Raw genomic sequence first — 126,344 nt, 5'->3', positions numbered from 1 at the left:
AGTTACTTGGATACTATCAAAGGCAGGGTTAGATACTCCCAAATCCTCTCAGGATTAACATGCAAACAAATTTGACCCTGAACAAAAAGTAAGCTAAGGACCCGGCTCATCTTTATTATAAATATCTTTCAGCAGCAAAGTCCAATTGCTTTGGGCTTTGAACAACAGAAAAATCTCGTTTGCCTTCTCCTTTCTGAATGGGAAAGTCTCCTGCTTGAAGAGGAAAGCTAAGGAACAGTAATGGGAACAGCTGAGCACAACATAACAAAGTTTCCTTGACCAGTTGAGTAGGACAAATAAAAGACCAAAAATATTTTAATGTTTGCTTTGAATTAATAACAAAACTTATACAAACATTGGACCAAGAGGCAACTGCTTTCTTAAGAGGTAACATTGTGACCAAATAGTTTTCAAGTAGTTTCTAGATTCTTTATACTTTAACACATTATGAGAACCAGTACACACTTACAGCCAATATATCATTAAATATACTAACTAATGAAATACTGATTAGAATTACACTTCTCAATATATGCAATCAAACTTTATCTAAGAATAAACTACCAAACTTCCAAACTCCAAACTTCTTGGAGATTCTAGTAAGCATCTTAAATAGATAGATAAATAGGAAGGAAGGAAGGAAGGAAGGAAGGAAGGAAGGAAGGAAGGAAGGAAGGAAGGAAGGAAGGAAGGAAGAGCGGGAGAGAGGGAGGAAGGAAGGGAGAGAGGGAGAGAGAGAAAAGAAAGAAAGGAAGAAAGAGGAAAGAAAAAGAAAGAAAGAAAGAAAGAAAGAAAGAAAGAAAGAAAGAAAGAAAGAAAGAAAGAAAGAAAAAAAGAAAGAAAGAAAGAAATATGGATAGATAGTTTAAGATACAGACAGATTAAGATAGAGAGAGAGAGAGTCAGACAGATAGATATAGATACAGATAAGCATCTTAAGCCCATGACAAAGTTCCCTCTCTGTTCAGGCAGAGGCTCTGTGTTTCCATCCAAGATAGTCTGCCTAGTAGGTCTATGTCAATCAGCACTGTCCCCAGAGAAACATGAGATGCTCAAGTCTCAAGTGCAGGAATAGCAGGAATCTGTCCTAGTCACAACTCAGAGACTAGGTCTCTCATGGCTTTTTTTTTTTTAATAGTTCTAGCAATGGGTATTTCTAAATTGTTTGCCATACAATTTGTTGGATAAATCATTATGTAAGCTACCTAAGAAAGTTGTTTCTGATATTTCTCCATTGGTGGTCTGTCTTATCAAAGGGTCCACAAATATTTAAGAACACACACATGCTATTTACTAGATCATAGTACACAGGTACTTATGTTATTCTTGAAAAAACAACTAATAGGGAAACAACTTACTCAAAATAACTCAATCCTGAAATGGAGTCTTAAAACAAAATGGGAGAAGAAGGAAGGAGGAAGGGAGGCATAAAAAAAAGTAGGGAGGGAGGGAGCTGCATTGTCCAAGTGACCAGTTTCCATGGAATCCTCAATGGGGCAGCTTCTACTTCTACTCACAGAAGTTGTTTGTGCTTTGTTCTTGAAGAGGATCATGACATCAGGGAGGTGATACCATGACATGAAAGTGAATGGGATTTAAGTGAGGGAGGGCTGGGCAAGGTCACCTGCCTCACTTTCCCCTCCGGAGCCATCTGGGCCTAGTGGCCAGATACAGATCTGAGGATGGGGATGGCCCTCAAATAAGTCCTTAATGGACAAAAGAAGGTTCCAGCTTAGAATATTTCCCTTTGTCTCAGAGTCTCTAATGGAAAGCCCAAGTCGGCTACCAGTATTTCAGTAGATGTTGCTCAGCTTTTTAATTTCCCATTCTCATTTATATTCAGCCATCTTTTGCCTGGCACTAATGATCACATCATTCTGCACCTTTCTTCTTGCACATTTTAGCCCAAGTCTTTGTCTATACTACTTCTAGTTAACACCTTAGAAATTGTGTTCTTGGTAAAATTCTATTGGTTTTTAGGCACAGTTACATCCCCTGGACTTCCAACAGTGTCTAAGTAGGTAACGTTTCCCGTTTTCATTCTGGGAAGGTTTTGTAGGACTGTGAATCCTTCTTGTCGTGAGGGCAACGTACAAGCACAATTGGATGTGGATCCATCCATGGGAGAGTAAAGCCTTGCTTGGCTGCACACAGCTGCAAGAGGGGGCTATGCAATGATCTCCAGAAATGGGGAGGCACTGAGACATAGAGACCAGCAGCAGTAGGGTCAGGAAAAGCACTGGTGCTGAAACCACAGTAATTGCACATCTGTTTAAAAAAACACGGCAGATCTCTTTACATAAGTTGTCTGACAGAAACTTGGAATCATTCGCCAGGTCCATCTGTAGTTCATACTACGTCCTGATTTCCTGCCACAATAATTTCTTTGGGAATTGATGATCTGAGGATCTGTTCCACCACATTTCTGCCCTTTTGGTAAGGACGTCTCCTTTCTCCTTTAAATCAAAAGAGAAGGATGCTATCATTTTAAACTTGTCCAAAGATCTTGGACGGTTTCTTCTAACTCCAAGATTCAGTTTGCTCACTGCCCCCGTTCTAATGGCTGTTTTCTGATCAATGCCTTTGCTTCTTCTAGGAGCTTTTAAGGTTGCGTCTTCAGGATTTTATTCAATATTTTCTATCATTGTTAGCCACTTGGGAATTACAAGCTAGGTGAAAATTCTATATGATTTCTTTTTTTTTTTTTGACATTGTAGGCAATAAAGTGTAGACCTTGATCACTCTACTATCACAGGCTGACTGGAACAATTAATCAATGCACTTAGTTAGTGGAGGAATGAATAAAATCTAGTCCCATGGATGTGCAATTAGCGCTTCAGCAAGTTTTGGAGAGAAGGAACCTGGCATTTATTTTATTATTTATTCTTTATATTTAATTTATATTACTATATTATATTATTATTTATTAAGTGCCAATTGTGTGCCAGTTACCATGTGTTTTACAAATACTATCTCATTTGAGCCTCACAACAACCCTGTGAGGTGGGTGTTATAATTGTCCCCAATTTATAGTTGAGTAAACTGAGGCAGAAGTGCTCAAGCAGTTTGCCCAGGGTTACAGAAATAGTGTCAGAGGCCACAATTGAACTTAGATCTTCCTAACTCCAGTCTGGAACCTAACCTCCTGTACCTGCTTAACCTTCAGTAGGCTAATATAATCTCTGCCAAATGCATCCTGGAACCCAACCTGTGGTGATGAGTCTGAGTAGCAATTTAAATTAATGACGTAGCCTTAAAAAGGGAAAAGCAGCATTGTAAGAAAAGTAGCATTCTTCCCTTATATGTAGACCTGCTTTATTTTGTGTCAAGTTCACTGAGATTCTATCTCTGCCACTGTCTGTTCTCCTTTACCTCTATCTTCCTTAGTTTGCTAATATGATCCATCCCTTATAATGAAAACCTAAGAACTGATTCTATCCAAGCCAGCTGCAGCCCATCATCACCTTCTCGAAGCATAGGAAATCTAATATAAGAGTGTGTTCTGCTCATCTTTTACCTTCTGCTACCAGAATTTTAATAGTTTGGGCCAGTATCTAATCAAAAATCACCATCCCTAAGTTGTTAACCTCTTCATGATTTAGCCATGATGGATTCACCACCTGACTGACAGACTCTTAGTAGTCAAACAATATCTGTTTGTTTCACTTTATGAACAAAATCATAAAAAATTTTATGTAGTTTAGTACTATTATTAATTCTAGTTTGTGCACTTGTGACTACATCTTTTCCATCCTTAAAAACATGAAGATTGGTAAGAGGATGTAAGACCCACCAAAAGTTATCTAAATCCTCATGTCATCTTCAAGTGGATCATTTGTTCCATAGTCAAATGGATCACTCTTCGTTGCTTTTTATTTATTATTTTTACTGTCCAAAATCTGAAGGCTACTTGACATAAGCCTTCTAATAAAACTCAGATCATCTGTTCATTGTTTTTATTGCCTCTTAACTTATTTTCTATTTTCATGGGGAAAGAAACATTCATTTCTGGGAAAACATGTCTATTTTTTTCTCCTAATTTTCTAAGTAGAAAATTCTTTATATCTTGGGGGGGGGCTGTTTTTTAAACTTATATTCCAGTTTTTGTCTTTGCAAAAGTCATGGCTTCTGGCCACTGATCTAGTGTCCCTACCTTCTTTACTCATGGTTTTTAGGAGACTTCCCAGATCTGCAATAATCTATTATTGCTCCAGTTTATGAGTTCCCATTTTATTTCTACAGTAACTGAGTAGATAAAGCTAGAGGGATAATTTCTCTTTACAAATTGATTCATTGTCCCACTTTCTTTCTTTTCTGCTATTTTCTCAATCGTGTTCCAAACAATGGCCCGGACAATCTTCAGAATTCATTTTTCTTTTATTTTATTGAATCTCTTTTCTAAATTAGCATACTTTTCTTATATAACTTAAATTCATTAGACAACTTTTTCTTGACCAGAACTGAAACCTCAGTGTTTACAATCAGCTTGTCATTGTGCCAAAAAAAATGTTTTTCAATTTTTTTTCTTACTGAAGAACTTGAAAATGTATGCTCTATTTTAATTCCTTTTAGGTAACTTTGCTTCTACTTTACCTAGGCAATTAAAATTCTACTACACTATTCATAGAGGACTACAGTGGCCAAGTGAATTACTCTCCTAGAATAAAAGTCTGCCTTATTCCAAATTATATGCTTTAAAAAAATTCTTTCTTGACAAGCTACAGAAAAGATTTAATAGCTACAAATTTTCAAAATGAAAAATGACTCCCTCCCTCTCTCTCTCTCTTTCCCTCCTTCCCCTCTTCCTTTCTCTCCTTCTCTCCCTCTTCCTCCTCCCCCCTCTTTCTCTGTCTCTCTCTCTGTGTCTGTCTGTCTCTCTTTCTATTTGTTTTCCTCCCTCTTTCCTTCCCTTCCTTTCCCTCCTTCCCTTCTTCCTTCTTTTTTCCTCCTTCCCTCCCTTTCCCTCCTTTCCTTCTTCCCTCTCTCTCCCTCCTTCCCTTCCCCCCTCTCTGTCTCTCTCTTTGTCTGTCTGTCTTCCTCTCTCCCTCCTTCCTTCCATTCCTTCCTTCTTCCCTCTTTCTCCCTCTTTCCCTTCTTCCCTCTCTCTTGTCTCTGTGTGTGTGTGTCTCTCTCTCTTTTTTTTTCTCTCTTTCTCTCTCTCCATTTCCTGCCTCCCCCAGATCTGAAGGCAAAACACAAATCTTTTGCTATGGTCTGAACTCTCTTTAGAAACCACTTTTATCAACAAAAAAGCCTACAGTATGGCTTATAACATTTATTATTGTATATGTTAACTAATGTAACAGCAAACACCAATTAGACTTTCACTTCTCAATGCATACAATCAAACTTCATTAATCAATAAATGAAAACAATACAAACATCACTCTAAGAACCCACTTCTTAAGGACCTGGTAAATATCTTAAACCAATGCTCAAGAGAAAGTTCCCTCACAGCCCTGGATTTCTCTCCAAGGTGATCATGTCCAGCAAGTCACTTTCCCCAAGGAAACACAGGCTGATGCTTCAGAGTCAAGGGCGAGACAAGCAGGATTCTGTCCTGATCACACTCAGGAGCAAGCTGATGGCTGTGATACTAGAAGTGTTCTTATAGTTCTAGCTATGGTTTATAATTGGATGGGTAGTTCATTATCTAAGCTACTAAACTAAACTAAAGTTATTCATGATATTTTTCCAATGGGGGTCTGTCCTGTCAGAGAATCCATCTGCGATTATCAATTATTTAAACATATATACATACTGTTAACTAGATCATATCACATATTTTACTATTGTAAAGCATTTTATAAGAAGACAAATTATTCAAAACAACTCAATCACAAAATAGAGACTTAAAACAGAATAAATAAATATTAATAATATTAATAATGCTATAATAGATTAATTAATTAATATGAATAAATAAATAAAACAGAGTTAGGTTGCTGGGACGACACATAATTTTGTTGGAGTATAAAACTTATTCTTCTTATTCCTACTGCCCAAGCATTGTTTGGGAGTGACCTTATGTTTTCTGCAGCTACCACTTCTTGTGACCTTTGAAAAATGAATAAATGTTGACTAGTAATGGTTTTCAGGCAGCGATCTAAACATAAAACTTTGGAGCTCTCACGAACCAAGGTGTTGAAGTGATGGCAGATTCCTGCATTAAAATATCACTCTTGCACATTTCATGTTGTTATCTCACTTTAAAAATCAAATATTGTTTCACAAAATCAGGGGTTTTCTTAACATCTGAAGAAAACTGAAAGGAAAATACATATTGTCACTAAGATATTTCCTTTTAGGAAGGATGTGTATGTATTTTTGGTTCCCATTTTTTTTAATATGGAGAAATAAAAATTCTGGGTAGCAAGGAGTTTGGCAAAGGACAGAATTACTTACCGAAACCCATGAGGTTACAAAGATTTAACTTAGAGGTTAAAAATTCAGGTAAGCCAGGAATGGAAATAGAGACCACAAGATGCTCAATTCTGGATTTCCTGGCTCTCTCTGCTCAACCTTCCAAACAATAAGAGAGCAAGATGGATCAAGGGACTGTAAAATGCAAACGTTCAGTAAACAGTTTTAGAGAGGGGCAATAACAAAGCTAGTCTAAACGAGTTTTTGAAAGCCCACCTGTTTGAAGGAGGTTGTAGACAAAGCATAGGTTTTCTTCAGCCCCGTGGGCAGGGAAACCTCAGCCAAAGCACGCCTCTCACTGAGGTCCAAAAAAAGGTAATAGAATCTCTTCCCTCAGAGACTTTTAGAAATACACAGGATGAGCTGGAAGTAATCACCACTAGATCAAGGAGCCAGAAAGGCTTCTTGCAGAAGGAGGGAGTTTAGCTGAGACTCAAAGGGAGGCAGAGTTAAGGAGGCAGAAAATTCCAAGCATGGAGACAGTCGAGGAAAAGTGTTCACAATTGGAGATCTGTGAGGAAAAGTCTCTGTACCAAGGGCAGCACCGATGGGGTCTTTGGAGAGATGGGGGCTGAGGGAAGAAAGGGGGAGAGAAGCAGGCTGCTTAAGGAGGCACGAATTGGCCCAGATCTAAGATACAGGGTCATTTGGCACTTCTTGTGCGAGATAAGAAGATCCAGTCTCTAAGTAATACATTATTTGAAAGAAATACACAGGAGAGAGAGAGAGAGGTAGACAAACAGAGAGACAGAAAGACAAAGACAGAGACAGAAATACAGAAAGAGACAGAAACAGAGATAGAAAGACAGAGAAAGAGATACAGACATGTTCCAATCCTTCTCCTGACACTTAACTAGCTGTGTGATCATAATCAAATCACTTAACTTTTCCAAGTCTTAATTTCCTCATCTGTAAAACAGGAATTATGGTACCTATAGTAACTATCTCACACAGCTGCTTCGAGGCTTAAATGAGACAATTATAAAGTGCCTCACAAATTCTAAAATATTTCATTTCAACTAGTATCATTTTTGCTAATTCAATCAATAACTGCAGGAAGCTATAATCTAAAAAATATACTCAGCAATCATAGAAACAGAAAAGAAATCTGCCTTGCTGTTGTCATTTGCTTGGAAGTAACAACGAAGCATCTCTTCTCTTGGACCCTTGCTATGAGAACCTAGGAGGCAATGGACATAATAAATGGCCTGGAAGTCCAAAGATGCTTCTGGTCCTTTTAGGCTCTGCCACTGTTTAGCTCTGGGACTTTGGATAAAGACAAAGTACTCTCTAAAGTCTCTTCCAGCTCTGAGATATTATGGTTCTAAGTTACATTTACCAGAGGACACGTGACATATTAATTTCTTTTCCTGGGACTCTCCTCCTGGATGTTCCTAGAATGATACTTTCTCTTTAGATAAAGAATGATCCTGCCAGCTTTTTCACTGGCTGACCCCCATGCCGGCTGTCCCTCTTCATCTCTACTTCCTTCAAGTCTTCACTAAAATCCCAACTTGCACAAGAAACCCTTCCTAGACTCCCTTAATGCTAGAGTCTTTCCTCTGAGATTATCTCCAGTTTATATCAGGTTTGCACATGAGTGGTTGCATATTTTCTCTTCATATTGTCCTGCTTGAGGACAATAACTAGTGAGGTCTTTTTTTTTCTTTATATCCCCAACCCTTTGTATAGTGTCAATCAAGTAGTAGGTCCTTAATAAAGACTTGCTCTTTTACTTGACTTGAATAAGTAGAATATAAAAAAGTGAACATAAAAAAACTGCTTCTCCACCAACCAAAAACTTAGCACTCTCAAGTTATTTAGCCTGTGCCTCTTGTTTCCTAAAAAGTTTACATGTTCAAAAAGATTATTTTTTTATAAATTGGACCAAAACGTAGTTTCCCAGAATGGCTTTGTTATGAGCAACACTATTGTTATTGACAATCCGATGCAACTGAAGAAGCATTTATCAAATGCTTACACAAATCAATTGCTTTTTTGAAAATTCTCTTTGGGCATCAGGAAAATTTAATTTGAAATTTTTCAATTAAGATAACAAATATTTGAGAACAAAAATCGTGGATTTTAAACGTATTGAAAAGTGCAAGCTTAGGAATCTCATCTGACAAATAAACAAGGCTGGATGGGAGAAGAGAAAGGATGATGAGAAAATGATGGTCTGGGCCAGGACTGGCATCTTTTTACTCAGACTATTACTCCAATGTTGTATCTCTTCAAGATCTCCAAATAAGCAGGGCTTTGAATAGCTGTTCTCCATTCTTAGTTTCTTGGGGAAGCTGGATTACATTCTTCCCCACCCTCTAGGGGATTACAAAGGCAAAAAGATCTTTTTAAATCTTTGCCTCTTTTTAGACACCAGAGACAAATTTCCTTTCTCCTTCCTGGCAACCCAGAAGCATTTTCAATTCAACTGAAAAATAATTACATTTGATTGTGGCTTGTGTTGTGTTTTCTATTAACATTTTGTGCTGAATAATTACCCTTTCAATTCCTGGTGTATTTTTGGATGGACTGTTTTTCGGAGACTGTGGAAGAATGTCAAACTAGAAGTAGTCATATGATATAAAATGTACTCACACTATATGCAGATCTACATGCACACAGGCACGTAGATCATACACCGATGATAGGGATAAAATAAGAATGATAATCAGCCCTATCTTTAAAGTTACGTGGAGTGTTGGCTGTGTGTCGGGCACAGTGCTAAACTCTTTACCCATATAATTTCACTTAATATATAGACAGATGTGGATATAGATGTCCTACTAGGGAGAGGGTTTCAGAGGGACTTGGAGTCCCCTTATCCCCCAATGACAGCTGACCAGCCAGCTGCAGTTCCATCCAAGTACTTGCATGAAACTCATGGAAATATATGAATTTTTGAAACACTAAGGTTCTTTTCCCCCCTAGGATGCCAAATTATTTGCGTAGTTACTAGTTTCATGGACAGAGAGAGACAAAGACACAGAGAAAGAGAAACAGAGATGGAGACAGAGAGAGACAGAGAAATAGGAGAAAGGGAGACAGAGACAGAGATGGAGAGACAGAAAAAGAGAGAGAGAGAGGCTTTTCTTCATCTTGACCGGGCCAAAAGCAGCAACCAGCCCTGGCAACCTCAGTGCACTCATGCAAAAAGCAAGCTATCAACTGCAGCCCACAAACTTTCCAATTTGTCCCCTTTTCTCACCTTGAGTTTAAAAAACAAAGTAAAGACCCATCTTTGATTCATCTGTCCTAAATTTCATAAGCTCTCTAATATGCTCTCACCTAACAGTCACTCTGGGAAAAATTAAAAATCTCCTTTGCTGCTTGACTTGTAGCTTTCTCTCTCATTGAACACATTCATATATGGGTAGGGAGCCACTGAGTCTTTAATGCGTTTAAAAAGCATCAAAATGAAAGTTAATAATGAAATCAAGATTTCAAATTTACCTGCTATCAGAAAAGGGACAAAAAAAGTTTTTCTGTTACATCCCCTCCTCCTCACTGGATTGGAGAAGAAAAATGTAATTGATTAGTGGTAGCGATTGGGGTGGAGGAGCCAGAAGCAAGACCCAGACGGCCACTCCTTGGGCTTTCCGATGCCCTCTGGACCAGCTCTCTTGCTCCTAACTGGTCAGCCACTAAGTACAGCACCTGACACATAGGAAGTGCCAAGGTTGATGGCTGCTTGCCCCCTGCTTGCTCCTATCTCACCAGCCCAGTCCCAAAGAGTAGTCCTGGAAGGGAGCCCCTTGATTTCTCTGTCAGTATGCCCTAACTGCTTCTCTAGAAAGATGCTCTTTGGCAAGGAACATGAACCTGAGGTCCAGGGCAAATGCTCCTCACTCCCCTTCTACTCCTCCCCAGTCAGGTAGCTGCAGGGATGCTTCTGGTATATTTGTCCATCTCTAATTCTGAAAAAGCCTCTGGGGACTTGGAACTTGGTGAAATGAACATTATGTAGGAATTGAGCTAAGCTGTGAAACCAATCCCCAACCTCCCCAGAGACCAAGGTGGTCTTCCTGACTCCAAAGACCCTTACACTGCACTTCCTACACCCCCAATAGGGGTAATAGGAAACGGAAGCAGTTTTCCCTCAGTCTGTGCCTCCTGTTCCTACTCTCAGTCACCTCAGGTCAGATACCATTTGGAGATTCAGGGACAAGAAGGACATACTGTAGCGGGGCGGGGGAGGACAAGACTCTCCTTTTACCTTCCTTCCCCTCACAAAACACGGACCTACTATAAAACTGTGCCCTCTGACCCAGCAGTTCTATCACTGAGTCTGCACCCCAAGGAAATCATAAAGGAGGGAAAAGGACCCACATGTGCAAGAACATTTGTAGCAACTCTTTTTGTGGTAGCAAAGAACTGGAAAAGAAGTGGCTGCCCATCAATTGGGAAAGGTTGAACAAGTTGTAGTACATAGAATATTATTGTTCTATAAAAAATGATGAACAAGTTCACTTTATAGAGGCCTGGAAAGTTTTATAGGAACAGATGCTGAGGGAAACACGCAGAACCAGGAGTACATTGTACACAGTAACAGCTGGATGATCAACTATGAAAGAGTCGGTTCTCTTCAGTGGTTCAGTGATCCAAAGCAATCCCAATAGACTTTGGACAGAAAATGCCATCTGCATCCAGAAAAAGAACTATGAAGACTGAAAGTAAATCAACATATTGTATGTTTACTTTTTTTCTTTTTATTGTCTTTTTCTCTCATTGTTTTTCTTTTATTTTGATTTTTCTCTCCCAACATGATTCCCAAAATGAATATTAAAAAATTAATGTGCATGTATAACCAGAAAAAATAATAAAACAATAAAAAGCAAACTTAAAAAAACAAACATGGACCCTAGGAAGAGAAAACAATTCAGCTGATGATTAAAATTCTTTCCATCTAGAATCTTTTCTTTCTAGAATTTCAATATAATTCCTCCCAATAACATTTACTTGATGGACTTTTTTTAAAGGCACTACAGAAAACTATTCTATTCTGAAAGATTAAATTGAAAAGTACAAATGAATCTAGGAACAGGATATCTGTGGCAAAGACAAATGAAGGAACATAGGGACAATTAAAAGAAATCATTCAAGGCATGGCATAAATAAATAAATAAGAAAGCCTGCTATTAGAAGAAAGGATTTCATTTTAATCATCATTGCAATGAAGGAACTTTGCTAAAACACAAATATCCTACAAAACTTCCCATCTTCTCAAGATTATAATGCTTTATTCATTGAATATCTGAATATTACAAAATTTAGGTTATATTTTGCTTGTAAACTATTTACATTCAAAAGGTAAAAAAATTAATTATTCATTACTATAAACCATTCTGCCTATATTACCAACAAAAGTGATTTATATTGCAAGCAAACACACTGCAGATCCAATCACAGTTGTCACTCTACATCACTCCCTCCAGTACTCCCTTTCCCCACTTTCACTAGAGAGACAAATGGAATTGCTGGGATGAGGTTATTGTGTGGAAAGTGATCCGTTAGCTGTGTGTGTAACATAGGTAGCATGTGTGTACCGAGAACAGAAAATGAGGAGAAAAGTAAAAAATCCAGCAAGTTCAATATTTCTAAAATGAGATTATCATACAAAAAAAAAAAGGTCATTTAACCAATAGTCTCCAAGTTCATCTTTAAAAATTCTCCTTGTCTCTGAGCCTGCAATTCTTCCTCAAAAATCCTGATTTTAAAACTTGAGGCTGGGTGTGATGGCACATGTCTGTAATCCCTCCTACTAGGATCCCTTGAGCTGGCTAAAACTTTTGCTGAGGGCTAAATACCCAGGGGTGTTCACACTAGGTCCAACATCAACATGGAGAAGAGGGAAGATGCCTAGGGAAGTTGGAGGCAGCTCAAAAACAGTCGTTAAAATTTCCCTGGAGATCAGAATGGCATCCCACAGTCCTTCCAGACTGGGCAAAGACTCAGTCTCAAAACTGAATAAAACTCCTTTAAATTACTATCAGTCTTGTCTTTTTTGAAGCCCAGTTTCCCATTAGTTAGCAAGCATAAAGTTATCAACAACCTATAGCATAATGAAGAATTTGCTAGTTAAATTTTTACCCTCAAAATCATTATAATTTTGGCCAAATAAAAAGGAGAGGATGTATCCATCCTCTTTGAAATGGTCATGTTGGTCTCTCTCGTATCATGGATCACAGGCCAAGCAGCTCAAATGTACACATGAGGAAAATGGTTTGCAAAATGAATCACTTCAATACCAATGTGCTAAAGTTGAGAGAACATACTACTTAAAATATAATCTTTATTTCCTATCTCAGTGACTTTGCAAAGTCAAGAGAAGAAACCAGCTGTTTCAAAGGAAAATTCATAGATAATACTGTCTCTGTCCCGGATAACTATGTTAGAATTTGGACAAAAAAGAAAAAAAAAGTATATCCAAAGATGGCCATACAAGAATCAGAAAGAGTCCTCCTTTCCTACCCTATACAAATATGGAGAAAAATAAGAGGACAGGGCAGGGGAGTTAACTGAGGATGAGTTTTCCCAAAATGTACTGAGATAGTGAGGTATTCGAGAAGGTATCTGTTAATGAATGTTATGGAGGGAGGGCTGGACTAGCCTCTGAGGACCTTCCATTTCTAATTCTATAAAATAAAACCGTACTCTAATAGAATAGTAAATGTGCTCTATTGAATACCAAAAAAAGGTACATCAGATTCAAATGACTTCTCAGAAAAATTGCTCACTTAGGTTTTTGTTGTTTTCAGTCATGTCCAGCTCTTGCACACCAAGCCCTTTTATCATACTCCACTATTTCTCAAAGTCTGACCAAGTTCATGTTCATTGTTTTCATGACTCTATCTCATCACGTCATCCCCTTTTCCTTTTACCTTCAATATTTCCCAACAGCAGTCTTTTCCAAAAGGTCCTGTCTTCTTCTTATGTGGCCTAAGTATTTAAGCTTCCATTTCAGTATTTGACCTTATGGGGAAGAGATTGAATTAATTTATTTAATTCTGGTTTGATTTCCTTGCTGTCCAAGGGACTCTCAAATCTTCTCTAGCATCACAATTTGAAAGCATTGCTTTGCAGGACTCATCTCTCATTATAGTCCAGTTCTCATAGCTATACATTGCTACTAGTAAAACCATTGCTTTGATTATAGAGACCATTGTTGGCAAGGAGATGTTTCTGTTTTTTAGTATGCTGTCCAGATTTGTGATAGCTTTCCTTCCAAGAAGCATCTTTTTTAATTTTTTAAAAAATTAATTTTTTCCTGAATAGTATTTTATTTTTCTAAATACAGGTAAAGATAGTTTCTTTACTTTCATTTTTGTAAGACTTTGTGTTACAAATTTTTCTCCCTTTCTCCCTTATCTCCCCCCCTCCACAAAACAACAAGAAATCCAATATAGGTTAAACACGTGCAATTCTTTTAAACATATTTCTGTATTTGTCATTTTGTGCAAGAAAAATAACACCGAAAGGAAAAAATCACAAGAAAGAAAAACAAAACAAAACAAAACATAAACCAAAAAAGGTGAAAATACTATGCTTGCATCTACATTCAGTCTCCATAGTTTTCTCTCTGGGCGCAAATGGCATTTTCCATCCCAAGTCTATTGGAATTGTTTTGAATCACCAAATTGCTGAGAAGAGCCAAATCCATCCCAGCTGACCATCACGTAATCTTGATGTTACTGTATAGAATGTTCTCCTAGTTCTGCTCACTTCCCACAGCATCACTTCATATAAGTCTTTCCAGGATTTTCTGAAATCAGCCTGCTCATTATTTCTTATAGAGCAATAATATTCCATCACATTCATATGCCATAACTTATTCAGCCATTCCTCAACTGGTGAGCATCCACTCAAGCATTTTTAAAAAAAAAATACTATTTCCCCCAAATTACATGTAAAAACAATTTTAATATTCGTTGTAGCATTTTTAAAAGTTTTGAGTTTCAAATTCTATCCCGTCTCCCACCTCCCATTCCATAAGACAGTGAGCAACCTAATTCTATACATGCAATCATGCAAAACATTTCTCTGTTATTTTGTGTAAGAAAACTCAATCAAAAAAATAATAAAATAAAGAATAATATGCTTCAGCTTGTATCCAGATGACCAGTTCTTTTTCTAAAGGAGGATAGTAGTTTTCATTACAAATCCTTTGAGATTGTCTTTGATTTTATATATATAATATGATACATATTATATAACATATATATAAATACATATACAGAGAGACAGAGACAGAAAGGGAGCACAAGAGAGAGCATGCTGTCATTTACAATTGTTCATCATACAATACTGTTGTTCTCCAATGTCCTGCTGGTTCTGCTTTCTCCACTTGATATCAGTTTGTGTAAGTCTTTCCAGGTTTTTCTGAAATCATCCAAGCAAGCATGTTTTAAGTTCAACATCTGCAATGATCTTTGAGCCCAAGAATATAAAAATCTGACACTGTTTCCATTTCTTCTCCCTCTATTTGCCAGCGATGGGACCAGTTGCCAAGATCTTAGGGTTTTTTATGCTAAGCTTCAAGCCACTTTTCCACTCTGCATTTTTGCCTTCATCAAAAGGCTTCTTACTTCTTCGCTTTCTGCCACCAGTGGGATTGTCATTTCTCTCAACAACCTGAATTCTGGTTTTCGATTCAGCCAGCTTGGCGTTTGCATAAAACTTTTAAAAAATAAGCATCATCAGACTTTTTCCAATACTTGATTGGATACTTGATACAAGAAATTGATTCCAATACTCATATTTTTCCAATCAATTGTTACACGTTTGGTGCTACTGTGGCTTCTTGACTCACATTCAAGTTCCTTGAGAGACAAAATGAATTGGTTCTCCTTCTCTGAGAACTTGCCCCATTTTGTCATTATCCACACAAGGGCTTTAAGGTAATCAATGTAGTAGTAAATTTTTTCTGGAACTCCTTTTGTTTTCTACCATTCTCTGCCTCTCTGAAAACCAGCCTCCTTTTCCAGGAATTCTCAGTCCCCTAGGGACCACTTCTGTAAATTTTAAATCTTAGAACTTCCGTAGAAAGGAGTACCATAGCCAGGGGTGTTCTGGAGTCAGTTCAAACAGGCTTCCAAGAGCCAACTTAAATTTTCAGCACAAGGATTTAGAGTGCTACAAATCAGGGACTGAGCTATAGATTTTTGTTGTTTTTTTATTAAAGGTTTTTATTTTCAAAACATATGCATGGATAATTTTTCAATATTAACCCTTGCAAAACTTTGTATTCCAATTTCCCCCCTTTCCCCATCCCCTCCCCTAGATGGCAAGTAAACCACATGTTAAATATGGTAGAAATATATGTTAAATCCAATATATGTATGCATATTTATACAGTTATCTTGCTGCACAAAAAAATCAAATCAAACAGGAAAAAATGAGAAATAAAATACAAGCAAACAATAACAAAAAGAGTAAAAGTACTATGTTATGATCCACCCTCAGTTCCCACAGTCCTCTCTCTGGGTGCAGATGGCTCTCTTTATCACAAGATCATTGGAACTGCTCTGAATCATCGCATTGCTGAGGAGAGCTACATCCATCAGAATTGATCATCATATAATCCCATATACAATGATCTCTTGGTTCTGCTCATTTCACTCAGCAGGACTGAGTTATTGTTTTGCTGAATGTTTAGATGTAAGAAAATAAAGTAGAAAATGTTAACAATGCACATTAAACTTAAATATGTATTATAGCTACTTAAAGAGAGCTGGTTTTTAAATATTTCCCAGCACACCACTGACAGTAGCTAATCTTGGATGTCAAACTACATATGGACTTGGAAGCCATCGACAAAATAGCCAAGGCTCTTGCCAATTTAGAAAAGAACTAAGATATTTTCTATATTTACCTCCAGCAAAATCCCCTCTTCCAGTCTCCCAAATACTGTAAGTAAATATATCCAAAATTCAAAAATAATAAAATGACAAAAAGTAATTTTTGCTGTCTTCTAAAGATTTATTTAACATTTCTGTTCCAGGATGAGTAAATCATTTTAGGGCTACTAACAAGAGGCAAAATTTCATAGCTGAACTTCCCATTTTGCTAGTTTATCCAGTCTCCCGGAGGGAAAATGTATAAAAGGTATATATCTACTATGACTCCAGATCGATGTGAAGAACAGCAAAAGTAAAACTCACACAATATATCAAAGATGGAGAACACTTGTTAAAATTCATGAGGCAAAGCTTCTCTGCCATTAACGTACACTGCTAAAATTCTTAGGCGGCCATTTCATAGTTTCAGCTTGAAGTCCCTGGGACCGTGTAACTCCAGCAAATGCATCTGTCCTCTTTCCCAGTCAGATGGTCCCCTGCCTCCAAAGATCTAAGCCACTCAAGCCCAGCAGCCTCTCCACCTTCCCCACCCAGCAGGAGCTCAATGCACTCCTCTTCCACCAGCTTCCCACCGTTGCTTCTGGAAATGGCTCATTAATTATCTGCCTTATCGAACTTCTCGACGTCCCTCTCCACTCCCTAAATATGGCTCCATTAGAACGCAAGCTCCTGCAGGACAGGGACTGTCCCAGGGCTTGGGGCACAGCAAACACCAATGCATTTCCTTCATTACTCTACCCTCCTGGAGATCAGTGAGTGAGTTTCTTTCCAAGGCTGAGAAGTTTAATATGACACTCTCCTGTTGAGTAAATACTAACGAGGCGACTGGGCCCGTTTAAAAAGAAAAGCAGATGTGAGTGACTTCGGAAAGGAAATTCTTCTGCTGCCTGGGACACGAGTAGATTCTTTTGGATGTGGAGAAAGGCTTTTGGAAGTCTCCGAAATGTAAGGGAAGCTGGCTCCTCAGCGGGCCCCTAATTTCCTATTGACTCCCTGGAGATTTCTGGGAAACTCTCTTGGATCAGAGTGAGCCTTCTCTTTGGTTTGCCCTGAGGGATCTTATTTCTGGGGGACAGCTGATTTACTCTCTGTTTCCTGATATATTCTAATCTGTTTAACTTCCACAACTGGATAAAAGAGTTGCTCATTTTTCACTATGTGTAACTAGCATTTGGTAGAAAGGAGTTGAACTGCCTGGTGTAAGCTTAAAGTTATATTTTGCCCTTTAAAGGATAACAGAATCTGCTTTCATTTTGAACCTAAAAGCCACATCCCTGGATCAGCAATCCTTAGTGGGGCAGATGTAATTGCAGTCTAGTGCCCCACTGTCAGAAGAACACAGGGCAGCTAACCTCAGGCCCTCCTATTCCCCTTGGGGCAGGAGTCTTAGTCTTCCTTGGAGAGGGGTGGACAAGACACAGAGCTAGCTTCCAATTTACACAATTCAGCATCCCATGAGTATACACAAACCTTACCCAGGGGCCTGATATCCCGGGTCCCAAGTCCCCTCCACTGATGAAGATGTCTACCCATTCAGGCCTGCCCATGCATCCCGAACCCCGAAGGCCTTCCTCCCAAACATAGAAAATTATTGGAAGGCCATCCTTGCCCCGAATTACCAGTTTGGGCTTTCATGGGTAGTTTCAGGTCAAAATGGGAACTTTTTAATATCCCCAAAGCGTGCAGCCTTCCTCCCCCTCCTCACACTCAACTCTGGGCCCAACATGCTTGCCTTGTGCCCTCTCAGCCCGGAGAGACATACTTTTTGGACAAGCATGGTATCCAGCCACACGCATGTGGAAATGTGGACAGTAATGTGCATCCACTTGCTTTTTCTTACACTGATGGACAAAGCAAAAAGTTATAAGTGACAACAGACCTCTTACAAGAGGGTTTATTTACAACTGAAATTTCTTTTCATATACTTCCACTTTTCCAAATTTAGTCTTACTTCCATTTTGACCTGACAGCATGATTTTCCTATTTTAAAAGCTGCTCTTTTAGTCAATTTCAAGTCCTAACAGTTAAAAGTACAATCAATTCTTACTTCTAAATTATCATTTAAGAACTCAATGATCCAAATCACCATTTCCGTCTCTCAGCCTGAGATAAAAATGCCCAAATCCATACTTCAAACATCGACCAAAAATCATCTGTGACGCTCTTCCATTTGGAGTGCAGTGACAAGCCTAAGTCACCCTCTAATTTCTTCAATCCTCCTTCAAAGTTCTGCTCTCTGGTTTCACCATCAACACCCATTGATTGAGTCTGGCCCCACTTCCTTTTCAGCCCAGTGTCCCATTAGTTTCTCACCACCTAGTGTGTCCAATGAATAGTCCTTGTGATTACTCGCTTCCATATCTTTGTGTAGAATGTTTTCTACACTTGCAATGTTCTCCCACTTTTCCTTCCCCCTAACAACCTGTTTCAAATGTCACTTCGTTCTTTTACTTAGTCTGCCCTAAGTCCCCAGAACAGCTTCTTTCCCTTCAGACATGACATAGCTTTTGTTAAGCTTCTCCAAAGAACTCATGTAGTCTTTTGCATTGTAATTACAATTTTTCATATATATATGTGTGTATGTGTGTGTGTGTGCGCGCGCGTGTATGTGTAGTAGTTATACAGCTGTGTTATGAAAACCATCTCCAATAATTGAGACACACTATGCTCTGCACATAGTAGGTTCTCAACTGTAAATGAATTAAATTGAGCATAAACCTTCAGGAGGAAGAAATGGACATTCAATTAAATAGAGAACTTCTAAGCATTCCTGATGAAAAGACCAGAGCTGAATAGTCATATTAAAAATGTTTTAAATCACTACTTGATTAGAGAAATGTGAATTTAAAAAACTCTTAACTATCTCACACACCTGTCAAATTGGTTAATATGACAGAAAAGGGAAATGACAAGTGCTGGAGAAGTGAGGGTAATATTAAAACATTAACGTATTGTTGAAGTCGTACACTGATTCAGCCGTTCTGGAAAGCAATTTGGAAATCTGTTGAAAGAGCTATAAACCATGTGTACTCTTTGATGATGCAATACCACTACTAGGTCTGTGTTCCAGAGAGACAAAAAAGGAGAAAAAAGACTAATGGGTACATAAATACTTATAGCAGCTCTTGTAGTGGTGGAAAGGGGATGTTCATCAAGTGGGGAATGGCTGACCAAATTGCTATATGTGATTAAGATGTAATACTACTGTGCTTTAAGAAATGACCACCAAGATGCTCTCAGAAAAAATTGCAAAGACTGGAAAGTGTAATGACCAGAACCTGGAGAACATTGTACTCAGGAATAGTAATATGATAAGCTACTGTGAATCACTTTATTATTCTCAGCAATACAATGATCCAGGACAATTCTGTAGGACTTAATGTGAAAGATGCTGTCCATTTCTAGAAAAAAGAACTGCTGGAGCGTAAATGCAGATCGAAGATACTTTTTTTAATTTTTCTTGGGAGTTTTTCCTTATCTGTTTTTTTTTTCCTCCCAGAATGACTTACATAGAGATGTATGCATCTCTATATATTTTTGCATGGCTATATACTCACAACCTATGTCAAATTACTCACAGGTAAATATTTGGCCCTCAGTGTGGAAATATAAGACTACCAATTACCCAATCCACAAACTGGTTCTAAGGTGGCAGAGTTTCAGCATGGGCATCAAAGCTACCCAAGACTGGCACAAAGGAGACTCAGGGGAGGGGTCTCTTAGAAATTCCTGGTTGAGGATTCCAGTAACTAAGGGTCTCAGATTGCCCCCAAGTTAACTGTCCCCTCCATTCCTCAGAATGGGGACTCATCTGGGGGCAAAGATGCAGATGTCTATTTGCTTTAAGTTAGCTGGCAGAGTGGAAGGAGTGCTGGTCTTAAGACGGAGGAAGACTTATCTTTGAATCCTAATAACGAATTTATATATAACCCTGGCTGTCTACCTATACAATCACTTATCCTATTTCCTCATCTGTCAGATGGGAAGAACAGCAGTTTCTTTACAGGTTATGAGGATCAATTGAGGTAATACTACTAAAGCATTACACAAATGTTAAACATGATATAAATATTATTACTGGGCAGTCAATTAATCTCTCATTGCTCCAGACACTAAGACAGCTTGCAGAGCAGGTGCTGAACTATATGGAGAGAGGGGACTTCCTGACTAAGAAGTCCCCTAGCCAGTGACATAATGGCTCCGGGGCCCTGTCCCTATTATTATTATTACAGAAGAATTCTTTTCAATAGTCAGGAGTTCATGAGTTGATTTGGAAATACTCAACATTCCTCCTCCTGTCACCTCTACCTAGTCCATTCCAGATCCACATCCTTAAGGGTCAGCTGCTCGCTGAACCACCATGTAAATAAGATGTCCTCCATCTAAAACTGAGTCTGAGAAGAGCTTTCTGGCCATCTAATATATTTCTGATACAAAAGAACACTGCCTTGAAACTAGGCATTGATCCATACTTAACGCCGTACACCAAGATAAGCTCAAAATGGGTTCATGACCTAGGCATAAAGAATGAAATTATTAATAAATTAGAGGAACACAGGATAGTTTACCTCTCAGACCTGTGGAAGGGGAAGGTCTTTATGACCAAAGCAGAACTAGAGATCATTACTGATCACAAAATAGAAAATTTCGATTATACCAAACTGAAAAGTTTTTGCACAAACAAAACTAATGCAGACAAGATTAGAAGGGAAGCAATAAACTGGGAAAATAATTTTACAGTCAAAGGTTCTGATAAAGGCCTCATTTCCAAAATATATAGCGAATTAACTCTAATTTATAAAAAATCAAGCCATTCTCCAATTGAAAAATGGTCAAAGGATATGAACAGACAATTCTCAGATGAAGAAATTGAAACTATTTCTAGTCATATGAAAAGATGCTCCAAGTCATTATTAATCAGAGAAATGCAAATTAAGACAACTCTAAGATACCACTACACACCTGTCAGATTGGCTAAGATGACAGGAAAAAATAATGATGATTGTTGGAGGGGATGTGGGAAAACTGGGACATTGATGCATTGTTGGTGGAGTTGTGAACGAATCCAACCATTTGGAGAGTAGTTTGGAACTATGCTCAAAAAGTTATCAAACTGTGCATACCCTTTGATCCAGCAGTGTTACTACTGGGATTATATCCCAAAGAGATTATAAAGAAGGGAAAGGGACCTGTATGTGCACGAATGTTTGTGGCAGCCCTTTTTGTAGTGGCTAGAAACTGGAAACTGAATGGATGTCCATCAGTTGGAGAATGGCTGAATAAATTGTGGTATATGAAAATTATGGAATATTACTGTTCTGTAAGAAATGACCAACAGGATGATTTCAGAAAGGCCTGGAGAGACTTACACGAACTGATGCTGAGTGAAATGAGCAGGACCAGGAGATCATTATATACTTCAACAACAATACTATATGATGACCAGTTCTGATGGACCAGGCCATCCTCAGCAACGAGATCAACCAAATCATTTCTAATGGAGCAGTAATGAACTGAACTAGCTATACCCAGAAAAAGAACTCTGGGAGATGACTAAAAACCATTACATTGAATTCCCAATCCCTATATTTATGCACACCTGCATTTTTGATTTCCTTCACAAGCTAATTGTACAATATTTCAGAGTCTGATTCTTTTTGTACAGCAAAATAACGTTTTGGTCATGTATACTTATTGTGTATCTAATTTATATTTTAATATATTTAACATCTACTGGTCATCCTGCCATCTAGGGGAGGGGTTGGGGGGGGGGGGGTAAGGTGAAAAATTGGAACAAGAGGTTTGGCAATTGTTAATCCTGTAAAGTTACCCATGTATATATCCTGTAAATAAAAGGCTATTAAATTTAAAAAAAAAAAAAACAAAAAAAACAAAAAAAACAAAAGAACACTGCCTTAAACTTACAAATGCTCCCAGATATTTAAACTGCTGGTTCACACATTTAAATAACTAATCCAAGATGTTTTAGAGGTTGAACAGATAATCTAGTTCAACACCTTATTTTACAAATGAGAAAACATAAGCATAACTTAAAATAAATGCAATATATTTGGTTATCTTACCTACAATAAAATGAGCAAATGATTTGTTTCCAATTCTTTTACTACCCCGTTTCTCCTTTCTACTTCACTCTAAGCATTTAAAAATAAAAGGAGGTGCTACATATGTTCACCTTTTAATACTGTTTTCTAATATATAAATAATATCTTGTGGCATTCCTCTTTTCAACCAGCTGTGTTGTAACTTTAGGAGACAACTGTACTTTCCCCAGACATTAAATTACTTTAAATTATTCTAATAAGGTCTGCCTTAAACATAAAAAATAAAATTCAAACTCAAAGCACCCTTGTGTATTAAAGGTTTTTGTAAAACATATCATCTATAATTTTCTATCTTCTATCTGTCTAGATATATCTCTAAATAGGAAATAAAGTTAACAACTATTAAAGACCTCTCAAAATGCAAAAATAATACATTAAGAAATTATTACCTTCCAAGCTCACAATGGTGTGCTGATGACTATGTGTATAAATAACTATATCTGACTCACAAAATAGCCATTAAAACCTCTCCATGATTAGTTACAATATTTTTAGCTTTGCAGGAAGAAAACCACAAATCCTTACAAACCTACAGAATGTCACTCACAAATATATGTGTGATTCTTAGTTAAAAGGCATGTGAAACTAACAGATGATCAGTGAGTTGTTATCATAAGATTTATACAAGAATTCAATATACACTTTACTATTTTTCCGATTCCAAATCAAAATGTCGACTCCTCTTATTTGCATATGACATTTATTGAGAAAAAAAAAAGCATCATGGCCAACTTATTTTTACCAATAACATCAAAAGGATGAAATACAAACCAAGAGAAATTAGAATTGTCTCTTCTCCACAAAACCAGATTTTAGATATGGTAGTAAACGTGTTTACAAAATAAAGACTTTTAGACAAACCTTTTATACAAGTGCCTTACAAAGCTTTGCTTCAAAAAGATAGGGATGAACAAATCCATGGTTAACGCCTTCAGAGTCAAGTGTATCCAGTTTATCTTTAACTCTTTATGTCACTCCTTTCTGATGGTTTAGCATATTGGAGGTTGTCACACAATAAAATGCTAAATCATCACATTGTCTGCATGAAGACTAAAATGTGCACTTGAAATGTTTTTGTTAAGTTTTCTGTAGTACCCAATTTTTGACACCTCAAAACACCTTGAAAAATATATAAAATTTAAAATGGAAGTAGAAATCGTTATCTGAATGATGAGAAGACATCAATAAAGATTATAGATCATAATCCCTAGTAAAGTATTAAGTTAACACTTGGGACAACTTGGTCATTTTGTTTAGCTTTATTCATAATGTTGGGAAACCTCACCTGAATGTCAGCAGATATTTAATGATTCTGATACCATATCTCTCTCCAGAGTCTTAGAGACTAGTGTTTAACAACTACAGCCTTCTGATACTGTCTGTCTTAAAAGCTATAATCAAAATTAGGCTGAATAGTCCATTTAAAATAAGTTCGTTATTACCATAGTGTAGAAATGTGCACTCTTCCATTAAAGATTATGATTAAAGATCACGCCACTTCTTAAGAACTCTTAAGAGTTAAGAAAAACTATGCCATTCGTAATGATAGTTCCCAGATGTCGGCTCAAGCTACTCAGGAATAAAGAACCCTTTGCAGCTAGAACACCCTGCCTACCCATGTCTAATTTACTGTTCTTCAATGCACAATGCAAGACCTGTTCTACTTGACTCTAATCACTGACATCTAAGGAGCATCTTTTCTTCTTTAAGACAGGCTGCACAATTTGATGGGAAATGTGAATTATAATGCTGAAAACAAATTTTGGGGTTTGCCTCAAAATCCAAATACTCTTGAATGACTTGGCTTATATAATTAAACAGAACTACAAGCAAAATTGAATAATCCCTCTTATTTTAGATTACTGATGTCACATACTACCAAGTTTATAAAATATGCATGTAAAATGACAAATACACACATTATGTCACGTATCATAACTGGTACATTACCATGAAGGCATTAAAACTATTTTACTCATAACCCTCCCGATAATGGATATTTTGTAACTTTTATCTTATAGGTGACATTTCCTCAAATTATTCACATGTAGTATTAAGTTCTTATCATTTAAGCTGATGGGAACCTAAAACTTTAGAAGCATTTTTAGGTTAAAAAAAAAAAAAAGACATCCTATTGTCTATATGCCTCTCAATTTATAAGAATTCCAATTTTCTGACTATATAATTCTAATTTATTTAAAATTTAAAATGAAGATAATAAGATTTAGAGAAAGTGATTTTTAAGGTTTCCTGGTACCAAATTCTAATACTCAAATTACTAAATACTTAAATATTCAAAATTGTTCCTATAAAATTTCATTTAAAACCACCTGAAAGTAAAGGGAGGAAAAAAAACAAAGGAAAACTGGTGACATAGCCTTCGATCATTAATGCTCTCCAATGATGAGTACTTTATCACCAACACGAAAATGTTGAGGTGTAACATCAACCAAAACCAGATTAAAACAAAAAGTTATCAAGAATCAAAATACCACTTCTCATCTTTTTGTAGTAGGACCTTCAAAGAATCTAAAATGTCATCTAAGTAACTTCTACATGCCAGTCTTGAGCTTTTACTTATTTTTAAAGGGTTAATTCTAATGTTTAGTTCTTTTAATTTTATAAATTATAATAGAAGTTGGATTACAGCCAGCTTCTTTGCAGATGGCACTCAACATAGGACAACAATTAGCTGGTAGGAGGCAGGGAGAAAAAGGGGATAGAGGAAATTAGAATTAAAAAAAAACTGAAAAAACAAAAATAGGGTCAGATTCTTTGACCCCATTATAATGACCCATTATTAATGTATAAAATTATATACATTATGTGCAATTTCATGCTCCTTAAAAAAAAAAAACTTTTTGGAATGTCATATCACTTAAAATAAATAGCATACACAATGTTCAGTAACGGTCAAAAATGTATACCAGTTTAATTTCTTATTATTCCTGGTAAATGACATTTTAGGATTAAAAATACCATTGCAAACCACTGGATCAATGTTTTGGTCTCCAGAACTGCTGCAATTCACAAATTTTAATCCAAATACCTTTTTTGGAAACTATTTCAAACTTGTGCTACACTTCTTTTTCAAAGCACCAGCTTACCTAGCAATGGAATCACTATTATAATTTCATCTTGTCCAAAGCCTTCCATGGGCCAACACTCACTTTTACCTCACAATTTTTAAAGTGCATATTGAGTTGGTTGTTTTGGAGAACAGATACACAGCTTCAGTTTTTATTCAATTTCCAACTAGTAAACTATACCACCTTACCTCAACAACACACAAAGTCATTAGAAAACTATTTGCTTAAATTATCTGTTATTACCAATCTTGCTGTGCTGAATGCCCATTTGGTAAATACTAGAAAAACCACAATTCAGGTACCTTAATCTATGCAATCAATATTATGACAGTCACTCACATAGTTTTCGGGATAAGAAGTTTCACTTCACAGGTGAGGAGCTCAATTTAAAATAAAAAAAAAAAAAAAATCCACAATTCAGATTTATATAAGTTGTGCCTCTGCTTAAATAAATTAAAAATGTCTTCCTGTCTGTAAAATTATAAATATTTCTAATATAGTTTACAGAACATTAAAACTTTGATATATACTTTCTCTCCTAGTAAATACATATTGTGGTTATTACTGAAAAGGAAAAAAAAAAAAGCAGCCACCACAAGTCCATAGTTTCTAGGAAATTCCCCAAAATGTGTTACAATTCCTTATATATTAATAAATATTACTCAAAATGAAGGAAAAAAAAATTACTACAAAGAAAAATAGAGGCTCTACCATTTCTCGGATATTCTATCAAGAATGCCTTCATTCAGCCCCAGTAACCACATCACCTCTGAACCCAGCATGTACAGTTCACCATATTTAAAAAAAAAAAAAAAAAAAGTTGGTTGTCAGCAGCCAGGTCAAGAATCACTAAGCAAGTGGAAATGAGATTCTAAGCTCTGTAAGCAAGGGGAGACACAAAGTACCATTTTACAAAGAGAAAAAACTACACATTTCTCACCTAGAAGATGTCATTATGGTCAGGAGTGGGAGGCTGTGACAGAGTAAAGCATTTACTAACCTCCATATTATAAATAATAATCCTGCAGACTCCATCTATGTTTACTAGAGTAAAGAAAGGGATAAAACATGATTGCAAAATACTATACAAAGTGAAAGGCTGACATGGGCAACTAAGAATAAGAAATGAAAATGCATCTACTAAAACACAAAAAAACATGATTTTTCAAATTAACTTGTAGTATTTCTCACATAGAAACAATAAGCAGTTTTAGTTCTCTGGCCAGTTAGATTGCTCATTCATAGAAGACATTTCCCTTAAGATTCTTTCCCCAAAATGGCTTCGGCATTGTGCTGACTCCCTCGGCATAAGGAAAGCTGGCAGAGGAGGTAAGGTGCTGATGTCACTGTGGTTTTCTTAGTTCTGGACAAAACTGTTTCCAAGAGTGTTCACTGAGGAGATCCCATCTAATTTATAATATTTCCAAATCTACATGTCGTAGTTCAGGATTTAGTTTCTGGAAGGAAAAACAAAACAAAACACCACCATATTATTCATAATTAAAAGAGAAAAGACTTTTGTTTTGAGTCTCATTGAGACTATGTCTCTAAAATACTGATTATAAATATCACATCCATGAGCCAAAGAACATTTTCAAGGGAAAAAAATGATGCCTTTTTGAGTGGATCATCTATGAACTTTTTATAAAAAGTTAAGTCAGTGGTTCCATCACTCTGAGTTCTTCTGAAAGACAGTCTTTGGCTCCCAACTTTGGCTTTACTGTGGGAATTTTTACGAGGTTATTTGCTAGCCTCTCTGCTATCCATTCAAATACTTTTTTAATGTAACTCTTAAAAAGTAGCTCAGTGGATAGTCCTTTGCTTGAAGTCCTGGGAAGTTCAAATTCAGCCTCAGACACTTACTAGCCAGAAGTCACTTCACCCAGTTTGCCTCAGTTTCTCATCTGGAAAATGAGCTGGAGAAGGAAATGGCAAACTCTGATATTTTTGCCAAGAAAACCCCAAATGAAGTCATGGAAATGACTTAACAATAACCATAAAATGTTCTATATATTTCAATTATCATCATCAAAGTGGAAGGAAAGCTGTCTTAAGGTAAATTAAAAAACTTAAAGTGAAGAGGATCTGTGAAATGCAGCATATTCATATATATGTATGTATTTACGTGTGTGTGTATTCCCATGGGAAATAGGAATCTACTAAAAACATTCCTAGCATCTCACCTTTTCAGAGTACACTAAACTTAAAGCAGGAATCCCTTTTTTGAGCATTTTATGTTTCCAATCAAATATTTGGGTACCATCAATTCATGCTAAGAAAAGGATGAAGTGAAAATTGAGGGTCATTTACAAATCATTCTGAGTCTATTTCGGTAGGAAAGGCAAGGAAAATCTGAATTAAAATCTTGGCTCTGTGATCTCAGGCAAATCATGTAACCTCTCATCATCTTTACAACATGCCTTAAGCTGCATTGGGTGCACCTGGGTAATCTCTATCTAATGTAAATCACAGATCCAGTTTCTATCCCTATCAGTGCTATTTGCACACATATCCATGTGAACATGATTCACCAATAAAAGGATATAATAAAAGACTCAATTTGAAGAAGGCCTATTCATTTTTTGTAGCCAATAAATCCTTATTTTTAAGTGAACAAATTCCAATGGATTCAAACATATCCTCTCCTTTTGCTGGCAAAGTATCCAAGACAATTTATTTCTAGCCTTTCTTACACAGAGATGATCATACATCATACCACATTTTACCTACTAGGCCAGATCTGAATTCACTGCCAGACAATCCTGTTGGATTTATTTTATTAAGATCACCCACAGCTTGATTCTAATAGAAAAGAAAATTCAAGTAGGAACAGAAGTTGCAATTAAAAAAAAAATACAATTACCAGAAGATATTAAGATATAAGGAAAAAATTTTGTGGATTTGAGGCTAATTCCTGGGCACAGTCAGACCACAGTCGGACCATATTCAGAGTTAAGGTAAGAATTTATAATAATCAAGAAGAATAGGAATGATTTAGCTCTGACTTATTTAAACAAGCTATTGAAATAAAAAATGGGAAATGAACAATAGAAATTATATCAGCACTAACTGTAATAAATTCAATCAGAAGTTAAACCAATGTAAATTAATTCCCCCAACAAGAGACCAAAACTGCTTGGGGGAAAAACCTTAGTCAGCAAACATTTAGCTTACTTGTCAAGTGGAGAGAGATGGCTGCCAAAGGCCAAGTCAGTTTAGAATATTAAGTCATCTGTAAAATCTTACCAAGGAGGATGATGGATGATTATGAGTACTATCATCTGATAAAGCAGAAAGAAGCAATGAAGGGTAAAGCCAGTTTACAGAAAGTGTAGCAAGAAATCTAAACAAAATCATACCAAGGGCATATAAGGAAAAAAAAAAAGGGAAAGAAGAAAACAAGAAAAATTGAGATTGTTTACAAAAGCTAAGGACAACTGAGTCACCACACTTGACCTTATCATCGCAGAGTTTAGATGCTTACAGAACAAATAGAAATGGCCCTAAAGGATGGTAAAAACAACTGCACTGAATCAAGCAGAGTTATAGAAGTGATGAGTTACAACCATAAGGATTCTGAAGGATGAACCTGAAGACACTTAAAAAAATCAAGGTACCAAGAGTGGAAAAAATCTTGGACCTTACTAATTTCTGAGCAAAGGTGACCAAAGAAACATCAACTATAATCAGCCTCTATTCCTACTCTCTCACTTATACAAAACCTCTCCAAATATATGTGAATTAGGAGCATTTTCAATTGTGATACAAATAAGGAATAAGCAGGATTTCAGTCTTCAACAACACACCACATTCTTATCATCCTTCAATTGACCGAAAGATGAAGATTATCTGAAGATCTCAGTGGGCATTTAGGCTTTCTTGCAAGGTGTCTTCCATCCATAAATCAAGATCATTCAAGATTTCATGGAAAATGAAACAAGAGAAACAACCCAGCTCAATTTCATTTGGATAAGAAGAAAGAAGATGTAAGTCTGCCATAAGTATGTGTCCCTATACTGCAGGGAGAAGGAGGTCCCATGCAGAAAGCCCAGGTCAATAAGAGAATCCCTGTGGATGGTAAGATTCTCCATGTGCTATATGCCTTAAATGAATCAGGTTAAAACATGGCAGAGACTCCTGACACAGATTTGTAATGATGCAAAATCATCTCAACCTAAATGGGCTTCCTAGAACTTGTGCAGCATGATGAATATTTAATTTAATTAATTTATTAATTTATTTTAATTTTTTTAATTTTAAAAAAAAGGAAAAAAAAGGAAAGAAGAAAAACTGAGATTGTTTACAAAAGCTAAGGACAACTGAGTCACTACACTTGACCTTATCATCGCAGTGTCTTAGATGCTTACAGAACAAGAAGAAATGGTATTAAAGAAAATAAAGACGGTAAAAACAACTGCAGTGGATCAGAGTTATAGAAGCAATGCTTTACAACCGGTAAGGATTCTGAAGGATGAACCTGAAAGCACTTACAAGAAATGAAGGTACCAAGAGTGGAAAAAATCTTGGACTTTACTAAGTTCCAAAGAACAGGAACAAAGAATGTCATCAGAAAATTAATTGTAGGAATAAGGCGATTCAGACCACTTCCAATGATCTTGTGATGAAGAGAGCCATCTGCACTCAGAGAGGGCACTGTGGGAACTGAGTGTGGATCATAACATATTATTTTCACTTTTTATTGTTGTTTGCTGGAATTTTATTTCTCATTTTTCTTCCCTTTTGATCTGATTTTTCTTATGCAGCATGATAATCGTGGAAATATGTACAGAAGAAATGCATATGTTTAACATACTGCATTACTTGACATCTAGGGGAGGGGATGGATGGAAGGGAAGGAAAAAAATTGGAACACAAGATTTTACAAAGGTGAATGTTGAAAATTATGCCTATGTTTTGAAAATAAAAAGCTTTAATCAAAAAAAAAATTTTTTTTTTAATTAATTGTAGGGCAAAAAGAGAAGACGGGGTGGACGGTATGATAGAAAAATGGTGGGCAGCCAGTGTGTCCCAGTGGCACTCTCATGATATTGGGAGATAAAGAAAAGCTGCAGCTTCCTGGGTGGACTGCCCATGGCAAACTTCAGGGGGTATATGAATGAGAATTGTATATGATAAAATCAGGCATGGATAAGTGATGGTCTATATTGTTGGGGAGCATTCCCCATGACACTTCAGTATTAAGAAAGAAGAACCAGGTCATTCATAAACTACTTTTCCCCTTTTGGCTTGAAATAAAATTCTTTTAAAAAACACTGGAATCTACCATTCCTGGGGAATATGTTCTCATGAAATATTAACTATAGTTTTAAACCCATTTAAAAGTTGTTTCTCATTAAACCTATCCTCAAATTCAAGTGTTCATAAATGAGATCATTGGACCATATTTCAGAAAAGTTAATCAGGTATTTCAATGATACTAGGATGAATAAGTAGTAATGCTCTCCAAGTGAACAGAGACAAACTGTAAAATTAAAAACCATGTTAAGTGAAATAAAAGCAATATTAATGCATGTTTTCAAAGTCAAATTTCACCCTTTCTAATATTTTACTAAAATATATCTCTAAAGGTATTTTTACATTTCCCATGTAAATATGAAAATATCATTCATTTGTAAAGAAAATCTTTATAATGAAACAGATAAAAAGACCAAATAACCTTCAAAGCCTACAAAGCCCTGTTCCACGTTTACAGAAATAATAGGAGAGTAGTGGGAAAAGGTCAAAAGGTGAAAATAATCATACAGATTTTAAAACATCTATAAAAGCATTCATTTAACTAATGACATCCTAAATGAAAATTGTCCAGAGGCTTAAAAGTTGATACACTACTAGAAAAATTTAGCCACATCCATACTGACAGTCTATAAATTTTAAAGTCACAAGTTATGAAGATGCAGTGAAACAGAAGTGTTCTTTGTGGAAAGGCAAATAAAAGACTTGCTGGAATTGGCTGACTGTGCCCAAAGGCAATAAGAAATAGGGAACACTTAATTACTTCACTCTACAGCACTCCTGATAAATACAGGCAAAAAGATAACATGAAGTTACGAGATAAATAGGTTTGAATCATGTTATCATTCACTAGGTACGTGATCATGGACAAGTTAGAGATTTGCCTTCTCCTTTGTAAAATCAAGTCTTGGAGTACTAAGGACCAAATAAGCTAATAAACAAAGCATATAATGAATGCCATCCATTATTATTGTTTCTGTGGGCAGGATGGAGGTGACACCATTTTTAAATTCTTGAGGATGAACTTTCAAGATATTTCAAAGAAAAGTAAACACCACCAACAAAATGGGAAAATCACAGATGAAAAAATTTTTTAAAAGGAAATGACAAGACATCAACAAATATTGATCTACATTTCTACTTTTTCATTAAAATATAAGTTACTAACACCTGAGGGAAATAAATATACAAAAATGATCAATATAGAGAAAGATCTACATTAGCTAATAAAAAGTGAAATAAGTACAACAAAGGAAACAATGATAACAAAGTTAAGTGGGAAAAAAATTTAAAAAACTAAAACTTAAAAAACCCAAATTACAAAGAACAAGCTTATCCTCAAAAAAAAAAAAGCTCTCCTTCCCCACCCCCACCCCCAGTACTTCAAAGAAGTTGGGTGCAATAGGGGTGTCCATGGATATGGAATATTGCATATGCTGTCAGGCTTTTTTTAAGTAGCTTGATCACTTTTACTGAGTTTGAGCTGGACTGCTGTGTGAGAGGAACGTCAAGGACAGCACAACTGGACTGCAGAAAAGAGGCAAGGGGGCTGGGGACAGGACTTTAAATACCAAGCAGAGGATTTCCTAGTTCAGCCCAGAAATCTCTGGAGCAGGGAGTTTGACATAGTCAGATCCACGCTTTAGAGAGATCATTTCGGCAGCTGAACAGAGGATGGACTGCAGGGGGAAAGAGCCTTGTGGCAGGCAGATGTCCTAGGAAGAGGTGGGAAGGGACAGGTCATGCCTCAGGGCTGTGGCGAGCCAAAGGTGAGAAGGGGGCCTTGGCCACAGATCAGACATAGGGGTCAAGTGTGAGGAGTGAAGAATGAAGCCTGGTGGTGAGCCAGGAGGATGCGGCTCCCCTCCACAACAATAAAGGAGTTAGAAAGAAGAGAAGGTTTAGGCAGGAAAGATGATGAGTATAATTTTGGATACGTCCTGAGTTGAAGACATCCATCTGGGAAATGAGACTGGAAACCAGGAGAAAGGTTAGCGCTGAATAAGTATAATGGACAATTATAGCAGAGAGATAATTTAATCTATGGTAGCTAATGAGATCATCAAATGAAAGAATATCTCTATGTAGGATATATTTATTGAAGGTATCCTTGATAAAATAAAAAATAACAGTAGGAGGTTATCGCAAATTATTTTCTATATAAATGACTAACAAGTGCCAGGAATGCAAGAAACTACTATATTTACTATATATTAATTACAAAAAAGGGGGGGAGGGCAAATTAGGAAAAGAAAGCCTCTCTTCTGATAAGATAATTTCTGTGCACTTTAAAGAACATTTAACGTTCTTTGATAGCAGTCACCAAAAAGATAACTTTTTTCTGTCAGTCCATGTACTGATATCAAATAAGAGAGAAAATAGATGTACCTTTCAGAAAACTTTGACCTACAAGGCACAGAGGGTAAAGTGCTGGATTCGGGTCAGAATACTTCCGTTTGACCCTGACTTAGGTCACAGTGGAGCCCAGGATGAGTCATGACCCGTCTGACACTCGGTTTATATTGTCAAATGTGGGCGTTGGCCCAGCTGAACCTCAAGCACTCGATCTGCGATCCCATCATTGTCAAAGACCACGTCTGTGGGTCATGGCCAGCCCTGGCAGGGCAAGGTCCAAAGGGAAATTCCTTATTGACGGAATCTTCTCGAGGGGCCTTTTCACAGATGCTTTTGTACCAGTCTCATGAGGCGAGTGAGCAGGCCCTGCCCTGGACCACGCTGACCTGCACCCAGCTGGACACAAAACTGAAGCGAGGGCGGCAGACACAACAGCTTGGGGAAGGTACAGAGTGCATTTAAGGACCCTTGCTCCTCCCTGAAATTACTGCCACTCCAATTTCCAGTAAGGCTCTAAGCCTGCAAATCCAGGATCTCAGAAGATTCAAACCAGAGGTCACCCCAAAGGGATAAGGAGGGAGAAATGTTCCCAAAGCATCAAGGATCAATAAGAATAATTTCAGCACCCTGCCCAGACATGTTGTAAAGGATTTATGGAAGAACTTTCACAAAAATGATCTAAGAGAAAGTGGAAAGAATGGACTGCAATCTGCAGATGGCTCAGAAGCATCCCAGGATTTAGAAACGGAAAACCCTTGAGAAATCACCTCTTCCAAGCCTCTCATTTAACAGATGAATTCATTGAGGTCCAAAGAGAAAGTCTCTTCTCCAAGGTGATACAGCTAATTAAATTGCAGTCAGGACTGGAATGATCGTAGGTCTTTTTCATCCAAACCCAAGATTGCTAAGTATCTACTCTTAAATATAGCTTACCTTCAGCTCCTTCTCAAGTCGGTCTACTTCAGCTCCTAGAGTATCAATAATATTTTCACCATGCTTAAGCATAAAGATTTCTAATTCTTCAGGAGTCTTTACTTCCTGGATTTCCTGCAAAAGAAAATTATAGGAAAGAAGAATAGGGGGATATACTTTGAAAAGACACACTTATGAGTAGAAAAGGGAAAGCTACCAAAAATACATGATTCTTTCTTAAACAACATATCTATACATATGTCACATCAAAAAAAAAAAAAAATCAAATTATAATTAAGATCTTCCCACAACAAATAAGCCTACTCAAGGAAACACTTATTTCAAACAAAATATATTCTCACAAAATACACTAGAAAAATGCTAAAACCAGTTTGCTAAAGTAAATGATTTTTAATTCAAAAATCAGTCAGGATAAGGAAAATTAGAGAGTATGTAAAAACCAAGAGATATATATATATATGTATGTAATATGCATATGTTTATGTATGTACATATAAAACATTAAATAAATTCAAAATAATATAACTTTATTTTTGTTTAATTCTCAAGAATCTATTTCATCGAGAGCCATCTGCACCCAAAGAGAGGACTGTGGGGACTGAGTGTGGATCACAACATAGCATTCTCACTTTTTTTTGTTGTTTGCTTGCATTCTGTTTTCTTTCTTATTTTTTTCTTTTTGATCCAATATTTCTTATGCAGCATAATTGCGGAAATATGTTTAGAAGAACTGTACACATTTAACATATATTGAATTACCTGCTGTCTAGGGGAGGGGATGGAGGAAAGGGAAGGAGAAAAAATTTGGAAGACAAGGTTTTACAAGAGTGAATGTAGAAAATTATCTATGCATGTGTTTTGAAAATAAAAAGCTTTAAAAAAATCTATTCATTTTTCAGCACATTATGTGTCCTTTTATTCTATAAAGCAGGGATCAACAACCATTGTATGCTTTAAACCAAGGTTCTGATCGGCTTTAATATATCAGGGAGAAGAAGATACTTAATCTGCTCCATCTTCTAAGTAGGGCCAGCAAAGGTGAGAGCCAGTCAACAACTCTCCATTGGGCACAGTAATGGCAACTGGCCCGCTTATTATCCTGACATGTGGCAAACAGATTTTTGCCACTTGCTTTAAAAAGGCAACTATCCCTTCCTTGTTCTTTCAACAATGGTCCTTTACTTTTTGTTTCTGTAATTACAAAATCCTCTGTATTCCATAGCACACAAAGGAAAATATGTTTTAAAATTTTAAAAAAAGAATAAAACTAAAACATAAGTAGTCAATGAGTCAAATTCTAGGTATCAATCTTATATTTAAGGAGAGCAGGTTCCAGTACTTTTTTTTAAAAAACAGACTACTTAGTGCTGGAAGCAGCTCTCTAAGATTACATTACAGTGAAGGTATCAAGCTGCATTGACAGAATTTTTTTCATCCAGGAGCTTGTTCCATCAGAGAAATGATACCTTTAGGTCCCATCTCTATCCTATTCCCACAAAAAGCCTTTTTTCTCTGGATCTAGAGTCCATGAGTATACTTGTACCATTTATGAGAAAAGGTAGTATTCTGCTTTTGTCTTTTTTCTTCCACTATGCTCCAAGTTTTTTCTATAATTTCATTAAAATATATTCACTGCCAGCCCCAAGGGTGCTATGTTTTACCAAAATTGTAAGTGAACTGCCATCTAGCAAATTTTTGTTTTAAGCTTAAGATTTGGAAGGATTTGAGATTCTAAAAAACAGGAAAATTTTATTTTTAATTCTTAAAATATATTTGATCATAAGGAAAACAAAGTAGTTATGTGAGAATTTTAAAGTAACTTACTTGCAACAACTGGTCAAAGTCCTGTTTTTCCAAATAAGACCGTGTAACAACTTTCCCATCAAAATCTACTTCAGCCTTAAATCTAACTTTACCCATTCCCAGGTCTGTGGCTTTAACATCATGAATTGCCCTAAAAGCAAGCAAACATATACACATACTTAGAAACACAAACTTTTAAAAGATAATTGGTTAATTATAAGCCTAGAATTCTCTTTTCCCTAATGATGAGTCACCTGATGGGGATAGTACTCATTGATAAGTATCCTTTGATCTTTTTTCATTTTCAAGTGCTCTGACTTTTTAAAAATATATATTGTTTATTTTGTTTTGCATAGGTAGAGATTTAAAAGATTTAGTGACAATCTATTCAACTACTTGCACATAACCCAAAATGAACTTGTTACACTGCATGGGGATTTTATCTTAAAAATTGCCACACCCTCTCTTGTTGAGGGGTCAGAGGCAGGATTTGAACCCAAATCTTTCCCAAGTCCCGCCCTCTATCCAGGGCATCCACAAAGTGACATCTCTTAAAAATTTCATTTTCTTCTAGATCATTTCCTTTCATATACACACTTACACGTGCACACACACACACACGCACGCGCACACACACATTTTGACCCTGGATATATTTGTTAACAGAGGACTGGGAGATCTTGCTCATTACTGTTGGAAAGTCTGAGAGGGAAAGAAGAGGGGTCTTTTGGGGGGAAATTTAATTAAGAAAGTATTCCTGAACCAAGAGAATATTGGATACAGTAATTGCAATAGGGCTTGCAGACTCAACTACTCTGAGCATTATACATATTCAGATCGACTAAGAAGGACCTAGGAAGACGTTGCTCTCTACCTCCAGAGAAAGAAGTCTACACAGTACATTCTGACAGAGAGAGCAACCACCTGTGTCACGGTGGTGATCTTAACTGTGTGGTGGGGAGGGACAGAGAGTTTAGAACTTCAAAGGTAACAAAAAGTGAGTTTAATTTACTTTTTTTCAAAAATATATATTCCTTATATAGCACAACACTGAAGGCTGTACAACTCACTGATCAGAAAAGCTAGATGACAATATACCTGAATAGTACTACTGAGTTGGTCATGGGCATGATTTGCTTCTGAGAAGGTTATTGAACAAACAAAAAAATGGGAGGGGTTTTGACGAGATATCTAGGGTGAGAAAAAGAACCGATGATTTAATATTCATCACTGAACAAGTTATAAAGGGTCCTCAGAAAAAATATCTTACCTGAATTAAAAGTTGTACATAAAATATTTCAATCACTTTTCATACAATACCATAAAATAGTTTTTGCTCTTATTTAAACAAATATCTAGGCAATATTAGCATATGTTCTAAAATACCTTTTTAAACTCATATCCATATATATCCAGACTAAATTCAGATATAAAAGTATATAAAAATATACCTGCAACCACTTTTGAGGCACATATTCACTCCCTCTTTAAAATAAACTCATAAATCTTGATTCTTAGCCACAGACTATCAAATTTATCCTGTCTTTTAATTCAATAAGTTTACTAAATATTGATTTTTTTTTCAATGTAGTTTTTTATAACTAGGTTAAAAAAAAAAAAAAGACCAGAAAAATAAGGCAATTCTAACAGCTAAAACAGTACCTATTATCATCTGTCTTGTGACATAAACAACAAGAAAAGCTGCATGACAGGACCAGGTCTTCTTACTGAATTATATTCATTGATTTTACCACCTTAAAAATATGTGTGCTGAAGATCTACTTAGAAGTGCTTTCTCAATACACCATTACCAAGAGCCTCTCAACATTTTACACTGCAATTACTTGGATTTCCTGAAGGTACTATCATGGATTTTTTCATTTTGATTAAGTCACCACCAAGTCTAATATTGAATTTAACACAATACAACTCCCATCTACAAACCATTCTCAAACCATTTACATAATTGCATATACATCAAGGTTGGACAGACAGAATTCAGAATATAAAGCACTTTATTTGTTATCACAAATTAAGGTGCTTTATTTCCTCTAAAATTAACTTCACTTTTAAAATTTTTAACTTTAGAACTTATGGTAGAATCCCTTTCCTAAAAGAAAGGCACATTCATGTTTCACAGTCATTCTGTCCCATCAGCGGCTCTTCCCAGTGTCTACAGGACAAGCTGACACCTGAAATCTTACACTGACTCAGTTCTGATCCCCAACTTCCTGGGCACTCATCTCTCTGACCGCAGGGCTGGAAGGTCAGGCAATAAGCTCATTCCAAACTCTCCCTTATAAATGACTCAGGGCTTTCCAGGTAGCTTTGTTTTCCATTGGCAGCTGTGCTTGGTTTGGATCCCATGAAACATCATGTCCCTATTTCAGCTCCATGTAGACAGGGGCTGTCTGTCTGAGCCTGACACAGTAGGCACCCAATAGATATTTACTGAATTGAATTAATTTTTAATGGGTAAAAATCTAAGGTGTTTTGAGATGACCATAAATGTCAGAATCCCAGACCACTTAACTATGCCACTACGGAAATGTTTTTAAAATATTAAAATTTATTGTTGAATTTCAATGAAAAAGAAGTTGTATTTTCAAGTTCTCTTCTCTCCTATTAATCAATTCTTTTGAAAGACATTTTAAATATCTTTTCTCTCATGAACTTGACAGGCAACAGCAAATATGATCATTTCCATAAACAGAAAGAGAACTGTATACAAAATTATGAATATCTCCTTTAGGCACACTTAAGATTTTTTTAAGTACACAATAAATTTAACATGGTAAATTTATATTACTATCCAATACTAACTTTCTTGTGTGCTTGTCTTTTTTTCTGAACTTTCTACTGATCTGTGTACTTTACAAATGTTTCAGTAATGATTTTTTTCTTTCCTTTCTTTTTGGTTTATTATTACACACTCATAATTTTCTCCCCAAAATATATTAATGATAACAATAATGATAAATATCCTCCCTTATAACAAAAAAGCATAGTTAAGCAAGAAAATATACACCTAGGTAGTCTCAGAAAATGCCTTGTCTGCCCCTAGAGTCTATCACTTCTGTTAGGAGGCAGGAAGAATGATTCATCATTTGTTTTATGGAGTTTTGAAATGGTCATTGTGTTGATTAAATTTCTTAAGTCTTTCAAAGTTGTTTTACTTTACAAAGTTATCGAATAAATTCCTTGCATCAAACAAAGTCTTCTGAAGTTTCTCTGAATTCATCTCTTCCAACGTTTCATTTCATGAAATAACTCCATCACATTCATGTCACATTTTTTTTATTCAATCATTTCCCAAATTATGGATACCTCAACTTTATTTCCAGTTCTTTTCTACGTCAAAGAGTACCACTACAAATAATTTTGTATATGAATTTTTTCCCTTTCTTAGCTATCTTTGGGATAAGCCAAAGAGACCCTAAAGTCAAATAGTCTCAGAATGGTCAGACTAATTCACAACTAAACCAAGAGTGCCCTGGCATGCAAATTGTCACATGGCCTTTCCAACAATTAAGATTTTCCCCTTTTTTGTCATTTTTGTCCATTTGCTGAGTGTTAGATGAAAGTACAGGATTGTTGTGCTTTGCATTTCTCTTCTTATTAGTGATATGGATCCTTTTTTCATAGTTATCAGTTTTTTATTCTTTTGAGAACTGTTGATTTATATCTTTTGACTCCTTACCTAATGAGGAACAGCTTTTGGTTTTATATATTTATTAGCTGTTTGCTTATCTTGTTACAAAACGTTACCAAAAAAATATGATGAAAACTTTTCCCCAATCAACTGCATTCCTCTTATCCCAAATGTGTTCATTTTGTTTGTGCAATTATTTTTAATTTCATTTAATCAAAATTATTTATTTTATTTTTTGCAATTGTCTCTGATAACTTATTTTGTTAAGAGTTCAGCCCTTACCCATAGCTGTAAAAGGAATATGATTTGCTTCTGTTTTTTATGGTATGATTTTTAATATTCATGTTACATACACATTTTGACATCTTACTATAGAATTGTATCACAGTATGCATTTTATTGTGGAATATAGTATAAGATGTTCTTTGCATAATTTCTGCCAGAAATTTTCTAGTTTTTCCAATAGTTCTTATCATGAAGAAAGTTCTTTCCTAGGTTTAAATATTTTTTTTGCTATATCAAACACTGGGTTTAATTATTTCTGATTCTTCCTCTGTGCCATAATTTTCAATCAAACTTTTTACCATTTTCACTTTTAAATTAAAGTCATGCTATCTTGCTTTGGAGAATCTTACAAATTTATCAATTCCAAGAAATCTCTATCTCTAAATCTTCTATAATAAATGCTGGTGTATATGCTACAATTACTTTTTTAAAACTTATGAAAATTGTTGTCACATGCTACTTTTACAATAGTCATTTTCCCTTAACCGTACTCTTTGACAAATGGAATCTTTCCTCAGAATGCAGAAAATATTTTAAGTCAGTTAACACAGCAATCCATCTAATAATGTAGAGCTTATTCCACATCTGAAGTACCCACTTCTCCACCAAGAGAAGTTTGCTAATCAGATTCTCTAGGACCAAAACGGTTCAGTTCACTTGAGCTCAACTACTTTTTGGTGTCAGCATCATTACATCATTATCTACACTGGCCTGCTCGACTTTCTCCACTCTGAGTCACTTCACATTCATAGTTTTTCCTTAGCCATTTCCCAATGAATAGACATCCCCTTTTTCCCCTGCTGTTACATATGCTTTATTTTAAATACTGCTGTATGGAAATGGTATCCCACCAGTAGTGTGATCACTGAATAAAAGGTATGAACAATTTAGTAACATTTTTTGCACATTTTCAAATTGTTTTCTTGAACAGCTGAACCAATTTACAGCCAATAATGTATTATTGAGTAAGCTGTCATTACGGTAATAATGCAACTTGTTTGTTTACATTTTTGCTATACTCAGCATATGCAATGGAAGACAAGAGGAGCAAGTATTCCACAAAATGATGTTATTTATTACCTTTGCATACATGATGAAATCAATCTGACAACTCTTGTTTCCTAAAGAGAACCTGTGAGCCAATCTTTCATATACCTACAATTATCTTATATTGTCAGATTTCATTTACAAATAATGATACAGAACAGTTCTAGAAGCAGCATATCAACTAAATGATCATGATCAGTGGACGAGTCACCTCCTTATCAATAAATATTTAATGCACCAATAATAAAATTAACATTCATATATGATTCTAATCACCCAATGGCACCATTCATACTACCCTGCCAAGATCACTACAGATGAATAGGTGGTCATACAAAACTCAGGACCATTTCTTGTTTGTTTGTTTGACTACTTCATGGGCTGCCATGCCCAAGAATACATCATTTAGTGACCCACTAGTAGATGATAAATTCCTCAGCATTTAGTTACCAAATATATTCTACTATTGGGACAAGACCTAAACCTTTTCAGCCCAAAATAATCTCTTAGAATTCATGTTCTATTGACATGCTCTTCACAATGAGGACTTCTGTGGAGATTTTTTTTTTAATGTTTGGATCAAAATTTAAATTGCTTAAAATGTTAAAATGGAGTGCAGTCAGCTGCTTTGCTAGCTTCTATCATTCTACTACCTAAAAACTTCTTAATTTAAAAAATGCAGAATAGAAAAAAAGGAGGATTCTTAAACGATTAAAGGATCATCTATCACATTCAACTGATTTCAAACCAGGTTGTGCCTAAACCGTTTCAGAAAATTTTATTAAAAGCTCTTAGTAATGAGGTTCTATAATCTCCCTTGAAAATATAATAATTAGTGGTTCAAATTTATACATATATATTTTCCCCATTTTTTACTTTGTTTAAAAATATAAAATTTACTGGTCTTAGTAAAAAAAATTCTTACCTTACTGCTGGGTCATTTTCCAATAGTTCAGTTAGCCGCTGTACCTGATCAGGTTGGATTGATCGCCCTAAAAGTGCTTCTGTGTTTGTGTAGATGAGAAACATTGATACTGCTCCCAATAAGGTTCCCACACCTAAAGAACCCAGGCTGTCAAAGAGTGGATTGCCTAAATAAAATTTACTTGAAGTTAGTAAATTTAGTTTTTATCACCTTATATAGTCAAATTTCTCCAATGCGTTACTGGAGTGTAAGGGACAAAAGACCAAACAACTTAAAAAGTGCCTTAGTAAGTTCTATAAAACCACTTTCCTCATATCTCTGGGATGATATAAATGTTGGTGCTCTCATTTCACAAAGGAGGAAAGTGAGGGCCAAAGAGCTTAAATTGTGTGTCTAGTAAATACCAGAACCCAAGTCTTCTAACTGGATCTTTCCACTATTGCACAGCTGCTACAGGAAACTGTGTGACTTTAAGTTCATTTTTGATTACCTGATTACTGATAACTAAACTATTTTAATGAAATTCACTAAAAGTTATAATTTCATTTAAATGGGGTTCCTATAACTTCAAGAATTTTGCAAAAATGAGTTATAAGAATGCATCATTTTCAGCCTATTTCTTGCATCATGGCTATAAAACACTTTCAGGTAAAATAACAATATAAAAATTAACAACAGTAAGAAGGTGAAAATTTCTTTGAATATTTATCAGCAACATAGTTTTTTCTTCCTTTGCAGTCTAACAAAATTATCATGAGAAAATCCAGAAATGAGATGATGACTACTTTTACAATTTATGGATTTTGGGTAATATTAAAAAACAAAAAACAAACAAAAAAAAAAACCCTAGCATCAATAAAGACATTTTTATTTGTTAAAACAAATTTAACAAATTATTTTTGTGGCTGGGAAAATCAGTTGAGATTATTCTTACTTGTAAATTTAACTCTTTTGACGGAAAGAAAGAAAATGCACTTTATTTATTTTATTAATAATTGATTTTTTCAAAGTAGTTCTAAAATTTAGTACAATTGCACTAAAAAGTAAAGCTGCATAGTTATCTAAAACCATACTGAAGTTTGCCATTTCTTTATAACCTTAAACTCTTCTAAATTCTTTTCTGCTGGCCACTACTCTGAAGCCACTTTATGAAAGTTCATCACTGACCTCCCAGAACATTAAATCTATGAATAGTATTTAGTCCTCATCCTTCTTGACAATACTGAATTGTCTATTTCTAACCTGACTTCTAAATTCTACTGGTTCTCTTCTCACTTTTTTCTTCCCACTTCTCTTTAGACTTACTGCTTCCTTGTTCCCACTCAATGGAATCCTTCAAGAAGCCTCCATCTCTCCACATCATCTTTCTCTCATTTCATTCACTCTCACAAATTTCACTCTCACAACTATGAAGATGGAACTCAAACTTTGTCTAATCCCTCATTCCTAAATCTCCAAATTTGCCTTTCCAATGGCTTACAGGACATCCTCAGACATCTTTGTCCCTCAAAGGAGTCTGTCCAATCCTGAATCTGTCTTCTTATTCAGTGTCCCCATCAAACCCTTCTCTTCTATTTGACTCCTTGGACCCAAAAAGTCATGAGGTCTTGTCCCACTTCCAGCTCTAAAATCTCCCTCTTGATTCCTGAAGTGACCTTCCCCTCCCTCTCCCGCCTCCCCTCCCCGTCCCCCCAGCAACTGAGGGGCAGAGTGAATATGGGGCCAGGCCTGCTCTTCCTGAGAACAAATCTGGCCTCAGACTCTTCCTCACTGTGACCCTGGACAAGCCACTTCACCCTGTTTGCCAAGTTCCTCATCTGTAAAATGAGCTGGAAAAGGAACCAGCCCAGAACTCTGGCAACACCTCTGCCAAGAAAGACCCAAAGGGGGCCACAATGAGTTAAATACAACTGAAAAATGACTGATGTGACCCCCCTTTTTCATAACCTGCTGCAACAAAACATCCCTCTTAACTCACATCTCAGCCTCTAGCTTTTCGCCTACTCCAATCCAAACTATAGCATCTCTACTATTTGGATGAACCCATTTGCCAGTTTTAGCTCTTAGTGATCTGTATCCATCTTGCATTCCAGGAAACCTGCAACAATCATTATTTACTTATATTTTTCTATTTTTCCCATCCTGTGTCTTTAGTTCAGTCACTCCCCAGGCCAGGCCATGCTTCCCCACGGCTAAAAATCAAGTCTCAGTTAAAAGGACACCACCCTCCTTGAGGTCTTTCATGATCTTCTCAAGACAGAAGTGATCCGTTCCTCCTGTCAACTCCCAAAGCCCTTTGCCACCCCTCTTGTAGCACTGACAATGTCCTATCTTGTAGTATTGACTATACCTTTACATAAGTCATGTCAAGAGGAGCTAGCAACAGTTTTTAAATTTTAGAAAATGTCATTCTTTTTATTTCAGCAAGCTAATCTATAAAATGTCATTTATGTGAAATAATCACACTACTAGAGCAAAGAAAAATTCTTAAATATTTGACTAAAAAGAATTATGTTAAAAGTCAGGTATAAAATGTTCATCATAGATAAATTATGAGATTTTTAAAAACTGTGGTTAAATGATAATTTGGATTAAAAACCAATCCTCAAGATGCTGAAGACAGTTAAATAAACTTCAAAAGTATTTTAATATTAAAAGTGTTTTAATATATATACTGTCACAGAAAAATTCAGATACAGCTATTTTTAAGAAAAGCAAACCTAAGGAAACTGATCATTATTTTAAATATTAGGAGGATGAGTAAAATTATTGGGGAATTTAATAACGTATTCATTCTCTCAATAGTTCTTTACAGATTAATATTCTTTAATAAATATTTTACTTGACAGAACATATTAGGAAAGGAATATAAAAATTATCAATAACTTCTAAAAATACAATAAAAAAGTTCAATTGTATCTGGTAACTGTGGGGTACTAAATATTCACACTTAAACTACTATTTCAATTGATAACTGGTGTTTTAGGAATATAAGATAAAATAGCACAAATAGGAACTTTTTGATTTCCTAGAGAAAATAAAATTTGACATGAACAGAGCTAATTAGAAATGCAAGAGATATATTTCTAAGCAATAACAGGCATATATGAAGACTGAAGAAAATGTATATATATCTATTCTTAAAGTATAAGTTTAAAAAAAGAAAAAGGAAATGATGAAAATCTAGCTGGATACATTTAGAATAATCTTAAAATTTAACTTGAATAAATTCCCAGGAAAAATAACACTTAATGGCTATAAAACTCTACAGCCTCTCCATTTTCCTTCTCCTCTAATCTTTTCTGAAGCTCTTGGGAGGAGGAGGGTCTCTTCCAGCTGTAGATCTCTAGGCACATGCTTTTATACATATGTACTCTACACCTATCTAGGTTTGGTGTTCTGCTTTTTTCTTTCTCATTAGTTCATCTAAATCCTGTGCATCAACATTAAAATTTCAACATAATCAGTACATCAACCAGGACTTATTAGGTGCCTACTATGTGCCAGGCACTACGCTATGTGCTGAGAATACAAAGAAAGGGCAACAACAGGCAAATAACCATGCACAGACAAGACAGATGCTCCCAATGCATGTGTGCATACACACAACTGCAGCTAATCACAGCAAGAGGGACAGGAGAATAGGAAGAAGGTGGAATTTTGCCCAAGAAGCCAGGAGGCAAACAACAGGAAAAAAACACCCCAGAACACAGACTTGTCACACTCAGTAACAGGCTATAGCTTCGCTCTCAACAGCTGGTCATTCTGACTGCTTTTTGTTTAAAACACTAGATTTCAAGTCAAAAAACCTCGATCCAGCCCTTGGCTCCACTGCTTCCTCTTTAAATGCCTTACGTGCTGAGAGCTGGAGTCACTTTAAGGCTCAATTTCCTCATCTATAGAATGAGGTTAGATCAGAGAGTTTATTAGTTCCCTTCTAATTTTAATAAGCTGTAATTTAAAAAACTACAGATAAGAATATTTTTTAAGGAATTTGCAGTTTTATTTGGAGCTCCTAAGTCAACTCTAGTAGAAGGGCTTTCAGGCTAACAGAGATTAAGTGAGCTGTGTTGGGGTCATATGGCCACTAAGTGTCAGAGGCAGGATTTGAACTACTCAGGTCTTCTGGACTCCATGCCCAGTACTATCCAGTGTAATAGGTACATAGTGTACTACGTATACACTAGCCGCCTATTCAGCAATAAATGATGCAATAAGTATTTTTTTTTAACATATTCAAAGGATGAGATCAAAGGTTTACTATATGCTAGCATTCATAGCTACCAATATTTTGTTTAAAATAATATAAATATTTTAATAACAAATTAGATTATCTCAAGATCATAAAATAAAGTCAGGCAATATTAAAATGAATACTCTGAAGCCTGGCTTGCACAATGTTGTTGGGTTGGACCTCGTAGGGCCTCATGAGCAGAGAACTTGAGGGCAGAGGAACTAGAGATGGCAGCGCCCACTGATAGCAGCAGTGGCATTTCACTCGAATAGTCAATGTAATGACTATGTCCTTGGAGAAGAGGAATGAGGGTTCAAGATCTATGACTACAGATCAATAGTTCTTATCCTCATGTCCCATGAATATAGGATGTCCTCAGACATAAAAAAATTTATTAATATCAAGATATAGTGAGTGATCAAGATCCTGAAGTCAGGAGGACCTGAGTTCAGATCCGGCCTCAGACACTTAACACTCCTAGTTGTGTGACCCTGGGGGCAAGTCACTTAACCCCAATTGCCTCAGGAAAAAATAAAAGAAAAAAGAAAAGAAAAGAAAGAGATAATGAGTGAAAGAATGGAGTAACAGAGACAAGATAACAATCATCATGGTATCCCTCGTTAATGAAAAATTTTGTCAAAGTTCCATAAATGAAGCAAAACCACTGCTTTAATAAATACATGCATAGATCCAGTCACCATCTTAAATCCTGCCATCACTAAAGGGTTTTGGGGTGTGTGTGTGTGTGGGAGCTTATACGTATAATTTTATAATACAAAGAAAAGGAAAACAAAATCAGCTTTACAGAAAGTCTAACACTGATTTACCTAAATCTATTCTAGATTCTAGATCCTAAATCCTCTAGTAACAGTATCCTCATTCCATAAAGTCTAGGATTCTTAACTTTTTTGTGTGTCACGGACCCTTTTAGAGAAACTCATATGGACTTCTCAGAAAAATGATATTAAATGCATAAAATAATACAATTATAAAACTATTCTTTAAAAATAAATCCATGGAATATTATTGTTCTGTAAGAAATGACCAGCAGGATGATTTCAGAAAGGCCTGGGGAGACTGACATGAACTGATGCTGGGTGAAGTGAGCAGAACCAGGAGATCATTATATACTCCAACAACAATACTATATGATGATCAATTCTGATGGACATGACCATCTCCAGCAATGAGATGAACCAAATCAGCTCCAATGGAGCAGTAATGAACTGAACCAGCTACACCCAGCAAAAGAACTCTGGGAGATGACTATGAACCACTACATAGAATTCCCAATCCCTCTGTTTTTGTCCACCTGCATTTTTTATTTCCTTCACAGGCTAATTGTACACTATTTCAAAGTATGACTTTTTGTATAGCAAAATAACTGTATGGACATGTATACATATATTATATTTGACTTATATACTTTAACATATTTAACATGTATTGGTCAACCTGCCATCTGGGGGAGAGGATGGGGGGAAGGAGGGGAAAAATTGGAACAAAAGGTTTTGCAACTGTCAATGCTGAAAAATTACCTATGCCTATATCTTGTAAATAAAAAGCTATAAAAAAAAAAAAAAAGTCCATGGACCCTAGGTTAAAATCCCTGCCTTTCAACAATGTAGTTTAGTAAACTGTAATAAAATCATCCTATTCTCTTAAAAACTTTTTATATACTAGAAAATATTTTTAAGCTGTTCAACCAAATCATCTTTAAATTTGGAAATTAGTTACCTGTTAAAGAAGTTAGGCCCATACAAGTAGCTGCTATTGCCACTCCTAAGACTGCTGCAGCATCTTCCAATAGTACCACATTTGTGCTGGGATCACGACTCTGTACCACTTAATCATGTGAAAATGAGAAAAACAAAAATGAAACCTTCAAAATTCTTAACTGGATATAGCATTCTAAACACACACTCAAAAACTGAGGCACAAATAGGAATAGCGTATTTATAAAGATACACAGAAATCTCCAGATTGGGTAAGAAGACTTTTGGTTTAAATGTAAATATTGGCTTATACAATTATAATTCTACAAGATTTTATAAAGCACCTACTATGTACAAGGCACTATTCAGAATCACGGGGATACAAGGGAACAAAACAAAAATTCCTAATACTTCCACAAATACTCAAAAGATAGGGAAAAATGCAAAGGATTTATGTCAAAATTTGTAATGCTTAATTTAAACAAGTCTATTTACTTACAGATGATAGTTGGCTACACTATTATGCATACCTTTGTAAGGAATACAGAGACACTAATAAACTTATTTTAAGCTATTAGAAGAATAAAGAAGTAACTGATCTACTTTGTAAGAAACATACCGTATTTGTAAAATGATATTCCTTTAGCTTGAGCACTCCGTCGAAGTTCATTTACAGCGACAAGAAGAGTTGCTGAAAAGACAAACATTCATGTAAAATGTGCCTATACTTATAATCTACAAATATGTTCCACAAATCTAAGTACAGGATAGTTTACAATGCAGTGAGATTTCACACAAAGACCAAAAAAGGAACATGTGAATACGATTAGCACATAATGAATGAACACAGAATTTTGTTTGGCAAAGAACCAGATGTTGTCATACAGCTGAAGCTTTTTAAAGAGACTTTTTAAAATTATGCTACAAAACTGTTCCCTAACTAACAATTGTGCAAAGCATTTCAATCTAATCAGTCCTTTATTCTTTTATGTTCAATCTACTATTACTACTATTACACGTTAGTGTATTGATATAGGGTCCTAAGCAGATTAGTGTTAGCTATTATTTTTGTTATTACTATTATTACTATAGTTTAATGAAGAACGGGCATTCAGATCTCTTATATCCTTAAGAGGCCCTATATTTAAAGAAGGGCTTATTATGCAGCATCATACAAATAAATAGTAACCAAAGGCTAAGTTTGGAAAAACTATTCTCAGAACCTCAAGGAGCAAAAAATTTCCAAATATGTAATTAATTTGTAGGAATAACAATGTATTTTGTGAAAATGCATACCTCCTTCAGACACCAATGATCCTGCTAAAATACAGTAAGCCTAGAAAACAAAAATTTTTAGAGCAAAGAATAAATATTTCAGTGAACAATCATAAGTCTTTTACCAGTTTTGTAAAATCTAAAAATGAAACACAGATTTTAATTCCAACAGACTATTTAGGTTTTCATACAAAACTAATCAACTAAGTACTATGAATAATACATTGCCTGAATAAGGAAAAATCCCCTTCAAACCAAAGCTTTTAAAATTGATTACAAATCTGATTTGTATTTTAAAATTTTTCAAGAGGGTAACTTTAAAATTTTGGCCTTGTCAAATTCAATTTATTCAGAAAGCTTGACATAAAAGTTTATATAGAAGATAAAATAGGTACTTATCTACTCAAAAACAAACTGGGACAGTGGCACATGCAAAGTGTTTCTATATTCAAGTGCCTAGACAAAAATTCTAGTTTTGCCATTTACTACTTATCACCTTAACTCCCCAGGTCTCACTTTTGAGGGGCTTAGAAAAACTGATCTTTAAAGTAACTTCCAGCTCTAGCAGAGGTCCTACATGCCATGCCTTAAGTATCTTGTCTACTTAAAAAAAAAAAAAAAAAAAAAAAATGTGGATCATGGTCAGCTGAAGAGATAGAGTAGATAACCCTGACATCCAGGAGTATTTCCAGGTCACTTTGCATGAGTATTTTAAAGGGTTAAAATGTAGAGACCCCTAAGAAAAAGACAAAGAAAAAGAATATCAAAAGCACAGAGAAAGAAGACGTTAGCCTTCAAACTCCCAGATCTTGTTAGGTGGCTCCAGAAGCCAACCTAATAAGCAGAAAGATGGCAGCCTCTTCTACATTCTATTTGGAGTCCTAGACCCAGGCCAGTCCTCAGTAAGAAGGAAGAAAAAATACAGAAAGGTCTTTTCTCTGTGTCTTCTCATTTTACCATGATTAATGGAATCAGAAAATGAAAAACAGGTGAATATTAGAGAGATAAGGAATGGAAAAGTGTGCTGTTGTTTGTTAAATTTTTGTTAAAAGTAGAAAGGAATTACCCTAAGGCTCAATAATCCTGTTCCATAGTGTTTCCTTCTAATCTATAAGGGAAGTAAAACTACAGAAATCAATAAAGGGAGAAGAGGTCTTCAAGGGACTTGAAGATATTACTTTTCACAAAAAAAGAGTCTTGGTATATATTTCTGGATTTTAATTATTATTTAAATTTAATTATTATTTAAAACAAAGTCAAATTCAATTAGGTCACCAAATGTTTAAGGACAATTTATCTGCCAAAAAGACAACAGGTGTCTAGTTCTCCAATTGCATTCTATTTACCAATTAGCCAATTATTCAAGGTCAAATTTTGAATTAGTCATTGTACCTCTTTGACTCCGTATGCCACAGATCACACTTATCATGCAATGAGACAAATACTAAAAGAACAAAATATCTATAAATTAGTCCAAATTTCTCAAAATCAAGACATGACATATATATTTCATTATTTTTTCTGAAGAGAAAATAATCACAAATGAAATGAACAAAACTCAAGTATCATAAGCTCACACTTACCAATACAGATTTGAACATCAATCAAAAGCATTTATTAAGGGTCTATTATTACGTGCCAAACAGTGTTGTGCTAAGCAATTCCTGGAGATTCAACTACAAAGAACAAAACAATCCCTACTCTCACAGACTTTACATTTTAATGGGGCACACAAAAATATATGCACCCATAGGTTCCTGACCTTTGCCATTCACTCTGTGGCTAACTTTTAATCTTTCCGAAAGAAGAACTATTTTCTTTTTCTAATTATATCCCCAGTGTTTGGCTCATTATTTGGAATACAGTAAGTATTTAATAAATATTTCTTGATTCATTCATCAGAACATGTCCTTTCAACTACAGCTACATTTATAAAATTCTGATATAATGTAACCACTTTTAGGCACATGAGCCCTATTCAATAATTGTAGCACTAAAAGGAAGTTCTAGTGTATTTTTACAGTTTCTTAAATAAAACACTATTTCATATGACTAAAACCAGAACAGATCATATTACCCAGAGAAAAGATTCGATAGGCTGCGGATGAATTAATCCTGTGATTCCATGGTACCAAGAAAGTCCTGCACCCATCATAAAAATACCAACGCCACTAATTAATGAGGAAATATAGCGCATATTTGAGAAACCATACCTAAAATAACAGAACAAGAGAATGGTTAATACAGAAGAAAAAAACTTTCTTTTAATACATATTTTTTAAACCTCAATAAAAATGGAAAAGCAGAAGAAAAAAAGCCTCAGCACATTTGTCATAGTTTGATAGCTCATTAAAATTAAACTGCTAAAATCACAACTAATCAGAAAAATAACAGTGGAACTAGAAGTGACTACAAATTCCTGAAAATACATAAAATAAAGTGTACACTATTTAATTTAGATGTTTTTCTAATTCCTTTTCCATACAACCTATTTTGATTTAATTATATGACTTTAATGTATTACATACCACAGCTGCTGAGAAAATTAATTTAATCTAGATGTTTAATAAGCAGATAGCATTTAAGTGCAATATAGTTTCTAACTGAATTCTTCAGTCTTTATGAACAGCCAGTTTATGATTTATATCACCTTTAATTTGATCCTGTATAGTTCAACAAATCACAAGCACTATTGCTATGCTTATAAGCTTCAATTTAGATTTTCTAGTTCTTTTTAATTTTTTCATCCAATTTTTTTAAAGCGTTTTTGGACAATGCATGCATGAATAATTAGAAAAAAGAAGTGACAGATTACAGCAGCAAAAGAAATGTGTTATTAACAAAATTTCTTTTCTTGAAAAAACTCACTTCCAATACCCAAGGTCTTAAGAAAATCTTGACTGAAAATTTAAACAAGAACTTTTAATGAAAACTGCTCTCTGAATTATTACTGAGAGGAAACTTTTATCCCAGCTTTAAACTGCTTCATGCATACTTATGAAGGCCTCTGGATGCACAAAACCTAAGATCTAGAAGAACTTTAATGAAAAAATGAATCAACACACACCCCAAAAAACATTCTTTCTACACTATCCTATAAAAGATCATACTGACTTTGTTTAATGGTTTCTAGTAAGGGGATGTCCACCATCTCTTGGATCTAATAGGGAAATAATTTTTCTCTACATCAAAATCTAATTCTCTTATCCCCATTCACCTGCTCTTGATTTAGCCTTCTAAAGCTAAGCCGACTAAATCTAACCTCTACAAAACAATGTCCAAATACATGCTGTATCTTCCTACAAAAAAATCAAACCACTTTTCTTCTCTGTACTAAACACTGTGTTGTTGCAAAGTGCTGCGACATCATTTAACCGGCAGAACAATGCAATACATGGAACATATAGCATCAGGACATCTAGAGAATTAATTTGGATACAAATTTGAAACTTTTAGTCACAAGCTGGCCAGAGCTTAGGAAAAGAAGAGTAGTGTTCTGCCTTTATGGACAAAAAGAAGAGATGTGTAAACTATAATGTATTTTTGTTAAGTTGTATACAAAATCTAAGTGTACATTTTTTAAAAAATATTATGTATCCACATCATTTAAAATGTTTATATTATCATACAAGTGGAATTAAAATATAACTGTTACACTGAATTATTAATGATACAGTGACAGAACCAAAATACACACTTAAGGACTCAGGAAAAGAAAGAAATTTTAAATCGAAACAATGTGCATTCTATATGACATCAGCAAAATAAATGGTTTGGGGGAAGTAACATTTTTTTCATACTGATAAGTTCTATTAGCTCTGACACACTACTACTGCAAAATCTAAATCTTACCATAAAAATGAGGTTCGGTGTGAAACATGGGTTTTACCGATTTTCAAATATGAAGATGACAAAGACAAGGAGAGTAAAAAATGTGCCTTGCCCTTATTAATTCCATACAACGGAAGTCATTTATAAGTCATGCCCAATTCTTCAAGATTCCACTTGGGGTTTTCTTGGTAAAAATACTGCCACTTCCTTCTCTCACTTATTTTTACAGATTAGGAAACTGAGGCAAGTAGTGTTAAATGACTTGCCCACCATTAGACAGTAAATGTTGAGGCCAAATTTGAATTCAGGAAGATGAGTTTTCCTGACTCTAGGCCTAGCATTCTATCCACTGTATCACCTAGTCCCCTAAAATTATAGCATTATTTAAGAAAATAAAGAGTTGAAAAAGATTATCTAAGGTATAAGCCTAAGTAAGGGCATGTTAACCACAGAAATCATTTGAAGTAGTCACTCATCTTAAATGATTAATTACCCCAAAAGGAAAAGAAAAACCAAGACAATGTACTTACGGATGTCTAGGATCTGGTGTTCGAACAGACTGAGAGATGCCTAATGCTAATAAAGCCTATAAAACAAAGAAGAAAAACATTAGCATGATTCTGCACTGTTTCCAAATAATTCTTTCTTTCTATCATTTACATGATGAAAATCATTAAGAAACAATAAAGGAAACAGCAATAACTACTATTCTTAAATATACTTCAACACCAGAGAAAAACACTTAATGTAACCTTCTTGAAAACCTTCAAAAGGGTTTTCAAATCTTCAAATTTTTAACTATTTTAGATGAGTTTTTAAAAGCATACACATTTCCATGGATTCCTAGAAATATTCTATCACTGAAATGTTTGTCTCTGTCCCCACTGCTTAGGCTCAGTGCTTGGCATGGTGTAGGTACCAAACAGAAGCTTGGTGAATGGTTAGGGTTATCAAATTCAAATAGAAATGGAAACTGCTCAATTCCAACAGACTTGTGATGGAAAGAGCCATCCACATCCAAAGAGAGAACTATGGAGACTGAACGTGGATCAAAGCAGAGTATTTTAACCTATTGTTGTTTGCTTGCTTGTTTTTTTTTTTTCCTTTCTCTTGTTTTTTTCCCTTTTGATCTGATCTTTTTTGCACAGCATGACAAATATAGAAGATGTTTAGAAGAACTGCACATATTAACCTCTATCAGATTGCCTGCTGGCTTGGGGAGGGGGAAAGTGGAGAGGGAGAAAAATTTGAAACACAAGGTTTTACAAAGGTGAATGTTGAAAACTCTAGCATGTATTTGGAAAAATAAAATACTAAAAAAAATTAAAAAGAAATAAGGACCACTAAAGTATACATAAGAATCTCTCCAGGCATATTATGACTTCCAGAATTCCATAGTAATATTATCTATGTTCTATTACATTTTTACTTGTTAAATATTTCCAAATTACATTTTAGTCTGGTGTGGGCAGTGGCAGCAATTCCAAGTCTGATACCTGAGATTTAGGACATCATTAGATGTGCTAAATTTTATAATACACAATGCCCCAAAGATGCTAGATAATTTGACACAAATTGATGCACATATACTTTTTTTCTGTTTTTTAATAGTTTCTCTATCTTCTCCTTTTTATAGACATGCTTTTTCCTGAATCTCTCTTCTAATTCACCATGGGCTTTGAAACCAAAGAACTGGGACTGTTAGAATTATCTATCAACTAACAGTGAAAGAGGATTATGAGAAATTTTTTTATGAATGCAGAAATTTCATTCCAATAATTTTTGTCATCTTTAGTTTTAGCTGCTTTTTCTTTTTGTCTATTCTCAGGTTCTCTTGGCTGAATTTTCTAAGCCAGGTGAAGTGATACTGTGTGAAACACTGCTTTACTATGTTAGGCACTTGAATTCTTTGTTATTTTTCATTACTGTAAATAAATTATAATTATTTTTCCACAAATATCTTTTTCTTTCATTATTTCCTTAGGAATATTTCCAAGAGTGGAATTATTCTTGACATATGGCTATTGTTGTATACTATAAAAAAGTAGGACCAATTTGTTCATATAAGTGTGATATATCTTATCTCTTGAGAGTTGCCAATTAGTTTTAACTTTATCTTTGTTAATGGGTATGAAAGGATATTTTGAATTTTTTTTCTATATTTACTTGGTAATAATTTATTTTTTTTTTCAAATATTTAGCTACTAGCTGTATTTTTCAAATTTCTGTTTAAAATTGTTGATCATTTATCCATTACCCAGTACTAGAGGATTGGATTTTGTAAGTGGTTCTCTGAAAACTTTTAAAAATCAAGCTTTCACCCATCATTTATGTTGAATATTCAATTCATTTTGTTGCCTGTATTTGTTTTATTGCCTCTAAGTGGAGAAAAGGCTTTTATTATCAACTTTGTCTCTGAGGATTATTTCTTTTATTAATTCAATAGTCAAGAATTTACATCTCCTTCCATATTTGGGATAAGCATAAGGATTCCATATTTTAAAAACTTAATTCATTATTAATCTTGGAGCTGCTGTGCTGGATATTGTGAAATACGTATTTAAATTTACTCCTCTTCATACTGCTATCCATTTTTCACAATAGCATTTATTAAATATAAAAATATAACCACATCTACTTCTAGACTTCAATTGTTTCACTGGTCTATTTTTCTCATTTTTTTAAATACAATATAGTACCAGACATTACTGATAGCTGTCATTTTATACCAATTATCTAGATGGCTAAGTCCCCTATATCCTTCTTGCTCTAAGTCTCTATTCAATTCCATGGTAATTCTGCCTAGCTATCTTTTTTTTCATCTAAACTATGAAAATTTTGTCTAATTCTATAAGATTTGACTGACTTTTTAAATGAAAGTGTTAAATTTGTATGTTAACTTGAAGTGTTACTAAATTTTAACTTTATTTTTCTAGAAAGACATCTCTTCTAAAAAATTTTTTTTGAATGATACACTTGCCTCAATTTGAGTTAATACTCCTCTACCTTTTATAAATTCCCTCAGCCTATATGTATATAGACTGACATATATACAACTGATCGTATGTAATTTTGAACTTTTCTACACTTGTTTCAGGTACTCCTAATTATGAAGTTGTTTTTACAGTAAGACTACATGTTCTTCCATAGCAGGAAGGAGTTGTGCTTTTTATTTTCTTTAGATTTTCCCACTGGAAAAGCAAACAATCAGGGACTTAAGAAAGAATTTTAAAATATTGTTATTATTAATCCAGCCCTTTTAAACACAAAATGCTAAGTTAACAGAAACTTTAAAAAGTAAATTAAAGTCCACAAAATCAAAAGCTTATAATTAAAACACTTTTCATATAAAAGCTTTTTATTTCATGAAGATAAGATTTTAGATGAGTGCAAAAACTAAAAATCTGACTTATATTCCTTAATATTTGGCTGACTTCTCATTTCTCTCCAAAAAAACTTCCTCTGGCCATTACCAAGCCACATACCATTCATCTACCATTTAATTATATGCTATCTTATTGTATTAGTTCTACTATCTTGCATTGTTTTATTATCTTGAATTTTTTTTTTTTTTACTTTTCAAGCGTTTGTTTTGTCCTTTCAACTAGATCAAAAGCTCTACTGAGAGTAAAAGCATGAAAGTTTTTTATATCTCCTTCAGAGCCCATCACACAAAGCTACATCCATATAGATGTTTAATTGCATATGCTGAATGAAAATAATTATAAAATTCTAGAAAATATGGGGGCAGCTAGGTGGCATAAGTAGATAGAGCACAAGCCCCTAAGTCAGGAAGATGTAGCCTCAGACACTTAACACTTCCTAACTGTGTGATCCTGGGCAAGTCACTTAACCTCAAATGCCTCAGAAAAAAAGCCCCCCCAAAAAAATGCAAAATTCATCCATATGCCAAGAACTTCACTTTTCAATGAACAATAATTAATAATGAACTTCATTAGGCCAATTGTGAAATTTAATTCTGAACTGAGGTTGTATGTTTTTCTTTTGAAAAGCATAATCTTAAAAATTTCCAAGGCAGTAAAATGTTACTGATATATACACTAGCTTCCTCACAGGGCTGTTAGGAGACCAATGTTTTACAAATCTCAAAAGGCTTTAAAAACTGTGAAGGAAACAATTTTCAGGTATCTGATCATCTGAAATTGTACACTTGTGAGAAAAAAAAAGTTAGATTTAATACCTAAAGATAAATGGATACTTTAGTTTTGGGGACTGAGGCATTTAGGTTTTTTTTATTTTAACATTTTTCCCAGTTACATTTAAAACATTGTTTTATATTTGTTTCTAAAACTTTTGAGTTCCAGATTCTCTCCCTTAATCCCACCCTCAACCCCCAGTAAGAAACTATATGTGAGGTTATGCAAAACATTTCCATAAAAGTCATGCTGTGAAAGAAAACAAAGATCTCCTACTCTAATTTTTTAAAATGAGGCATTTCAATTTAAGTGAATTTGAGTCAGAAGGATACATTTTAATATATATATATATATATACACACACACATATCTTTTCTGTCCACAAAAGTTACAAAAGTAAAGATGATTCAAATCACAAAGTCAATATTCTTCATAAGTGTGGATATGTTAATTATATATTCAGATTTTCCAAATATCTGAAAGACAGGCATTATGTTACTGATTAAAGTATCAGGGAGATCATTACAACATAGAATGGCCCTTTTTCTATAGTAGGAGAGTTCCTCTGGGACTTTGCTTAAAAGTACTTTAGAATGTTGTGTACCACAACAGAACTATAAAATCAACTTTAGCAACTCTATTCATTCTCTTCCCTTCTGTCACTGAGTCAAAGTGAACATACTTTCCAATCTATCCCACCAACTAAGTCAAGAAATCACCTCACCTGTAAATGTATTAGCATTCAACAAGATACCTAAGAAAAGTTTGTTTTATGAACAGTAAAAGTCTAAAATCTCTCACCTGGTTGCATGTATCAGATAATGAATGTATAGCTTCTGAGAACATACTTGCAGAACCCGTATAAATCCAAGCAAGCAATTTAAAGATAAAGTTCAAGCCGTTTCTAAGACAGAAAAGAAAACTCTAGTTGTCATGGTATTGGTAAAATTGTTATCAAAAGATGTAAGTAACCCCAATAAAACTCTATGCTATTGTTTCATACAGAGTAAATGAATTAAGATTTAACCTCCAATTTACTACTTTTTAAAAATATGATTTCCAGATCATTTGAACACACAAATTAAGGATGTTTATTATATGAGGCACAGGGCTAAATGCATTTTGTGTGCTGGGTTGTCTGTCTAGACAAGACATAGAAAGTGGTGTGAAATAGGGGGAAGTCAGTCTGACTGAATAGGAGATCTCATCTGGGAAAAAGTTTAGTGTTCCAGAGTCCTTGGAAGGTCCCAATGAAGACAGACCTTAAGCAAAGGAACTATTTGAACAGGAAAAGACAGAACTAGGTGTGCTCTAGACAAGGACAACTGAAGCTTGGTTAGCAAGTGGAAATCAGGCCTGAAGCTAAGCCAGGAAGGTTCTTGGGCCGGGGCCCCAAGGCAGGACCACAAACATCTCTGGCAGAAACTAATGGCTCCCCCTAAAACTGAGGTCCTGTCCTAATTTGGAAACAACCAAATTAGTCACCATTATGCCCCGAGTGCTGGACCTGGAGCCAGGATGCCTTCCCCTTCTTCCTGAGACCAATCTGGGCCCAGAAAGCCTTCAACGGGCTCACAGAGTCAGAGACAACTGAAAGGTGGCAGGACTGAAACCAGTGAGTGGCTGGGCTGCCATCCTCACACCAGAGGCCAGGTCTTTATGGGAGCTCTGGGGTATCTTTGGATTTGGAAGTGGGATCCTCACCACTCTATCCCCCGGGCTCTTGGGTTGTTCCTGAGACAGTGCAAGCCACAGGTTGGATCAGGCCCTCCCTGGCTGTGTGAGTGCTGGCCAGTTGCTCCTCTCTCCAAGTCTTAATCTCCTGTTCTATGATAGGTTTCCCTCTTGCTCCTGATTCTACTGTCCCCATCTTCTAGGAAGGTTACCCATATGTGCCTCCAACTCCTCTAGGAGGTACAGGGGGAAGGGCAGGAGCCTGAAGTCAAGTCCCTTTGAGCCTGGGCAAGTCATTCTACCTTTGTCTTCCTCAGCTTCCTGATCTCCAGAATGGAGATTCCTCCCTCACAAGATGGTTGTGAAAATCGGGAAAGAATATATATCAAGTACATAAAAATTCTTCAAGTACCATACAGATGCTATTATGATCATTAATATTATTATGGACTGTAATTCAGGCATAGGACTTCTGATTTATTCCGAATAAGAAGCGACCACCTTTCATTGTCTGGCAAAGGAGGAAGTAAATTCTCAGAACCCTCTGAAGATGCGTTTAAGAGACATGGGCAAGCATCAAAATGAGAATGAAAAGGATAAGACCCTGGTGATAAGTGACTCTGCGGTAAAAGTACAATAACTGAATTAGGATACTTTTAGTTCATTTGTCAAAGAAAAAAAGAAAAAGAAAAAGACTGGGGATAATAGAAGACACAAACATGAGAGCTCCTGAGTTGGCTTGGTAAATGAAATTATAGCAAAACTTTATTATATAATAAAGTTCTTCAAAAAGTTCTATTCTAGTGGAAATATGTATATTTCCTATACTGGAACCTATACTGGATTATCTGTTGTCTAAGGAAGGGGGAAGGGAAGAAGAAAAAATTTGGAACACAAGGTTTTGCAAGAGTGAATGTTGAAAACTTTACATGTATTTTGAAAATAAATAGCTATTATTTAAAAAAAAAAAAAAAAAAAGGTTCTGTTCCAATGGCTCCACATCAGGGATAGGGAGATTAGATTAACCAAAGTTCCAAAAGCTAAATCAAGCAGAACACAATCTCAAAAATCTCTCTCCTACTTTAAATAAACATGCATTTTGAGAACAAGCCTAGTATGAAGAGATTACCACCAGGAAGAAATTACTTCGGTTACAGCAATGGAGAAAACAAAAGAAAATGACAAATCTTCCCTGATGCTTCGCAGCCTCCTCTGCTTCTGCAGTGACTATGGAAAAGTGGCAGAAAGGGGAACAGAAGGTGCTAAGAATCACACAGCAGATTCTTAGACTGTCTATTAACTTAGCTTGGCAGCTGGTGTATTTCTAAATGTGAGGTGTTTTTGACCAAAGACAAACAGGTAGGCATGCTAGTGGTAAAAATGACGCTGAAGAGCCATGATATTCTCACTATAAACAAAACTAGTATTAGGATTCACAGTTAACTAGTTCATCGGTGCTCCCTAGAATGTCAAAATAAAGGAGTTGGTGAAATTAATTTATCACGTGTCTAAAGGCAGCAAGAAATATCAATTCACAGCACATTTCATAATCTCAAATATTCCAATGCCCATTATAAATATCTGCCAATGTAAGGCAATTCCAAAGGGCTTACGGTAAAAAATGCTATCCTTGTCCAGATCATAATCTCAATATACTTAAGGAACAAAAGTGAGATCTTTGATACATTGGATTCCTCCTTGAAAGAGTATGTAGGCTTACCTATTCACACAAGAAAACTCTGGTAGATAAAAAATGCTTATTGTGCAGATGATGACATAGACTAGGTGGACAATGGACAGACCATATCCATCAGTATCTTCTCATTATCTATGTCACCCGCTGTAGAGAGCTGGCCCTGGACAGGTATACTTGAATCAAGGACAGCTGGGTGCTTACAGTTAAGCACCTACTCAGTGTGATTGATGGGATAATGATTCTCTAGTTAAACATACTTAATGTAATGTAATGATGTAATCACTCTAGTTGGCATATACTTAGTGTAATATGGTCATGTGATGGTGACAGTTGGCCCATGCTCAGTTGCTGTAGTGATGTAATCATACTGAGGTATTTAAGGGCTGAGAGGACTGGGAAGTGACAGTCTCTCAGATATGAAGGAGACACAGAGGAGTCTCAGTCACAGATACAGGAGAGTCTCAGATACAGACACACAGACTTCAGACTCCAGACTCTGGACTCCATTTTTGACCAGCCTCATGGTGGCTCTCCTCTTAAGATCAAGGCCCGTCCAGAGATCCTCCAGAAAGCTAGCCTGGACATTACAACCCATCAGCATCTACATCTATAAACAATGCAATGCAAATGGAAAATGGAGTCCACAACTAACCAGCCAGAGGAAGGCAAGCTAGACTGCCTCTGGGAAACTGTGAAGCTCCTTTAAGGATCACAATCTCCTCCCTATTATAAAAAGGATCATGTTTTTGGCAGAATACTCTACCACTTACGTTGTACAATTATAGAAAACTTGCATCTCGAAGTAAAAGTTAGATCAATGGAGAAGCACCTGAGGGATGTGCAAGCTACAATACATTACAAATCAAAACTAATAAAGGACTAAAGAATGTCATCAAAGAAAAATATGATAGAAAAATATAGGGTAGTCTTGTGATAAAGAGTGAGGGATAAATAATAATTCACACACTCCACTGATATTCTTATGATCACAATTAAAATTACAGCAGGCTCCTGGGATAGTGAGCAAAAACTTAGGAAAGGATGTGGATAAGGGCAGTACAGAATGGAGAAGCAGTCAGTTGTCACTGACATCACTGGAGAGAACATCCCAGACTAAAGCTGAGAGCAGAGTAAAAGATTCAAAGACAGGAAGAAGTGCTCTAGAGGGAAGATACAGTTCTCTAGTTCTTCAACTGGTGTAATTATAAACTCTCTTTTTCTTGAGTATCATTGGAGAATATTGATCCTACTATCCTTTCTCCTTGCCTCAACCCCAAAAACTCAAACTCCAGGCAGGTCTCTGCCTAGTGGAGAAAGAAAAAAGAAAATCAGGTAGCAGCGAGTAAGGAAATGAAATAATCTTAATTCCCTTCCCTCTCTTCCCCCCTCTCCCCCCCCAAACAAGGTATCTGGTAGAACTATCTTCTATTATACATTCAAAAAAAAATTAAATATTATACTATTAAAACTGGCCATTATCTGAGTTTCATCCTTCAAATGGAACTCTCCTCACCCTTATCTCCTTTGTTGAGGGTATTAATAGTCAGTACAAATGGTGATAACAGGAAAAGGAAGACAAAAGAAAAGGGCTGAAAATATAAGATGTGTTACTGTCATCCTATCCCTCCATGGCAAGCAGGAAAAAGATTACCCAGAAATACAAGACATACACAGATATTCTCAGGGTCAATTAACATAGCTCTTAGTTACTTTAGTAGTATAATATATGAAATGAGTGAAAATGAATTTCTATATATCATCTTTAATAAACAACTAAGAAAGTACAGTCAGATAGCATTCCACAATAACAGACACATATATACAGAGCCACATACTTCATCCTGGTAATTATAATCAGTCTCAAATCAACTTCCTTTTAAAATAAATATGGGAAAAATAACTACTTTCCTAATTGCCAAGTGGTAAACTATATATTCAGGTGTAGGATGTACAGATTCAAAATAATACATAGTCTATCTTTAAAAGGTTTACTTTTGCAAACTTACATACAAATAGCAACCATCACCACCTTTCCTGGTCCTTTAAGAAACACCGATGCTTTTCCAGACCGTGGCTGAAAAAGAAAGCAATGAGACAAATTGTAAATATAAACAGTCACAGTTTTAAGAATCCAGAAAAGTCTCCATTTAATTCATAATGATGAACTAAAATACTCTGTATCTGACATATTTACTTGCATAGTTTTCTTTCACTTTTTCTAACATCTTCATCTTAAAAATAATCCAGGTGAAATTAAGTAAATGAATTCTGGTCCATGGACAGCTTGAAAACTTTTATTAAATTCATCCTAAAGAAGATTAACTTTTTAAGAATGATTCAACATAATCCACACAGAACTGACAGTTAATAAAATCTAGATACTTTAAAACAACTTTCCTTAACAACTTTTTAAGTTCCTAAAAAAAATGCTCCATGCATAAGAAAAGGCCGCTCTGAGAGGTTTTTCATGAGACTAGAACATATTTAAGATTTCCTTTATTTTTAGGTTTCCAGTGGCATTGGCTCACAAGGTAAAGGATAATTCAGTGTGACAAGTTCATTTAATCCTCTGGGTTTGGAAGGAGGTTTGACCTTCATGCACCTCTCTCTCACCTTTGTGAGAATTAGGGCAGCTAGGTGGCACAGTGGATAAAGCTTTGGGCATAGAACCCAGGAGACCTGAGTTCATATCTGGCTTCAGACACTGATCAGTTGTATGACCCCGAACAAGTCACTAACCCTGTCTGCCTCAGTTTCCTCAACATAAAAATGAACTGGAGAAGAAAATGGTAAACCATTTCAATATCTCTGCCGAGAAAATCCCAAAGGAGTCAGCTAGAGGCAGACACAACTGAAAGAACTCAAAAACAACACAAGGATTAATCAGAATTCTGAAAGGGGCCTCAAGCACACTTGCCTTCCAACCAGCCAGTGGCAAGAAGCTAGACACCTTTTAAGAGAGCTGCTCTAGCAACACAAGCAATAACAACAACGATTCTAACAAGGCAATTCTCCTTTAGCATTCATTTCATAATTTATAGATAATATAGCCTTAAAATTCTCTTCTATCTAGTGTCATCTGTGTTTCAGGCTATTTTTCTTTATTTGCTGTTTTAAACTTATCTGTAAGGTCACATTAAATATTTTGAGTCCTCTTTCTTTAGTAATTACAACATTAAAATGGAAACTAGACTCTAATAACTCCCAATGCATTCATTTAAAAAACAAACCGACACTGCTGTTGTCCTGTTACTATGTCCTGGACCCTCTACCCCTTTCTTCAACGGGATTTATAGCATTTTTGAATTCTTACTAATTCCCTAAAGAGTTTCACGGTTCTACTTCTGTTTCAGCTCCTTCAGACACAATGGAATTTCATTATTTGAAGGCAAATTAAATTAATGCTAAAACTATTCTATATGTAACAAATTTACATTACAATGAATAGCTCCTTACCTTTGTATGTCCCAGGAAGTCTTTATACTCTTGTAGTATCTTTTGATTCCTAAACAACCCTTTGAAAAAAATTAGAAAAATATTTTTTCTCTTAAATTCTCTCACTCTATGTATTTTAGACTAATATTTATTTTCAATTTAAGACATTCATAATTAGTGCTTAGAAACTGATTATACACTATAATGAATTTTTTGATTCATCTAATAAATATAGAGCAGTGTGTGTGTGTGTGTGTGTGTGTGTGTGTGTGTGTGTGTGTGTGTGTTGGAAGGGACATAGTGCTTGCTGCCTCTGAAGAGTTTAGAATCTAGCAGGGAGAATGCGATATCTATACCTGAAATTCTACACATTCCTCAAGATTCAGATACAATGCCATCTGCCTTCCTTGACACCCCAAACAGAAACAATCTTCCTAATTTCAGATTTTTCAATATATTGTAACTGAATATTGTTAGCATGCTTCTTATGTATCCACTTACAAGATTATTATTTTAATACTTGTATGTATCTTATCTCCTCTATACTTCTATGAAGCCAAGATCAAAGCTTATTCATTTCTATAACTGTTTAATATTAAACAAAATGCTCTGCTTTACAGTAGGCACAAAATAGATGATGCCTGAATTTTCTGATAGAACAGCATTCAACTAATATTACAAAGTAAAATATTACTGCAATAAGAGATAACAGACATACACCAATAGCAAACTTTCGTATTGAAATATAATTTTAACTTTTAAAAAACCTAGATTATTTCAATGTTTTAAGACTTTAAGAATTATCATTTTAACATCCCTTAGGAATTTAGCAATTTTGCTGTTGTACAGTTACAAAGCACATTCCATTGTACTTTTGGCTTCCTTACTAGACATGTCTTCAATAAGAAGAAAAGAAGAAATATTTAAAATATCTAGTTCACTGATTTTTTTTCATTGTCTTCACAAACACTAGGGAAAAAAAGCAATTTAAAAAGTTAACTATGAAATACAAGAGTTTTTTGTATCTTTTAAAATGGGTATAAGACAAATCATAAATTGCCCTGTTCATTTTGGAGAATCAACTAAAGTTGAAGACATTCACCTCTAGTTGTAAAGACTATTATGTATATGCAATTCAATAAGAATTAACTGCAGCACATTAACTTTTTCTTGAGAGTAACACTTTCTAAATGGTTACTAAAAGACCAAAAAAAAAGACTTTATGATAAATATTTCCCATGATTAGGGAAAAATTTCTGCTGTAATGTTTTTCTTGGGAATTAATTGTATTTTCAGTTCCCCAAGTGATGGTCTTCCTCTAAGGAAGTGACTACTACATTTATTCTAAGCTGGAACACAGATTTGCTTTGCACAAATTATTGAAACCAAACATTTTGGTTTCCTCACCTGTAAAAAGGTTTCTTCACCCGAGTGGTTCTAAAACTGAATCAATATCAACTAATCAAAAATAATAATATATAACTTTCTGAACACAAGCATATGTTTTTCTTCAAAAGAGACATGAGATGATCCCTGTCCATAAGATACTTTAATATTAATTCAGTTTCCAAATGAATATACTTACTCTCTCTATATTCTCTCTCTGCTTCCTTACGCAGTTTTCTCTCTCTAGCAAGAGCCTCAGAACTTCCCCAAACCTCCAAAGCCCTAAACACATAAATACACACAACAGTCAACAAGTTGTAACATTTCTACTATACACAATAAAATTTAAGGAATCAATTTGAATATCTAATAATACATTGTCATTTCAGAAATTAAAGAACAAGGAATTTTCCTAAACTAAATCTATAGAATAAAAATAAATTCAAACCTGAATTCTAAAAATTTTTTCTAACATTATTATTCTAATATTATAATAATCATATTATTTTAAATGGGAACACTAGACTTCAAAATTCATTTGCAAAAAGACTAGAAAAAATTTCTATGGCAAAAAAAAAGTGTTTCATTATAAATCTTTTTTTAATTCAACTTGTCTCATTAATTTTTCTCAATAATGATGTTTTTAACATTTCAAAAGAATTATGATCTCGGCTTATTAGCTCTCTCTCCTCTATTGTAGATTACAATGCCTTAAAGTTTTACTAAGCAGTATTCATAAACTGCTTTAGCTGAAAAAAATTTGTCATCTAATGATCTAAGTTAAGATAAGTAACCTTCTGAAAGGAACTTAGCTGATTCTTGGATGATAATATGTAGCCAAGCAGGTTCTTATGGCTCTTTCCAATTTAGAAAGCTCAACTGGAGCTTGCGCTCTACTAGAATAGCTTTTCAAGATCCCAGGATTAGCTCCATGCCACAGTGAAACAATAAAAGACTTAAGTAATGTATCAACAGCAAGGTATAACCCAAATAAAGTATCTGTTGGTGTTTGTTTTTGAAGAGAAATATGCTCTTACTTGGCCTCTACATCTGATCTCAAGTAGACAGTAAAGGATTCTGTATCTTCATGGGGACTTCTTTGTCTGATCTTTCGCAACTGTTCCAGATCACTGTTAGAAAGAAGAAACAAGCAGGACTTTTTTTAAAGGTAATGTAATTAATAAATAAGAAAGGTATTTATTTAGAGTACAGAAAATCAATTATATTAATTACAGATATGTATATCTTTGGAGGATAAATTTAAACAAGATATTTTCAACTAAAAAGAGCAAGAAAGACTCTAAGCAAAATATTTGAATAGAGTTTATGATTAGTGAAAACAATAAAATAAGAGTTGAGTTTGTGCAGACTCAGATCCTATACCAAAACTTTTATTTTAAATATAATCATAACCATAATAAATGTGATAAAAAGGTATCTGAATGAAAAATTTGAGAAATAGAAAGAGAATGAATATTGAAGTACCATCTTTCTAATAAGAATTCAATTAAGGTTTACAATAGCTCTGCAGACTAATATTCCAATATTCTACACAATCATAGATGTAAAATTGCCAAAAAAAACATGCTTTGTTCATGCAAGGAAATATTTCTTGTTCATAGTAAACAACAAAAGTTTTTAAGTTTTTGTACAAAATTATCATTAAAAATAAATAACCACTAAAATAACTGGCTGCCACCATAATGTGGCACTGTATTGTAAGGACATTTTTAACAGTAAAGAAAAAAATATAAAGTCAAATTACTATGGTTGCTTCACAAAGATCTTCATTTTAATGAACTTGGATGATTATTACATTTAATCAAGAAAACAATGATTCATCATAATACCAACACATATCTTGTTTTAGGGTAAAGATTAGATATCAAAAATAAGAAGTCTTCTGGTTTTATTACTAATCCATTATGTAATCTAAGGTAAATTATTTGTATTAACAGACCAAATGCAAATCCCACTTTTCTTAAAGTTAAATCTCAGGTGAGATTAATACAGTGACAATTTTCAAGACATAATTTTTATTTCCTTTCATAGGAGGCATTCTATGTCTGGATCAATGAGTACTGATTATCTTTATAAAATATGTAAAATATCTATTTTATCTAACTTCCAGGATTTGGGGGAAGATACAATGAAATAAAATATATTGCTTTTAAAAAAGCATAAACTGTTTAAATGAAAGGTATTCATGATTTTATTAAGTAATGGAGAATAATTTATCCCATCTTAGCTATTCCTTGTACACTGAATATTTAAGGAAGTACCTTAACTTATATAGGAAAAAAGGACTTCTCATAAGGTTACAGATACTGAGGTTAGGAGATGGTCTCAACCAGTGGTCTGGAAAAGAGTATAAAAGTATAAATCAAAGAGTTAGTTATATGTATGTATATAGTTGTTTTTTTTTTTTTTATATGTATATAGTTGTATGTATGTTGTCTCTCTAATTTAGAGACAGGTAAAACAGTTAATATAGCACTGAATCTCATCAGGAAGTCCCAAGCTGAAATCTAGGGCCTCTGACACTAACTAGCTGTATAACCTTGAGTAATCAGTTAAAACTTTCACAATCTCAGTTTTGTCATCTGAAAAATAGGAATGATGACACCTACCTCCCCAGGTAAGAATAAAGTAAGATATTTATAAACTGCTTTGGAAATCTTTAAGGGCTTAATCGAAATGTTAATTATGATTACTGTTATTGCAACTATGAAGAAAATTACCTGAATCTCGCTCAAATTCAGCAACAAGGTCATTCAAATTCAACTAAAATTTTTTTTACAGCTTTTATGAGATGTTTATTAATGATATACATGTGAAATTATTTGTATTTCTATTAGGCATAGAAGGTTCTACTGAGATAGCCAACCTTTTAGAATTTTGTTTTTTCTAAATGAAAAAAAGAAAGAGATGGATAGCATAATTATTCCTAGAATAGAAGAATTTCAATTAAACAGAAAAAGTCAACAAATCTAATAGTTTTGAATGTTATTTTATTCACATTTGGGGAGGACCAATTGAGCAGTTTACACATTAGCCAAAATACAAAATACACATATTAATAAATCAATTGTTATCTTGTTAGCCAATAATAATTTAATTGTGGTACCTGGATTTAAGACAGAATTCATTTATTGCTCTGACTCCAGTGATGAAATTATTCTGGGTGTACTTTGGTCCATATTCCCTCTTCTTAAGAACTGCTTTAACTAAAACCAAAAGCAAATAGTAAAACAAACCAAACATACATTTCTTAATGTTATATACAGAACTATAATTTCATTAGTGTGGGAATTAAAACGATAACTTCTCCATGCCTTACTATGGGAGGGTCAAGAAATGCTATGGCCACATTACCTGCAGCCAGCCTTCTGGGCACAAGCACTTCAATTTAGCTTTATTTCCGGTAACAGAAACATCACCCATCTCTATTCCCATACTTGCAGCCTTTACAGTCCGGGAAAACCTGCCAGAGCTTGTGCTTCCCTCTTATAGCTTTTGAAAACTCAGTCATCTCCTTGTCATGAGGTAGAACAGGATTTCAGAAGAGAATCAATTATACACACATAATTAAAATAACACATTTGAAGATTATAACAATGCAGCTGGACAGTAATGGGTAATAGACCTAAGTGTTCAAATAACTTTCCTAATGTACTACATGTAGGGTCAAAAAAGAAGAAAAATCCTCCTAAATCAGTGAAGGTGAGGCTCTAGAAGTCTAATAGGGAAGCAATCTTTTATTATCTCTGAAAATGGTAATTTTTGCTTATAACTAACATCAAAACAGCTTTGCTCTAATGCGTATCTTGTTATAGATGTTTCTGTCAAAGCCATATTGAACTAATATGGCATAATTTATCTTGAGGTTACCTGAAAATGAATTAGAAATTTCAATTGGAGAAGTAATTGGCTAACATATATGGTAATCAAATATTTTCAAAGCAAGCTCTTCAGTTCAGGTCTTTTCTAAGGTCTTACCATGCCACGGAGATGACCCTGGGTTCTTGAAGGCTGTGTCAGCCAAGCACAAGCTCTGGAGGTCCTACCGTGCAAAGGAGGTTTTGAGAATGGTTACTGAAACACTAATATGAACCGAGGCAGAGGGAAGTGAGAACTAGAACAATTCACACAATGACTGTGGAAAGACTAAAGGGTCCCAATTAATGCAGTAACCAGTGATGATTTCAAAATCTAAGGATGAGGTGTGATTTCCACCTCCTGGCAGAGAAGCAATGAACTAGAAATGCAGAATGATAAATTCTGTACACAATTTTCAGACAACCAAGATATGGTTTTTGTTACAAAGGAGATGTTCACTTGGCATCAGGAAGTTGCCAGGGGAAGCTGGTGGGCAGTGATAGTGAGGTCAAAAAAGGAAGAAAAGAATATCATGGAAACATTGAAAAAGTACACAGAAGTGAGCAGAAAGAAGTTCAAAAGGAGAAAGTAAGGCTGCTCTATCACTCCCATGTTAAACTGAATATACATAAAAAACAATATATAAGAGTAACATACTTTCAAGTCTAACTCTTTTTCTGTCCTTTATAGGGAAATGTTTATGCTTATTATGGGTAACAAGTTTATAATAAAAAACAAAACGTAATGAAAGGCTAAAAGAACAAAAAAGGGTCCCAGAAGCAGACTACATCTGCTTTCCAAGGAGCAGCTTCCCTAAATGCAAAGAAAACATCTACCGGTAGTGTAGAAACTTTGGATCTCTGATCACGGCAATCCATGAAACAAAAATACAAAGTGGTTCTCGTTCTAAGGAACTCCTGCTCCTTCTTCAGGGACTGAGGCTTAGAAAAGGAAGTAAAGAGCACTAAGACACAGCTTGGAGACTTACTCTCCAGGGGAGATCCCAGTCCAGTCACCAGAGAATGAACAGATTGCTGAAGTTACCCAATCACGTCAGGCCTTGTGTCATTACTTTTTCTTGCCAAACCTCAGTCCTGCTCCTGCTGAGTAAACGCTGAGCGCAGAGAGGCATCTCACAACCATGTTGAATACATTACAAATTAATGTCATTGACACTCCACTGGGCCCTCATTGCAGCAAGGCAGCACTCCCTAGCCTCATTCTTTACAAAAGCCATTCAAAATCTTCTCTTCCCTCTTCAAACAGACCCCCTCTCTCCCCACCACCGTGAGAGAACAAAATCAGGTCATCTGTTGGGAGCTGATTCTTTGCTCTTTCTCATTACTTTCTACATCTTTCCTTTTCTCTACTCTCTCATAATGAGGCAGTTCTTCTACTTGGCTTTGTAAGCTAAACAGACAAGTTTTGTTTTATTTTAAATTTGGGGGAGGTATTCACCAAAATGAAATAATTCTTTTACTTTTTTAATATCCTCTTCCTCTAGTCCACTGACTGGCATATTTTAAAAGAATAAATTCAGATATTTAATTTATTTCTGAAGTAAAACTATGCAAGTCTTTTGGATTTTAACACATGTGACTTGCATAATACTGGGGACCGACTTTACTTTTTCCTGTTCTAAATGTGTACATTGGAGCACAGGAGATTTTCATTCAGATTAGAAAGGAAATTATTGATAATGTCATTTCCCAATTTCTCTGAAATACATATATTAATCAATCTATTATTTATTTAGCACCTCATATATTCTAGACACTACCTAAGAAAAAAACAAAAAAAAAAACAATTCCAGCCCAATAGAAGCATCCATTCTACTGAAGAAAAACAACACGTACAGATAAATAAGTAAATAAAAGTAAATACAAAGTAATTTGGGGATTAGTGTTAGACAGATGGAAGAGGAGATAAGAAGTATTCTGAAAGGAGGTAATACTTAAGCTGACCTGAAGGAATCTGGTGATTCTGAGGGCAGGCAGTGAAGAGAGAGAACATTTCTGACATGGGGAACACATACAAAGACAAGAGATGTGAGAAATTGCAAACTGGACTGCAGACCACAGGGAGGGAAATAATATATAAGCAGCCTGCAGTAACAGACTGGAGACAGACTGAATAGTTTTAAAAGCAGAGATATTCCAAAAGCAAAAAAGAGCCTCCAGAGCTTTTTGAGCAAAAGAGTAACAGAATCAGAACTGTGTATGTTAGTGATCACTTTGGCAGTTATGTGGAGGATGGATTAGAACTAGGGCAGACTTAAGGCAGGAAACTTCATGCAGACCAAAAGCCTAACCAGGTGCAGGGAAGAAGTGGTAAGAAGTGAACTCCAGTGGTGATTATAAGAGACAAAGAGAAAAATGCGAGAAACTTGAGGGTTTGAGGGAGGAGGAGAGAAGAGGAGGAAGCAGGCTTCAAAAAACATGAAGAGTTAAGAATGACACTAAAATTGAGAGAATAGAACAGCAGTGCCCTCAACAAAAATAGTTAAGAAGAGAGTGAGTTAGTAATTGGGTGTTTTCATCTCCACTGAATTGGAAGGAAAACTTTTAATAACTTCCATAAAATATGAGAAGAAAACAGAAATAAATCATATATTTACCTCTTACTTGGAGAGGTTCTTGCTTAATAAGTGGGGTTTGGAGTCCAAGGCTGGTATCTGGTACTGTAAATTTCAAGAGTTATTTATGTTCATGTAGAAATATAGTCATTTTCCTATAAAAGTTTCAAACTCAAGAATCAGGTATTAAAATATCCCATCATAAACCACAATTGCTGAACATGGTAATATTTCTACTATTAAATACAAATCAATTCTACCTTGTAGCTTATATTTTCTAGCTATTGAAAAAAAAAAAAAAGCATTTCCATGACGTTTTTAGCTTATAAATTCTGCCAAATACCTGTGTGCCAATAAATAAATACATATGCCAAATACCCAGTACAGTCTTAAACAATAGTCACATATCAAGAGTCAATGAGAATATCAATGAAATGCAAAACAACTCTATTTTGTACTTTTTAACTTAAAAGATCTAAGATTTTAACGGTGTATGCCCCTATGAATTCTATTTCTATGAATGTGGATTATGATGCCTTCTTCGCCAAACCTCAGTAGATAACATCTTATTGGCTCTGACCAAAAATTTTTTCATCTGGTCATCACGTTTAATATATATAGATGTTAAAGTCTCTCTCTCTCTATATATATACACACATATATATGCTTTTAAATGGATATGAAATATTTTGACCTTATGGGTTGCATCCTAAAAAGACCATAAAATAGAGAAAAGGACCCACATGTGGAAAAATGTTTGTTGTGGCAGCCCTTTTGGTAGTGGCAAGGAGCTGGAAGCCAAGTGGATACCCATCTGTTAGAGAATGGCTAAATAAATTATGGAATATGAAAGTAATGGAATACTATTCTATAAGAAACGATCAGCAGGATGATTTCAGAGAGGCCTGGACTTACATGAACTAATGCGGAGCAAAAAAACCAGAACCAAGACAATAATATAACACAGCAACAAGTTTATGTGATAATCAACTGTGATGGATTTGACTCTTTTCAATAATGCATTGATTCAAGACAATTCCAATAGACATGAGATGAAAAATGCCATTTTCATCCAGAGAAATGACTACGAAGACTGAATTTGGAACAAAGCATAGTATTTTCACTTCTTTTTCCTTTGCTTTTTCTTTCTTGTGGTTTTACTTTTTTGTTCTGATTTTTTTTCACAACATAATATGGAAATGTTTAAAATGATTGTTTGTGTATAACTTATATCAGATTGCTTGCTACCTTGGGGAGGAGGATATAAGGGAGAGATAAAAAAAATTTGGAACTCACAATCTTACAAAAATCAATGTTGATGGGACAGCTAGATGGTGCTATAGTGGATAGACTACCAACCCTGGAATCAGGAGGACCCGAGTTCAAATTTGACCCCTAACACTTAATACTTACTAGCTATGTGACCATGAGCAAATCACCTAATCCCAAATGCCTCACCAAAAAAAAGAAAGTTGAAAACTACTTTTACATGTAATTGGAAAAATAAAATACTATAGGAGAAAAAAAAAAAAACAGTTAAGCATTTAAGTTTCATGTGGTTAGTCCACTAAGTAATTTTTTTCCAGGCCCTACACAGAGGATCCCTTGCCCTGGATGCTGACAAAAGGGGTGGGGGAAGGGGGAGTTACAAACAATGTGTACAGAATCTGCCACGGGCTGTGGACTGTTGTTGAATCATTTAACTCACATCTGACTTTCCATGATCCCACCTGGAGTTTTCTTGGCAGAGACAGTGGGAGACAGTGGCCATTCTCTTCTCCCACTCACTTTACAGATGAGGAAACTGAAGCACACAGGATGAAGAGCCTTGCCAGGGGTCACACAGGCCTGGTCCTCGTTGCCCTGGGCATTGTGCAAATGTTTCACAACTCTCTCATTCATTCTCACAAAGACCATAGGAGTCTTCACCAATGAGGAAGCCAAGGAAAGGGGTTTCAGGGACATGCCCAGTAGCCGAGTGTGAGGCAGCCTCTGCTGCTCCCAGGCCTCCTCCCTCCCCCCCCCCCCCACCCCCCCCACCCCCATCCACTGCTTCTGGGAAAGGAGGCTGTGAGCCTTTCTTAGAAGGGCTTGCCCAGGACCACAAGGATTCACACCAGAGGTAATGATGAACCGGATTTTCCTGCATTCAAGGCTTCCTCTGTCCCCACCACCCCATGATCTCAGGCCCCCACAGGAGGCTCCCACTGCCGTGAATGATGTCCGAAATTTCCAAATGGCCCCTGGCAGGAAGAAGGGCTCCCCAGCCCTGCTATAGAGGCTATGTGGGGAAGACCATGTTCAGACTCTCCCAAGTGCTGTGAGTTCCTGGCTAGGCTGGGGTAGGAGAAAGCTCATCTCCTCAGAGTCCCACATCCTCCAGGACTGCCGTGACCTGGGAAGCAGCGGGCACACCCGGGGCAGTTCAAGTGAACTGTAGGTTGGTCAGCTTTGGGCATTCCAGTGAAGAAGCATACTAAAACAGCTTTTAGGACTTTGGTGGAAAGTTCCTGAAACTCCAGAAAGTCTCCTTTTCTCAATAATTTAACATTCTTGCCCATGGTTTTTCTCTGTTTTTATCTTCCAGAACGGCATTTAACCAACCTGGAAACTGCATCTAAGTAGAGATTTTTAGTAGAAAGACTGTTTTTTTGAACAATCAAGCTCTGTGTGATCCATTATACCAGATGTATAATAACAAATGGATCCATCAATCATTTTTATGGAAAATTTCAAAAATTAAGAAAAATCAATGGGAAAAGAGTTCAACAGAAATTATTTTACACACAGCTTTTTGGAACATGAAAAGCAAGACCAATAATCTAAGGAGTTTTGATTTGTCATTTTACATGATGGTATCTTTAAATACAAGCAATTATATTTAAGTAAATATGATCATTGCTGGTATTTTACATTCAGTTAAACAATATGTCCTGCTTTGCAATCTAGTTATATAACAATTAAGCCATATTTTTACTTAAGGATAGCATGGTGTAGTGGATAGAGCACTGCACTTGGGAGTCAGAAAGTCTAGAGTTAACTATTACAAATCACTTATCTGCATTTCTGTTTCCATCTATGCAAAATGACCTTCCTCAGAGTTCTTGTGCATCTCAAATTAAGACATTTTCTACAAAAATTTTTCAAAACTTTTAAGGAGCTACATAAATGTTGGGTTTTATTACTTAGATGTCATCAAAAGATTTAGTTTTTTAAAATATTTCTTTCAAAAAATTTGCCTTCTTAAAAGGGAAAAAAAATCTTATTAATGTTTCCCAAACTTCTCTTTTAGATCATGTACAACTAAAGAATGCTGATCTAAATTTCAAAGCCCCCTCCTTTCTAAAATAATCAAAGTTATTCAACCAAGTCACGTAAAATGAGTTTCTCTTGGGCTGATATTTCTAGATATTCTACTCATTACCAACTGTCAAGTTGTAGTCACTAATTATAGAGTGTTCTGAATCACAAGCCAGAAATGCTATTAAACAGCTCAAATGCATGTATGAATACTTATTCGGCACACCACCTTAATAAACTTACACTGCATCATCATCAGAATAAAATCTTTATGATTTCAATAACTAACTAGACATTCTAATCCATGAATATCTCCAGACATTTTGTCTTATGCTGAGGCATTGGATGTTTGCCACACATCTGCTGTCATTAGGAAAATTAAAACTAATTTTATTGAAATTTAAATCATCTAAGTGGCTCCTAAAAAACTTGAAAAATTCTCTAGTAAGTCTATGTCTCTTAATGAGATGCTCCTGACTTTACCATGTGATTTGAATTATTCAAAAAGCAAAATATTCTCAAAATCTTAACTACACAAATGATTTTTCAATCAAACAATTATTCATCTGCTGCCCTATCTTGTGTCTAACAAGGCCTAATTTGATCTGAGCAAGACTTCAGCAAAAACTAAGACCAACTTGAAAGTAAACAAGCATTTTGATCTCAGTAAAAGGAAAAAGAGGGAAATCCATAGGGTTCTTTTCAAGATATGGAAAACAGTAACTGTTTCAATCATATATATTCATAGTAATATTATACTTTCCAATGTTAATCATATTTTTCCTTCACTTCTCCATATTTTTACTTAATTTCTTCCTTTTCAATCTAATAAGACTATGCAAAGTTATTTTTCTTGTCCCATTCTTATGTAAACAGAATAAAAAGGACATATTTTTAATTTGTCATCTTTTCCATCTCTAATCCAATATTTTCCTCATATCTTGTCTAAACAAGGAGCTCTCCAATCCCTACAGTAGAAAAAGTTATAAATTTAATTAAGTTAAATCAGGAAAGATTTAGGAAAGCCAAAAGAAGGTATTTGACAATATAGGCTATTCAGAGAACATATAAATATTCCTCAGAGATCTTAAAATTAAAATGTATTTATCAACCTCCTTAAGATTGGCTACAACCTTACCCTAGTGTCTTAAGATTTCTATTTCTCAAAAGGACTTCAAAGAAAATGACTTTCCAATTACAAAAGTCAGCAAAACAATAAATTTCATACACTGGTTTTTTCCTCTTTACTATATATCTCTAATCTATCTCTAATGCATTTAATTGCAAAATTTTCTTAAAATAAAATAAAGAAGCATGAATGCTCAAAATGTCCTTTCAAAAGGAAAAGTTCCTGACACCGTCTCCTACATTCTGTGTAAAGTATATGTAATTGAGGGCATTCATCAACAAAAATAATGTTTTAAAAATTAATGTTCACAATGACAACCCTGATTCACAATCAAAGGAGACAGGAAGGGCTGAGGATACAAGTAGAAGAGTCAGCATGAATTAGAAAAAAGACAATCTCCTCACCAACAATCAGGGTAAAAGAGGAGAGAATGACAGATTGTGTCAAGAAAATTTAAGCTGCAGAGTATGGAAGAAGGAACGCATATTAATTGGACTATTTTTTCAGTAAAATAGGATGTAAAGTCTTTTGCTGAGAGGCTGGAAGAGCAGGAGGTATAAAGAAATGGAAGAGAAAAAAAGGTTTGACAAGTCTGTGCAGGAAATGGGATAGAATCTGACCTAATGAGACAGCTTGCAATTATCAAGCACCTACACTGTGCTAGTGCTGGAGCTTGTCCAGCTCCAGTTAAGGAACCAGTTGAAATCAAGTAACATAAAATTGCAATGGATCCAATGAAATGGATATTTGTGTGTGACCTCTTCTAAGATAGAAGTAGGGACAAAGAAAGCAGCTAGCAGGCTCAATCCTGGGTCGGGTCCGGCAAGGTAGAAGCCATGGCAGGGTGAGGAAGCAAGATTCCATGGGAGAAGGCAATAACTGAAGGATCATGGGAGAAAAAGGAAGTCAGAGAAGGGATGCGGTGTTAAGGGACTCAGGGTCAGGGCGAGAATATGTAGAAAGGGGAGCACAAAGCTGGAGTGCGACCAAGGGTGCGCGCCATGGAGGTGAAGAGAAGAGAGAAACGGTCCTGCGGATCAAGGACACTGGCGGGATCGGGCATGGAGGAAGGCTGAGAGCCAGGCCTGAACTCCCGGAGAAAACCCTGCCAAGACCGGCCTGGGCCTGAAGCCAGGCCATCTCTTTGCTTGTCCCTCTTCCCGTGGCTCTGTGTTTCCTCCTCTTCCTTGACAAATCCAGGACAGGATGGGCTCTATGGGCCACCATGGCCTCACCAAGGACAGGATGAGCTCCAGGGGCCTCCATAGCCTTACCAGCCACCCGCAGCATGGCCAATTCTGACCTCTCCCTCTCCAGCCTTGGAGACTCCGCTCTCACATCTTCCCTCCTTAGTCTCACTCACTCTGATCTCTTTGGTGGTATCATGATCCATGTCCTGACCCCTTAGCACGGGGATGAATCTAAGCTCTTGTGTCCAGAGCCCTTTTGTCTTCTCTCTGTGTACTCATCCTTTAGAAATTTCAGCAGATCCCATGGGTTCGTGAGGAAGAAAAGAAAGGAAGAAGGAAAGGGAGAAGGAAGAGAGAAAGGAGGGGAGAAAGGGAGGAAAGAAAGAAGGAAGGGAGGAAAGAAGGTAGGTAGGAAGGAAGGAAGGAAGAGAGGGAGGAAAGAAGAGAGGGAGGAAGGGAGGAAAAGAGGGAGGGAGGGAGAGAGGGAGGGAGGAAGAAAGAAAGCACTTTGCTGGGAGGGGATCTGATACTAAGACCATATCTCTCATTCTCCTAGAATTTATAAATCCAGTGTTAGAGACTAGTCAATCCACAAAGCAAGCATTAATAAATGTTACTGGTTATGTTGAAGTTTCTTATAAAACTTTCATCATTTTTATTACTTTTCAATTAAATTAATAGTAGTATAAAGCAGCATTAGAAAAGTATCAAATGATTGGGATAAGAAATAAGCTCTGCAGGACTCCAAGAAGTGATCACCTGAGAACTGCACAGAAAGATTCATCAAGAATTATTGGGGGGCGGGGGCAGGGGGGAAGAGAATTATTAGGTGTTGGCTACATACAAAGAAGGCACTGTGTGCTAGGATCTGGGTGTATATAGATAAAACAAACGCACATCTTTTCCCGTGAGCAGCTTACAATCTACTGGGTGTGAGAAGGGAAAAACAAGCAGGGGTCAGAAAAGACTTCTAGGGTAGCAACTAAATTCAACTTTGAAGGAAGTAAGGATTCTAAGAGACAAAGTGCACTCCAGGTTCACAAGACAGCCTGTGTAAAAGTTAAAAGAGATCAAGAATCTGGGGAACAAGAAGTCAATTCAACCACAACTGGATACTTTAAAGGAAGTAACACAAAATAATATTAGAAAAGTAAAACTGGAGCTAGTCTGCCAAGAAGTTAAAAAAAAAAAAAAAAAAAAAAAAAAAAAAAAGGACCTGAGTTCAGACCTGAAGGAAAGATATATAAAAGAGTAAAGAGGGACATATTCCTCCTCAATGGCTCAGAGACCAAAAGGCATCCTGGTACAGTAAGTAATCAGTGGCTCTTTTCTTTAACATTACAAGGTAGCTTGACTAGGGATGTCTCACTGGAAGAGCGAGAGGGAGCGATTTGGAGACAGAGAAGCCTTTCTTGTCTTTTGGAGACAAGATGAAGATGGATGGGTGAAGCAGCCTCTCCTGCCAGTGATAGAAGGAAGCCCAATGTTCTTACTTCCTCCTAATCAATTCTACTTTTTTTAAAAAAAGAAGTACTTATTTAAAATTTAAATACAAAATAGAAAAATAGGGGGGGGGGGGAAAGTCCTGTGCCCAGAACATGAAGATTCAAAATATGAAACAATAAACTGCCATGTCAAAAAAGCTTATGTGATAAAAATTACACTGTATACAGAGCTGTTCAGCTTTTCTTTGCTTCCTTGTAGGTTTTCTTTTTTCTCTGCTGTGCACTTCATTCTTTTTTTTCCCTTTCCTCCCTCCCACCTTCCCCAAACAGGCTACAGTTAAGCACATTTACACACACACACAAAATACACATGGATATCTACACATAAGCATGCATATACATTTATATACATTGATGTAAAGCTGCACTACACTGTCTGTCCTGTGTCTCCTGTGACTTCCTTCACAAGTCCAAGGCTTTTCAATAGTTTTCCAAATCCACCCAATTCATTTCATACACCACAGCAATATTCCCACCTTATACTATCTAGTTATTTTAAATAGTCTAAAATAATATTAATATGGCTGACATAGTATAGTTTCTCTTTTGATTGAATCTATTTTAACTTTAACTTTGTCTGGGATCAATGATTACTCTTCCTAATGGTTTCTAATAAATTCATTCCTGATCATTAGGATGTTTGTGTGTATCTCTTTTCCTGTCTCTGCTGATTCTTCTACTTTACTTCTACTTCCTACCTTGCCTTGCTATCACTTAACCTATTGCCTCATCCTCTCCCTCCTTTCTCCCCATACAATGGGAATGTAGATTCCCATTAAGCTACACAGCTTTCTAAACTCCACCTTAACCTCTTCCTTCCCCCCTTCTTTTTTCTTAATAAACTCACAAGATTTTTATACCCCCTCAATTGCTGATGTAATGTTCCCTCTTTAAGCCATTCCCAATGTGAGTAGCATTCCAGAACCCCCAGCCCTCCTTCCACATCCAACTCTTCTGTGTTGATTCTTGTTCTTGTACCTCATTCAATAACCTAATTACTCTTTATACTTTTTCCTGCATACTTTTGCTTTTTAGAATCTCAGCCTACTCAGCTCCAATCTCTTTACCAATGACAATCTTAAACACACAGCTTACATTTCCATGTATAAAGTATAAACTTATTGAGTCCCTTGAAATTAATCTTTGATGTTTACCTGATATTTCTCTTGCTTCTTATATGTCACACAGAAGGTTCAGGTCTTTTTGCAACAAAATCCTAAAATTCTGATAATTTGTTGGATGTTATTTTTTTCCATTCAGGATTATGTCTAACTTTACTGGGTATATTTTCAATTGCAACCATAGTTCTCTTACTCTTTGGTATACAGTGTTCTGAGACCTGCAGTCTTTTAACGTAGCCCAGATCTTGTGTGATTCTAATTATGGTTCAGTTGTATTTAAATTGCTTTTTTCCTGTTGTTCACAATATTCTCTCTTTAATCTGGAGGTTTTGGAATTTAGCTATGATGTGTGATTTCCTTACAGGATCTCTTTCAGGTGGTGACTAGTAAGTTTTTCTTTTTCTGTTTTTCTCTCGTGCTCAAACATTTGAGAACAAATTTCATTATTTTTTGTTTCATTATATCAAAATTCTTTTTTTATTTGCAGCTTTTAGGTAGTCCAATTATTCTTAAGTTTTCTCTTCTCGATTTTATGAGATGTTTCATGTCCTCTTCCACTTTTTTTTCATTTTTTACATTTTGTTAGCTTCCCCTTATCCAAATGTAGTTTTCAAGGAGCCATTTTCTTCCTTAAAATTATGGATCTCTTTTTCTAATTGGTTGATTTTCTCTACATAATCTTATTTGCCTTGGATTGTTTGTTTTTTACAAGTTTTTCCTCAATCTTTCACTTTTAAAATCTTTTTTAAGTTCTATGAATTCTTTTTGAGCAGGTGACCATTTGAAGTTAACTCTTTAGGGCAGAAAAGGCTTTTTTTTTTTTTTTTTCCCATTTCAGTATCCCCCTCTGAAGATGAACCTCAACCTTCTCTATCCCTAAAGTAACTTTCTGTAGTTGGTTCTTTATCCTTTGCCTGCTCATTTTGTAGCAGATTGTTGGTATGTATGACCACCTCTAGTTCTGGGGTAGGAGGACAGAACCCCAAATCAAGAACTCTACCCTCCCTAAGTGCCCACAGTCAACAGCTCCTCCCTACATCTTCACTCACTGGACACATGCTGGTTCCTTCTTCCCCAAGCATCTCGGCAGCCCAGCTGGGCACGCCATCCCTTATCAGCAGGGGTTCCCTCAATCTTGCCCAACACAGACATTCAACTCCCCACCCTGACAGGGAGGTGGAAAGCCCTGTGGCTGGGGCCAAGGCCACCTCTCCCCTTTCCCTCCCCACCCCATAAGCCTCAGAGTTCCCAGCTTGAACATGGTCACAGAGGCTAAACTGCAGGGCCTGATTACAACTCTAGTTTGCTTTTTTTTGTAGTAAGTTAATTTTTAATACACATTGCTTTATGAATCATGTTGGGAGAGAAAAATCAGAATAAAAGGGAAAAACCATGGGAGAGAGAGAAAAAAGGAATGAACACAGCATGTGTTGATTTACCATCAGACTCCTTAGTTCTTTTCTATTTGGTTTTTAACTCTTCTGTGTTCACCTTGAGGCCCGGCCCACTTGTATCTTGTGTGTGAGGGAAATCAGGAGTAAGAATTTTCTGCGCATTTTGGCGTCTTCCCAGAATCCTCTCTCTTCTACTAACTTTCTGACTAAAGCCAAAGACCTTGGTAACAGAAATGCCCTCAATAAAGGGGAGAGAACTCGGGTCATAAGACTGGCCCCAAAGTACAGGGGACCCAGACTGTCCCAAAGCCTGACACACACCGCAGCATCCTTTCAACAATGGACAGTGCTAACCAATGGGAGGACAGAAGGCAGATCATCACCTTACGCTGCAGTTCTCCCCCTTTTCCCACAAGCTTCCCATTTCTCCCCTTCTCGGCTGGCGGCGAGGTTCCAAAGGTGGTACTCACTTAATGGCCACCCAGGTGCTCCAAGCAGCAGCTCTCCAGTCCCACAGCAGAAGCAGCTCCTCCCCCCAGGGACCCGGGCACCATGTCAAGACTTCAGGAGGTCGCTCATGAAACAGCAGTCCAATGGACACAATAAGTTCCACAGGAGAAGGGAGCTTAGGAGGGTGGTCTGCCTTGAAGGCCCTTTCCCAAACTTCTCCCTTCCTGTCCAGGGCATCCTTCCATGTGGTCAGGCTTCCAACCTCAGTCTCCACTCAGAGGCCCAGCTCTGCCATCTCCCTCACCATTACTAACAAACATCTCCCTATGGGTCTCCACATCTCAAGTCCCCCCTTCCCCTGACCCACTTCTTCCCAGCTTCCTGAACGCTCTTCAGAAGGGCAGGTCTAGCTGAGTCATTTTCCTTCTCAGAGCCCAGGAGCTCCAGGTTGATGCCAGAATCAAATACCATTTCATCTTCACTTCAGCCACTTTAAACTGGGCCTAACTTTTGGAACGCCCATAGGAGAAGGGAGCGCTCAATTCCTCTATGCTGACGGGGGTGTGTAGGCACTGTGCCAGGGGAGTCATCTCCCAAATCCTCAAGCGTGAGGACCTCACTGAAAGAACACAGGGTTTAAGAGAAAGTGCTAGATGTGGAGTCTGAAGGCCTGAAGTCAAATCCCGGTTCAGCCACTTCTGTGCTTGTGGAATCCTGCAAGTCACTCCAACGCTCTGGCCCACAGAGTCTGACCCAGAGGGCTTGAAGGCCCCAAAGAGTAAGTCCAGGCAAACCCTGCCCTTGTGACAGATTTACAAGTACTCAGGGAGGATGAAGAACAACCCCTGGTCCCACTAACTATTCCCAACTGCCCAGATGCTCTCAAACCAACAGAATAGGAAGCACTGGAGATCAACGTGCCCTCAGCGGGCAGAGGGGCACAGAGCAAGGCAGCTTCCCTGCTCCCCTCCCCACCAAATCAACCCCCACAAAGAACCTCCTCCAAACAGATCTAGAAAGCAGAGTGCTGTGGTGTTCCAGCAGGGTAATTAGTTGCCTCCATTCTAATACCCAAGGGCAGATGGCGCACATGTCTGCTCTGAGCCCTATCATTGTTAGGCCCATCTGAGGGAGTCTGATTAAACGGGGGCCTGGGATGGTGGACTAGATCTTGATCTTAAGAGAAGAATGGAAAAGGAAAGAAAAGCAATAGACTGTGGGGAGGGAGGCAAGGAATAAGGAAAATGCTCTATCAGAATCGGGCTGCACAAGTAGAATTCTATATAAATGAGGGGGAAGCAGCAGACCCCTGAACCTCACAAGCTCTCATATGTACTAGTCAAAAGACAGAAGAAGACATAGAACTTGGCAAATGTGTGTGTGCTTCATAGGCAGATATATATCTATGTATGTGTACAATTTTACTCAAGAGAAAAATAGGAAGGAAAACAGAGAACAGACAATTAAAGGGAGTGGTAATGAAAGGTAAAAGTATTCTAAAACAAAACAAACTTAACTAAGAATACACAAAAGTAGGTATACCTCTTTTTGAGATGGCAAAGAATGAGAATCTGAGGGGACATCCATAAACTGGGGAATAGTTGAATAGGCTACATAAATATGATGGAATACTATTGTACTATAAGAAATGAAAGGGATAGTTTCAGTAAACTCTAGGAGGATTTATAAGAAGTGACACACAAATAAGCAAGAGTCAGGAGAACAATAGCCCCTACTATGTGCCAGGAACTATGAGATAGATCACTTGATCCTCCCAACAACTGTGGAAGATAGATAGATGTTCTTATTATCCACATTTTATAAAACTGAATAAACTGAGACAAAGAGAGATTATCTGTGGTAGGATTTAAATTCGATTCTTCCTCACAAAGGCCCAATATTTTAGCTATTCTACCACCTCAACTTTTTGTCAATTAATGATAAAATCTGCTACTTACCTCCTAACAGAGGCAAAGGGCTCCGAATTTTTGTACATGTGGTGTGTGTGTGTGTGTATTTAAAAGAAATACTCTCATCCAATTACTTTGTTTCATAGAGAAGAGAAGTAAAACCCAAAGATGTGAAGTAACAGGCCCCAGGGATTCACAAATAATGTAGCCAGGATGTGAACCTTCTAAATTCAGAATCATACAATCTTGAGGTTACAAAGTATCAAAAGGATCATCTGTCCAAATTTTACCTTATGAAAAATCTCCTCTAAAACATCCCCAAGTAATTACTCAACGTTTTAGCATGAATCTCAATTAAATCCTAGCCCAAGACTCTTTTCACTATACTACCCAACTGGACTCTCTTGTTACCTAAGGTATAAGTCAGAATGCAAAGGACCAGGAATTAGGAATTAGGAGACATTGGTTTGAGTGTCTCTTACCCTGGCTGTATAATCTTCACAAAACATCCAAGTCTCTCAGAACAGAGTCAATTCATCTGCAAAAGAGGGGAGTTGCACTAGGCAATATATTTAAGGTCTCCTGGAGTTCTAAAATGTCACATGATCTTAGGTCTGGTTCTTCTCTGTAACTGAGACCCTCTCCTTGAGGACCAGTCCTAGCAAATACCTTCTGCCTCTACCTTATCCAACTAGGGGATTCATTTCTTGGGATCTAGGGTGGGTTGAGAGAAACATACTCATCCTCTCCAGACCACCAGTAAATAAATTCCATATATGCTCAGACTTCATAGTTAGCCACTCTTGTAACAATCATTCTCTCTAAACAGAAATAATATTAAAGGAAACAATACTTCTAATTCAAGTTTATCAAGATTATCAAAATCAAAAATTATCAAATTAATCAAAGAATAGTGATGAAAAGTTGGTTTTCACAACCGATTGTCTAATATTACCAATAGTATGTTATTCCAATGATCATTATAATTACACAATGAAAAACTGCAAACATTCATATTTATTCTTTTTCAAAATAATACAGGAAGCAACAACTCTATACTATGTATATAATAAGTTTCAAACTCTATCGTCTATAATTTTACATAACAATTTAGCAATTCTACCACACACACAAAAAAAGATAGGAATTGTTTAGAGACAATTTTTCAACAATTTTCAGGATTTAAAAAAAGAAAGAAAGAAAATATGTACCTGTTTCATCAGGAGTGGATATATGTTTTACTGTAGCTGTTGGTAACTGAACATTTTGCATGTCCATTCCTTCTTTCTGAGTATTTGTAGAAGAAGTTCTTACTTGACTCAGTGAATAAATCTGTAGATGACTGCATGGTAAAATGCTTGAGAAACTTCCAAGTGTCACTAAGCTCTGCCATCCTTAAAAAAAAAAAAAAAAAATCAATTTTAAATTAAACTTTAGGGACCAGAATAAGAAGTTATATTTATATTTAGGATTACAAGACCTTTTTACAAATTCATAGGATATAAAGACAAGAGAATTTCCTAAAGCATTCACAGATGAACATGCAATTCTATGTACCAAGACCAGAAATGTTTGCACCTTACCCATAAATTATTACCATGGTTTACTGTTTTAGGTGGATTACTTGGAAATATAGAGGAAAAGATATACAGATATCTATATATATCTATACATACCTATCTATCTAGCTAGATCTATAGATTTATAGATCTAGCTAGATAGATATAGGTATGTAAAGCATACTAGAAGACACCCAGGTCAAAAATACCTCCCCCTCAAATAAATTTCATCAAGTAGAGATATGGTCCTCTTTGAAGAAGCAAAAAAAGGAGAGTTAATGTCAGTCATTCATATATTTGGGTCAATTTTGCTTTAATTAGCAGATTAAATCAACACATAGTTTCAACTGGCAGAAATTGAGACTTAAATAGGAAGCACTTGATTGGTTTATGAGGACAGAGGGAAGCTAGGTGGGAAGAGAATGAGGAAGAGCTTTACCTCTTTCCAATTCTGCCTACAATTCTGGCAGTCTTTAATTATAGCACAAGACCCACAATAACAGCAAGATTATGGTCTACAACTGTGATGGACTTGGCTTTTCTCAACAATATAGTGATTCAAGTCAATTCCAATAGGCTTAGGATAGAAAATGCCATTTATATGCAGAGAGAACCAAGGAGACTGAATGTGGATCAAAGCATAGTATTTTCACCTGTTTGTTTGTTTTTTTTTTTCTTTCTCATGGTTTTTTTCCTTTTGGTCTGATTTTTCTTGCACACCACAAATATGGAAACATGTTCAAAAGGATTGCATATGTTTAACCTATCTCAGATTGTCTGCTGTCTCGAGGAGAGGGAAGGTTAAGAGGAGGGAGGAAAATTTGGTACACAAAGTCTTACACAAAATGAATGCTGAAAACTATCTTTACATGTATTTGAGGGAAAAAATACTACTAAGAAAAAAAAATTAAAGTCCAAGCACAAGATATTTAGACTATACTGGAAGAGTGAAGTTACCTAGCAGTCTTGTCCAAGTCAAAACTATGTCTCCTTTTTTAGTCCCTATTCCTCTTCCTCTTAAAAAGACAAAGAGCAAATTTCTTTGCTCATCCCTTGATGTTCAAGGGAGGAAAATGGGTCATGCTCTTTTCACTTAGCCTTCTTCCATCTTAAATATTTAAAATTCCATCATTATTATGCACACTTGGGACTATCTTCCTCAAGACTCTTCCCTACCAATGTCCCTGTATAGAAGTCACTCAACTTTACTGCTCCAAAAGTACTACTCTATAATTAGAAATAGTCAATTAAGCATTTTTCAAATAAGTGAGATTTGACACTAAATGCCAACACTTTAAAAACGGTTTTGTGGAAATCTTTCTAAAATATACTTATCTACCTTCATAAACAGAAACATATAATGAATTTTCTTTAATGATTCAATCATTACAAACTTCAGTTATGACATACTAGTGAATAAAGCTACACATGTGTAAAGTACAGGATATTAACATTGAATGATTACTAACTATGGCAGTTACTTAGTAGCTTATTTTAATCAGAGTCCCTAGCCAATGATGAAGTATGCTTCTGACAGAGCCTACCTTTTGACAAAGAGCTAACAGACTAAATATAAACAGAATGAAACAAACATTTTTGGATATTGCCAACTTGTAATAAGGGTTTTTCTTCTTTTCAACTGGGGTGGAAAAGAGAAAAACATGCTTGTTAATCAACCTCCCAAAATTTTTAAGAGCAGGCCTTATCTGGCCCCTATTCACAATGGTGAAGTGGAGTAGAATTTCCTTAGCAGTATCACATAACATTCTGCCAAATAAATGACTTAAAGCTTCAACTTTACAGATTGTTTTCTTGATCTCAAAAAAAATCAACTTCTTCATTATTAATACTACTTTCTTTTGGCTAAACTGCCAAGTTTCGCACCTTTGGCAGTTTAGCACCTTTCAAAAAATTATCTATAGTATCTACATAACCCAGGGATTCTGAGCACCACTAGGTCAACTTAATTCAACAAGTATTTACCAAATACTTAGTGTCTGACTGTTGGAAAAAAGTGAGAGGGGAGGGGTTCCCGAGCTTATAGAGGAAGAGAGAACAGACAGTTCAGCCTTTGTTCAAATTCACATGGTCTCACTGTTGGTTCATGAGCTATGAAAGGAAAAACATTCCTCTTACCATTTCAAGAATCTGTGCTAGGGTATTTTGAAGAGATACTCAACACTTCTAAAAAATTCTTCTTTGGAAAATGATAGAAATGACCAGGCCACAATTTTTTTTTTTACAAAGTGTCTCTAATATTTCTTCAAAAAGAATTCTAGGCAGAAGCAAAATTTAAAATAGCATCTTTAATATCAAGATTAAAAGTGTATACTACACAAAGATGCATCAATTTTTTCATTTGCTCTCTTTTATGGCATTTCATGTTAAGTAGTACATGATCTATAGATTCCATCAGGCAAATAGATAAACACTCTGCTTCCTTGTGAATTCTACAAGTGCCCAGAAAAAATAACGAAAAAAGCTTTCTGGTTAACAAACCACTCTGCCTGCCTGATTCCCACCCAAGGGCAAAGCTGTCCTAGTGCTCCCTCACCACAGCTCCTGGGCCTTCAGGGAGGCCTCAGCAGGCCTTGGGATGGCTAGTTCAGCTCCCTTCAGCTCTCAGAGTCAGACTCCAGCCTGTCCCCTGCCCTCAAAGCTGACTCTGCTAAACGCTACTGGCTGCCTTTTCTCTCTGGTCTTTGGTCTCTCTCTCTCTCTCTCTCTCTCTCTCTGCCAAGCTTCTCACCAGCATAAAACACTAGATGTTTTCAGATGATCAGGACACTTTTTTCCTTCCACCAGAGACTAACCTACAGGACCAGGGTTTGGTTTGCTTTATTTTCCTAAGTACTTCCAGCTCTACAGATAGAGAAAAGGTATCTTGGTTTGACTTTCTCAAGAATTTAACTATCCAGTAGTTTGGATATTCCTAATCACTATAGATTAAATTAAGTGTTAAATTACCAACATTGAATTAAATTACACTTAACTCAATTACTTATCACTTTCACGTTTTAACATAATCAAAAATAACTGACAAAGTCCAAGTTATCCCCTCTTTTTTGCTTTTAAACACCTCTATTAGACCTGAAGCTAGTCAGTATCTTGAAGCCAGAGGTTCTTAACCTTTTTTGTATTATGGATCCATCACTTTGGTAAGTGATGAAGCTAAGGTCCTCTTCTCAGAATGGTTTTAAATGAATAAAATAAATATTGCAAAAGAAACTAATTATATTGAAATAGTTATGTCGTACTGCTTGCTGAGGCAAGTCTTCAGAGTGCTTTATCGTTTCAACTGAAGTGTTTTCTCACAAAATCATCCTGGCTAATCTCCAAATATAAACTAAACCATCTTAAAAATACCAATTCCAGGTTAGAGCAATCTCCCTTCTCCCAAGAATCAGCACAAATTGTCAAAAGTTGGAAGTAACATGAAATTCTAACACAAAAGTTTAGAATGTTAATTCTATAAAATAATTGTATAAAATTTTGGAAATTTTTATTCTTTTCTCTCTTTAATGGATTTTTGGTTGAATGTGGACCTATGCAAGAATATAAAAATTTATATATGCTAGCAAAAGGTCCAATGTTAATCTAAAGGGATAAACATCAGTGAAACAAAAATGGCAATAAAATATTAATTCCCCATTTCCAGTTTTAAATTGTTTATATTTTTGCATTACTCTTATACCTTTTGAAAACTGTTTACATTTTTAATTACTTATACTTCATGCTAGCAAAAACTAATACTTTGATATTATACATAACTATTTTAATAAGCATTCCAATGCACTTTAAAAGTTTTCATCCAACTTCAAGGATTCCCTAATAAATAATCAAATTTCACTTTAGACTTTCTTAAATCACTTTTATAGATTTTTTTAGCTATTCTTTTTAATCTCATATGAGCATAAGAAATTATTTTTTTTAATTTAATTTAATTTTTTAAGTTTATTTAGGTAAATAAGTTAAATAAATAGTTGCCTTTTAACAACACTTTGATGTTTCATATGTAACTAATGTTCATAAATGGTTACTGATTTTATAAATTGATACTAACAAATGTTTGTTCAGATCTTGCTAAGATCCATCAAGGATACCGAAGAGATTTTGCACCACAATTCAATACCTCTCCAAAAACTTGAATTATTTGCAACTGAACTTTTTTCATATTTTTTTTTCTTTCTTTCGTAGTTTATCCCCTTGATTCTGATTCTCCTTTCACAATAGGATGAAGGGAATATGTGTAATATGACTGGGAGAAAGCCATGGAAATCAAAATTCTCTAACAAGCCAACTAACAACGTTTAATTTTTTTTTCCACTAAGAGACTGAATAACTGCTCCGGTTAAGATTTAAGTACATCAGCCAGAGGATATGCTTGGCCAGCAGAAACCAGCGCATTAAAGTAGATGGGGGCAGCCCCGCCACTCTCCCTCGCAACCTCATTTCCAGACCACCCCACAGGGTTGCTACCCCACCCCCCTGCTCAAGAAGAGCCAAAAGTGTGTGGAGAAGGCCTTCCCCATCTCCCCGGGCCCACCCGCCTTTCTCAGTGCTTCGTCCTGCGAGGCTCCGCCCCAGCGGGGAGGGAGCTTGCCCTTTGCCGGGGGACCCGCCGATGGGGGAGGGGGGGATGGGAAGCAGGGGGGAGGGCAAAGCCAGAGAAAGGCGCGTGAAGAGCCCGTTCTGACTTGGATTCGTTTTCCGAAGGTTCGGGGATGAATGGGGAGGGGGCGAGGGCTCGCTCCGCTACGTGCCGAGGCGCACGCCGAGGGCGGAGCGGGGCCGGCTGCGGACCCGGGAAGGGGCAGTGACGCGCGAGCTCCATTATGGCGTGGGCAGCCCGGAGAAGCCCCGCGGCCTAGGGGGGGGACGTGGGAGGAGGAGGCCCGTCGCTCCGGCCTCTCCGGGGCCGGGCCACTCACCCTGGGCCGGGCCGCAAGCGCCGCTGGGCGCCGCCCGGCACCTCAGAGGGAGCCGGGCCAGGCACGACCAGCCGCGTCTGTGAGCAAGGACGGCGGCCAAACCAGGTAGCATCCTGCCGGGGCAAAGGCCCCAACGCGAGCTCCGCCGCCACGGCTCCCGCTGCCGCTGCCGCTGCCGCCGCCGGCACCCACTGGCTCCATAGACCGGGCACCAGCGGAGAGCGACGCCGGCGCCGCCGCGGCGACCTTCTCAACCCGGAAGCATATTTGAGGGCCGGGAATCGGCGGCGGAAGTGACAGGGGACGTGCGTGTCACGCGATGCGCCTGCGCCCGCCTCCTTCCCTGGCGAGGGAGGGCGTGCGCGCGTTGTTTGGAGGATTTTTTTTTTTGGGGGGGGGGGAGGCGGAGGGCTAACAAACCAGAGCCTTGTTGCGTGGAGCCCCTTCTGAGAGCGTCTGCTTAAAGTCGAGTAGCGAGCAGAGGGAGCGCGGGCCGCGTGGGCAGCGGCGCTCCTTCCGCTCGCCCCTCGGGACCCTTCTCGCCACGCCCTCCCCCCTACAGGGGCATAAGTGGGCACAGAAATGCCGCACGGACGGTCAATCACAAAGAAACCCGTTGTTCATGATAAATCGTAAAAAGTAAAGAAATTTTTAAAAAACAAAGACTTTTTAAACAGTTCTTCGGCGTGCGGGTGATTTTGCCATTTAGTAAAGATGAAGCAAATTTGCAGACTGAGGCGGGTGGGCTGGTGGTCTTAGGGATTAAATCTTGGCGCGGGATTTGATACTTTTCTGTGTTGCCAAATTTGGGGGACCCCAACATGCCAAAGAAACTGAGCAAGCCGAGATTAGAGACTGGGACCAATAGATCCATGGTGGATCCCAGGGCCAGAGGAAACGATCATCTCAAAGAGTCTTACATCATCCTCATCCCCCTCCCCTCCCCCAGTATCCAGCTTTTTATAGAATAAGAACAATGACATAATGGAGGGACCTAGGTGGGGATAACCTGATAGAGAGAGGTTACTGATAGTCTAATGACATCTGAAATGGATAAACCTTTATCTCGTCAAACGTTAAGAGGGAAAGGTTATAACTAAGGCAGAATAAGGAAATAGGACAATTGGAGGAACTGGGTCACCTCATTAAAAGGGAACTTTGGCATAACAATGGTGTGGAGACCCTCCCCAGTTTAAGAAGTTCTGGTGTAAAGGTTTAACCTATATGGGATTATTTGATGTTTTAGGGGAGGGGGAAGGGAGGGAGAAAAATTTGGAACACAAGGTTTTGCAAAGGTGGATGTTGAAAATGATCTTTGCATGTATTTGGAAAAATAAAGAACTTAGGAGGAGGAGGAGGAAGAGAAGAAGAAAAATAGCTCTGATGTAGAAGGTGGAGTTTGAGACTGAAAGGAGGAGAGAAGAAAAGTAGCTTTGGTGTAGAGGTGGGTTTTGGGATTGAAAGGAGAAGAAGAGGAGAAAAAAAGATGCAGCAGCTTTGCTATAGAAGGTGGGATTTATACTAAGAGGAGGAGGAGAATAAAGAGAGAAGAAAAGCACCAGCACCTCTGGTGTTGAAGGTGGGGTTTGGGACTAAAAGAAAGCAGGGAGATTAGTAATGAAAGTGGAGGAGAGAGAGCAGACAATGAAGAAAGTCAGAGAGAATGGCCATCTTTCTTGTCACTGGACCCTAAAGAATGTACTGGAGAATAAGGGGCAAGGAGATTGCAAAGTAGTGGGCTCGGTTATGAAGGGCTTTGAATGCCAAACAGCATAAAACACAGAAGATTCAAGGAAAGCAAGTCTACTGAAATGCACTTATCAAAATATTAAGGAAACAAGCTAACCCACCCACCCCACCCCACTCCCGCTCCAGAGTCTAGATATCAAGTCAATCAAAAGCTGGAAGAGGGAGATCTTGCTTTCCAATCGCCTTCATTTTACCTCTCCGGAAACTGAGGTTTGGAGGCAGTCATTCCATTTCCTGACTCAAGGCCTAGTCCCTGCCGCTCCCCTAGCCTGCAGTGCTTTCCCTCCTGCCTTTTCCGGCTTCCTTTTCAATCCCTTCCTCCAATCCCAAACTCCAAAGAGCCCTTCCTCACTTCATGTCACCTCCCCAATGCCATTGTCGTCTTCAAAGATAAAGGATAACATCTACAGAAAGTCTTTCCCCATCCCCCTTACTTCTAATAAAGGTACAATTGAAAACTTCACATGCACTCCATTTGGGAGACATTTAGCAGCTGAATTTCCCTTTGTTATCTGCACTTTTCCCACATGACTTCACTCTCTCAATTGCCAGATCCCACTAACTCAAACTCTGCAGTATCTCTTGTTGCCTTTCCTCCCTTTTATTGATTGACACTCTAATTCACACCTCTTGCAGGCTCCTAATCAGTTAATCCCTCCCTCTCCAATCTATCCTTTACAGGGGCTGACAAACTGATATTGCTGCATCACAGTTCTGACCATGTGTTTCCTGGCTTAAGAAGCTTCGGTGGCTCCCTCGTTGCCCAGAGAATAAAATATAAACTCCTTTTTCTAGCAGTCAAAGCACTTCACAATATGGATCCTACCTGTCTTTTCAGGCTACTTACACATTACTCTGTTTTTACATGCTTTACAATCCAGCAAAACCGGCCTCCCTGGACATAAGATTCCATCGCTTGCTGGCTATGTCCAGACTACTCCAGCTGCAGCACTCTAATCATCCTCTGCATCCTCGGCTCTAGGGAAGGGGCTTTTACCTCATATTGCCAGAGAACTAAGATATTATGATGGTTCCTCGTCATTTTCCAATCTTGCTACAACATTTAAATTCCCTCTTCACCAGTATATTGTCTTTTCCCATTAGATGTAACCTCATGGAAGGCAGCTGCTACTTTGTTTTACTTAGGTATATAACAATGCATGGCCCATTGTAAGCACTTAAATGCTTTTTCATTGGTTCATCCTTCCACATCCAGGCTACTGCACAGAATGTCTTCTGGAATTGTCCTTGGATTTTTTGAGGGAAAGATTCAGGCTTGTGCTTTAAAGTAGCAAAACATAAGCACAGATTGTGTTGAAAAGCCCATATTAAACAAAACAGAAAAATTAGGAAACAATGATCTCCATTTTTTTTTTTAAGTGTTAAAATCAAACATAGGGAGAAGAAATATTTTATGTAACTACCTTCTTACTATGTTATTTTGGGATTTTTTCTTCACCAAATTTGGACATAGAAGACCACCCAGCAGCTACAGCTGGAATTAAATGGACTAGCACCTGATAATGTTGGGAGCCAGCCAATAAATCTCCACCCTCCCAACAATTTAGTCTCTACCAATTTAGTTGAGGTTCATGGTTCTGTTACTTCCTGTATATGCTCTTAACAGGACAAAACAGAATAAAGGTACAATTGAAAACCTCACATGCACTCCATTTGGAAGACATTTAGCAGCTGAATGTTCCCAGAGGTAATCTGTTAAAAGCTGAGAGAAAATTGTTTCAGTCAAGGTTCAAGACCATTGAACTCTTTGACTTGCTACATCAGTGAACTTGAACATTAAGAACTCTGGTGAAACTATGACCCCAGTTACTCTGCCCTGTTATTTTAAAAACCAACAAAAACAGCAACAAGAACAAAAGACCTTGGAAGAAACACATAAGGAGAAAATGTTATATTTTCTTTTATGCAATTTTATGCAGAAGTAACATGTTAGCATTTCCCTTTTCCATGATAACTGAAGCATACCAAGTAGATGGATGAAGTGAGGCAATGGTCAAGTTAAATGAGATAGAAATATTAGTAGAGAGAGGTGAGATGTCAGTTTGATGTTGCAATATACCACTTTTAAGGACTCTCCTAAATCACCTTTGCATTTGTCTAATTAAACCAAACTATCTTTAGTTTCTTCCTGATTTTGAGACAACAGTGGTTTTGTTCTAAAGATAAATACTTAGAAAATGACTTATCAGAAACTTCATCTGTGGCTCTGTGTGACTTACTGGTTACATGCTTCTAGTAAACCTCTTGATGTCTCAGTGCCAGCAGGGAACTCAAGAATACAAACTGTAAAATGTTGGCTGATTAGCACTGAGAGGCGTTCCCTTACCAGTGAAATCATCCGTGCCCACTTTTTTTTTTTATTTATTAGCATATGATTTTTAGGAAGTCAATTCTTTTTTCCTTACTGATCAAGGAAAACTTAGATTCTGGTAAAAGCTGAAGTAACCTAGTAATTTCTAAGGATTATACTTCCATTTTATTCTAGCCAATAGGACTTAACTTTCTCCTGACCAGGGACAAGCTTCTTCTTTAACATCTCTGTTTTGGAAAAATAAGCTCCTCTTTTTCTAGACTTTTTATATATGACTAAAGAGAAACTAAAGAAGTCTTCTAGCAGAAGAAATATTTGTTAACTGATAGGTATGGTTTCTAGAAGTTCACCATGCCTGTTTTAGAGAAAACATTATTTTAATGCACTGAATATATACATGCAATCATGTGTCAGAGGCTCTCTCCCAAGGAAAATCTGCAAACATGTCAATGACCTCTCACTCTCTGGTCCCTTGTAGATTAAGCTCAAGAATCTCAATATTTTTTACTCTTCCAATGGATTTTATTTAAGCACAGAGAGAGAATCACACTGGAATCTTACCTGAAGGTGTTATTCCTCAAAACAGTTCTGACATTATTTTTTCCTCCTTTCACCCTTTCTTCTTCCTTTTATCAATAAGTACTCTTTTAGTTCTTCACAATTCCAGACTATGTGGTTTAGCCGAAGGTCTCCAATCTCCCCAAAACTCACACATTGTATCCTCTCTAACTTTTCCCTGTTCCATGATTCATTGAAAAAATGTATATGCTAAAAACAACTCCCACTGGTTTCCATTATGTATTTAATGTTAATACCTTTATTCCCATATTCTATTTAGATAGTTCCTCAATTAACTAGTACTTTTAGAGAAGAAATATTTTGTGACATATCCCTCACTTTACCATTTTGAATATTTGTGCACATAGGGATAAAAGGGAAAGTAAGAACAGAAGCAGGTTGCTTCTAATTGCCAACTTGAAACCTGCACTGAAATAAATAGCATGCTTCATCTTTTAAGTAGCTTTCTTTCCCATGCCAGTGGTTAAATAGTGAAGACTCCAGAAAAAGGGCCAATTTTCCCCTGAAGCAAAGATGAGGGCCAAGTTAGTTGATAGGCAAGGGCAAATTAAAAGCCAGGCCTGGTTGTTTACCAGGACATCTGTGGATAAGTAAGAGGAACTCATCAAAGAGTTTAGATTCAAAGTCATAAAGAAGCCAAAATGTAGGATGAGTCACTGAGTGACCGTTTCTCTGCCTTAACCTGAATCTCCAAAATTTGAGGCTTTTACGACTTTCTTGCCTCATACCCAGCCAGACCCTTTCTAACTCAAGAGATTTTGCAAATCTGTGTCTTGGAAGATGAGGTTCAGGAATGAGAGGAGCCCAATGTAGCAAATATGAGTGTCACAGATGAGAAGTATTACATCAAGAGAATAGTCCCATCCCTGGACTCACTGCTCACGTGATAAGGGACCTTCTCCCCTTCACCAGCTTCTGGGATGGTCTCTTTACAGAGAGATGATAAGACTAACTCATTGTGAACAGACCCAACCATTCTGGAAAACAATTTGGAACTATGCCCAAAAGGCTATCAAACTATCCATACCCTTTGATCCATCAATGTTTCTACTGGACTAATATCCCAGAGAGATCTTAAAGGAGGGAGAGACCCCCATGTGCAAAAATGTTTCCTTTTTGTGGTGGCAAGAAACTGGAAACTGAGTGGATGCCCATCAGTTGGGGAATGGCTGAATAAGTTATGGTATATGAATGCTATGGAATATTATTGTTCTGTAAGAAATGATCAGCAGGACAATTTCACAAAGAACTGGAAAGATTTGCAGGAACTGATGATGAGTGAAATGAGCAGAAGCCTGAGATTATTATACGCTGCAACAAAAAGATTATGTGATGATCAATTCTGATGGACGTGGCAATTGTCAACAATGAAATTCAGTTCCAATGAGAGTACTATGGGAACTGAGTGTGGACCACAACATCCTCACTCTTTTGTTGTTGTTGTTTGTGTGCATTTTATTTTCTTTTTCATTTTTTCCATTTTGATTTAATTTTTCCTGTGCAGCAAGATAATTGTATAAATATGTATGCATATATTGGATCTAACATATTTTTACCATGTTTTAACATATACTGGATTACTTGCTATCTCAGGGGAAGGGTGGGGAGAAGCAGGGAAAAATTGGAACACAAGGTTTTCCAAGGGTTAATGTTGAAAAATTATCCATGCATGTTTTGAAAATTAAAAAGCTTTAATAAAAAATAAGACTAACTCATCCAAATAAGTGCAGACAAGCTCTTAAAAAAAAACTGAGCAGGGGTATTCCACGCTGGTTCACGACTTGGTCCTTTTTCCTCTCCTGGGGCCATAAGACCCCAGGCCATAAGAAATGTCAAAGTTCCATTAGTTCCTGCATCATGGCCTGCTCTGTTAGGCAGGATGCCCCAAATGTCCCAGAAGCAGAGATCTATAAATAAACCACACCATCAGATTCATAGGCTTATGATAGACCCCAAATTCTTTATATAAACGTAATTCCCATTTACTTATCAATATATACACTTTCTTCCTTCCTTCCTCCCTGATCATAGAGTGGAATTTCCTGGAAGACAAAGACTATGATTTTTATCTTTGTATTCATGACTTGTTGGAATCTTTACAAACTGTTAAGCCATTGGAGTTGATTTGATCTTAGAAAGATATTTTGGGCCAGAACTTGAAACAAGGTACTAAGTGGAACTGATGGAAACAATGCTAGTGTTCATACCTTTAGAGATCTCATAGGTATCTAAGTACTCAATGGAGTTCACACGTTTGGGAGAGTCAGGGTTTAGAATGAGATAACCAAATCCACACCTCCCTTAGGGCCAGAGAGCACTCTGGGAGATAACCAGAATCCCTCTCCCTCCAGAAGGTGGAGTTAACCTTTGGGAGATCACATATATAGAGGGAGCTCTTGGAGCTTGGGGAGTTACTCGAGTTAATTACTTGAGAGAATTTTCTTGGGACTGGGGTCGGAGAGGAGCACTCTGGGAAGAAGCCCACAAGCCCTATCTTTGAGGCAAGAGATTCATTGCATCTTCTACCTTGGTGTTGGTTGGAGTCAGGAGGACAAACCTTTGGATTTGGAGACCTTCAGACGGAGTTCTTGGAACCAAGCAGAGAGATAGGTCTCTGAGCTGACCGGGCTATATTGTAGGACACAATAAAAGTTCAGATCTTTTATCAGCTGGCCGCGATTTTGGAGTAATTATTTATTTCAACTGAGACTAAGGCTACCTCCAGAAAACCTTCACAATGACACACATCACAATCCCTGGACAGGGATAGAATTTGGGCCTGTGAGTTCATTGGTATATGTAACTCCCTCTATAATATAAGTAACCACCTTTGTTCTAACAGTCTTAAGTAGATAGTTACTTACAGCATTCAGAGTAGATATGATAGAGTTAGAAAATAAACTGGTCTTCCTACATCATGCTGTCTTCTCACACATACTCGATGCTTGATAATCACTGACAGAGAACTGGAAGGGCCCATAGAGAGCATTTGGACCACCATGTATAAAATTAAGCTTCCCTTTTCTGTATCTAGAGAGTACACCTTATTTTTATCTGTCTGTCTGTTGTTAGGTAGGCAAAAAAGGGCCGTGATTGCAGAGACTTTAGAGGTCACATTGTCCATCTACTTTCTACAAGGATTACATGGATCAAATGACTAGAGAGAAATTGGCCGCTGAACCTTCTTTTACAGCATTTTTTAACGCAGGTAAAAAGCCCTCAAGAAGGAACTAAAAACATAAAATTTCAAAGTACTTGTCCATTTCCCCTGGATTTAGACCAGTTCCTAATTGAAAGACATAAGGCTACTATGGTTACTAATTACAAACAAGCCCACTTCAGAGCAAGTTAGTTCAAACAGCTAAGCTAGTTATTAAATTTCCAATGTGAACATTTACACTATGGAAATCAGCAAAATCCTACAATCAGGGCTTGTTGATTATTTTATTAATAATCTAGACTTAACCCCAACACGATTCATAAAGATATGTGTATTTAAAAAGTTAATATACATTTATAATTGGAAAAAATTAACTAAAAATTATTTTTTTAAAAATAAAAGTCTAGACTTAAAGTAATGATGGAGAAAATGTTAATTTGGATTAAACTGAAGCTGTGCCAGGTATACATTTTTTTAGCAAGTCAGTTGTTAAACATTTACTGGCACATGTATGAAGATAACAAAAATGTTGGGCAGCTAGATAAAAATGTCCCCTTGAAAACTCAAAATTAAACCATTCCTGTAAAATTATAAAGAGGGGCAACAGGATTGTGACTCTACATTTACATCTAGAAACTAATACTAAAACAATCCAGTTTAGATTCATGCATTGAATCGTGTATATATACACAGATGACATGTATTATATAGAGAATGATTCATTTTCCTTTTATTAGGTGTAGTAACACTTCAATTTCACAAACATTTATTATGCACTTACTAGGTGTGAGACCCTTTCCTGGATGTTGAACAAAGTAAACAAGTAAAAGTCACATTCCTTTTTATTACATTAGAGATTCCTTCAGGGTTACAGTGGGAGGAAGAACATAGTTGATAAATAGAAAAGGACAAACTAAACAATGGGAAATAAAAACAAGCAGTGAAATATGCTTTTAAAAAACCAGAAGCATTTTAGAAGGTGCCTAAAGAGTAATTACTAAAAGCATATGGCTGTGACAAATGCGTTGAAATCAGAGGCCAGAGTACAAAGAAAAATTATTCATTAACTTGCAGAGAAGCTTCTGCTACATATTGTTATTCCAGACACTGAATTTAGTTTAGTAATGACAGGAAGTGAATTCTAAACTTGGACATCTGATAAGTTGGCAGAGTTTCTCTTACACAAAAAGAATGATTGGATGGGGATGGCTTACAGATTTCTTCTTGGCCCAATCTCAAATCAGTCACCCGAGACAGTTTGTCCTGGACAGCTGGTCATAACTAGTAGCTGAGTTCAGGATCTCTCACCTGGGGGTGGGGAGAGGTTCCTTCTTGAGGCAGCATATTTTGATTAAACTCTAATCTTATCTACCCCTCAACTGTAGTCTTCTAAGTAAATAAAGTGGTCCTTTAAGAGTCACTTAGATTGCTTGCTATCTTGGAGGAGAGAGGAGGAAGAAAAGGGAAGGAGGGAGAAAAGCATTTAAAATTCAAAATCTTTATTATAATAAAGTGAATATTGACAACTATCTTTACGCATAATTGGAGGGGGAGGGGAAATGGTGGGGTGGGAGCGGGAAGAACCAGTCAAATCTTTTACATGAACACTGTCCATGCCAACATGGTATACTATAAGAAATGGCTATTTTTTTCTAATAATTTACTAAAGAGGATTTGATATTTTCAGCAATACAGTGATTAAAGGCAATTCCAATAGACTTGGGATAGAAAATGCTATCTGTATCCAGGGAGAGAACTATGGAGACTGAATATGGATCAAAGCATAGTGTTTTCATCTTTTTTTGTTTGTTTTTCTCATGGTCTTTTCTCTTTTGCCAAATTGCACAACATGCCAAATATGGAAATATGTTCAAAAGAATTATATATCTATTTAACCTATACCAGATTACTTGTTGTCTTGGGGAAGGAGAGAGTAAAGGGCAGGGAGAAAAATTTGGATCACAAAAATCTTACAAAAATGAATGTGGAAAATTATCTTTACATGTATTTGGAAAAATAAAACACTATTGACATTTTTTTTTAAATAAGCATTTTGATGCTTTAAAAAAAATCACTTTCATTCCCCAATAACAGCCTCTTACCATTAGAATCCTCCATTGTTTAAAAAAAAAAAAAAAACCCAAAATAAACATTTTTTGCCACATTTGGCTCCTATAACCCTCAACCACTCTGCTGAGAAGAGTGAAGTATTCCTCACTGCCAGTGAACTGAGACAATAATTTTAAAGAAATCATGTACATTAGTTACTATTAGAAACCTTTCTGATGTTTAAAAAAACAGTTACAATCGAGTACTCCAAAGTTCATAACAATGACTAGGATCTATTTGGACAGAGCTGTAATACATCTAAGCTTTGAAACTTTGAAGTAGATAAAAGGGAGAACAGAATACTTTGATTCCCCTGGCATGCGGTTTGTGAATGAGCAGTTTTTCTAAGATTGATGCACTGATAAAGTTATAATGGACAACTAAGCGTAATGCTATTCAGAAATTTTAACTATACAATTGCAACCCCAATACTGACTTCTTATAATTATTTCAAGTTGGTAAAGGCCCAAAATGCTGAAATTTTAGTAGTGATTATTCCTATTTTTATTATTCTTGATTGTTCCTGTATGCTTAAAATTGGTGGACAGCTCCACAGAGTCTGAGAAGAAAAGCATTGAATCTTCTACCATAATTGATTTTCACATATTTTCCAGAGACAGATATAACAGAACTCCTTGGGGTGGACATCCTCTAAGAGAGGGAGCCCAAAGATGTCATACAAAGCCCTCACTGGAAGGGACTCCCAGGCTTACAATTCTAATCTCTGCATAGGATCAGGAATTCTGACAGCGGCCTTCAGCCCATGCTGAGCAGAACTGCTTAGAGGGAATTCTGATTTGGGACACTTTCAGAGAAATAAAAAGGCCCAGTGGTGTGCTCTTTTGGCAGCATTGCTGCCAAACAGCATTTAAAACCCTTCACAATCTGGCACAACCCTATCTTGCCAGCCTGGTTACCTATTAATGCCCCTCATGCACATTAGACACATTAGGACAAAATGTCCTTCTGGCTACTTTTCATGCATGAGATTCCTTCTTCCATCCCCTTGCTCAAGTTCACATCTTAGATGCCAAATGAATGGAATGATCTACCTCAATTCTTTCTCTTGAAAATCCCAATTCCTTTCTGAGTTCCTTTCCTTCAAGAGATTTTTCCCAGTTCCCCAACTTAGTAGTTTTCCAGTATTTCACTCACCACTACCAGGTACAGGTAAGGGCAGCAGTGTGCTTGGGAGAAAGTTCCCTAACTAGCGACCTGCCTCCACCTCTGGTGTCCTTTTACTGAGGAGACAGGCTCCCAAGACAATACTGGGTGCTTGGCGACTCGGTGGAGAGGGAAAAAAAGGATTCAGTGACCGCTCCAGTGGTTCTCTGTTTTCCCCACACCTCCTATTAGCCTCTGTTAGCAGGTAGTGATAGAAAGCCACAGGCCTGGCAACCTGCACACCTGCTGCCATCTTAGACTGGTACCTTTCTTCACACTCTTCCCATTCTATTAGGAGGGTAGTTAATTCCCCAGTCCCTAGCTCCCCTTTCTGAATTATAAACTCTTTGGGGGCAGGAACTAGCTGGTTTCTGTCCTTCCTGTCAAACAGACGCATACACACCCCCTTCATAAGAAACACAAGTTGATCTCATTAACACAGAATATGACTTTAGAAAAGCAACAGCTTTGGAGAGTCCCATTTTTCCCAAGGAAAGGAATCAAGGAATTAAAGCCCTCGTTGGAAGGGATTCCAGGGCTTACCATTCTAAACAGTTCTTGCTCACAGATTGTGTATTAATTTCTTATCATAAACATGCAACTAAATACTATTATTTCTGAAATTACAAGGAGTTATGGATTATTGGATTTTCTTCTTAAATATATTGATGTTTTAATATAACTCTTTCTGGACCCTTCTGTACAATTCCTATAGCCAGTTTAGAGTTCCAACTATCCCCATGATGATATATAGGAACAAGAGTCTTAGACGTAGATGCAGAGAACTTGGATCTAAATCCTGCCTGCCATATTCCCTAGTTTTTTGAGACTCAGTTGCCTGCTTTATAAAATGTAAACAGTAATATTTGCACCAAGGGCAGCTAGGTGAGAAAGTGGATAGACTAAAGTCAGGAAGACTGACCTTCAAGACTTCAGATCCGGCTTCATACACTTGGCAGTGGTGTGACCTGTCACTTATTCCTGTCTGCCTCACCTGTAAAATAACAGAAGGAAAAGCCCAACCTCTCCAGTACCCCTACCAAGAGAATCCCAGGGGTCGTGACTGAAAAATGACTTAACAATACTTGCACTGACTAATTACTTCACCAGGTTGTTGTCGAAAGAAGGGTTTTGCCAGCCAAACTTAAATCCTTCCTCAATGTACCTAAGTGGTTGTGATTGTTAGCATTCACAACAGAGGTTTTCTTTGCCCCCTCAAAGCTCTTCCTAACTGTGTGCTTTCTCCAAATCTGTTGGAATTATTCATCTGCAGTGACTTCTCTGGATGACAGTTTGTAGTTTCTATTCAAGGTACAGTCTTCAATTCAATTTGGGAGCAGCCATCAGGAGAATCTATTACAAGGAACAAATAATGACAAGCTGATGGATGAGAGACCTGTTAGTTATCATACATAATAATACTTTACATTTCTAGAATAGGTGATGCTTTTCAAAGATCTTTCACGTACATTATCTCATTAGGCATAACAATCTCGTGAGGCAGGTAGAGTAAATATCATTATTTCCCCCTTTGACACAAGAGAATTGGAAGCTCAAAAGATATAAAAGATCCAAGACTGCACAATTAATGGCAGAGCTAATACTAGAGCAAGCAGATACAAGTTGACAATTGGTGCTTTTCTCTCATTTTTTATATAGAAGAGATATGTCCATCCCCTCCTGCTTTTATTAATTTCTCTGAGCACTGGAATTTTAGATTTTGAATAATAATGTTAATAATAAAAGCCAACATTCACTTAACTCTTAACATACATTAATTCATTTGACTTTCAAAGCAAGCCTGGGAAGTAGGCATCCCAGGTAATACTATCCCCATTTTACAGAGAAGGAAAGTGAAAATCAGAATAGTTCAGAGGCATACAGTGTGTGAATATCAGAAGAATGACTAGGTATCTGTCTTATCCCCCTTTTCCTTCTTCTACAAGATGATGAACACAAATGTAAAATCTTCTTTCTCAATCTGGTGCCATTCTCCTGTAGTTGCTCAGTCATTTTTCAGTCATTTCAGACCCTATTTGGAGGTATTTTGATTTGTTTAGTTTTGTTGTGACAAAAATGCTGGGGTGTTTGCAATTTTCTTCTCCAGCTCATTTTATAGATGAGGAAACAGAAGCCAGCATATTTACCTGTTATATATCACTTGCACAGGGTCATACTGTCAGGCAATGTCCGAGGCCAGATTTAAATTCAGGACGATCAGTGCCCCTGAGTCCAAGTCCAGTGCTCTGTGCGCTATATCACTCAGTCATTCTCCCTTTCCCTCTTTTATTTCCTATTTTTTCTGTCTGTAGCTTCTCTGTCCATATTTGTCCTTGCTTCTTTTTATATCTCCAGCACTCAGTACAGTACCTGGCACATAATGGGTGCTTAATAAATATTTGCAGAATGACTGACTGATAGTGAGAGTTGAAATGATTCATTAGCTTAAAAAACAAGTATTTAAAACAAAGGTGCTTGGATGGACCACTAGCAGTCTATGAAGCCAATGGACTCCTCAGAATAAAGTTTTAAATGTATAAAATGCATAGGATTACAAAGGAAATCAGCTATACTAAAAGTTGTCAATAATTACCTCCCCAAAAAACTTGTACTGTAGTAATATATTTGTTGATGAGTCCAATACCTATAATTCTTAATTGGCTATGAGCATAAATGATATATTGGGATACCAGCAATGACTACAATGTGATATGAAAATAACTCTGATTTCCATAGGTTTATAGTTATACCTACTGACAATACTATTATGGTTTGTTTCTCACATTCCTAATCGAAGGAAATACTAGATTTTAGCTAGAAATTAATGAAATTAAAGATGCATTTTTCCTCCATCCAAGCTCATGGATACCCTTTTAATCTATTCATGGAAAAACCTAGAATTAAGAATCTCTGATCTCCTAGTAAGATCTTTTCTTATTTTCTTTTGAGTGAGCTGTTTAATGCAAACTAACTGGACTAAAGTAAAAGACCAACTTTATCTGTATCAAAATAAATATTTTCTACATTCTAGAACTAACAAATCAAATTCCAGTTGACCAAAGATTTAGGATTTTTTTTTTTTACAATTTGCCACCAGAGGGCAGTACTCAAGGGACAAATGTGCATTTTGCAAGTTTTTAAATTGAATACAAAGTAATGATAGATATGTAAGAAATAATTCTCCACACATTGCTTTTATATAAGTGCCTAATTGTTCTGTATGTGAATATCAGTAATAAATTACAAAACTTTGTTATTGATAGCTTTTGAAAAGGCACAATTTTATTTTTCTTTAAATTAAGATCTATGTGATGGGGATAGAGGGTGGAAAGGAGCCATATCTGTAATTTCATTGGCACAGGGTCTTCCATATGAAGAACACCTTCCACCCATACAGTCAGGTATTTTCTCTGGAGTTTAGAATTCTAGGCAGTCCTCTCTTGCATTGAAATTAAGCCACCTGGCCAGAGAGCCATAACCAAGATGTGTCAGAGAAACAACTTGAATCTAACTCTTCCGGACTCCAAAGCTAACTCCCTGTCCACCAAGGCATATTGCCTCTCAGGGGCAGTTTTATGATTTAAAAATAAAGACAAGAATTTAGCTCTACTTTACTTATCTCTATACTTTGTTAAAGTTATTTTAAATTAAAATTTCATTTTCAGCAACATATTCACATAATTCTAAAAAATTCTAAGCAGCAAAGTCAATCCTTTTTTAAGAATTTAGAGTTCCTTCCTTTGAAAGAGTTTACTTTAAAGTGATACAGAATTGTCTGAGTCCTTAGTATTTAGGCAGGTTGCAGTACAGTGAAGTGTTGGACTTGGGGGTAGGAAAACCCTACTGCCTCACATAACATAACTCACATAACTGTGTGACCCAGTCTCCCTTGGTTTCCTCATTTATAAAATAGGAATAATAGTATCACTTTATTTAAAGTGTTGTCATAAAAAAATTTTTTTTAAAGAAAACGTTTTTTAAATCAAAAAGTCATCTATATAGATGCTAGTTATTATGGTAATGTTAATATGTTTAAAATCATAAGCCAGAATGGATAACTTTCCAGGGAAAGAAAAGCAATGTATTTAATCTCAAATATTACAAAAGATAAATTACTGTTTTGGATGTTGTTAATTGGAACAGCAGGGCACGGATAAAATTACTGTAGGGCAAATGAAAGGGTTTATTTCATCTCCTAAGAAGGGGAAGAGAATAAAGCTTTATTACATACCTATTGCGTGCCAGGCTTAGGACAATCCTGAGGTAAAAGCTGTTGTTATCTCCATTTCAGAGAAACTGAGATAGGCAGACTTGGGCAGGGTCCTATAGCTACTACGTATATGAAGCAGATTTTAACTCTGGTCTTTGTGAGACCTGGCCTGGGATTCTACCCACTAAGCCACCTGAGTAAAGGTAAAATATTCCTAATTCTCCTTCTCAAAGAACAGAGGACCCAACCACTTCTTCCCAGGCCCCTGTAAGGATCGTCTCCTTGTAATAAAATCTTTTATCAAATATTCCTCTAGCTGGTGAAATACAAGGCATTTGGACATAAGAGCTATATTATATGGTTTGGGTTTTGTTTTTTTGAAGCTTATATTCTTACCTATGGTAGAGAACAGAAATACATCATTTGGGTAGTAACTGTAGACACTGGCCCAGGTCTGCGGATTTCTCTTCACCTGTTTCTATCCTGTCTTCATGTCTGCTTTGGATCACAAATTTTTTAAGGTCTTCTCAGCCCCTGGCTTTTTTTTCTTGGAGAATCGACCATCCTATATCTACTACGGTTAAGAACATGTTTGAATACCATAGATTTGAAAAAGAGATCCAGAGGGATTCACAAAATATCAGAGTTGGAAGTGACATCAGAAACTCACCCAGCTTATCAGTACTGGACCAAGAATAACTGGCACAGCATCTCAATGTTGCAGCAGATCACACAGCTTCAAGTTGAAAATTTCTAAAGATGCCCTCTACATTCCAGCTGTTAGGAAGCTTTTCTTGAAATGGAAGCAGCGGTCCCAGTGGAAGGAGCACAGGATCGCAGGTTGGAGGATCAGTTTGCAAATTCCATTCTAATCTTTGTTATCACTGTCTCCATGAGGGAGTGTCACTTCTTTCACCTGGAAGTTCAACTAGCTGATATCCAAGGTCATTTCTATCTCTAAATCCTATAATTTTAAGTGTTGTTCACACTAAAGGAACAGGTAAATACTTCTGTAATGGAGTTAAAAGGAGATGGGGCTAGATTTCTAGGCTGAGTTTATTATGACCATGCTTGGGAACTGCTAATTTGGGGCTGCCATAATGTATTTCTTACGGGAAAAATCCTTAAACTGAGAAATCCTAAGGGACAGGTATTGTCCATAGAATAGGCTTCAGAGTATGACATAAGTGATCACTTCTGGGGAATATGATGTAGAGGATGTATATTTCAGATATGGGTTGGCCTTGAAAAAGGTCACTTATTTAAATGTATTAAATTAACATGTAATATTGAAAAATTAATAAATAACAAAATAACAAAAAATAAAATTTAATTAACATAAAATTAAACTTGTTCTTCTAAACTCATTGATCAGTGTTACACAGATAATTAAAGAAGCAATCTGAAGAAATTGCACTGCTGTTTTTTCCCACAAGAACTTACTCAAAAATAAGAAAATTTCAATAGGAGACGTTCCAGTCACTAAATCCTTTGGAAGATGGTAATAATGTAAAAAACCCAAATTTTCAGAAAGAGAAGCCACATATGTCTAATCAGATGCCCTGAACCTGTTCCTAAGGAGTAAAATACATATAAATTTGAGGGCAGAGCATTTAGAAAATAGATTATTAACCCTTTCTCTGGGCTCAAAGTAAAAATTATTAATCTGGAAAGTCCTCCATGAATTCAAAGTGAAATGTAAGCATCAAGCAATAGCAATGTTCTGGGATGACCAGCTATTAAGGACTTTGCTATTCTCAGCAGTATAACTATCTACAACTACTCTGAAGAACTTATGAAAAATCCTATCCATACCCATAGAAAGAGCTGATTGTGTCTGAATACAGACTGAGGTATTCTGTCTGTCTCTCTTCTTCATTTTTTGTTTTTTTGTTTGTTTGTTTGTTTGTTTTTTGGGGGGGGTTGCCATTAGGATGGGAGATCTGTTTTCTTTCGCATCATGACTTTTATGGAAATGTTTTACATAACTTCATAAATGGTTTCTTAATTAGAGCTAGGGATAAGGGAAAGAACCTGGAACTCAAAAGTTTAAAAAAATGCAAAGTAAAAAGTTTTGCTTACTCTTTTAAAAATGAAAGAAAAATACAGATGTTCCCATAAAACTGTATAAAAAGCTAATTTCTATAAATTAAATTGGATCATATTTTAAACGAGGAAAAATTACTAAAGGTACACAGTGATGTGATTCACTAATGTTTTTCAAGTTCCTATATATAGGATTATCTTTAATTGGGGCACACCTGACTCAAAATGTGATAAATCCAAATGACAATATCTTAGGTGAACCTAATTGGATCTACATACTTACACACCAATCAAATATTTATGCACATAATTTCATGGTATGCAATGTGCTTTCATCACATGGTAAGATGATTATATAGTTAAGATAAAAAAAATTTTAATGACATTTTCATTTAGGGAATACTGAGATTTCCCAGGCCAATCAATTTATTGATTATATATCTTCTCAAATGTATTTTTGTAGTCATAACTGCAAACTGCTTATCCTAGTCTATTTGCCTACATTAGTTACTGGAGGAAATAGAGACTCAAAAGAATAAATATTGATCAAATTTTCCTTGTCTAGGAGACTATTTTCAGACAATGACTAAAGAACATAGAAAATGAACTGTCCAAACAGTTGAGAAGCATTCAATCAAATAATTTCTCAACAAAATTTTCAAAGATATAAAGACATTATTGCTAATAAATAATCCCACTCATTTTGTTCATATCCTACCAACCTCACAACCAACACTAAACTCCATTGCTAACATTATCATTCATTCTTTAATCCTATCTTCACCTCATATTTGTCTTTCCCCATTTGTCCAGGGAGATTGTATTATTTATATGCCATAATATGTTTTGCCAGTTCAGGTTTGCATTTTCCTCCTAGTTTTACCCTAACACAAAAAGTTCAGCCCTTATTTTGTATTTATAGGTTATTTTCTTCTGACTTTAACCTTCATGAGATAGGTACCCAGAAGTAAGACATGGGGATGAACGGGAATATTGAGAAACTTAAATCACGATTCCCAGTAGCTTTCCAGAATGGTAGGACCAAGTTATTTGGTGAGCCTGTCTTTCCCTACTCCCTCTAAACCTATTTAAAACCATTTGTTTTACTTGCAAATTTGAAAGACTATAAGATGAAACTTTAGTCATTTTGTATGTATCAATTTCAGTAATTAGGAATATTCATAGTCACTGATAGTTCATGATTTATTTCTATTGAAACCTTCATATCCTTTAATTAATAGAGAGAGATGGATGGATGAATGGATGAGTAGTTCCTGGTCTTAATAGTTTAGTAAAATAAAAAAAATTCTAAATAGTCTAGCTCTCAGACTCTTAACTAAAATATCTGATATAAAGATTTTTTTCTGAGTTTTTCTTTTCACGTTATACAAGTTTCTAGTTTTATAACTGAAATTACCCATTTTTTTCAATCACTTCAATCCTTTAGCTAAAAATTCTCTCCAATACACTTATGAAAAAAATCTTCCACTTTCCTAATTTTTTAAATGATTGGCTTTTAATAACTTAAAGCTTGTTATAATATGTGGTACAACATGTGATATAAACTCACTTTCTGCCAAACTGCTTTCCAGTATTCCAATAAGTTCTTATCAAATAGGGAGTCCTTCCTTAGATGGTTTATGTTCCCAGGGTTATCAAACACTGGACTCCTGAGTTTCTGATTCCTTCTTCTGCTAGTTTGTTTCACTTGTCTGCAAGGCTTCAACCTTACCTCACTTCCTCAATTCATAATCTGTACATCTCTGCGTCTATACCAGTAAATGCCTGTAAAGGAAGCCTATCAAAATGATCAGTTATTACAAGTTAATCTTACCAACCCTTTCTTTGCACAGTTACTACTTTAGCAGTCTAGCCTATCTTTTATTTTTTCCTAGATGATTCTCTAAATAATCACACCCTCCAAACTTAGTCTGAATCTCTTTTCATGATACCTTGAATGCCTTCTCCCTAACCATTCATTCAGCAAACATCTATCAGATGTTTACTGATGTCTATACTTAACGTGTAGAGCACTATGATAGGTGTTGGAGGAACTGAAAAAGTTTAAACATGTATTTCTGCTCTTTATTTCTCTTTTAATTATTTAAATGGTTCCAGAAATTCCATTTCTAATAAATGAATGACTCAATCAAAAGCATAGAAGTGATATTATCCCTAAGACCTACATACAAACAATACTTTATTCCATTACTAGGCTATCAAACTTAAGATTCCTCTTTCTATAGTTATCCCCTCCATGTTGCAACCTTTCTTATCATAGTTTCAATAAATTGCAGGTAGGCATAAAAAATTAAATGGGAATTTTGGAGGGATTTTGCAACAGTTACAGACATGTGAAGGCCAGCAGATAATACAGAAATAGTTTAAAAGCTAAGAAATGAATAAAATGAATATCTATTATACACCCCATAAAAGAAAAGAATAAATTCAGACTTCTTCACTGGTACCAAGGGAGGGACAAAAAGTTTTTTTTTCCAGATCGCAAGGATGCCATGTCCCCATAACATGGAAGGGATGACCGGACAACTTAGACACATCATTTACTTATTAGATCGACATCTGTTTAATAGTCTCAAATAACTTTCTCTCTTAACTTCTGATTTTTTTTCAAGTATTTTACGGATATTTTTCATGACTCTAACTCCTCAGGAAACTTCCCGTATCTCATCAGATCCCTGACCTGTAACAAATAGTTAAACAAAAAACAACTTGTTGGCTGTATCTGACAACACAAGCTTCATTTTGGGTCAAGGATCCACAACCACCTTGCACAGAGATGGGAGACATGTCTTACTATCAGCACTCTTACATCACAACTGGTCCCACTGGAGTTCTTAGATTAACTTTTTAGAGAACAAGCACCAATTTAATCTAACTTTGTAGAGTGTCTTACCCAGAACTGGAAATAACTGAAAAGAAATAAAAGAAACTGCATTAGAGAGCATCTACTAACCAGTGCCAGCAATATCGCCAAACTTTTAGAAGTATACACTTCTATGTGGCAAATTCATGGTGATTTCTGACTTTATGCTATGTTTTTATGGTACCAGTAATAAGTCATCATTGAATGCTTTAACATCTGCCATACCATCAGATACCAAAAAAGTATGAGGGAGAACCACCTGTTGAAAGATGGCAATTTAAACAATTTGTGATTTAACTTTTTTTTTCATTTTCACCATGAAATAGACCACAAAGTCATAGTACTTCCAATATTTGTAATGGGCTGGATGAATGTTGATGTGGCTTTTATTCATCTCACTTATTCGAACTAATAAGTCAATTAAGTTTAAAGAAAGTCAAATTCTAAACAGTAAAATGTTCTTTTACAACATATTTTTAAGCCTGCTCTAAATCCAGGGAGAAATTTCATTGCACAATTTGATTTTTTACATCAATAAAATCTTAGCTGTGACGATATAGACAAAAGAAAAACAATTTGATTTGTGTTGAAATAAATATTAGACATACAAAGCACACAATGTAAGAATGGGTCACAATAAATTACAAGTGAAGACATTATTTTGCTCAATCACAAAAGAAAGCCCTTGATACTTCCAATTTTACACCATCAAATTTATCATTCTTGCTGATTTAAGCAGAACACAAAACAAATATGGATCCCAGTGCTTACTTTCTCAGGTACCAGCATGGATAATTTACTACAGTGATCCAATTTGGAAATCAGTAGGGACCAGTAAATCGCTGCATAAAAGAAAGAGCGAATGAGGTCCTTTTTTTCCTTAGTGTCAGCAGGCTGTGATTATTATGTTTATTAGATTTTCTTGAAAGGGCTTCACATTTTCTCAAATATGCAGGAGAACTATATTTCCCCTCTGAGTCCCACATTAGCATTTGTGTGCCTCAGTCCTTGAATACAGAGGAATGATGAATTTTTCAATTTATTTTAGAAATTTATACAGTCTGGATGGCACAGGTCTAAAGAATAGAACTCCCTAACCTATATTGAGTTATTAAAAATGGATCCAAGACAAGTTCCTTAGAAATTTACTGACTTACTTTTTATGCGAATCTTTTGAGCTTCAAATATACAGCAACAGGAATAATAATGTATTTATGTACCTAGCAATTCTTTTCGGCTCTATTTCTAATTCTAATTTTCTTTAAGGCCTGATTACATTCTTTGCACTAATATCATACACAAGGGTCATTCTTCCAAGATTTTTAGCCTGTGTGTGTTTCATCTTACAAAACTACTATTATGCAAAAATTCATCTCAGAAAGGAATTAACTTCTAAGTCAAACGACAAATGACTAATGAAGTCTTTCAATTAAATGCCAAGAAAAAGTGTCCTTATTAAAAAAAAAAAAAAAGCAAGCATAAGTAAAGGAGAAAAAGTTGACAATTCCTTTCTCCCTTCAAATCTAGAAAAGGCAAAAAAAATATATAATATATACACATACACAATGCACGCACATGCACGTGCATACACACACACACATATACACACATACACGAATTTAGCATTGGAAGAAGGGAAAAGGAACACCTGAGTTCATTTTTTCAGAAACATGACTCCAGCCAAAGAAGCCTAAGAAGCACTGAGTTACTCATTTACTTCTTTCTTACCCTTCTTCTAAAGTTCAAAAAACTTCTGGATAAAAAAATAAAGTTAAAAAAAAAAACTTTTGCCTTTATCCACTGTGAATGAAATCAACTTAGTCACTTCAGTGAAGTTTAAACTCTCCTTTCTCACTACAGGAAAAAATATACTTTAGAACTAAACTCATATTCAAAAACTGTATCCTTCCCCAACAATTTGACTTAAGTCCTAAAGAGACAGTAACCTGGACAACAAATACTTGTACGATTTTCATCACCACTGAGCATCTCATTTCCTACCGTACAGCCCTAGGTCTGAGTTAGTAAGGGCTAATTTCAAATCTGCCTTCAGACACTTAATAATTATATGACCCTGAGCAAGTAATTCATTTAGCACTTACCTCCAAGGGTTATTGTGAGGATTAAATGGAATATTTGCAAAAAGCACTTTGCATGATAACCTGGTAAACACTAGGCACTCTATAACTGATTTTTTCCCTTCCCTGCCCCAATGGACAACAAATACTTGCATTATCTTCAAGGTTGTGGTGAGGAAATAGTCTTGTAAACCATGTGGCATTCTTTGAGTTATTATTATGTCCTCTCAACTTTCAAGAAGCTCTTATTTCCAGATGAATTTTTGCAGGTTATAGAAGAAATCCATTTCTAGAAATCATACTAGCCAGAACAAGCAATATGCAATATGATGTAACAGAAAGCATGAAGACCTAGATTTAAGTCTGGCTCCAAACTTAATAGTTATATGACCAAAGCAATTTACTTTATTTGTCTGTTTTATTATCTGGCAAATGGCAATGAAATGTCTAACCCACCTAATCTCAGAGGGTTGTGATATTTGTGCAGGGCTTTGCAAATCTTAAAATGATACATTACAAAGTTAAAAAAAAAAAAGTTCATACAGGGTTTTGAGTAAACTAGTTATAAAAAGTTCTCAAATTGATACTTTCAGTATTTTCTTCCTATGTGCCATATTTGCATTAGGATAACAAAAACAAATGGTTTCTATGCTACATCCAACTGGGGACAAACAAAAACTAAGCAGTATATAAAACATATTACAAAGTACAATTTAAAGTAATTTCTGGTCCGGAAAGGGAACTGACAATTTGATGGGCTTTGCTGAATCTTGAAGGAAGCTGGGGATTTTATATGGCAGTGTTGAGACCACATTAAAAGCACAGACGTCCTCCTGTGCTAAAGCTCTGTACAGAGATGGTGTGGCATTAAGTCTTACACAGGGAGTTAGCCAACAGGCCATTTTGGATGGAATGACTTGTGAATGAGGAATTATAACGTACAATAAGCCCAGAAAAGTGAGGCAGGAGACAATTTCTACTTAATCCTAGAGTCACACAGGATCACAGTAGAAGCAGTTTTATGATTCAAATTTAGGTAATTTGGTCACTTACAATGAAGGTAAAATAGACATATAAAGATAATTGGACGATTCAATTATCTTCTCAGTTGATTCATCTTTCGTTTTAGGTTGTAGATTGTAGCTAATCTTTTTAAACGTCATTATAACATGCCCTCACAGTAACATAAAAGCATTCACTGCACTTCGGGCCTTCGTTTTGCATGTTATTCAGGCAGCACCTCCAGTGTGACATTAACTAACCCTCTAAATCCGGATTCAAAGACATCTAATTAACTGGCTAAGGAAAGGGTGCCACCTACTGAATTATAAAGATTACTGTTTATAGTACTTTTTCCTTTGAGATTTCCCCTATAAATATTTATCACAGCCATTCTAAATTAGGTTGGAAGATTTCATATTAGGAAAGCCTGAGGTACAGGCCAGTAGTTCCAATTAACTTAGCAGAACCAATTCCTTGATATCAATAGTTTGGATTCCCAGCTCAAAACTAAAAATTCTATAAAAAACTCATTTCTGTGAGCTGAAACTCTACTCATTTCCCAGTTTCTACTTCTTCCATTTCGAGTTCATTTTTGCCATTATTTCTATTCTTTGTACATTTAGTTCAATTCTTTCATCTCAAGTCCTCTGCAAGGATTTTAGGTGGTTCCCTTTGCTTGTCTGTATAAGTTATAAGTCAATAAATAAGCATTTATTATTTACATGCCAGGAACTCTGACCTTCACATATTAACGGGGGAAACAATAGTTAAATAATCATATATATCTAACATATATAGATTTGATGGATGGTAACATGAGTAAAGCAGAATGAAAGATAAAAAGAAAGCCAGGGAAACAAAGAGGGAGTGGGGAAAAGAGGGAGCTTTCCAGGCATGAGGCAAGGACACAGAGAGTCACGGGCGACTAGGCCAGAGCAATCGGATCTTGGAAGAGTCAGCTTGGAAAAGAGTGAGACAGGAAAGGCAGGCAGGGTCCATCTTGTGAAGAGGTTTAGGAGATCTTCCACTTTACATTTTGCTCGAGTGACATCATTGGAGTTTCCTGAGAGGGGTCAACTCTGCATGTAAGCAGTAGAGGGCGAGGTGAGACGGGCCTGCTGCAGTAGCTGAGGGGAGCTTGGGGGCTGTTAGTGGAGACAGAGCTCTCGTGAAGGTGGAAATGACAAGACTCGGGTAGAGTCCATCATGTTGGAAGTGAGAGCAAATGAGGAGCCGCAGGTGGCCAACCAGGGTCCCACTATGACAGCAGTGTCTCAAGAGCACCTCCTCCTCTCTAGTTCACTGGGTGTTAGTATGTGAAAGCCTAAAGCAGTGACTCTTTGAATAAAGAGGAAGGAAAGGCACCTAATTTTATTTTTTCAAGAAGGAAGACCTATAGATAGCAAATTCTATCATAAATCTGATTCTCAGAATCTCTAAGTTCAAACTGAATTTAAGAAACTTTTTTTTTTTTACTACGATTAAACATAATTAAAATGTGTAGGTAATTTTAGACAAACTAACAAAACTAGCCTGCCTTACCATGATATTTTCAAATGTCAGCATAGTTTCAGTTCTCTGACCCCATCCAAGGGGAGTGTCTCTCCTAAGGAGAAGGATGGTGCTATGACAGAATTTACTGTATAAGGTATGGCACATGGTTTAGACTCTGAAGACAGAGTTATAGTAAACATTAAAGAAACAGAAGATCAGAAAAGGAAGAGGCAGTTATTCTCAATACTTTCAATTTGTTAAGAAATTGTTTGAGTAAGTTCAACTATCTAGTAGCAAATACCAGTTTTATCTTGAAATATCTATTTCTCTTGCAGTATAACCTAAATTAATGGTGCTAAATTTCCATTATATAATCCTATGGTTTTTTTAATCAGCTGTCACACTTAATACATTTGTTTTAAACTGGTATTAAATCAGCTGGCTGCTCAACTTCTGGACTAAGTATGAGGTATACTTATCTAACAGTTTGTACACAATTATTAAAAATTATTGTATAGAGGGCTTTTCGGGCCGTGGGACTGCTGAAAACATCAAAATCTGCCCATATTGGAAGTTTTCACAAAGCACCATTTCCTAGAGAAGAAAATTATCCCTGTTGTTCACTGGCAGTCCATCAGGCTAATAAAATTTAGTGATCACAGAAAGCTAAAAGGTATTTTATGCACTCTCAGCTGTTATCAGTATTATACTCACTTTAGAAAAGTTTAAGATAGCTATCAAAAAATGAAAATAAGGTACAAAAACAATTCTGGATTTCTAATTGGCCAAAGACAAACAAAAAAGAGATACAACTGACTGTAATGCTAAACTATTGGACCTGACAACCATTGGGCTATTTAAAACAAAAAACCACCACTTCTAGTTTTAATGTTATATCTACAGAAATGATTTCCTATTTTTTCGTATTATTTCTGAGCAATAATCATCTTCGAACTAAAAAAGTCAGGTTACCTGTTTTAAACAACATTTCACATATACTTCATGAGAAGTAAAGCATGATCCATGATAGAAATGAAACACACAAATAGTAAAATTAAAATTATTCTTGGATTTTAAATAATCTATTCCTTTTCTTGACAAAAATTCCTGATCTAATAAAGAACACATTTTCTTAAAAAATAAAAAATTCTCTGTTAGAAAGGAACATACTAGTTAATTTAATTTTACATTCACTTTATTGCTATAGAAATTTTAGTTATAAAACCATCAGATTACAGATACAGTGATGATAAGAACAGCCAAAGAAAAGATCAACTGTCTGTTATGCAGTTGCTTCTCCAACTTAGTGGATAATTGTTCCATAAATAGTCGATTAAAGTGAGCTCAATCAAATAAAATAAGAGCAATCAAACAGAATTATTCTAGTCCATTAAAAAAAAAAACAAAAAAAACCCACAATGCCTTTATGCTTATAGGCCGAGGAAAAAGATATGGACAACTGATGGTTACTGACAAGTTAATAATGAATGTATTTTGATAAAGTCTAAATTACATGCACACATTTAAAAAAAAAAAAACTAGTTACAAAGAACTAATATACCTTACTTTGGACCACTGAAGTTTTGCAATACTTTAAATATTTTCCAATCATGCAACAGTAATAAAAATCAGATGAGTTTTATAAAGGAATTCAGTGAGGCTCAATGAACAGGATTTAACAATTCATACAAATAAAGTCACAGCTGTATACTGTATCCAACTCTCTAAAATTTACTAATTAACAGAGAAAGGATACACACTGTATTTTTTTTTTCATCAGTTACCTTATATATAGAAACTTTCTCATGAAACTTTTTAATCAGGTTTGCTGAATGAACATTAAATCTATATGGCATAAACTTCATTATTATCAGAACAAGTCACCAAGTATAGTCACTTGAGTTTACAATTAATTTTCAGCTAAAGGCTTTTATTTCATGTGGGGTCTCAAGAGTTGAAATTTTTTTATGCAAATTCAAGCCTAAGAAACCAAGAAAATTGGCAGTTTAGAATCTAGATTATAAGATTCTAGAAAGATAATACCTGAAGTCCCCACATGAATTAAGAAAGAACAAGATTTTTGTTTGTTTTAGAATCCTAACTTACTCAAATTCTTTGACAGATTATAGTCAAAAGAAAAAGTGAATAGAAGATTGCACCTTACAATACATACCTATTGACCTCTGTCCAAAATGGTTATGCGATTGAAATGATTTTACAATCACACAACTAATAAAACTATTGTTTTGGGCTTTTTATAGTCAAAATTATACAAGTTATTAATAAGACAAAGAAGGACTAGCCATTAAAATAGTGACAAAGTCCCTCCTTCTAAATTATGGGCTAAAGAAATTTATTCCATAAAACAGCATAGAATTAGCTTGCTTGTTTAGGTGAACTTTTAAAATATATGCAGTTTCTATTTCCATTAAAATTATTTTGACTGAAATTATCAAATGGAAAAAAGAATACTGTCTCAACACATCCACAAAGAATAAGTGTGGGACAAAATTGGGAGCTTGTACCACATGCAAAGTAGAGCTACCATGAACTGGCGTGAAAGAAACTTAGCAACTTTTTGGGTGAGAAAGGCAAGAAATTTATGTAATTGTGATGTTAGGCGTAACATCGTTTTAAATTATTTTGTCTTTTACTTAATAGACTTTTGGTTATAAGATGCAAACCTACTTACACCATGAGCACAAAAACTTTTTTTCTCAGAAACCGAAGAGACTTGATTTAACACATTACAGAATTAAACATTTTTACAGAGAGAAATTACACAACCTGGAGCAAAATCAGTGTAATACCTGGCATTTACAATCACTAGCAGAAGTACCAACTGCTTACAATGTTCTTTTCATGTAGAATTTAACTGGATGTTAAACTATGCAACTGTTGGTGCCAATCTGCTTATAAAAGCAATGCTCTGGAGACACAGTCTTCTCACAAATAGTGGACATGCAGGTTTCATTATTAGGTGTTCCACAACAATCCTTAGTTCATTAAATAAGGTCCTGAAAGATAAGATGATTTTCTTTCAGAAATATAAACACAAAACATTATTCTAGCCAAGTATAAAACAATAGGAAGTCTCTAAATGTTAAAATTCCTTTCACAAGTAAAATTATTTGAACTTTTAGTCATCAGAGGTACTAGAGAACACTATTACTTTCCCCTCATAAAAAATTAAAGGCAGCTTCTATCTAATTCAACATACTGTTTTTGCAACGAACACTAAAGTGGCAGCACAATAATAGGACTTTGGAAGTCCTAGAGTGCCTCTGACATTTTACTAGTTGGGAAATTATTCAGTTGTATATCTGCAAAATGGGCATAACACCTTTATAAGCACCCCTCACAGAATTATCTTAAAGGACATACAGGATGCAAAGCGATTTGTGACAAGTCAGTAGAACTATAGGTGTCTTGTTTGCCTAATTTCAAATTCCGCAAGCTGTCCAAATCTCAGTCTATTTTGGAAAACCACCTTCGTTGGCAATACTCATCGCTACTCATGTCCTGGAGAGCTGAAGGGTCATCTTTGAGTCTTCCCTTTGGGGAGGGATTGTACATATCTGGGGCTCCCTGCTGACCCACGGACTTCAGTGGACCTGAAAGCCAAGAGAATTTCTACCTATCCCTTCTTCAGCCTTTCTTGTGCTTCCAAAGAGTTTCCCAGCTTTGATGAGCCCTAAGGGCATCTGAAGAAAAGGCAGCATGGGGAATGGAAGAGTGAGACAGAACTAAAGGCAGGAAAATAAAGGAAGTTTGCTGGAGAGACACAGGAGCAGTGTGGATTCAGGAAGAAGGAGAAGCCGCCCACCGAAGTGGATACTGCCGGACTTCCCTGAGGATGGCGCCGTGAGCACAAGGACAAGAGAGAAATAGAAGGAAGCTCTCAGAATCCCAGCAGGAGGACAGTCGGGCAGCTGACAAGCATGTTAAGCATCGCCTGCACAAGGCACCGTGTGAGTGACAGGGGACAAAGGAAACTCCGTCTAATGAAGAGACAAGCCAGCTCCAGGCAGACCATGAGTTAACAAACAGGGAAGGAGGCTTGCAGAAGGACCACTTCTGCTAAAGCCTGAGGAGGCCAGAAGAGAGGAAGGCCACATCCTGAGGGGCTGAGAAACTGGGAAGGCCCAGGGATGCCAGACAATCTGGGTCTGAGGAGAGACTGGATCATGTGGAGGAGGACTATCCAGAAAGAGGATGAGGGAAGAGGAGAGGAGGAGTCCAGGGGTGAGAACACAGGGGAGTTCACAGGAGAGCGGACGAGTCAAATTTCAGGTAACTATGATCAGCCAAGGCTGAGATGTCTGTGAGGCAGCCAGGGACAGAGCTGGGTGTCAGGGGAGAGGGATCACAGCTTGAGTGATGTAAGGGAAGAGGAGTGACTTGGGGGACACCCACCACATGTGGGTGTGACCCGGCAGCAATACAGAGAGAAGGTGGTCACAGGGGAGACCCCAGAGCAAACCTGTCATGGAAACATCCCGAGTAAGGACAGGTCAGTGGCTGAGCCCCAGGAAACGGAAGCCTCCCAGGTGCCACCACAGTCTCTACCCCAGTCCTCACTGCCAGGATGGGCAAGGCAGTATAGCTGAAGAGGCAGACACCCCCCCAGCCCCGGCTGTCTCCCCCATTAAAAGCACGGACTCTCTCACATTTCTATCCATATCCCCAGCTTAGCACAGTCCCTGGCATGGAGCAGACATGAATGAATGAACAACTAACTACCAACTGACACTACTCATTCATTCATAAAAAGCCACCAGATTTGGCAATGGAGCAATCTTTGGTAGAAGAGAGAAGAGCACTTTGGGTTGAATGATGACGTTGGAAGTCAGACTGCAAAGTGTTAAGATCCCTTTGTGTGTTTTTTATTGTGTAAATAAAATCTGTTGTTTAAAAAAAATTTTAAATCTTTCAAACACTATAAAAATGTCACTTATGACTGGAGTATGCACCAATTGGAAAACCAGCTGGGTATGGGTTCAGGATATCCACAGCTTGAACCTCGCTCTCCTAAGAAGCCCATAATTGAGGACAATTCACAAAGACCATCGATATATATATTTGTTCATCATCACGTTATTAATACCTCTCCGGACTTAGCCATATAATTGTTGGCTGTGTCCTAGTGATCTTATACTTAGGTGAATTATTTCCGAAGCTAGTTCCCGGTATCTTTCCAGTGCCATACATAATTAAAACAATCCTGAAATGCTTTGATTACTTGCAAGATAGTAGAGGGAAAAGTCATTATAAGAGAAATGGTAGGAGTAAGTACATATAGCACCTACTATTTGCCAGGCACTGTGCTAAGTGCTTTATCAAGGCTGTTTCATTTGATCCTCAAAACTACCCTGTGAGGGAGGTACTATAGTATTCCTATTTTTGAGTTGGGAAACCTGAGATTAATAAAGTTTAAGGGCCTTGCCCAGGGCCCTATAGCGACTAAGTGCCTGAGGCTCCACTTGGATTCAGGGTCTTCCTGACTTGTGTTATGAGCCACTTTTACATTACACTGTGGATCTGGATCCTGGGGGATGGGGGGGGGGGGGGGGGGGGGGGGGGGGGGGGGGGAGGAGCAGGGAAGGCATGAAGGAGAGGGCTGCACACCACTGCAAGCACAGGCTTCCTACAAAGTGTGGGCGAGATCCAGTCCAGCCCTTTCCCTGCCTCCCATAGGCAAGGGGTCCTGAAGGCTGCTCTCCATGCAGGCTGCAGGGCCCACTAAGCTGGGGGAGCCACTTCTGTCATCTAGCCAACAAAGATGTTCAAAGGCCTCAGAACATAGAGGAGGAGCAGGGAAGACAAGGGAACCTGCCCTTCTTCCTCAATCTGAACAAAGGCCAGAGACCCAGCAGCCTGCATCTCCGTGCCCCAATGTGACCTGCTTTCCACCCAGCCTGGGGATGGTCCCTCTGGGGAATCTAAAGATAGGTCAGAGCCCTTTGCAGATATGGCTACATAAGAGCACAAAGTATGCACAAGAAGAACTGGGCTTAGTACTTCTTCACTATCGGAGCACTCTTAACTAGATACCTGCAAGTAAATCCCAAATATCCCCAGGGTAAAACCTGAATTTCTTAACTGGACATTCAAGACCCACAAGGTCTGAGCCCAGCTTATCCTTCCAGGCTTCTCTCCCACATCTTCCCTTTCTGAATCTTTGGCTCCAAACAGAAGCTCCCCGCTGTCCCCCCCCCTCCAAATAAATCTTGTCTTCTCCCTCCATCCCATTCCACTCTTTTCCTTCCTCTCCCCATTCTAAGGTTTTCTTCTTTCTGCTTATCTAAATTCTGTGTAACTTGGGGCACTTTGATTGTAAAAAATATCACATACCTAATAGTGTTAGTCACACACAACAAAAGTACATTAAAGTTTTCTTAAAACTAAGAGTAAATCTCAATCTTTCTAAATTTTAACATGGCAGCTATGTGTTAAGTCATACAGAATTTATAAAGCTAATGATTAGGGTGTCTTTCTTAAGGGTAGTTATAAGTCTTTTTTTTAAAGTTGTAAACTTACCGACAATATGGATTTCTTCGGGAGGAATATCGCAGAGTAAGAAATCTGTAGTATATGAAAGGCTGGAGTAAGCTTCCTTGACCACTAGAATAATACAACAAAAAATAAATGTAATGAATATACAGTATGATTAAATTCACGCTTTTCCATCATTAAATATTTCACTGTATTCTCATACTTTAACACATTATGGTTGGAAATGTGTGCAGAAAGAGCAAAATATGTGCCTATTTTTTGTTAAACCAGAATCATGATTTCACCATTGCAGGGAGCTTCTAGTGAGAAGCTTCCTTTATCAAAGTAGGCTGGCTCTTTCTCTTCAACTTAGCTTCTTAGAGAAGTGCCTAGGACACTGAGAAATAAAGTGACTGTTACGTACATACGTACAAAGTGACTGTACGTACATATCTTCAGATACATGTGTATAGAATCATATGCAGTAAAGCATTAAGAATCTAAATGCACAAAAAATAAGATGTGTACACATGGTTTCATAGCAATTAGAAGTTTCTGTCAATTAATTTATGTTTTAAAACTGACCAGAGATGTGTAATGATTAAAACAAATGTTTAAATTTATTTTCAAATACTTAACTTTGAGTGCTATTTGCTACATATAAATGAAACTAAGGCCCTAAAACTTGTGTGATTTGGTCAAAGTCAAATAAATATATATTAACTCATTAACTATTTGAAAACAGACATTACTATTTCCCATTGATAGAAAATTACTAGCTTTTAAACTATCTAAACATTAGTTTTCTAATCTACTATTTGCTTACCTTAAAATTTCATAGACTTTATTGCCCATTCTTCTGCATTAACAATTTGTTTAAAAAAGTTTGGAACTGTTTTGATTATATAGCATTATTTTCCTAATTTTATTATTTTACTTTGCTTTTGATTTTCATCTTTAATTTTGGAAGCTGATGGTTTGGCTATTCAAGGACCAGCTGGCTAGGAGAGGAAACTCACATCAATGCCTAGTTATTTCCTGCACAGACTATTGTCTTTTTGTGTGTGTAATGGGGGAAATAGTAGAAAATAATATTCTTTAGTGGATTACATCTTTACAGTTGCACAATTTTTAATATAAAAGGTAAAGAGAACAGAAGATTCCACTGTGCCTATTGAAATAAATTATTCAATTTGGTGGAGCCAAACACTATCTTAAAGGGTCTCAATCAAAAGATGTCTCTCATGTATATATTAAAATCATACAAAATTCCTTGAAAGATGTAACAAGGATAACTTTGTTTGATTACCTACTAATTACGACCATCTAGTAGGACATAAATAGGGAGATAAAAGTCTGCCAAAGGCTATTTTCCATTGTCAGAGAAAACATCCAGTATTGGCTGAAATGAAGAAAGATTCCCACAACACTGAATGAAGTGCTGGCAAAATATGGTCTATAATCATTCAAAAGACGTCAGCTTTAACTAACTATAGAGGAAAGACCAAATGGATGAAAAATTATAGTGGTCCAAGTTCCTAAAGCTTATCAGTCAGTATGTATACCTCTGACAGTCTGCAAAAGGACAATATAAGTGGCCTAAAATTGAGCAGAAGGAAGAATGAATCAAATGCCAACCAGATTATGCCCTCTGGTTTTTATGATCCCAAACTTCTCTAAATCAAAAACAAATCTTAGTAAAATCAATAATTTTGTAAGGATGTTATATGACCTTAAGTCATAAAACAGCAAAGATACTTAAAGCATTAAAGCTGTGAATAAACCAAAGAACAAAGAGAAACATTCAGTAGTTCTTTTTTTCTTTTTTCATTTTTTTTATTTTGAAAAAAATTCCTTTACAACATTATCCTTTGCATTCACTTCTGTTCCGACTTTATCCCTCCCTCCCTCTATCCCCTCCCCCAGATGGCAAGCAGTCCTATACATGGACTATGTATATCCTAGATACAATATAACATTCAGTAGTTCTGAGCAGAAGGTAGCATATAATCAACAAACAACTGAATATAAGTGATGCAAGAGAGATCAGAGATGTAGGCTCAAATAGGAAATGAGCAAATCCTATATCAAGAGAGATCAAAGTGGATCACTCACATGATCCTCCAGTATCTCTATAACAACCAGGAGATATTTAGTGTCTCCAACATCCTGCATATTGAATGGTGGATTTAGATAAGGACATAGACAAGTGACCAAAAAAGAAAAAGTATGAATGACTGAAATTTGCAATTTTGGATGGAAGCCCTAAATAAGGTCACAGATCCATAAAATTTTCTAAAGAAATTACTAATATAATGCTCACTATTATGGTAACACAGGTGCATAATTATTACACACACACACACACACACACACACATACACACACACACACACACTTTGGATGAAACCCTATAAGATGGTGCTTTACCATGCAAAATCAAAGAATAAGCCCAGTGAAATCTTGTATTCTCTGTAGTATGTGCTCTGTGTGTGTGATTAGCAGCATGTTCAAGGAAATATACTGTTTGGTGCATCCTTCAGTTTATGGGCTATCTTGTTAGTTAAAACCACAATATTATTCAGCAAAAATTATTCTAATCAATGATAGCAATGACATAATATCTGTAAAGTTCTAAGACATAGTAGGCATTGAACAAGAACTTGTTCCCTTTCTTATAATATAGGAAATCAATAATCCATCAACAAGAGAAAGAGGCTAATAGAGCAAACTTTCCTCTTTATAGGAGATGAAAAAAAACATATTTACCTACTTAAAAGTTGAATTGCTAGGAGGACCATCTTAAATTCTTCTATTTATTAAGTAAAATATATTTTAGATTTGCATACGTAAACAAAAGCCAAACTAATTTCTTTAGCTGACGTTTCAACTTGTACTCAGTTTAAAAAAAGAAAAAAAAAAATTGAAACAACTCAAGACAAAAAAGTAACCAAGCCCTAGCAATCTGGAATTCTAAAAAATAGGAAAATGTCATCTTAAATTCCTAAGGGATGAGTCACTCTCTTCAGAATATATAAATGCTGGTTGGACTGAATCGACAAGAGGCAAGGAGAAACAGTAACAGCTTTCCCCACATACTGGTCATCACTTTGAATGTAACAGTGATTAACAATAAATGAATGGGGGCTGCTAGGTGGTGCAGTGGATAGAGCACCAGCCCTAAAGTCAGGAGGACCCAAGTTCAAATCTAGTCTCAGACACTTAATACTTCCTAGCTGTGTGACCCTGAGCAAGTCACTTAACCCCAATTGCCTCAGCAATAAATAAATAGTGAACAGCATTTCTACCCTCAAGGGAAAAAAATAACAAATAGGCTTACATTATACCAGGAAGAAAAAATTAGCTCCAAGAAGAGCAATATATGGAACTATGGAATCTCTCAATTTTTCTCCCCCACCCCCTTTGTCTCTTGGAAATTAACTCTCAGGAATAAAAAAGACAACGCAAAGATGCATATGGGAGGTAAGTTCACTCAGGGCAGAAACTACTTTGTGTTTGTCTTTATATCCCAAGCACTATGACAGCAGCTGACACCCAGTAGATATAAGCATTTGTTCCCTGAGTGAAGGAACACATTAGCCTCTCTTTATCCATTAGTTAATATCATCAATCTAAAAATAATGCATCAAATGAAGTCCTTATATTCTTACCTGAGAAGCATAAAAACTGTAGCAGGCATCAAGAAAATTTCATTACATGCGATAAATTTCAGAATGTTCTGTTGATTAGCATTTAATTTTTCCAGAATAGATCTTAGTAGAGGCAAACTATTTGAACCCCTTGCCTGAAAATAAGGAGGGAAAAAATGAAGCATTAGAAACTATAAAATGCTATTTGACTTCCCAATTGTTTTCTTATTTTAGATAGCAAAATGCTACCTGCAGCAGCAAATACAATCAACCAAAAAAATCTGTATGGACTAATAATACAAAGCAAAGAGAGTACAACAATGACAATAAAGGTCACAATTAATAGATTAACGTAAAGGAAAATACCTCTAAAAGACATAAGAATTCAGATTATATGTAATGTCTAATCTTGTCTCCAGAGAACAGAAAATGAACTGTACACTTCTGTGCTCTTAAGTAGGAGATTATAGGAGCAAGTTGTTAGATGTGATGTTATTTAAAGTTACATACTGGCTTGTTGTGTTCAATTTGTTATACACAAGGAAACCGTGAAAGGGGCAGCTTATTGGGAAATAACATGGTATAAAAAAATGAAAAATTACCAACAAATATTTAAAAAATAAACAGATGCTGGTTATGTAAATATAGTTACAAATAATATTAATATAAATGAATAAGCAGTAATGCCAAAAGAAGATTTACTCAAATGTCTCCTTTACCCAAGGCAGTTTTATTTAGGTCCATATCCCTTAACTATCCAATAACTTCTAAAAGAAGCTTGTGTTTTAAAGATATTTTATATATTTCAAATGTTAACCAAAAAAACGAGAAGTTTCCAAAATGTTTTTCTTTTTTATGTTAATGTCTTTAATTCGTTTTGTTCCCCTCAGATGACAGCAAGTTAATGAACAAAGCTGATGTTTTTTCTTTCCATATTAACATCACTGTGTGATGTTATATAGATTAAAAATGGGACAATTTTCCTAGTCAAGTGTTTAAGAAAGAATGCCTTGCATTTATACCAAGACTTACAAAGCATAAGAGCCAATGGACCAGACTTGGAGTCAGACAAAAGATCTTGCTCTAACACCTAACTCTGTGATCAGGCACAGGTCAATTAGCCTTGAAGTCCAAGACAATGTTCTAAGATTCAATTTACAAATGGATTTAGAATTAATTGATAAGTTTCCACAATAGGTATTCTCGATATCAGTGAAATCATAAGAGCAGATTTAAAACAGTAACAAAAATCTTACATATTAGGAAATTGCCTGGTCCAATTACACAATATGGAAATTAAGT

At 36.3% G+C, this 126,344-nt stretch overlaps 2 protein-coding genes across 3 annotated transcripts in view; both read right to left on the bottom strand.

The window, feature by feature from the left end:
* Positions 1-23,085: 23,085 nt before the first annotated feature.
* On the bottom strand, positions 23,086-90,464 carry SLC30A9 (solute carrier family 30 member 9). 2 transcript variants are annotated; one of them, XM_023506035.2, is made up of 18 exons: positions 90,091-90,463; positions 84,812-84,994; positions 71,644-71,706; positions 68,275-68,374; positions 66,185-66,277; positions 65,347-65,429; positions 63,783-63,841; positions 62,333-62,400; positions 57,758-57,860; positions 53,330-53,385; positions 51,046-51,181; positions 48,990-49,029; positions 48,313-48,384; positions 47,716-47,823; positions 41,745-41,910; positions 35,857-35,986; positions 34,033-34,146; positions 23,086-26,948 (listed from the first exon to the last, which is right to left on the bottom strand). In XM_023506035.2, the coding sequence occupies exons 1-18, from the start codon at positions 90,200-90,202 to the stop codon at positions 26,904-26,906; spliced, it is 1,731 nt and encodes a 576-aa protein (XP_023361803.1). In that variant the 5' UTR covers positions 90,203-90,463; the 3' UTR covers positions 23,086-26,903. The 2 variants fall into 2 exon arrangements, with proteins under 2 accessions (XP_023361803.1, XP_031798454.1); XM_031942594.1 differs by lacking the exon at positions 71,644-71,706 and having other exon boundaries at positions 90,091-90,464.
* Positions 90,465-116,074: 25,610 nt separating this feature from the next.
* Positions 116,075-126,344, bottom strand: part of TMEM33 (transmembrane protein 33) — a 16,770-nt gene continuing 6,500 nt past the window's right edge. Inside the window, exons 6-8 of the mRNA XM_003773292.4 lie at positions 125,064-125,197; positions 121,438-121,521; positions 116,075-117,914 (exon numbers count right to left, since the gene is read on the bottom strand). Coding sequence (XP_003773340.1) covers positions 117,785-117,914; positions 121,438-121,521; positions 125,064-125,197 — 348 coding nt within the window. The 3' untranslated portion in view covers positions 116,075-117,784. The remainder of the gene's footprint in view (positions 117,915-121,437; positions 121,522-125,063; positions 125,198-126,344) is intronic.

This window comes from Sarcophilus harrisii, chromosome 6 (assembly GCF_902635505.1).
Source record: "Sarcophilus harrisii chromosome 6, mSarHar1.11, whole genome shotgun sequence".
Taxonomy (NCBI): domain Eukaryota; kingdom Metazoa; phylum Chordata; class Mammalia; order Dasyuromorphia; family Dasyuridae; genus Sarcophilus; species Sarcophilus harrisii.
The sequence above is the reverse complement of the archived record's forward strand: the minus strand, read 5'-3'. Positions and strand labels throughout refer to the sequence as shown.

Excerpts from the sequence above, each read along its gene's own strand:
- SLC30A9 (XM_023506035.2), bottom strand. The coding sequence starts at position 90,202 with ATGCTACCTGGTTTGGCCGCCGTCCTTGCTCACAGACGCGGCTGGTCG. Across the intron at positions 71,707-84,811 it reads ATCCACTCCTGATGAAACAG|TACCAGATACCAGCCTTGGA; the intron begins GTACATATTTTC and ends TGAAATTTACAG. Across the intron at positions 41,911-47,715 it reads GGGCCTAACTTCTTTAACAG|GCAATCCACTCTTTGACAGC; the intron begins GTAACTAATTTC and ends AATTTTATTTAG.